Raw genomic sequence first — 116,465 nt, 5'->3', positions numbered from 1 at the left:
CCTTTATTTGATTGCAGTGAAACTTTTTTATTGTTAATCAACATGACTAGTGATTTTTATCTTTTCACGCTAAGAGAATTTTTTATGTTAAAATAATTATATCTACTTTTAATTTTGTTATTACTTATCGTAAATTCTTATAAATTAAAGAATTTAATTCTACTATGTTTCTCATCGTATAAGAATTTCATATCACGTGTCACCAATTTAATTTTTTCCTTCAATTTAATATAAGCTACTTCTTTTATATTTTTAAAATATTTAAGTTTTAAAAATTAAATTAATTTAATAGTAATTGAAATTGCTTTTTATTCAAAATAATAATAAAATTTCAACCGGTCACTTCATTAAATTAATCAATGAAACTATTTATCACATTTATAATGTTAATTTATATTAGGCTAATTAATTGCATCTTTAGTTTTTATACTTTAATTATGTATAATTTTTGTCACTCTAATTTTAATTACTTATATTTATGTTTTTTTATTTTTTTAAATTATTCAAATTAAATTTTATATTACAAAATTTTGTATAATATTTGATAAAAATAAAATAAATATGTGATATATTGTCGATTTGTATAATTAGTAATATATATATATATATATATATATATATATATATATATATATATATAACACTTAAATAAGAATATAAAAAAAAAAAACTATTTTTATTGAATTATTTTTTTATATACTATTTTCTTCTCAAGTTTGTATAAATCAATAATATTATATTTTGTATATAATATGTTTGTTATATTTTCAGTAATTATTAAATTAAATGTTAAGGTGGAGACTAAATTTAAATAATTAATAGCTTAAAAAGACTAAATGTAAGTAATTATTCTTAAAAAGATCAAAATACGTATAAAGCGACCAAAATTTCACGTAGACTGAAAACCAAATGTACAATTAAAATTTAACATTATTTTATAATTTTTTTTCTTGTTGGGAAAGATTGAAGTTAGCAATAAATATAAGAATATACATTTTTCCCAATTAAAAAATGGCAGTTATAATAAATAATAATTAGTTTCAGTAGTATCTAGTTTCCATAAAGTCACTGTAACCACAAGAAAATTTAAACCATTTTATATTGAAAATTTTGAACATATTAAACCTTACAAATAATTTGAAAGAAAAGAGGGTTCTTTTATTTTAGAAACAAGTGTTGGACACTCAATTTATTTGATAAGTTCTTTTATTGAATACAAATTTGAGAAATATGATTTTTGAATCATGTGAAATTATTTTAATAATCATGTATATTAAATTGTAAAAAATATATATTATAAAATAAAATGAAGTTGATTAATAAAATAATCAATCGAGTTTTAAATTATATATAAAACTTTATATATTTGAATTACTTAATAAAATTATCAGACTAATTACTGAATTAATAAAATTATATATATATATATATATATATATATATATATAAAAGTTGTTGAAGTAATTTCAATCCACTTCTCTTATCACCCACATTAAAATTATCATTTTGAATTTTCTTACAACATCTTTCTATTAGTTTATTTTCTTACAAAATAAAGATTATTAAATTTACTATGCTTACAAACATATTAAATACGTCTATTGTTTATAAAATATAAAAAGATTAATAAGATGATATATAAGACGAATAACATTATTCTTTCTATTTTATTTATATTTATTTCAGTCAATCATATTTATATTTAATACGTTAGTTCCATCTTATAAAGTGGAGTTTTTTTATTTAAATAAAATAAAAAAATTGGATATTAAGTATATACACTGAAATAAAAAGTTTTACAAAAATATCATAATTTGAATTATATAGAAGTCAATTAAAATCAACTTCAATTTTAATATAGAAGTTGATTTAAACCATTTTTGGCAGCACAATTTTTAGAATTAAAAAAAATATATTGTGTATTAGATGCAATTTTTTTGAGTTTCAATTATAATCTATGTATATTTAAGTTATATAATTTCTTTCAATTTCTTACCCAAATTAAAGAAAAAACAATTTTAATTTGATTTGTTAATATTTTTGTATAATGATTTTATAAACTATTAGATGATATCAATGTAAAAATAATATTTCAAAAGACATAAAATTTAAATTCTAAACTACATGTAATTAAAATTTCAAAGTACATGAAATTAAATTTTCAAAATATGTAGTCCATAAAATATTTATACTACCATGCAGCATATGTGATTATGGGCCACACCTGTTGTGTCTAGGCCTAGTAAGGTGACTCCTTGTTGCACAACAATGATATATAATCTGTGGTACAGGTCTGCAGTGTGCATGTTTCTCCTCCTATTGACTATGGTCATGCATATACTAGTCATCCGCTTCCTGCTGTTGGGAATTTGTTTCACGCTCCTTCTCCTCCTCTGGTAAACCAGTGAAGGAGGGAATTCAGATATGTGTTGGTGATGGTCGATATAGATGATCTGGTGGTGGCATAGATCTGGCTGTATTGGATGAATTTAGCCAAACCATAACATCAACATCTAACATTAAAGGTGGACTAAAAGATATATGTCGTGCAATATTACCCTGGGCTAAACCTATGACAAAATTTTGCATAGGACTGAGAATAAGAAAAAAATCTAGCATGAACTGATGACTAGGGCCTACCATAAACTGCTAGCTGGCGATTGTAACGCCCCGAATTTTGGCAATATTAATTATTGTTATTTATATAAATCTAAATATGTATATATGTGTGTTGATCTACTTGATAATGATGTTTATTTGTATTAAGTATATAGATGTGTGTATGCATGAGTGGATAGGGCTGAGATGGGCTAAGTGCAGGGTGTAATTCTGGGCTGTCCTCACTGCAACGAGAGGATTCTCGCTGTAGCGAGAGGGCCTTGGGAGAAAAGACTGAAATTGTCACATTCTCGCTGTAGCGAGAGAGCTGCGAGATTTTGCAGAAATCAGGATGCAATTTCGTCTAATATTTTCGCTGCAGCGTGAGGGCGTGTCGCTGTAGCAAGAGTGTCGTGACCAGAAAGGGATTTAAAGGGGGTTAGGGTTCGGGGAGGATTATTTCTCCCTCTCCCTTCAAAATTTATTGGATTCTCTCATTCCCAAACCCTTTTCCACCGATTAAATTGCCTCCAAAGTCGTTCGAGAGATTGATTGAAGGTTAAATCCGTGTGGGAAATGCTTAAAGGTGAGTTTTAATGGTTATGGTTTTGATTTTTCATCCACTTCCTTTGTTTTCATGGTTTCCTTGGGTTCTCATGGAGTTTCTCCATGTGTTTAGGATGAAATCTGTGAGGGGAAGCACTTCTTGGTGGATTTAGCGTGTAAGTCTTCAATCCAAGGTAAGGGGAGACTCTATCCTACTCTTTTGTGCATGAATTGTTGATATTTTGTTAAATATTGTGTTATGGCTGAGTTAGTGGGTAGGAAATTCCTGAGAAATGTAATGTGGGCCATGTGCCGTGATATGTGAACATTATGTGTGTGATCTGAAATTGATGGATTTGGATTATATGTAAATGGTGTGTGATAGAATGAGTATGGGCACTTGTACCGTATATTTGAATGAATATTGTGAAAATGTGGGCCAAGGGCCGTGTAATATGAACGATAATTGTAGGCTGTATGTCCTGTGTTGTGAATTGAATATAAGCTGTGTGCCGTGTGTAAGCATAATTATTGCATGCGTGAATGAAATATGTGTGAATAGACGTGTTAGCGCCATTGTAATGTGTTGTGAATGGTTTAGCGATACACTGGGACGTGAGAGATGAGGACGGTAGAAATACCTTGGGGAAGAGGGAGTGGTGGTGACACCGACTGGGGAACGGGTGCACCACGAGCCACACACTCTCTTCCTGACTAAACCTCTAACCACTATCTTTGCTGAGTGACCTGTGACTGCCCACGTGATATCCGTGAGGCAGGGGTAATCGGCGACCATTCATGGTGTAAATCTGTGATCACAGTGCCATAATGAGTGTGGCTAGCGTGCATATGCATGAGTTTATGAATTGTACTTATAGATGTGAAATGGTACTTGTGATTGTGTTTGTTTAATGTGTTGAAAATGTTCTGAAGGTGAGACTCTGCGTTGATTGTGTGTTTTTGGGTAGTGTAAAGTACTCACCCTTACATTCATTTTTCAGGTAATCAAGACGATCAGCAACAGACTCAGTGAAGGGACGGATGAACTGCTATAGGACTTAGATTTTATTTTGAAATTATTGTAATTGAACTAGTCCTGTAGCAGTTATTTGATATTAATTTGTAACCCTTCACTTATTTCAAAATCTTTTATGAAAAATTTGGTTATCAAATTTACAAAATTATTATTTAATTGAAATTAAATTTAGGTGTTACAGGGATCATACATGGTTGGCTAGGGCTCGGCATAAACTGGTGCTGAGAAAGGCCAGCCATGTACTGCTTTTGACTAGGTTCTGACATGAAGTGTTGGCTTGAATATGTGAGTGTCGGTTGGTATATATGGTGTGAGGTAGGCTGTACAGTTAGACTTACATCAGGTTATACATTATGTGCTGGGAGGTCAGTTGGTATATGTAACATTCTTATTTTTTCTAAACAGTTAATTTGTTACTGTAGTTATAAGCTAGAGTATAGTTCTCAATTTTTTGAAGAAAATAGGGATAGAATTAAGATGAGATATTTTAAACAAAATTGTTAGGTATATTTTTAATTTTAAAAATTTCAAGTCTCAAAAAGTGTATATTGTTACCGGTTAAAATTGTTTTAAGAGACTAAAAATAGTATTTTATTTAAAATAAATAAATTTATATTCTGGTTAGAACATTATTTGGAGTATAAAAATAAATTTTTTGGTAATTATTGAGTTTGTTTTTGAATTTCTCATTAGTTTTAAGTAAATTAGTTATACGCATAAGTAGAAAATTGCGTAAAAAAAAACTTGGCACAAATTGAAAGGGCAAGAGTGTCAAAAAAATTATTTTATAATTATATTTAGGCTTAATCATGTTTTTGGTCCCTATAAATATAGTTATTTTTGTGATTAGTCCATACAAATATTTTTATTAGGAAATGATCCTTCTAAAATAGAAAATTAGGAAATGGTCTCTACCGTTAATCTCCTTTCTGTTAAGTGCTGAGCTGACTAATAGAGAACCAGCTCAGCACTCCACGTGGAGTCTACGTGGCATGCCACATCATCTATTATTTTTTATTTTTTATTTAAAATTAAAATTTGTAAATAAATTATTGAACCCATTTTATATAATTGTATAAAAACCCTTATAACTTGCTTTCTTTCTTCTCCACAGTCCCTCTTCCTTCCTTTCTTCCCTTCTCCCATCCTCGCAACCTCTTTCAAGCACTCATTCTTCCCTTTCCCTTCCTCCTCCCTCACAACCTACTTCAAGCACTCCTTCCTCCCTTTTCCTTCCCCTTCCCTTACAACCCCCTTCAAGCATCCCTTTCTTTCTTTTTTCTTAAGCTACTTAAGTAGGTAAAACCTGAGCCTCAAGAAGACAAGCTTCTAGAACGGGTCCATTTAAGTGGCTTCTAATCAATTGAATCCAAAGAGTTTTCTCTTTCACATCTCAAGCTTGTTACCAACCCATTTACACCACCCATCTTATCATGTTGGTCTTTCAAGTGGTGCTGGTCCCAAGCATGAAAAGTTGGAAAGCATATGGGTTTTGCTCCAAATCATGAAAAGTTAGAACCTTTGTGTACTTTTCAGATTTCCTAGATTATATCACTCGAAAACTGTCTCCACCTTTATCAATCCTTCAAAATCCCACTCTACAATCACCATTTTCAAGAAAACCAATTGTACCACAAAATTCTCACCTACCTTGACTCTCTTCCCTCCGTCCAAGACTCCGATTTCACCAACCTCTTCTCTGGGCCCAATCCCTCCGATATCTTCTTGGGTTTACTGGTTATTGTGCCTACTAGTATCTCTTTTTCCCACACAGGTTTTAGATACGGCTCGGTTTTTTCACTTGCAAGTTCAGCCATGGCTCGTAAGAACTGAGACATCCTACTCCCATCAACAATGGCATGCAAAGAACCAATAACAATTGCAAAACCCGCACATAGAAATTTTGTCATCATTAAAACCAAAGGGTATTGATTACCAAATTCATTTGAGAAGAAAAATAAAGCACCAAGTTTTTTCCAATTTCAACATCATTGTCATCTAGATAATTAAGAGATAGAGGTCGTAGTGACAAATAGCTTCTATGAATGGAACTCCATCGGAGGTGCAATGGACTCTTGAGTTTTCCATCAGCAACTCAACACTTTTCTTGCTAATGTGTTGGCTAAATGGAGAAACGGTGATATATGTCCCATAGCAAGGGTTGGATAATAAGAGGGGTGTGGAGATTGGAGTTAGAATAGATAGTGGAGAAGGAGATAATAAGGGTGTTGGGTGGAGGTAGAAGAAGGGTGAGAATGAGGAATGCCGGAAGGGGAAGGGGTAGGAGTATGGGAAGAAGAAGGGGTGCCGAAGTGGGGTGGGGGTGGGGGAGGGGTAGGGGTTGCAGATGGAGAGAAGTTGGAGGAAGAAGAAACCTTTTTTGCAAATATATAAAACATGTTTATGGACTTCTTTGCAAATATTTATTTTAATTAATAAAAAATAAAAATTTTAAATGACATGGCAAATTACTTGTTATCAGGTGGCAGTGTTGAGCTGGCTCTCCGTTAGTCAATTCAGCACTTAACAGGAAGGGAGTTAACAGTAGGGACTATTTCCTAATTTTCTACTTTAGAATGATCACTTCCAAACAAAAATATTTATAGGGACTAATCACAAAATTGCCTATATTTATAGGGACCAAAAACATAATTATGCCTTATATTTAATATATTTCATGATTATTTTTAAATTTTGGGATTTTTATCTAATTGTTTCAATTAATTAAAAAAATAGTGAAAATTCTATTATTATATTATTATTTTATTACTTTTTTCCTATTTAAGATAAGATCAACTCACCAAACTCAATTTTTCTCTCTTAGCTGCTGTGGAGTGCTCTTCTTCTCCTTCCAAAGGCTTTGAATTTATTTGGCTCTAATCTTTTGATTTTCCAAGTAAGTTCATAAAAAAATTTTACTATTCCGCCTATTTTTATTATTTTGAACATTTTGAACCGATTTGATTTTTTATTTTCTCCCTCTTTTAGGTGCTACAACAGTGGCATGAGGGGTGAGATTTTGCCCAAAATTTTTGCTTCTAAACTATGTTTTAGTTAGCTTAATCCTTCTATGGTTTATAATAGATGATTTTAATTTTTATTTTTTTTGTTTTGCTAAAAATGCATTTGGGATTCAAAACCCTTGTTTTAGAGGTGTTGTCTTAAGAGTGTAAGAGGGGAAAATAATTGTTTTTGAGTACCTCTATGCTCATATTATTTCATTTAAAGTATAAAAAAATAATTGTAGGACCCTTAAGCCACTTTTGTGAAAATTAGAAAATAGTAGTTTCAACCCACTAGTAGATGGGTGGATGATTAATGTGTCTTAACATTGATCATGATTTTATGTATGATTATTTGGTTAGGATCGCGATTTGAGAAGTGGTGGAAAGAAGACGTTATTGAGAAAAAATTTGGTATACACTTCAAGGTAAGGGGGGACATATCTATTTTTAAGAGTATAGTATAAAAACATTGGGAGAAAGAGTGTTTTATTCCTTGATATGTATGTATAAATCATTTGAAGGCATTTATAATTATTACCATACTTAGTGTACAAATGTTTGATATTTTTTCTTTTGAGATTGATTTTATGTGTGATGGTGTTTCTATGATAATTGTTTTGATGAATTTAGTATAAATAATTGAGCTTGTGATATGACATCTTGGATGTATAATGATACATATTTGAGAATAATTGGTGTACAATGATTGATTGTTTGAGATATTTGAGGAATGAACTATCATTCATGTGAAGTGAGCATATAGAAGGTATGTTGAAAATTGAAAAGAATTGGATACTTGTGAAATAAAGATGTTAAAAAAAAGAGGAAAGGTTTAAGGTAAAATTTAATGGTTTTTGAAAGTTTTGAAAAGTGTTTTAGAAATTGAGGAATGGAATTGTGGCTACTTTTCTGCTTAAGAAAATTATTTTTTTATCTTCTTTAAATTCAGGTGGTTTGATTTAAAATTGTACCTTTAAATTAATAGTTTTCTGTATATTTAAAATAAATATATACATATATATGTATAATTTAAAAGATTTTAATTTATTTTAAAATATTATTTTAAATGAGTATTTTGAAATGTGGTGATAATTGGAAAAAGTATTTGAGAGCCATTAGAGTGGTTGGAAAGTTGAGGAATGTAGAGGTGATGAGTCTCTGCTTAAAATTTAAAGTGTATTGAAATTTTTTCTCTGTTTTGCAGAGAGAAGAAAATTTAAAAATATCTGAATTACAGAGAAAATTCTACCAGATTGTCGGTAGAATTTTAAAACATATGTTGTTGTTGATTGAAAAGAGATGTTTAATATCTAATTAAAAGACTGAAATTAGGTTCATGCATCATAAGCATGTGATGATGGTGGCGTTGGATGGGAAGTATACGAAATCTAGGGGAGACTCCAGGTTAGTCTTGGGGATAGTCGGATGTGATTGAGTCAGGCAAAAGCCAGGGCTTGCAATCCTGTGTTATCGCTTCTCACTACAAAATCAAACTATCCTGACAGAACCCGATAGATTCTCAAAATCAGTTGAGTTATACCTTTGAAATTATCTGGGGAGATAGTTATGACCAAGAATGGTTGGTGGCAGTGAACTCCCGATCCTTCCCAGAAAGAAAAAAAAAATGGTTTGGGCCCACATGCATGTGTTAGTATAGTGATTAATTAGGTGATGCACAAAATCATACATGGCACGTACATTATGTGTTGAGTTGTTTGCTATTTACTATAATGATTATAAATATCTTGACGTGTTTTCTACTGTACTTTGATTGGAATGGGTTTGTCTCACCCTTTTAGTTTCTATTGTGAATATATTTATTAGGTGAGGACACAGATGGCTCGACCACCATACCAATTCAGCGTGACAGTCAGATATGATTCTGAAGGAAAATAGGTGCACGATTGGGAGCAGCAACAGTTCAACCACACTAACACTATTATCAGGGTAGCCATGAGACTTACTTTTCCATTTCTTCCTGGAATACAGTTTATGAGACCCCATGTCCTACCTCCTGCCCCTGTATTATTGCCCCCGATGTTACCCCCGAATTTTCTTATATCTTTAGGGCCTTATGTATCGCCTGTTGTACGACGTAATGTGGCAAATATACCTTTACCCAGACACATCTTTATCTCATCCACTTCCATTTTGACTTCCTTCAGTTCTTCTGACTCTCTGGATTCCTCTCACTGCTCAAATACCCCTACTACTACTGGAAGGAAGAGGACTACTTCTCATGCTGGATTTTCTCCTAGTCTTGCCTCCTCTGAGTAGGAACCTAGTGGAAAAGAAGAGTAGGGTAGGGATAAGTAAAAGATAGCCTGTACATATATATATATATATATATATATATATATATATATATATGTATGTATAATTACTAGTGACTAAGAGAAAGGTAGGTGAAAATCCTTAATCGTGGTTAACTTTTGGAGGAAATGGTATTTTTTATGATCATGGGTCTAGGAAGAAAGCCTGTGAGGTCATTTTTTGTTATTGTCTTTGATATCATGACCTCACTTTATTTTGTATGTAATTCAATTACGTGTATATGTTTAGACAACTGGATGACTGTATATTTTGACAAATGATATATATATATATATATATATATATATATGTGTGTGTGTGTGTGTGTTTGGACATTAGTGCAAATGGTGTATTTGGTTTCTATTTATGAGAATAGACATAAACATATATATGTGACATTCTTATTGTTTGTTTTATTTTAAAATTATATTTATATTGATTGTGTAATAAATAGTAAGGGTGTCACAGTATATGTGCCTTCTCGGGGTACTAACGTCTACTAGCACGTATTGAAGATGCAATATGTGTTACTTAGGCCTCCAACAGTCTAGAAATGCACTTATCAATGTCTTGTCATAGTCAAATATTGGGACCATTTGTGCAATATGTCAAAAACTAATATTTCGAAGAAATGGTTAAATTCTTGAATCTGGAGAGACCATCATATTACGACGTCTACTTTTTAAAATTTGATATTCTTGTATAATAACAAAATAATATATACAAAATTTAAATTAAAACATTATAATAAAAATATTATAATTTATAAATTACTAAAACACAAAACTAATTTATCATAACAATTAAAAATATATAATAGAATTTTAATTACATTCCTCAATATAATAATTATAATTATAACAAACAATTAAATTTAATTTATAATATAATATTAACATTGACACATCCTTCCAAACATATAATTACATAATTAATAATACATTCAATTAAATACAAAAATAATTAATTATAATTTAACTAAATATATTAAAAAATTAATTTACCTATGTGTTAAGCTTGCTTGCAATATGATCAACAAAATTAAGTCAATATAGATTGTTATCCATCTTCCTCTGTCATGTTTGCTTTTCTATGATCTCACTCTCTCTGGTCTCGGTTCTTTATAGTGTTAACAGACTGGACGATATATAAAGTAGTTAATTATACCCATCTCCAGAATGACATTGATGTCAATTTTAATCGAGTTCTCCTAACTATGCAAGTCGATTATAATCAACTTCTATGAACCCAAAAACAAGCAAATGAAAGTTGGCTTTAATCGACTTCTTTGGAGCAACAAAGTTGACTTCAATTGACTTCTTTGGAATAAAATGGGAAAAATGGGAGTCAACTTCAATCGACTTCTGTACTGGAGAATCTGCTAGAAAAGTCATTTTTAATCGACTTTAGTGTACAAATTTTAGGACATTTACATATAAAAAAAAAATTCTAAGGCACATGCATAATTTTGTATTCAAAATGTTTTATTTATGTAAAAAACCTTATAAAGTGTTATTGATAGGGGATAGCAAACGCTCGTTTCCTCTAAGCTATAAGATCAGTGAGTAAATGTTACAAACTTGCTATTTGATCTGAAAAATGCAATCATGTTAAACTATACAAATTATTAGCAAAACAATCTAACATCTTTTCACTTACCTTATTTATGATAGGTTTCAAAGTTCACACAACTATATAATTTCTGCTAACTTCCTACAAGACCAAATTGATAAGTGATTACTGAAGTAACTTATCAATATGTACCTATCACTGATTTTATGTTAAATTTTACACAAATTTAATATTTGTACATATGTTATCAAATATTTTATTTTTGTGTATTTTATAAAATAAAATAATGTAATAAAGTACCTATTTTGTTTTATTTTATTTTTATAAATTTTATCTATTTGATAAAAAAAACTTTTAAATCAATAATTGAATTATTTAATCTTATATTTTATAAAAAGTTATTAAATAATGTAAGTGTTCAATTGTAAGGAGATGTATTGGTTTATGATTTCATAGGATTTTAAAAGACTTTTTTTAAGTAAAAAAAATCTATTAGTATTTAATCAGGATTTTATGTCACTTAAAAATAATTCAATGGTATTCATTCTGAATTTTCAAGATTTTTTAAAGAGTCCATTAAAATTTATTAGTATTAAAAAATATAAGAATTTTAGAGGATTGTTGTATTAGAGGAATTTTGAAGGACTTTTTAGTGGTATCTATAAATACCAAATTTATAAAATAATTACTCCCAAACCCATCAAATTTTAGAAGATTCTTTTAAATGACTTTTCAAGTACTTCAAGAATTTCCAGGTGAGTTTTCATCTCTTTTTTTTTTTTTTTTTTCTATTCTCTTATCTTCTTCAATTTTTTTCTGCTAATAATACTACACAACTGCTCATATATAATATTGTACTACTGTTTCCATTTCATTCCCCTATTTGGTGAAAATGTAAATGATAGTACCATTGACTTCCTCTATTTTTCTTCTCGAATATATAACACAGAAAATGCTTTAAATTTTAACTTTTAAGTGGTAATTTTTTTATAACACGCGTCAAGAAAAGGAAAAGGTGAAAGCTAAAATTGATATCATAATCTCTTCAATCAACTGTAAATCTTCAAATAGTTAACTAGCACCTTTAACTGTTGAATTTGAGATATTTATCTATACCATATAGAATTTTTTAACTTAATAAATGGATGTTTAAATATCGAAAATATAGAAATAATAATGTATACCCTATATATATAGATATATACACACATATATATACATATATATATATATATATAGCAATTAAGCCTTTTACGAGGCTATAGTATTATTTTTAATTATATAGGTACCTATTAGGTGAGATGTAAATTTAATAAGTATTCTTATCTATAAAATATAACTAGTTTCCAACATACGTTGTTTTAGTAATTCAAATAGGAGATTCATAAGGAAATAATAAAGAAAAGAAAAAGAGAAAGAAAACTATGAAGCTTGAACCAAGAAGGATCCCGATGAGTTGTTACAACTAATAGTGGATGTTATAAAAAGTGAAGTGTGTGATGCTAATGGGTCAATCAGCAAACTAAATATGGAAAGAGTCATTCTTCCTCGTCTCAACGCTAAAATTAAATTTCTTAAAACATATAATCATTACTTGAATCGAATGAAGTCATTTAAGAAACAATATAACAATATATCAACACTTATGTGCAACAACTCTAGCTTTGGGTGCGACTCAATTACAAAGAAATTCACTGCTAGTGATGAAGTATGGAAAGAGTACTTAAAGGTGAGATTACTTCATAATCTTTTAAATATATTAATAGTTTACAAATTTAGTGCATTATATTATTTTCAATATATTAATAATGGATTTTTTTTTTTAGTCTCACCCAAGTCACAAAAATCTTCAAGAAAAAAGTATGGTTGATTATAAGGATTTGAAGATTATTGTTGTTGGGGGTGGAACTGCTAGTGGGCATACTTTCATTTCAGTAGACCCTAATGATACTGATGCTACAACTTTTGGAGAAGAAAATATTGATTTTGGGATGGAAAACTTTTCATATGATCTTAACAATGATATATTCATAACACCAGATCAATATGAACCACCTTACTAGCATTCATCACCTCGCCCAAGCATTTCACCACCTCAACTCCTTTTAGGCTCAAAATTTCCCACTGAAAAACCAATTAATCGTAAGCGGAGTAGGTTCGAGTATGAAGGGAGTTCTAACTTAGTTGAGAATAACAGTTAAGCCAAAGTTCTAGAAAATCTATCTGTTGGCATTGACACTATAGTCGTCAATTCTAAAAACATGTCTAACTTGATGGAGAAAAGAGAAAGATACAAAGAGGTAAAGGGAAATAATTTGAATGCTATAAAAGAGACCCCAAATTTGGATGATCGAACTCGCTACATGGCGGCTAATTTTCTTGATACTAATTGTTCGAATGGCAAGTGTACCCATTAAGAAGTAATAAAGGGTTCTTAATTTTAGTTCTCGAAATATCGTCCCACAAGGATTGTTTTTCAATTATTAAGAATTTTTCAATTCAATTGTTTGATCTTCAAATATACGAGATTAATTAAAACAAGAATTTATAAAATCAATTATAAAACTAAGAACAAGGAATAAAATACACGTCTTGGTTAAACTTATCAGAGAGGAACCTAGGGCGTTTGGACTTTCTCATTTAATCCTTTATGTTATTTTTCTGTTTAACTCTAAATTTGATTTTCTTGTGATTACCAATCATTCATCCAAATACTATTAATGCCCAATGGTCGTGCAATATTAATATCATTTTCTCTAAATTAATATCCCCAATAGTCATGCAAGACATCAATTAAAGAAAGCGTTACGCACCTATGAACTTGTTAATTTAATAATGATTAGAAGGGGGGACATTGGTTTAGTCTACCTAGTTTCTTGTCTCATTTTATCCTGTAGATCTATTAACCGAGGTATGGTTGCCTGACAATGTAATTAATTAAGAATTAAGAAAGAAGTACAATAGGGTAAAATCTAATCACGAACAGAAATCAAACTTAGATTTAAACATTAAAACCCCACAAATTCATAGACAATAGTTCTCATAGCCTTAGCTATAGACTTAGTTACTCATGTTAAGAAAAAGAGCTAAAACAATCATAAACACATCCATAATGAAGAGAAATAGCAAACTAGAAAATGAGATGAATTTTTTATCTTTAAGTATGGTCGCTTGAAGCTCCAATTTCTGTCAAGAGTATGCCAAGGATCCATGTAAGAGAGACGAAAATGATAGATATCTTGAAGAACTAGGATTGTATGTAAAATAGTGTCAAAAGAATGTCCCATGACGATGCTTCTGCTCTCCTTTTTTATAAGGTTGAGACTCCTTTAAACCTATTAAGATTGGGTTTCCCACAAACTAGCACGGCCATGCAAGATAATAAGCACGGTCGTGCATTCCCTCAAAGCACCCCCATGCTTCTTGGGCGTGCTTATTGCTGCGAGACTCTAATCTTTCTCAATTTGGACCCAAAATGCACCAAAAATCTACTTCTGGCTTCCTTCTACCAAACTGCGCAATCAATATATAAATTTGTGTAAAATCTTAATGAAATAAAGATCAAATATGAATATATAGCTGTAAAATTGAGCCAAATTACAGATTTATCACTAATGCAAAGTACAAGCTGGGATGAACAATATTGCTTTGGTGTTATTTTAGTTACACTTGATTGGAGTATTTTCTTTATAATTTAGTTCTGTATGAATACATGTTGGATTTGTCAAACAATATTTTTTTGGTGTTATTTCAGTTGAACTTGATTGAAGTATTTACTTTATATTTTGGTTGTGTATGAACACATTTTGGAACGGTGGAACTATTATTTTGGTCGTACTTGATTGAAATATTTTAGCATGTTTTATTTTTTTATTATATTATTATCTTTGGTTATATTGTTTTATATAGGTATAATGTCACATTCAAGCATGTATGAAGGTAGTGACATAGATGAAGAAGAAATGGGTGACGAAGAGATAGATAACGAAGAATTTTATGAAGCCATGTATGCATATGTAATGACAACATATGCATTAATGCATGTGTTGATTAAGTTTCTAGTTATGATACATAATGAACAAATTAAGCGTCCATTAAATTGACAATGAATTACTAACATGAAAAATGACTATATACACCGAGCATTAAACGATGATCCTATAATATTTTAACAAGTTTATAGGATGTATCTAGATATATTTTGAAAGTTATGTGTAATTCTTAGAGAAAAAACACCTCTAGAAGATACACGATATATTTGTGTTGAAGAAATGCTTGCATCATTCCTACAAATTGTTGGTCAGACTACTCAATATTGTGTAATTCGTAACACATTTAGCCGATCACAATTTGCTACAAGTGAAAATTTTCACAAGATTTTGAAGGCTTTGAATACGATAGCACTTACTTTAATGGCTAAATTAGGATCAATTGTGCCAGCTAAAATTAGATAAAACACAAGGTTCTTCTCTTTCTTCAAGGTATGTACTAATTATCTTACAATAAAAAATTATAATTAAATTTGACACTACTATATTTATATTTCTCATACAATAAAGTGTTATACATGCTAAATTATAGGATTGCATTGGAGCTATTGACAGGAAACACATTCCAGCAATGGTGAAGGGGCAAAATGTAAGTAGTTATCGTAATCGTCATGGAAAGATATCACAAAATGTATTAACCGCTTGTAATTTTGATTTGGAGTTCATGTACGTTCTTAGTGGGTGAGAGGGTTCAGCTTATGATTCTAAGCTACTAGAGGATGCTATAACAAGGAAGAATGGACTTAAAGTGGCTCAAGGTAAGTGCTTATTTTTTAAATGATAACAACAACAACAATAATAATAATAATAATAATTTTATTATTATTATTATTATTATTGCATATGTAATTAGGTAAATATTTATTGGTAAATTGTGGATTTCCTAACTGACGCCACTTTTAAGCTCTATTTCAAGGTGATGTCATCGAAAAGATTTTGCAGGTAAGGGTAATAACCCTAAAAATGAGAAAGAATTGTTCAATCTTTGTCATGCGTTTTTAAAGAATGTAATCGAGAGAATATTTGGTAATTTTAAATCAAGGTTCACAATTTTTAAGTCAGTATCTCTATTTTATTTAAAATACAAATAGAACTTGTGTTAGCATATGCAACACTATATAACTTTCTTCACAAAGAATATCGTTCTGATGAATTTCTAATTGAACCAATGAACGACGCTTCATCTTCAATATTACCCGTTAATAAAAATAATAATTTTGAGCCTATTATTCAAACCTAAAAGCAAGAGTGAGAAAACGTTAATGCTTTGAGGACTTAGTATAGTTATGGATATGTGGGTGAATGCTATTTAAGAAGACATGATATTATGAAGAATTATTATTATTATTTATCCAGACATTATTGTTTTCTATTATTTTTGTCTTTGACTTTTTTAAATTTGAATGTATGAAAAAATCTTAAACTCTTTATGTCAAAAATTCATGAAATTTTGCAAAATTCACAAAATCCTGTAAAATCTATTAAAAGTCTGACTTAAAAATTTTGCAAAATCTATTAAAATTTTAATTTTAAAATCTTGCAGAATCCTACAAAGTCTTAAAAGTTATAAAAATCTTACAAAGTCTTTTACAATACACAAGAATTTTGTAACTAAAAAAATTCTTTAAAATCCTAATCCAATACACCCTCTTAACTTAATGTCAAGAAATTCCAACACTATCTCTCTCCATATAAAAGAAAATATTAAGGGAAAATACATGGTGCAAAATAATTAAGAGTGTATGTAAAACCCTTACTATGTATACTAGTTCTAGTTAAAATAGATCATTAATTCAGTATTTATAATTTATGGTTAAATCCTTGTAATATTCTTAAATGAGAATATATAAAAATATAAAATCTTTATAATACTTAAAAGTTTGTTAAATTAATTATTAAAAATTTAAATATATTTTATTAGTCCACTCGCATGCGACTTCAAGGGAACAAGTTTAAACACAAAAAATTAATGTATAGTTTGACATCCAAAACCCACTGTTTCTGGTCAATATATCCAACTCACATTCAGTTTTGAAAAAAACAAATTTATGGACCCCAAAGAACTCCAAAGCCCACCAATGGATGACCCCACGGGCTGCTTGAACAAGCGAGGGAAATAACGTTTCATGTGTCTTTGGTCTGAACAACCCAAAGGAAAATGTCAACATCATTTTCAGTAATAAATTTTCATTAAAAAAATATTTATTACATAAAAAATACCATAAATATTTCTCTATTTAATAAAAATGTTCTACTTTTAAATGTTTAAAACCAATCCAATCATAAGAAAACCGAAAAAAAAAATAGGTGCAAGAAACCCTTCTCATCTCCAAAAATAGTGTCATAGATAGCAACTGATTTACATTCACGAAAATTTCAATTTGTGAAAAGTGTTGTAATGAAATAGACATAAAAGAAATCAGAATTTTAAATTATAATTTTACAATAACATCGTTTTTGGGTATAACAAGCTCCACTAACAAAGCATGCATGGAAAGAGTCAACGTTGATATTTAAACTGCATCTCCTTGGCCATGGAAGGTAGCCACCTCTCTCCCCTAACCTTTTTCAAATTTTCAACCCTTTCCTCTTCTCTCTTGGCTGCAGCTTTTGCTGCTGCATCTTTTGCTTCAAATCTAGCTATTGACTTCTTGTATGCATCATTTGCTGCAGCCATTATATCTATCCCATCAACAGCAACAGATAGAATCCGTCTTCTGAACTGTTCATGTGGCATATAGTCATTAAGAAATTAACCGAATATGACAAGGAAACATTGACATCTACATATTAATCAAGTATTAGACCTTCTTTGATTTCTCATTAGCATCTGCTCCAGGAAGTATTCTAGGTCGCTTCTTTGGTGGTTGAGGTTCATCTGCAGCCATATGCAAATACAAGCCTAAGCCACACATACAGATGCAGTTTGGGAATGTCTCAAGCATCACAAGGTTGATAACTATTTAGCCCTTTACAGAATATTTTATTAATATTTGAAAGAAGAAAAGAAATTGTTTTCAACTTTGATCGTTAAAGTCATTGACTGTAACCAATTTATGTGAATGTAAAAATCTAAAATCATTCTGGCTGCAATCCGGGCTGGACACCTCATCATAGCAAAATGTGGTAAGTATTGAATTCAACATTCAAGGTTGTGTTTAGTCCTCAAACCAATAATTTGTGAGAAAATATAACAAGCATTAAACAAGTTGTTTATGACTTTACTCAACTTAGATGGTTTTTCTATAAACATGTGCTAGTAGTATATAACTACGAATTTCTTCAAACTTCATGATTATATGGTCCACCTGATAACCTGGACCACTATTCTGGTTTAGTTGGCCAACATCTGTGCAACACCAAAGTGCCATAAGTCATGGCAGAGACCCCCAAGCATGCTTCTCTGTGGCTAGTGAGTGACTAGTGCATAATGACTGACAACTAGTTAGTGGTTAACTAACTAGTAAACGGATAATTGACTTGCAGTATCGCACAGTGACACCTCACAAAGAAGTGTTAAAATAACTATAATCTTCTGAATTCTGATGTGAACAATTAAACAAAAGATTGCAGAGTTGAAAGAGATGCATGGCATGCTGATCTGGGCTCCACTTATCAACAACTGGCACTGGGTGCGTGTGCACCATTCTGAAAAAGTAGTACCTTTTTTGCTAACACCAAGCTACCAGAACCAGAAGTTGCTTTTACCCAATGCAGCTTTTTTCATATTTCAGATAAATTTTTATATGCATGGCAAGAACAATGGTGATTAGTGACCTACTGCCACAAACACCAATTTACCAAAGTAAAGCAAAGTAGGAACCAGAAAATTTATCCCAAATCTAAAATCAACCATTTATAGATATAGCAAACAACAGCAACTGATGTTAAGCTATGAATTGTACCTCACAAGGCTCACTCACCTACGTGATCAAACACTATTCCTGGTTGAGCATGTTTAAACAAGCGAATGCCGCATTCATTGACCTTGGGATCCTCATCCAGGACAGGGACAGGTTCTTTCACTATCTCTATCGATTTTTCCAATATCTCATTCAGAAGCTTTTGTGCCTGTCAAGAACCATCCACAGTATAAATCATCAATTCTAAAGACCATAACACGCACTGATCAGAGTTGCATAGCAAAAGTCCAAATGACACTTGTACTGATAAACAATAATTTGAAACAAAAACCAAAGGGGCTGCCACAGCAACTTGCTACTGGTTCAGAATTTAAGCCACCCCATAATCTTAATTGTAATTCTACTAGAAAAAAGATGCGAACTTTATAAACAAATGTTCATTTTGTGTTGTGGGCATAGACAAACGGAGGAAAGGGTTCTTTGCTTCTTTTTTCAAAAATCAAAATTTGCAACTTCAACAACCACACGTAGACGAACCCCATTGGCAGAAAAATGCGAAATTTAGAGTAAAACCTTGATTTGGTAGTGCTTAATCTGTTGGGTTTTGGGTTTATGGTGTCGATCATCAGTATCATCATCGTGTTTATTGGAGTCGCTGTGTTTGGTGGCGGAACGGCCATTCGTGAAGGAAGCGATGTAAGTGTTAGTGGTTCCAGCGATAGAGTCGATGGCTGCTTTCCAAGCGGCATCACCATCTTCTTCGCCACTACTGCTGCAGTAGCTATTGTTGGTTTCTTCTTCTGCCATCGTTCGCTTTCGGGTTTCGCTCAACACAGGACACCGTCAGTCTGCGAAGATAGCACAACATAATTGGGCTTTCTTTGGGCTACGAATCATTGGGCCCTGTTGGAAGCAACTCTCTAGGTTTTTTATAAAAGTTAAAGCTTTATAATGTGGGAAACTATTCTCTAGAGCTGTGAATATTGGCTAAAATCCACACCTATCCTGTGCAATCTATTACAGAATTTCATATTTTTTAAGTCTTATATAAAGTAGATTTACTATATATATATATATATAGGATGAGCTATAGATTAGCTTACTTAATTAATAAACATTATGTTATTTTTTTTATAAAAAATACATGTGTTTGTTTATATTTTTATTAAATTTATTTATTTAAAATTAATTAAAAATATATTTTAAAAATAAAAATTATATTAAATTAAGTTATTCTACTTTTAAAAAAATTATATCAAATTTAAATGAGGCAAAATTTTAATTTTCAAATATTTATTAATTTTTATTAAGTTTATGAGTTATTTTTTATATTCATAACTTTTATAATATTAGCTATCATATATTTATAATTTATATAACGAGGGTATTATATTTTTTAATATATTAAAATTTATTTAAATAAATAATTTTAAACATTTTAATAATAGATAACTTAATAAATTTAGTTAGCATTATTTTTTATTAATTTTATGTCTCTATTGTTATTTAAAAATTTTATTCAACATGTGATATTCTTAAAACAAATTTATAACATAAATAAATAAACAATGATAATATAAAAATATTACAATATAAAAAATTTTATGATAAATATTCAAATAAAATTATAAAATAATATGTTAAAAATTATTTACAAAATTATATGAATAAAAATGTTATTATAATTTAATAATTATAAAGAATACTAACAAATATTAGATAAATATGTAACTTAATTTGATAATAAATTATTATATTTTATTTAATATTATTTAACAAAAATGATTAATTTTAAATATTTAATATTATATAATTTAATTTTTATTTATCTATTTTTAAATAATTTTATTTATTTATAAATTTATAATAAAAAATTATTATATAAAATAAATATTTTAATAAATTATAATAATTTTTTTAAAAATTGACTTTTTAAGTTAGTCAAATTCTATGGTTTTTTTAATCTTGTTAACTTTTTAAATTTCTCCATTTCACAACTATACTCTTCTCTGACCTGATTACAAAATAATAATGTGAGGTAATTGTTCTATAGTTGAACAATAATAATTTTTTGAGATTGATTGAAAAAGAATAACGAGTGATATATTAAAAAAAGTATAAAAGTATACAAAGATTAAAAATAAGTAAATTGTGAAAAAAGAAAAAGGCAATGTCATGTTCAATCATTTAATATAAAGAATAAAGAATTATTGTGATCTTTAAAAAGTTATATTAATTACTTTAGTCCCCAAAATTAAATAATGTGAAATTAATTGGTTAATAATAAAAATTATATTAAAATTAGATAAATACTGATCAATATACTAAATATACTAATTAAAAAAATAAAAAATCATCTTTTATTTTTTTTAATATATTTTAATGTGTTTTTAATTAAATTTAAATTTATTTTTTTATCATTATTTCTTAACACTAATTAACAAGATTCTTAAAATGATTTTTGTGGGACTAAATTAATGACAATAATTTGTGATTAAATTGACTACCATGTTGCATGGCATGGGTAGTTGAGGAGCACAATTCCATCCGCGACTTTTGATTCCCACTAAGTCATTCATGTTGCTGTAATTGACCCGATCTATCATAACCTTCCCACATGGGGTTTGGACCACTTAGTCCAAATTTAGCCCTCATAATTTTTGTCATCATAATAAAAAAAATTATAATTTATTATTTAGCCAATGAAACTATTTAGCAATGCTCTTTTAATAGAGCTTGTGAAGCTAAAGTGCTATAAGAAAATTTGCCGAGTCGTTTAATAATAGTTTTAAAAAAATAATATAAAAGGAGCAATCTTTAATAATGGTTATTATGGTGAGTTTGATAGTTAGAGTTTGAAGGAGGACAATTTTTTTTATTTTTAATTATCATTATTTTTAATTATCATTTTTTTATTTCATATCTTTTTAAAATTAAAGTTATAAAATATAAATCAATATATATTTAATGTGCTATTTTTTATATATTTTATAAATGTTGTATAATTTTTAAATTAAAAATAAAATGTTTATCTTTTCTTTCCTTTTTTTTTATAGTAAAACTCTTCAAAACATATTTTTAAGAAAATACTAATTTTTACTTTTTAAAAAATTTAATAACTTATTTTTTTTAAGTTTTTCTGAGAATGAGAATTTCAAAGAAAATAAAAGAAAAAAACATATTTTGTATTTTAAATAAATATATTTAAATTATTTTTTAAAATAAAATATATAAAATGATATATTGACATAAATTAAATGTATTAATCATGTATTTATTATTATAAATGATATACATTTTTTAATTTGAAATAAAAAAATGTGTCATCTCTTTCTTTCCTCTTCAAACAATTCCTTCCAAACATACGAAAAGTATTGTCAAAGACATACCATTACAAATATCTTAAGGAAGCTTTATCCTTTGATCTTTAAAAAAAACATAATTAATTATGTCTTTAACATCACTTTTCCAATGCTCCTCTACGAGAAGTTTTTAATTTATTTTTACAATTAAAAGTTTCATTATTTTAATTTTCAGTACCTTTCTTGAATTTCATTTTTTAATTCTTTTAAAATTTTAGTTTCACATTTCTACATTTGTTAAATCATTATATCAAATTAGTTCTACAATAAAAAAGTGAAATTGATAAAGTGTGGGAGCTGAATGGGTAAAGGGTAATTGGTTTTCTGTATTGGATTGGCTTGAAATTCCTTTTTTCAATCACTTTCCACTTCAAATTTCATTCACTTTCTTTGTTAATTTTGGTTTAGCTTTGTGTTGAATCTTTTGGCAAATGTATTAATTGATCATATAATCAGTGATGAGTTGATTTATTATATTCAACAGAAATAGATAGATATTACTATAATTTCTATTATCCTAATTAAACGCTTAACAATAAATATTGAAAATTGCACATATATTAATGAGTTGAGTTTTGTAAAATTGAAGACAATAGATACTAATAAGATCTAGTAATAGAAATATTAAAATTTAAGAAGAGAATTTGTGACATGTCAAGCCTTGACAAAGTTCTTTGCTTTAAATCAAATTAAACCACATGTTTCACTGCTTGTGTGGGCTCCTGTCAATTTCTTTGAGTTTCATTCTTGCAAACATAGTCCTCAAGCAAGGTACTTAACATCTTAGCTACAACATTGCATAGGTCAATATATACAACACATATATCCATCGTTTACGACTAGGACTATTAGGATATCTAATCTCATTCAATCATCTAGCTTTTATCTCTCAGTGTTAGTGTCTTATGAATTGATCTTATCTCTTTAAAAATCAAAATTAGAATTTGTTGAATAATAATTGAATAAGCACGGATTGAATTTCACCATTTATTCTCTTCCTTATTCTAATGACTTAATATAGAGAAATCCCTCTTATAGAAGTAAATGCATATATATTTTCTCTTGTAGCAATTCTTCACATACAAGTTCCTAAGAGTATTTCTTGAATAACGATTCCTCAATTATTCAATGAATCTTCTAGCATTAAAAACAAGTATAAAAAAGTAATCAATATATTAATATTTCTCTCTAGTATCACAATACACTGAATGAGTTTCACTCAATTTGGAACTAAAGATAACTTTCGAGCTAATCATTGGGTCTTAAATCAAGATACTATTAATTAAAATAGAATCAAGCATTAGGAATAAAATGAAATCCACCAACATCTATAGAAATAAAATAAAAATATACATAAATCATCAAAATATATCTAAATTAAAAATTAAAATCCAATTTCAAAAGAAGTTTAGCTACTCATGGTAACCATTACAACAAAAGAAAGAGATAAAAGAGAAGAGAATTAATACCCCAATGCTTCTCCACAAGATGGCCTAACTTTCTATTCTCAACTCCCTCTTCCTCTCTTCACTATTCATTTCTTATGTTTCTTCTTTCTTCAATGAGTGACTTAATGAATTTTCACTCAATTAAGGAATTTTCATTTTAGCTAAAATTGGGCAGTGACCCATTTACGTTTCATACATTTTTCCTCAAGTGAGTTACAGTAACTTAGGGAGGAAGAAAAATAAGAAACTTTTCGCTCAAGCAAACCCTAAGTTCCTGTAAAACAAATAAATCAACAAAAAAGATTAAAAAATGATCTTCATCTCTATCTCTTAGTCAAAACAATTGTTAAAATTCAAATATTTCAAAATTAGAAAGAAATTTGGATTAAATTTTAATTCATTAAAAGTTTTAAGTGTCTTAATTCACGTTAAAATTCACTATAATTTAGCACTTATCACTTTGGATCCAAAATCTTACGTTTAGATCTAGGATTAATATTCCTTCTTCCTAAAACAATAATTATTTTTGCCTTCTTGTAGGCAATGTCCATGAGTGTAGTGATAATTTAATAAAAATTGCGAGTTATGCATATGACATATATTTTAACATTTATGGTCTTTAATTGTAGGAAATGGCGTGCCATAGTTTGAACTTTGATGGTTTTGATCCATTTGTTATGCATAACTTTTAGTGCTTAGGTTTTAGTGTATCTTAAGATAACAATTTTTTAAACCACAGTTTCAAGTATCCTTATAATATAACCTTAGCAAGGTTTATCTTTAGTTTCTTATTGAACAATAAAGAAGAAAAGATTAAATTTTTAACTATTATTAAATATTACATTAAAAAAGTTATTAAAGTCTTTTTTAAGTATTAGGAAATGAAATAACATTAAATTTTTTGGACCAAATATTATTACTAATAAGCAATTTTTACAACTAAATTGATAGCACTTTTCTTTTTGAAAACTAAAACATTGTTAGTTAAAACTATGAAGGATTTTAGATTGTGTTTGGCATAGGAAAAATCAAGGAGAATGTATTGTTAAGGAAAAACAACACTTACCCTTTTAAATAAAAATGAAGAAATAGTGTAAATTGATAGAAAAAAAAAAAAGGCATGCTAATGAAGTAAAACATTTAACTAATAAGATTCAAAAGATGAAGACAAAATACAAAGAGATAGAAGCAAAGTATAGCAAATAAATGACATCCATCGAGCAAAAATTTCAACTTTTTCTAAAAACCATGCTAAATCAAAATAACTTATAGTTGTACAAGTTTTAGTAGCTTTAGCTTTGTTATCAACTCCATGCTAACAATGTACTACATTCATCAACACATGCTCCAACTATTGAAGAAGTAAAATCAAAAATAATTGCATAGTAATTAAGGTATTTTTTTCTTTTTTCTCAATTTATTTTTGTTCAACTTTCTTATTTGTTACAACGTAAATAAGTGTTAGTATAATAATTTTATCTATATAATTTGGCAATTGGTCTGGACACTTGTTACTTATATAACATATGACTGATCTTTATCATAATTTTATAGCCAAATGATAATAAAATGAATGAAGATCAATTAATTGATGATATAAAAGCGAAAAAAGATGAAGACATCTCTTGATGCATAATTTAGTAACATTATGAGATTTTATTTAAAATTATTATTATTATCTTATTTTTATTAATAAAGATATATTGATATTAGATTTTTTTTAATATAATAAAGACTTAGTTGTTGGCAATAGAAGTTTATTATCTTAACTTGGTTGCTTGACATTTAAATAAAATTATTATTAATAGATGGTTATTTTTTATATTTTGAATCACAATGTGCTTTTAATAAATGGATTGATAATTATTGATTTATATATATATATATATATATATATATATATATGTGTGTGTGTGTGTGTGTGTAATGTTTAAAACTATTAGTAATTAATAAATTATTGCCTAATAAAATAAATGATAATAATTTTAGAATTGTACCTATTGATACCCAAACAAAATGGTCTATTTTGTTGTCACAAAAACTTAATAAACTATTGTCTATAATGTATAGGTAACAATTTTTTAAGCACACCACTTGATAACCAAATGCAATGATTTATAATAGTACTCAAATAATTAAGAATTGTTATCTAAATTTAAAGACAACAAATTTTTAATTGTATTTTTTAGTAATCAAAAGTAACAATTTGTAGGAATGTCATAAAAGATAATGAATGAAACGGTTACGTGGTTACCATGTAAGACAACATTAGAAAATTGTTCTTAATATGCTTTTTAAAATTGTTGGATATAATTACACAATTGGCAATAGTTTTAGGATATTGTTTTCTTTGTTAGGTAAAAATCTTGTGTAAACCAAAAGTAATGACTTAGAGTATAACAAGGAAAAAATTATTGTTAAAAGTAAAAAAAAATAATTTTATTATTATAAGGTACAATTTATAGTTGTTGTATTAGAACTAAAATGTTGTTATGTATTTAGAATAAATGTATTTTTATTTTTAGTTTAAAGTCTAAAAAGTCACTACAATTCAATGTGTGATAATCTAATCAAGGAAAGTTTTTTTAAGTCTTGTTTTCCCTATTCAAAAAGACTAAAACGATAGATTTTATTCATGTGCTTCGAATTCTATTTATTTAGATGATTGATGAACTTTTACTTTTAAAAAATAAAAAATAATTTTATACTTTATTTATAAAAAAAACTCTTGATAGTTTCTTACAATTATTTTGACATAATGAGATATCTTTAAATGGGATTGAAATAAACATCTTTGAGAACATGTAATGAAAAATGGTGAATGGAAAAAAAATTATGAAATTTTTTATAACATTATAAAAAAAAGTAGTTCTTGGGCGAATTAGAATTTTTTCTAGGACACATTTTGCATGCCAAATATATTATCCTTAATGAAAATCAATTCATGTGCCCAACAGCAGTACTAGCAAGACATGAAAAAAAAAATTGCTATGTTAGTGCCGGTTGGGCACATGAACCATTGAAAACTCTTATAAGTAGGTTACATGATTTTTTTTTTTATGTATCATACAAAGAAAGAGACAAGAATTTAGAGTAATTACTACTATTATTTTTTGTCATTAGTATTTTGTTTTTCATGTCATGATTATTAGTACTTGTGGTCTATTATAAAACTCTAATAAAAGGGTAAAAAGCCATACATTTTAATACATGACTATCTTTTAGTCTTTCATTTGAACATTATTTAAAATGAAAAGTTGATTTTGAATATGTAAATATTTTGCATTCAACAACACACTTTTGAATATTGAGTTGCATTGTGATTTTTACTATTTTTTAGTCTTTCATTTGAACATTATTTAAAACAAAAAGTTAATTTTGAATATGTAAATATTTTACATTAATAACACACTTTTGAATATTGAGTTGCATTGTGATTTATACGCAAGTAAAACAACAAAACTTTGTCACATTTTGTGATATTGAAACTTCTTTTTTTTATAGAAGTATTAGTATGACGGCGTTCTTGCCAATAGTTGTGGGATCACAATCCTTCTTTCTTTGTTCTCCCTAGCAAAATTCAAGATTCATACGTGTGTGTGATCATCAAACTTTACGCCAGAACTTTACAATACATAGTGATTTGAACTTTGATGGTTTTGATCCATTTGTTATGCATAACTTTTAGTGATTATGTTTTAGTGTATCTTAAGATAACAATTTTTTAAACCACAGTTTTAAGTATCCTTATAATATAACCTTAGCAGGGTTTATCTTTAGTTTCTTATTGAACACTAAAGAAGAAAAGATTAAATTTTTAAGTATTATTAAATATTACATAAAAAAAGTTATTAAAGTCTTTTTTAAGTATCATGAGATGAAATAACATTAAATTTTTTGGACAAAATATTATTACTAATAAGCAATTTTTACAACTAAATTGATAGCACTTTTCTTTTTGAAAACTAAAACATTGTTAGTTAAAACTATGAAGGATTTTAGATTGTGTTTGGCATAGAAAAATCAAGGAGAATGTATTGTTAAGGAAAAACAACACTTACCCTTTTAAATAAAAATGAAGAAATAGTGTAAATTGAGAAGAAAAAAAAGGCATGCTAATGAAGTAAAACATTTAACTAATAAGATTCAATAGATGAAGACAAAACACAGAGATAGAAGCAAAGTATAGCAAATAAATGATATCCATCAAGCAAAAATTTCAACTTCTTCTAAAAACCATGCTAAATCAAAATAACTTATAGGTGTACAAGTTTTAGTAGCTTTAGCTTTGTTATCAACTCCATGCTAACAACGTACTACATTCATCAACACATGCTCCAACTATTGAAGAAGTAAAATTAAAAATAATTGCATAGTAATTAAGGTATTTTTTTTCTTTTTTCTCAATTTATTTTTGTTCAACTTTCTTATTTGTTACAACTTAAATAAGTGTTAGTATAATAATTTTATCTATATAATTTGGCAATTGGTTTGGACACTTGTTACTTATATAACATATGACTGATCTTTATCATAATTTTGTAGCCAAATGATGATAAAATGAATGAAGATCAATTAATTGATGATATAAAAGTGAAAAAAGATGAAGACATCTCTTGATGCATAATTTAGTAACATTATGAGATTTTATTTAAAATTATTATTATTATCTTATTTTTATTAATAAAGATATATTGATATTAGATTTTTTTTAATATAATAAAGACTTAGTTGTTGGCAATAGAAGTTTATTATCTTGACTTGATTGCTTGACATTTAAATAAAATTATGGATTGATGATTATTGATTTATATATATAAAAATATGTAATATTTAAAACTATTAGTAATTAATAAATTATTGCCTAATAAAATAAATGACAATAATTTTAGAATTGTATCTATTGATACCGAAACAAAATGATCTATTTTGTTATCACAAAAACTTAATAAACCGTTGTCTATAATGTAAAGGTAACAATTTTTTAAGTACACCACTTGATAACCAAATGCAATGATTTATAATAGTACTCAAATAATTAAGAATTGTTATCTAAATATATCTGTGGGATACACTGTACTGAAAAATAAAAGTGTGAATATCTGTGGGATACACTAAATATATATCGCAAGAAAGAGTTAACTAGTACTGATATATTACTAATTGATGAAAATGTATTAGATTTGTATTTTTTTTAGCAAAATTTTATTATTTTAATATATTATATATATGTTGTCGTTTATATGTTATTATATGATAATTAACTTAATTTATTTTTAAATTTTCTAATTGATTAATTTTTTTTCTATAAAATAATTACACACATGCTTTCATACGACATGGTATTTCTTACAGGTTCAACGTTATATTAAAAGAAGTAAAAATATACTCCATAACAAATTTTTTAATGAAAAAGAACAAAAATAGATTTGTTGTAGTTGAAAACAATCCTTTCATGTTGTAATTTTATGCCACAGCTATTATGAAGGAATTAAATGATCATAACATAATTTCTTTTCATATCTTTGAATTTGTGAACTTTGAAGATCTGATAAATCGTTGTGGAAATAATGTCTTAACATGTATTTTGCTATAAAACTTTAATAAAATTTGTTATATAATTTGTATTTAATTTATTAATTAGTTTCTTAAAATTATTTGTTTTATGAATAGATGTGATTTAAGCAATCATGCACAGAAGTTCTGTTGAAGAAAAAACAATTGAACAAGGTTAATGTCATGACGCTTCAATTACAAGACATTAGGTATAAATTATTTTAAATTTATTATTAATTAAAAAAGTATTATAATTTTGGTAAAATTACTTGCAGGAAAAATAGAGTAAAAATAACACTGTGGGATAATTATATTGTACTATTTAAAGAAATAATAAAAGATAATGTATCTAAGGATTCAAAAATCAATGTTGCAATATTCACATTTACTATATTGTAAAAGAATTTCAAGGTAAATTATATTATTATATCTTTTAAAATATTTTATTTAAATAAATTATATATATATATACTTTATATTTAATTATAAAAAAATGAATGTATGTATTATACGTAATATTTTTATTTCCACATCAAAATCAACAAAGATCTATTTCAATATTAACATATCATAAGTTACTAATTTTATAAATTTATTTAGATATTGAAATTATTTAAAATTTCTCAATTACATTAATTATTTCTAATTCTTTATTTTTTATTTTAACCACATTTTTAATTGACTATATATGAAAAAGGGTTCCTAACTTTAATGGATGACAATCATCAATTATATTTATTCATTATAAAAAATATATATTATTTAATGATAAAAATATTAAGAGGTAGCCGTTAAATTTTGTTTATTAGTGTTTTTTTATTTAATAAAACTTAAATTATTAATAAATAAATATTTTATGTGTATAGACAAAATGAGATGTCACATAGAGAGAGAACGTTGATATGAATTTATATTAGATAAAGACTATACAATAAACTACTAGTATATGCAAAATGCATCAATTTATTGGTAGCTTGAGTAATATGCACAAAATGTGGATCTGCAATAGTAAAACAAACTTTAGCGACTAATTTTTTTTACATCAATTTTTATTATACTTTCTTCTACTGTGGTGCACCTTATTTTCCCCACGTCGACCATTTTATGTTGTTCCTTACCTGTCAAACTGCCTAGTTAGTTTGAACTCTTGGTCCCATGAACAGGGACAACTCAAGATTATTTAAGGCCTTGAGCAAAACTTATAAGGTCTTTTTAACAATGTACAAAATTTATTTTTCTTATTTTCTCTGAATCAAAATTAATAATTAAATTTTTATAATAAATCTTAAATACTGAAATTTTTTAATTGATAAAATAGTTGAATTTTTTTAATCGTTTATGAGATATGTTTGAATGCAAACACGATTTTTTTTTTTTTAACTTTAAAAAATTCTCTGCCAAAACTGCAACTATAAAAATATTTAATATTTTATAAAACAACAAGAATTTCTTGTTGCCATTACAGACGTTTTATCATGTGCATGTATTATTTGGAGTATTCACTGTACTCCTTTTCAATAAGGTTTTGGCTCCCACGAAATTGTTTTATAAATATTCATGAGAATTTAGGAAAAAAATATCTTTTAATAAAATTTAATATTTCAAGTAGTATTTTAATTCTTATATTTATAAAATGTTTAAAGGTTTTTAATTCTAAAAATAAATGCTAAAAATAATTTTTAATATATTATTAATTTTTTGGATTTTCATAGAAAAAGTGGAGGCATAGTTCTTAGTAATCCATGGCTTGAGGCAATATTACCTGAGTCAAATCTGTATCCTAGGTATTGAATGAAATATTTTGCATTTTCATTTAAAAATGCATTGAGGTTTAGACTCTCGAGTACAATTTCATACTATTTCAGGTCTCTAATAATAGCACTTGTTGAGACAGCTAATGGATTTCGAATTATCCATTATCAATGATATCATATGCTGGCACTTCGAGCAATTATCCATTCAGATAGCTGTATTATCACGGTTTTTGTCAAACCTAACTGGATGAGTAAGAATAGAAGAGCAACGCAAGACCGACCATTAATGGGGATTGCTCTTCCTAACTCTCAAAGATCCGACCTAAGTCAATATGACCTCATTTACAATTTTTCTTCTTCTATAATTAGTAAATCCCTGCCTATTTCCCATCTCAAGATCTACTGAAAAGAGACTCTAATTATGATGAGGTGTTATTCCTGAGACGTTAGTGGACATCATGAGCATATACAAATTCAACTACGTTTCTTTGGTAGGTTCAGATGACCTGTGGAAAAACGACTAGCTAGGTTGAGGGAGTCGACGAAAGAACACAGATGTCACCTTTAAGGTATCTCTACTGTTCCTTTATTTTAAAAATAAAATAGTTTCTTGAACTTAATTATATGGGTTTAATCACCGCTAGGGATAGGGTTGGAACATGGTATTGCAATCCTGGTGTCAGAACATCTGAAAATGTGTATGCATGAGTGATGGTGTTGTTGTTGGTAAGTACTTGAAAACTTGGAATGCTCAAGCGAAATATGCTAATAATGCTGACTCTAGTCTGTTGGTAGGGAAGAAATTAAAAGGGAGATCGAATTATGAATTTAAAGATTTTTCTGAATGGTAAGAACCCACTTGTACCATTTGTAAAGAAAAGGGTTCGAGGTTTCTTTCTTTTTCCCAAGGAGTTCAGGTTTCTTATATATCTTTGCATTGGAAAATATGACGAACAGTGAAATCTTTTAAAAACTTTTTTTCTCTGTCAGGACCTGTTCAATATTCGGAAAAAAAAAGTGTATTTGATTGAGGAAGATATTATAGTGTCTTTAAAAGCTTTTAATTAATAGAAAATTTATTTGATAAAAAATATTAAAAAATAATTTTTAAATACATCTTTAGTTCTACTTTATTTAATATTCTTTCAAATAAGATAGATATTAATGAGTTGCAATGATTAAAAATAAAAATATTTATTATATTCAAACTAAAAAATATTTAATAATAATAGGAATATTAAATATTCAAACAGAATTTTTAAGATACAAATATTTAACAAAAAAAACCTTTAAATAATTAAAAATCATTAAATAAAACATACTAAATATTTTTTTAATCAGACACTTCATGGCTTTGTTTAAAAAAAACAACCACCAAGGACTTTTTACTCTTTTTCTTTGTATGAAAAAATTATTAAAATACAGTGTTTTGAAAAAAAAAATATAAATATATAAAAATTTTAACAATATTATTTTGGTATTTTTAAAATATTATTATTATTTTTTTAAAAATTCAATGGCACTTTTTTTTACTTTAAAATTTTTATTATTTTTTTTTAAAAATTGAATAGTTTTAATTTTTTATTTTTAAATAATCGTTATTAAAAAATTTTAAAATTTTATAATATTTCGTTGTTTTTTTATGAAGTTACACTTGTCTGTCGAATTTTAAATTTCATTTTTTTAATATTTTAAAAACGCCATATTTAAAAATTCTATATATATAAAAATAAACCTCTTGAAGACTTAGGTACATATATAGTAGATAAATTAATTAACGAGGATGTTTTGCTTTTTCATGAATCATTTTGTCCGAAGAGTGTTCTCCATCCCTCTGACCCTCTCGACTGGAAATCACAGGTTGCAATCATGTTGTGTGTCAGAATTTCATAATTTACTTCTGAATATAATCGATGGACACTGCTTCACAATATTAGTATTTGAAAACTTTAAACTTTATTGTTTCAATGGCAGAGATTAAAGTTTACCAGTATGCAAATCTTTTAACCGCAGTCTGCTCCTCGCTTTCTGGGGCGTTACAAATCCAATCGATTTAACCCTGCAAACGATTGTTCTCTTCCATTCCTGCTCACTTGTCTGGCGTGAATACTAGATTCCGGCAACCTTGTCTTCAGATCAGCTACCCTATACCTACCTTTTTTTAGTGCTATAATAATTGCATGTCAAAATTCTACTTCTACAATGTAATGGTTTTCTGTGTCCATATTTGGCATTGGATTTCAGAGCAGCTTGTTCTGAGTTTAGTATGAGCTTGCATGAGCATAATGTGCAGAGAAATGGGAAACAAAACACACCATAATTAATGGAGAAGTCCTACTTATTATATGAATCAATTGTTTGTGAGATTAGGTTTCACGTTAGCGTCATATGAGGAATTTTTTTAATATGGCACGTCACGTTGATGGGTATTGTTATCGTTATGAATGAAATAACGTGTTTGTATAGAACACATATTTTCTATTACCCCTTTGTAGAGCGTTAGATGAATGTGGGAAAAAAAAAAAGAGTGAGAAATAGAAAATAAAAATAAAAGAAGAGTTAAAAGTACGCATAAGACCAGAGATCTAGAGTAAAATAAATTTTGATTAACTTTCTCATAACCTTTTATCAACATCCAAATTTGTTAATTTAACAGTTTTTATTAAGTAGATTAAATTTATAAAATCTAAAAATTATTTAATGTGTTACTAAATATTTTTTAAAAATTTATCTATATCGATTCTTAAGAATGAGTTTAAGATTCTAAAGATGATTAAATTTTTATTAAATAAAAAAATTATTATGTTAAATTTATAATTTTTTAAATAAAATTTTACTATTATTACCTACTTAAATTTAATCTGCTACAATTTTTAATATATAATATGTTTAAAATATAAACAAACGTCAATTATAAGATTATATTATAGTAAATATTTAATTTATTTAAAGTTTAAATAATAATCTAGAAATCAATGATTGAATTAAATAAAATAAGATATTAACATTTAATAAAAATAATATAAACAAAATATAAAGAAAGAGACGAGAAAAAAATAATAATTGATTTTGTATATGGGGTAGTGGTACGGTCCAAATGAAAATAATCCCGTATTATTGTTATGGAGTAAGGAGCAATTGAGGATCTGATACTTCAACCATATACCCTTGCTTATACTAGTTGTGACGTGAATTTCAATAAGTATGTTTAATAATAAAAGTTTATATTTTTTATTAGTAAATTAGTAGAATTATTTAATAAATAAAAAATTATAAATTTGAAAATTTGTATCAATATTTTTAATATTATTTTCATTTATCGCATTTTACCTGTATAACTAATTTTATTAAAAAAAATTTAATTTAGTCAGGCAATTTTATAAACTATAAATTTTAAATTGATTTATCAACTATAGATTACAAATTGTAAACTTTTAAATAATTTTATGAAACAGAACATTTTACACGTCAATATTCTTTTAATTTAATAATTACAATCGAAGAAAAGAGACTGAATGTTAATACTAGTTAAACTCATCAGTTACATCTAAAATATAGCTCAAGATGATGGGTGCTAATTGGAGAACTCTTCTCTACATAGTTGAACATCAAAGCAAAGGGTGGATCCCTTTCACACTCACCCACCATCCCCCACAAAACAAGGGAAGCAAGAAAAGAGAAGATGGAAAGGGCAGAACAAGAAAAGCAAAATGAAGGCCATGAGTTTCAGTATGGGCAATAACCTGTCTTATCTTGTCTAGGATTAATTTTTCTCAGAAGTAAAATAAATATATGGATTCAACTCCAAGGCCCACTTCAAGACATGGGGATAAGGAGTTCAAACATGGATTTTGCCTAATGATTGATGAAGGGAAACAAAGAAACATTTAACCTTTCCAACAAAGATCTCCTAATCTCAATAATCAGTCAGCATGATTAAGAAAAGCTAATTAAACTCTAAAACAAGTGGCACGTCAATTTGTAGTTGTAATGAGGTGTTGTCTGGGCCAGGTACAGATTTTATGCTAATTTTTAGGGGATGTAGAATGAGTCACACAAGTAGAAAGTGAAGCTAACATTTTGGTTACATACTAGAGAGACAATGTAGCTAGGAAACGGACTTTGGTTTTTGAAGAATTAACATAAAACAGCTGCATTCAAATAGGATATAAACAATTAGGGATTATGGCAAGGGATGAGAACAATGGTTGTGGTGCCTTGATATTAAAATTCATAGAAATAGCCAAGAGTTTTGGTGCTAATCGAGGGTTGAGGGGTGTACAGTGCGTGGTTATAAAACCGTGGGCATGAAATAGAGTGGAGAAAAAGTAAGAAGGCATGCCACCCTTGAACTTAGAGACAGGGAACACTTTGGTATTAGAATAGAACAGTATCATATCACGCAATGATGTATGGATTTCTTATCTAAATCTTTTAATTCTCTGTTTCCGCCGCATGATCGTTAAATTACTTCCTTAAAAGTAGTATAAACTAATTATTTTCTATGTTACTGTTAAGATTATTTATAAAATAAACAAAGTGCTTTTTATATTTTTAAAAGAATATAATATAGTATAATATTCAAAAGATGCTTATAAAAATGAATAGTATAATGATACAAGTACCAAGCTCCTTGTTAATGCAAATAAAATAGAAAAAGGAAAAAAGTTGGTTGGAATTTTGGCAGAGTTTGGAGAGTGATTAGGAGGCAGGGAACGTGAGTGGGTTGTGCTACTGCTACGATATGATAGTGGGTTTGATGATGATGACTCACGCCGGCAGCTTTTACTCTCTCTCTCTCTCTAACCCCAATTGGCAGTTGGGCACGCCTGCTCCCACTCATACAATACTTGTAAATTCTCTCCCATTTTTTCTGCTGTTTATTTTGTTTTTCTTTCTCTCTAAAAGAATGAAAAGCTAATCCACTATCTCTTCCTCCCACGCTTTTTCTCACACTTTCTTATTTTTCATCTTTTGTCAGAGAGAATTCTATTCTAAGTATCAGGGAACTAGGCCACGACCCTACTAGATTTTTCAAGTTATAGACCAAGAAACTTGTATTAGTCAATCCCCTCAACATGGCTATTTTTAATATATTATTCATTTTATTTTATGCATTTTCTTTTTCCTTATTTCTTTCTTAATTATAAAAAATGTAAATATTACATAAATAGAATTTCTCTTTTAATAAAGAAGCCCCCTCCCAAGAACGAATAACCTATCTAAACAAAGCCAACCCCACTTCCAATCCCCGCACGTCTATCACACAAAGGGAAAGTAAACGAACTATAATATATAATAGGTATTAATGTTACTAAAAAATAAAAAGCAATATTTAATAACTTATCATAAATAATTATTAGATACCGTAACCCTTAACAAGAAAAAAAGAAAAAAGAAAGTGGAGTGATCTCCTAAATTAATCAAGTTGGTTGAAATTTGCCTCTATCAAAGGCTGGGCTACACCTACGTACCTCTCCACCACACCTATTTTATTTAATTTTAGAAAAAAAAAAATAAGCTATTCGTGTAAGGTAAGTAGAATCTATCCACATTGACCAACTTCTTCATCCAATCATTCCCCAACAGTACCCCAATTTCCCACTGTTAAAAACACGTTTCCTTGTGTGGAGAAGCAGCTACACCACACCTAAGAGACTCACAGTGCTTATTGATGTGGGTTAAATGGATACCTTGTTTAGACTAGTGAATTTTCAACAACAGCAACAACAACAACAACCCGATCCATCCCTCAACTCCACCACGAGCCGAACATCAAGCAGCTCGAGATCCTCAAGACAAAACTATCATTACTATTCCCAACAAGAAGACGAAGAATGCTTCAACTTTTACATGGATGAAGAAGACCTATCCTCGTCTTCTTCTAAACACTATTACCATTACCAACCCCACCCCCATGTATCAACAACCTTTAACACAAACACAAGCACCCCCACCACCACCACCGATTACTCCTTCTCCCCCTCCCCACTCCCTGACTTCAACTTCAACTTCGATTTCTCCACCAACTGGTCACACAACGTCCTCCTCGAAACCGCGCGCGCCATCGCCGACAACAACAGCAACCGCGTCCACCACCTCCTCTGGATGCTCAACGAACTCAGTTCTCCCTTCGGCGACACCGACCAAAAACTCGCCGCGTATTTCTTCCAAGCCTTGTTCAGCCGCGTCACCGATGCAGGTGACCGAACCTACCGAACCTTAGCCTCGGCGTCGGACAAAACATGCTCCTTCGAATCCACAAGGAAGATGGTTCTCAAGTTCCAAGAAGTCAGCCCATGGACAACCTTCGGACACGTGGCGTCCAACGGAGCCATCTTAGAAGCCTTAGAAGGAAACTCAAAGTTGCACATAGTTGACATCAGCAACACCTATTGCACCCAATGGCCAACCCTTCTCGAAGCATTAGCCACTCGAACCGACGAAACCCCACAACTTCGTCTGACCACCGTGGTTACCGGAAGACCCGGTAACTCCCTTCAACGTGTGATGAAGGAAATAGGGACAAGAATGGAAAAATTCGCCAGGCTCATGGGAGTGCCGTTTAAGTTTAACGTCGTTCATCACGCCGGTGACCTTTCGGAATTGAACTTGTCGCAACTTGACATCAAAGAGGACGAGGCGTTAGCCGTTAACTGCGTCAACGCTTTGCATTCCGTTTCTGCGGTTGGGAATAACCGTGACGTGTTGATATCGTCATTTCACGGGTTGCAACCGAGGATTGTGACGGTGGTGGAAGAGGAAGCTGATTTGGACGTGGGGTTCGAGGGTTACGAGTTCGTGAAAGGGTTTGAGGAGTGTTTGAGGTGGTTTAGGGTTTACTTTGAGGCGCTTGATGAGAGCTTTGCGAGGACGAGCAATGAGAGGTTGATGCTGGAACGTGCGGCGGGGAGGGCGATCGTGGACTTGGTGGCATGTTCACCGGCTGAATCAGTGGAGCGGCGGGAGACGGCGACGCGGTGGGGGATGAGGCTGCATGGGGGAGGGTTAAACGCCGTGCCGTTTAGCGAGGAGGTGTGTGATGACGTGAGGGCGCTGTTGAGAAGGTACAAGGATGGGTGGTCGATGGCACAGTGCTCCGACGCCGGAATATTCTTGTCGTGGAAGGAGCAACCGGTGGTGTGGGCCAGTGCATGGAGGCCTTGACGTAAAGAGGGGTCGTATAGTATCATATCATATCATATGGCTTTCACACGAGTGACTTGCCTCGCACGTGTTCTCGGTTTTTTTGCCACGTGCGAAAGGGTTAATTCGGAGTTTTACTTCAGTATTGGGCTTTCCTCTTTTATTTCGTTCTTTCCATTAAATATAAGTTTGGTAAGACACGAGGATTCATGGGCGCTTGCTTCTGTTCAAAAGGAGCTATTTAAGTAATTAAATTATTATTATTTTTTTTAACATTTTATGATTGATTTTTTGTTTACGAAAGAATAGGTTGTGGCTTTGCATATTTGTATGAACTATATATATAAAGTAATATTGATTGACATGCTTTTCGTTTCCATTGTTCAATCTAATGAGTATATACTATGCACCAAACTAATTAAACGACTTTTATTGTCTCCTTTAATTATGAGAAAGTAATTATAGGATATATGTATATGAAGAATATAAAAATTAAATAAATAATAGAATGATTTTCTCCATACAAGAGAGTGCTTTTAGTCCTATAACATTGTTTATTTAAAAACATGAAAAAAAAAGTCTTGATTATCATTGTTTTTTTTATTTTTTATACTTCTATAATGAGAAAATATAAAAGAAATAACGAGAGAATAATATAACAAATATAAGTATATTTTTTAAAGCTAATAGTATTAAATGAATGGTATTTAAATATCTTAAATCACTAAAGTTTTTTAATGGACGTAATAATATTCAATGAAACAATGACTTTATTGATTGAAGCGTATTGACTTAGTTCAAGTAGCACTTTCCTTACAGGTGGGGTTATGGTCCCAATTTGACCAGAGATGATGGTGCATAATTGTTTGTGTCCTTAGCTAACAGCAAAAACAGAATTAAGCTGGACAATGCTCTTATTATCTTGAATTTTGACAATATGCAATATCTTTTTTTTAGCAGTTTGTCTTAGCCTACCATAATGGCGTTAATTTTCTTTTCACATATGCGTCCAAAATAAACTGAGTTCAGTTTGTGTTTGTGGAAATAACCAAATATATATGATACTATGTAATCTTTAAGGATATGATGAGTTTAATAAATAATCAAGGTTTCCAGATTTTGGGGCCACCGAATCTTAGGAGTTAGGATGACCATCAAATTAGGTTTATGGTTTGGGGAATCCATTAAAAGGCGTATAGTAAGTCATTAGTGGCTTAAGGGTTTAAACCAAGTGGCCAGCATGTTATGTCGACTGAGATGGTCTTCTTTTTCTTTTCTTTTCTTTTCTTTTCTTCTATTCTCTCTATCTCTAAAGTCTAAAGTCTATCATCTTTATATTTGACAAGGATTTCAGCTTTTTCCTCATATGCCCCCCACATAAACCTGAACTTTTTCATGAAGGCAAGGGTTCATAGGAGGTACCTTTTGCCCATGAAAGCCAATATATCTATTGTAAGTACAAAAACAATGAAAACATATATATATTTATATATTAATTCTGGGTTCATCTTTTTAGGTTTGTATATCTTAAAAACAATTGCAGTTGCTTTTGTTTAGTGTATTTTTAAAGAGAGTTCGATGCTGGCCCATACCTTCTACATGTTTAAGCTTTAGTCTCTTTTTCTAAGAATTGACAATGACCACCTTATGCTTTTTATGTTTTTATGGGACCAGATTCAAGTAGAAAGCTAACGTAAGTGCTTAATTTCCAACTCATAGTACTTCAGGATTTTGTCCCTCTGTGTTTTCCATTTTGAAACAAAACCCCCAGTTCCTTCTTTCCGAAAATAATAGAATACTTTTGTACTACTAATTCAATAATGGTATGTTTGGAGGTAAGGTGAAATAAAGAGAAAACAAATAGGAGGATGAGAAATGAATCGAGAATAGAATGAAAAAAATCTTATATTTGAATAGGTTAAAATAAGAAGGAAAAAAATGATAAAAATAAATTTTCACTTGTTGGATGAGTAGAAAAAAGAATAAAAGAAAATAATTGAATTGTATTAAAATATTTAAATTAACAAAAAACTATTTTATATTATAGTAATTGTCTTAATAAAAAAATTAATTTTATAATTTTTTATATTATTAATATTTTTAATTCCCTCATGTTCTCTTCATTTCTTTATGATTCGGAATTTTTATTTTTATTTTTTGTGGTGGCTCAATAATAAAACCCCTATTCTCCTTCCTTACCCCATCCAAACAAAAGAAATTATTAAATTTTCTACCACTTTCTTCCCTACACCTTAACTTCCCTACATCCAAATAAATCCTAATGGAAAAAGGAAGAAAGAAATTTGGGATAAAACTCGCACTTGACATATCCTATTCATTTTTGGATTACATTGGAACCTTTGTGTAGTTATGGCTTTGTGCAAAGAATTTACTTTTTGGTCCACATGGCTTTAAGCAATTGAAGAGCCCACAACAGATATTGGGTCGATGTTTCATGGATAACAACCAATTGGGTACCATGAAGGCCCACTATCAGGCCTTGTTACAACCATCTAGTCACATCTCAGTTTAACAACTTTTGGCCCAAATTTCTTTTTAAAAAGAATCAGTGAACCAGACCAGAGAAATGGCACCGAAAGTACAAAAAAACTAATGGTGCTGAACTCGCCACCAATATAGCAAAAGTCTAACACAAATGGCACCAGAATAAAAACAAAAATAAACATCATTAAAAAAAATGGATATAAATAAAAGCACTAATGGTACTCCCCACAAATTTTGTCTTAATAATATTTACATAAAAATATAAAGTACGGTCTAATTAAATATGTTTGTGGAACAATATTAAGCTTATCTACACCGAAATTGTTTAAAAATCAATAACAATTTAACCCAAACCTTCTTTATGGAAAATTTCTTTTTTTGTATAATGTCACTCTGGTTTAAAGCATGTCTATGTCCCAACGATCTTTCATTTACTGATTTTATTGAAATTAATGTCAGGTGAGGGTGATCTATTTACCAACCAAACAGGCTATTAGCTAATCATTATTGCAATTTATGCAGTGAGTCAATAAAAATTAATAGCTTCTTGACTTTTGTAGTTCATATTATGCATTTCATCCTATTTAAAGTTTTTAATTCTTTCACCGTCTCTTTCTTCTTCTTTTTTCTTAATTCCGTCCTTTATATCATTTTTTTATTTGCAATGTTTTTTTCTCTTTTACTCAAGTTATTAGTTTTAGTAGTACTTAAAAAAAATTACTACTATTAATAGAAAAAGAAAATGTCACAACCACAGTGAGATAAAAAAAAATTTGAACAAATAAATTTTTTTTTGTTAACTTCAAAGACTAAAGACGTGATTTAATCATATTTTTAAGGTGAATTTTTTTCAACTTTACTTTTAGTTTGAAATTCATCTTCTAACCCCTTTTTTTATTCGATTTAGTTTTTTAATTTTTATTTTTATCTCAACTTAAAGTACGTTTAGATACATAATTTATTTAAATATTTATTTAATAAGTTTTTTTTAAATAATAATTTATGTCATAAAATTAAAAATAAAACTTATTAATAACTTATTTTGATAAACTATATTAGAAAAGTTGTTAAAATAAGTTACAAGCAGTTTATAAAAGTTATATGTTATTTTTTATAAGAGGTTCATGAGCTAGTCTAAACAAGTCCTTGCTCATCCAACTTTTATTCTTGTCTCAAATTAATATTTTCATTATCACACAGCTAAATCTTGCCAAAAACTACATTTTCAAATTGAGTTATCTTAAAGCCTTTGCCCAAACAAAATTATTGTCAAAAGAGAATGCTAAATCCTCTTATTGTTTCAGTATATTTCAACAATTTTAGTCTACAAATTATCTTACTTATGTAAAAATGACATGTGTCTTTTAAAGGGAGGAAAAAAACTATATATATATATATATATATATATATATATATATATATAATTAATATTTTTCAAAAGACACATATTGCTTTTTAGTGAGAAGGAGGATTTATAAGCTGGAATAGTAGGAAGATTTAGCATTTTATTATTAAATTATAAATTTCATTATTGAAGCAAAATAAGTCTTAAAGAATAACCTGTCGATTTTTCATTTTAGTCAATAAAATTACACAAAACTTTTATGTTAGTGACACCACGATCTCTAAAAGAATCTTCAATTAATTTTAATAATCATAGAAAGGATAAAAATAATGAGCATTTAAAATTGGAATTTAATAAAGATAATCACTAATCTCCACGCTTTAATCTCTCATTTTGACTGATAAATCAATTTTTTAGATGTTGGTCATAATACAATGTTTATAGAAACACATTAATCGATTTTAAAATTTATTAAAAAAAAACTAATTTCAGCTAGATTTCATAGCACTACAGTGGAAGTATTAACTTAGGACAAAAATTAAATTTAAAGAATTAAATTTTAAAAAAAAAGTTAAAAGATAAATGTAAAGTAAAAAGGTAAAATTAAAAGATCACGTCACTACACTTATTTTGCAAATTTTTAAGTTTGAGTTTCACTGGTCAAATTTTGTCAAATCAAAACGTGTTATTATGAATCTCATGCTTTAACTACCATTCAATGGCCCACATCCCTTCTCCATGTGAAGCAATTCTACAAGGAATAGCAGGTAACCCCCAACGGGGACGGGTCTACATGTTATTATGACCCCTCCTACTCTTACAATAATTTTATTATTATTTCTCTCCATATGCATTAATATCGTTTTAAGAATAAGATAACGTTTGATTTATTATTTTTATTTTTTAAAATAAAAATAAATTTTTTTTCAATAAATTAGATCCGTGTCAACTATTAAATTATTTTTATAATCACACATATCAAATTTTATATAATTTAAAGATTCGTAAAAATATTATCTAAAATTTAATATTTAATTATAATTTGTAAATATTACATTAAAATCAAACAATAAAATAAAATACTTTATTTTATTTTTTATAAAATTTTATAAATTTAATCTACTTGTTACGAAACTTCAAACATACAATTAAAATTAATCTTATATTTTATTAAAGTTATTAAGGGATGTAAGATGATGTCAATCCATATTAATTTTTTAATTAATTTTACTTATAAGATCCTTTTCAAAATTGTCTTTGTTTTGACTTCAGCATTTTTTTTAAGACTTAAAAATATATTTAAACTTTTTTTTTCTTTTCACATGACCACTCCATAGAAATCATTCTAGTTCTGCCACTGACCCCAAATAATAAAAAGCCAACATGCCATAACACGAAAATAGTTTACACAACTAATTATACATAAGGTCATTACATCGCTGGAGAGCAATGCTTGATTATTACAGTTAAAAATATCCATATCAGTGGATAATCTTTCTCAATATACATAGGATTCCTCAAACTAACATGAACTTCCCTTAATTGAAAGAGTTCAAGTGCGATGCATGTTCTTGAGACTGAATTTCTCTGTCCGAGGCCTCGTAAAGTAAGTGAGCTTTCTATTATCAAGGGCATGCAACTTGGTAAGATATATAGTGAGTCTTCACATATGACGACCGAAGTAAACATCAATATGACCCGGAACATACATACAATAGAACTTGAATACAAGAACATAACAAATTTAAAATAGTTAACCAAGACATGTTTAAAACTAACATAAAAACAGAAAATACTTTATCAAAAGAGTAAGTTGATATTCTGCAATTTAGCACTAGTCATTTGTATACATAATAAAAGTAATCGTTTACCTAATTATTGTGGTATTTTCATTTTAATTGATATAAAATCAAAAACTAAAAGAAAAAGTCCGAGGTATCAGTGCTTCCTTAATTACCAGAAATGTACAGCAAAAGACCAAATTATTTGAATGTGCTCCACCCATGTGGCAGTCTCCATTTTCTATGCCAATAGATAGAAACTCTTGACCACAATGGGAATCCAAAACTGTACTCTAGTGCTTGATCAGCAGGTCCTGCCACAAACAAAGGCAACCAAACATATCTGGAGTCTCTTAAATCAGCTGGACTCCATCTATCAGCCATGAAAATGAATGAACCTGGGTACCCAGGTAGGGGAAGAACAAAAGTGCTCTGAGCAAGAAAGGTGGCAATCCTGAACATTTTGTTCCCTCCAACACATGGATTTCCCATTGTTTCCCAAGGCCCCAAGATTGACTCAGCTGCATGAGCCAGTGCTTCATTTGGGGCCCATCCTGTGCACCCTGATGTGATCATGTAATATGTACCCTGGTGCTTGAAAACAGCTGGTGCTTCTCTGCGTTGTCCCACAAAAACCCTTCTCATGACAGACGTCACGTTCAGATAATCTTCAGTCAGGGGTCCGATGTGTAGTACGTTATTTTCTTCAGAGGAGTAGATAAGGTATGCCACACCATCCTCATCTTTGAAAACTGTCATATCCCTGCTTTCACATCCATGTGGCCTTTGGCTTCCGAGGTATTCAAATGGACCATCAGGCATATCACTAATTGCTATGCCAACAGCAGCTTTTGTATAATTGGCATTGTCAATGTGCATCCACATCACATACTTTCTGGTTTTCTCGTTGTAAATCACTTTTGGCCTCTCAAGCACATTAGACTTGTACAGGTCGTGAGTTTCACTTTTTCCCTCTGCTGCCAATACAATACCCTCATGTTTCCAGGTCCACAAGTCCTTAGAAGAATAGCAACCAACTCCTATAATATCCACCTGATCAAAGGTAGAGAGATAAAGCCCAAAGTTATGTCACAAGTGCATGCAGCAGTTGAGTAAATATTCATACTTGGTTGAAAAAAACAGTTCCCTTGAAGATATTGGAAGATGAGAATATAACAACAGGACATATGATCAAAACATAGTTTCATCTACAAGGATTATCAACAACAATCAAGTCTTATCCCACTAGATGAGGTCAACTACAAGGATCACACAACATCATTGAGTTCAGTTAAAAAAACTAAATTTTCAAAAATTTGACAAATTAAAATTTAAAAGGTCTCTTTTAATAATTTCATCTAAAGTTCTTTTGAATCTCCTTCAATTCTTTTTTACTGAACTAAAGTCATGCAAACCACTTTTTTCACTGATACCTCCAAAAATCTTCTCTGCACATGACCAAATTACTTTAAACGATTTTAAGTTATATTTTTTACTATAAGTACTACTTCAATATTCTCACGTATATTATCATATTTTATTATATCTTTTTTTGTGCAACCACTTATCTATCTTAACATTCTCATTTTTATCACTTCGCTTCCTTACACTACCATATAGGATAGCTGACCATATTACAATATGATCTAACTTCTCTTTCAACTTGATAGGTATTTTATAGTTATAAATAATTCCTTATGTTTTTCTTTTTTCTAATTTAACCACTCATCTTGTATCTTATAAGTTACATATTCGTTAATTTTCCTATCATTCTGGACAGTTGATAGCAAGTATTAGAAGCTGAAAACTTGTGATATAATATTATCTTCAATTTTAACTTCTAATGTATCATTCTTGTCTTGTTTTTTTGCTAAATTTACAATACATATAATCTGTTTTAAAAGTTCCGTAATTAGAAATTTATTGTTCAATAATAGGAAAAGAACTAACATACAGTAAACTTTTGAGCCTTTGATGGGACATATAAGTTGTGAAGTATAATGAAAGGAATAATGAGCAGTGGATGGGTGAGGAAAAGCTTTGCAAAAAAGCAATGCAATTTAGTCATGGGTCAAATCTAGGAAAAGCACCAACTCATCATGCCTTAGCCCAAGTTTCTATCCATTCAAAGTTCAAGTGAAGTTGTTTTCAACCATGTGTTGTTCCATTTGAAAGCTTAGCTTAGGTATCTTGAATCCTTGACCCTCTAGTTAGGCATGCTTCTTCGGAGATAAAGAAAGCAAAAGGTAAAAATCAATCATAAACTGCTCTCTCTCAGCTTCAATCATATCACTTGGACCACTTTTTTATAATCTCATTAAGAATGCTAACCTCTACACGCTTAATTCCACGCTATATCAAATGTTCACCAAAGCATTTAGTTCTATATATTATCATATAATTCCATGAAGTGATGAGTTTTACAGAGAAACCACAGCTATGTTATTCAAAGGACAAGTGGCAAGATGTATTGTCTCAAGAAATCTTGTATGGCCTCAAGACTTGGTCTGGCCAATCAGTTAAGCTGTTTCAAATTTTGAACTACAAAAATGCAATTTTAATCATGTATCGTAACAACAATATAGACCGGTTTATATTCTCTTGGTGGATTATGCTATTGGTATTGCACTTATGGGCAGTCATTATGAGAGTACTTGTGCACATAGATATTTTCTTCAGATATGGACTCAGAAAAAGGATCTAGGCCCAGTATTTCTTGGGTATTGAGGTAGTCCAAGCAATAAGTCTATCCTCTGTCAAAAAAGGTATATCATTGATTTGATTGACAAAAATGGTTTATTGGAAGCTAAGTCATGTTAGATCCTAACAAATCGTATAGTGAAACTTTCAGAAGATGATGGTAATATCCCTACAGATCCAGAACTGTATAGAAGACTGGTTGGCAAACATAATTAACTTCAGTGACACAAGCCTTGACAGAGTTTTCTCTAAGTGTTGAGGGCTCATGAGTCAACTAGCATCCTCAAAGAACAGCCCGTTGAGATGTTGTTTTGCACACTTTGAAATCCAAATGGGCTGCTTGGCAAGCCATTTTCTATGATGACTGTTCACTGAGGTGGAGAATTTGTCATACCTATTAGGCTGGTGGTTCTATTACCATGAAGAGTAAGAAACAGACAGTGGTGGATTCCCTTACAGTAATTATGTGCCCATTACTGTCATCTCTGTATTTTTACAAAGATATTAGGGCCTAAATCTCAGTGTGATTTTTTTTTCCTTTTAGTAAAAGCTATCAGCACGATATTATGCTAGTATTTGCATCTTATCCAAATTGAAAAGACTATATTTGCTAATAATATCCTTTTTTGGTAGAAAAACAAGACTAAGGAAATATTATGCCAACATCTCCAGAACCAAATGAGACATATGAAACAAATACAATTTCTCTGCCAAAGACATCAATTAATAATGATGATACTAAGAATGTTCATTACTTGAGGTGTAGGAGTTATTTAGAATAAATAGGCCAGGATCATAAATGCCCTTCTTAAACAACAGCAACAAAAATAATAATAAGAAGAAGAAGAATTAATTATATATCTAAACAGGTAACTAGGGGCAAAGAAGGATCAATTCATACATGAAAGTCAAATCCTCATCTCTTCTCTAATAAGTTTTATTAGGAAATCATCTTATTGTTTTTTATTTTAATAAGCAAATGATGCAATTTACAAGAAATTTTTCACTAGCATAAAAGAAGCTAGCCATTGGCAACCATTAAATTTATTTAATGAAATAGAAAAAATAAAGTCCCAAGTCATCAAGACAATCATTAATTAAAAGTTAAAACAATAACTTGATCAATTGAAATAGCTTACCCGGGCAGCTCCTTTCTTATGAGCATGGTACGTGGGCCCATCTTTATATTCACCATACCAGTAGTATGTGCGTGATTTTTCATCATATAGAATGCCCCCTCCATGAGCTTGAATGGGATTTCCATCAGTATCCAACCAAATTCTCCCTGGGTAGTAGTAATAACTATCATTTCCCATGGCCTTCATTGGATCTATAGCACTCTTGTTACCAGGAAAGAAAACATGTCTCAGTCGTGAATCTTCATCCAAGAATTCATCAACCAGTGGGCTTATCCGCTTAGGCCTGCGTTTTGCTGCCCGAGGAGACCTCTTCCCTTTTGGTGACGGAAGTTGGATCTTCTCCTCTTCCACTTGTTGAAGTTCACGGAATTGAGGATAATGGTGATAACGGCTTACACGGAATTGGACCTCTCCACCATCCCCATGTTTGTGGTCAATAGTGGAATATAGATGAAGCAAAAGTAAGCTTCCTAAAGAGCTCCATATCACAGCCGACGTAGAACAGCATCTGCTGATTCTGCTCCCTGCATTGCAACGTAAAATAGTTGGTTTCCTGCATAGGTTCCCCATTTTCGCTTCCTTTTTATCTTCAAAATCATGCTTGAAATTGCAATTAACAAAATGCAACCTATGGAGACCTGATAACCCGATTAAAAACAAATCTCAAACGTCTGTTTTACATGCCACAGAAGTTGTTATGAAAAAAACCTGAAAATAATGACAATAACATGTATCTTCATTGCAAAATTAAATTGGAAGTGGCACTAAACCCCGGTTTTATAAAACCCACCCCTCTCTTTGGTGTTGATTAGAACCTAGGAAGTATCTCAAAGCACTATCTTAGGATCGAATTAGCTTATTTCAGAATTCAGACCTGGATACTAATCACCGTAATTTCATGAGTTTAAACTTTAGAAGGTGAAAAGGGATTTTATACACAAGATCGCATGAGGATAATGCAGCGATTTGTCAAGGTAGAATGCGTGATACAAGCTGGCTAATTTAAGAAGTGAGGAAAAAAAAGAAAAAGAAAGGTAAGTGTGCGTGAAGTAGAACACACTCACTCACCTGGTACAAGGCGAACGATGGAGTTAGGGAAAGCACCGGACATGGGATTCTCTTTGGCGTTACAGACACACTAGGTAGCTGAATCCAGCATTTCGCTGTCTAGAAACAAGGAAATGAATAAGTCGATTGTTGTTGTGCAGTTAACTTCATGCGGAGTTTGGATCTGAGTTGATGAAGTTGACTTTCCAACCAGATAAAGATGCGGTTATGACGGTGCCCTTTGTCTTTTAGTACCCAACCCCGAGTCAAAGTCAGGAATGTTCTTCTTCACATTCGGGACAATCTATGAATATGGGAGAGTATGATTCTTGCATGACCATCCTTGCTTTCTTAATTCACGACAGGAGGGACTAGATCCATAGTGTGTCCACCCAGTTTAATGAGCTCCAACAGTTTTCCCCATCTCTGCATTTATTTCAATTCACCATTATTTCTAAGTTAAATTAATGTGCAGGATTATACACTTTCAACAAAATCTTAATTAAAAGTTTTGTAATTTTATTTTTTAATTAAATCTTTAAAAATTAAACTTCTGATAAATAGTGTGAACACACATTTTTCTGGTGGAAATAATTAACATAGTGTGTGTACTTGACATATCAAATAAGAAAAATTTAAAATTGTTTTAACAAACGGGACGTTTTATAATGTTCGTGAGATCAAAATTAAACAGTATGATTAATTTTTAATTAAAAACTCTCATTTGAGTCCGTTTCATCTCCCTCCAGTCACGGTGATGTCCAATCGTCAGAACTTCTCTCATATTTCTTTTGTACGACTCCATTAATGTGCATGAAACTCGTCAATTTTATCCATCATAGCACGATTTTCTCTTAAAATTTTCTAAATAAAAGACTTTCTGTCTTCCTTATATATTTCTAGTTAAAATATTTGTCATATCTTAAATAACCTAAAATAGAATTCTTTAAAAAAAAAAAATTTACTGTATATATACACACGTTCTAAAAATAGACAAAAAAAAATAAAATAAAAGTATTCCCTTCAAGTATTCAAAAAATATTTCTCTATACTAGTACTACCTTAGTTCCTATTTATATATATATATATATATATATATATATATATATATATATATATATAAAATAATACAGTCCAAGAAGTTCAAATATTTTGCTACAATTATTTAACGAACTTCATAATATACCCTTTATACAGTCCAAGATTACACAACTAGAATAAATGTTTTACTTATAGTTACGTGAAATGTATATTCTTCTTAAAAAAATATATATTCTTTCCGAAACTTATATTTTTTTTGGACTTAAAAAAACTAAAATTTGTTTGTTAATACAAGTTTTATTTTTATTTTCTTTTTAGAAACAGTTTTTTGAAATTATTTAAAAATATAATTTTTAATTTAGTCACCATTGATTATTTTACTTAAACTCCTAAATTTTAATTTTTTACTCAATTTTTTACAAATTAAAATAATTAAATTGTCATCTATTAAATAATAATAACAACAATCAACCATCGGGTCATTTTTTTTTATATGGATTTTTTTTTACTTAATTACCATAATATGGACTTTAGAAAAAAATTACATAAATATGCGAAAATAAAAAAATTGCCAGTGGTGATTTTTGAATGTTAGAAAAAGTAATGTTATATAATGGTAAAAATTGTCACTGGCAAGTTTTGAAAAAAAAATTAAAAAATAGTCAAAAACTGCCACTGGCGAGTTTTCAAAAAAAATTTACAGTAAAAATCGTTTATGGCGATTTTTAAAAAGTAAAATCACCACTGGCATTTTTTAAAATCTCGTTCTATATATAGTCATTGCTATTTGTAATAAATTACACCGTAACCCTATTCTCTCCACTCTCTAAAGCTTGCTATTGCATTTCTGCTGTTTGCATTTTTTTGTTTGTCAAATTTGGCCATTTTTTTATAGTTGAAGAAAGAAATGAGTACAAATATAGTGGTGTACTTTAATTGTGAAATTATTACAAACACATGTGAATGTGTGAGATTTATATGTGAGAAGCCAATTTGTATGCATATTCCTTATAATATATCATATGAAGCACTAAAATATTAGCTTTGTCAATATATTGAAGTGGAGACTCCAAAAATAGTAGAGAGTATAACGTATAGGTGTCCGATTTGTATTTTTGGAGGTTTCATGCAATACCAAGGAGTTGCAATAACAACCGACGAAGATATTCAACAAATATTTCAAATACATAATGAGCGTCGGGCCCCAACTCCTACCATTAAGCTGTATATTGTTTTTAAACAAATTACAACTGATACACATGCAGAAGGTAGCGATGAGGAAGATGAAGCCTATGCGAGCATCGTTCCCAATGATTGGCAAACATCCGTTTGAGGAGCCGTTATTCATGCGTGCGTTAGATCTTACAAGTATGCAAGTACCTGAATTTCCAAAATATGCTAACTTAGGTATGTGATGTTTGAAATATTTTAATTATACCCTTATCATTTTATGTTTAATTGAATGAATTAGTTTTTTTTTATTAAAATTTATGTGTTTGATAGGTAATTCTGAGGTAGTAGGAGAATTATGTGTTGGAATGCAATTTAATGACAGAGAAAATGTTATACGAACAATTAAACATTACAGTATATCAAAAGGAGTGGACTATAAAGTATTTGAGTCTGAACCAAATACATTTTACTGTAAATGTGTAAGCTATAGCATAGATTGTGATTGACTTGTTTGGGCTAGCTTGAGGAAAAACAAATATTTTTGGGAAATCAAGAAGTATAATGGGCCACACACTTGTATAAGGGTTAGGATTTCGCAGGATCATAGCAAGTTGGATGCAGACACAATTGCAGAATGTATTAAGTCAATGGTAGAATCTAACCTTTCTTTTAAGATCAAACTTGTGATTAATGAAGTTCAAGCTCGATTTGGATATACGACAACATATAGAAAAGCATGGATGACAAAGCAAAAAGCAATTGAAAAAGTGTATGGTGAGTGGGAAGCCTCGTATGAAGCCCTGCCGCAATGGTCTGTAGCAATGTGTGACGTTGTTTGTGGGTCAATTGTTCAATTGGATGCTATTAAAGCTTATCGCAATGATGAGTTGGTTCCTGATGTTCAAATATTACGTTGTATTTTTTGGAGTTTTGCTCCTTGCATTCGAGCATTCAGACACTGCAAACCACTTGTGCAGGTTGATGGGATACATTTATATGGAAAATACAATGGGGCTTTATTGGTAGCTGTTGCATAAGACGGCAATCAGAATATTTTGCCGATTGACTTTGCTATTGTTGAAGGAGAAACTGCAGATAGTTGGCATTTTTTCCTTGAGAATTTACGCAAACATGTCGTGACGCAGGATGGTGTTGGTATTATTTTTGATCGGCACAAGTCAATTAATGTAGCAATAAAACGAAGTAACGGACAATGGGAACCTCCAAAGGCATTTCACATGTATTGTATCAGGCATATTGCTGCTAATTTCTTGCGAAGATTTAAGACACCTTACTTGCATAAACTTGTCGTCCGCATGGGTAATTGACATTATTCTTCTGTCAATGATATTTACATTGAATTATAAATTTTATATGTTGTTGGCATGCTTATATTAATGAGTTTGTGGTATGCAGGTTATTCAAGAACTGAATCAGAATTTAACATTCATTATGAGCAGTTGAGACAACGTGGAGAGGTATATATAGACTGGCTTAATAAAATTCCACGAGAGAAGTGGGTTCTTGCATATGACGGCGGGCATCGATGGGGTCACATGACCACCAATCTTGTTGAGTGCATTAATTCAGTATTAAAGGGCGCTCGTAATCTTCCAATAACAGCACTGGTTAGAGCAACTTATTTTTGATTGGCTGGGTTATTTGCACGTAAAGGTTGTGAGGCATATACGCGAAAAAAGGCTGGACATATTTTCTCTGAAGCTATGACGACTCGACTTCAATCAAATGAACAAGAATCTAGAAACCTTTGTGTTACTGTATTGGATAGACGAAATGAGACTTTTCTTGTTCAAGATGTAAACAATAATCAAGAATATAAAGTCCAACTCAGGCAAAGGTATTGTGATTGTGGTGACATCCAAACTGATAGATATCTATGTCGTCATGTCATTGCTGCTTGTTCTAGTCAGAACATTGATTGGCGTTGTTATGTCGAAGATGTTTACAAGATAAATGAGTTGTGCAAAGTATATAAGAAGAAGTTTGGAGTCATTGGAAATGAAAGTACGTGGCGGATATATAGAGGCCCAAAACTGATTCCTGACCCAAATTTAAAGCCCATAATAAGAGGTCGTCCAAAATCAACACGTTTTCTCAATGAAATGGATAGGCTTGAGATGAGAAGAACATGATGTTGCACTCTTTGCCGAGGTGAAAGCCATAGTAGAAGAACATGTCCAAATGCTCCTAGGTCAAGCTCGTAAGGTTGATGTTGTTGTTTTATGTAGTTTTAATTTTTGTTGTTGTTGTTCTTGATGATTAAGTTGTTATCGTCATGTAAGATGAAGTAGTATTGTTTAATCAGTATTAAGGGTTATATGCAATATTTGTTATATTTTGAAAGAGTGTCTACTGTAAGAGATGATAAATCATATAATATTTAACTAACAAACAAAGATTCCTTTATTAAATATTTTATTGACAAACAAAGTTGCATAATACAAATAACATTCCATGCTTAAACATAAAGACAATAATGAAAACATAAATTAAACATAAACATAAATATAAACATTAAACAAACATCATTTTCCCTTTTTCTTCTTGATTAATGAGGGGCTATATCTATCAGGAGCATGGGTGAAGGGACGTAACATGCGTGAGAAAATTCCCCTTCGTCTTCCTTCGGTAGGACCGTCATCCCCAACACCCTGATCATCTGTGGCATTGTGTGTAACTCTCTCATCAACTGTAGGTTCTGCTTGTACCACATTTTCATATGTATTTGTACATATGTTGTGCTGTTGTGTCATCTCCCAAGACATGATTGGCACAGAATATTGTTCACCTAATGAAAATGTTTGCTGAGAAGTACCACCACACTTTGTTGTCATAAGTTCTGGTCGATAAACATCTTCATCATCATAATTCCTTTCATCCATAATTGCGCTCTCATTAAGGTCAAAGTTGCATGCAAGAATATCAAGAGAAGGTCTGGCATCCTCAATGAGAAAGTCATATGTAGAAAGTAACCCACGAGATGTCCCACTTTCACTACTGCAATCAATTGATCTCCTTCGACGTGATTCATTGCTTGTTGACCCACGACGATTATCTCTTCTATCGATAGACATTCGTGAAGGTTGTTGTTGTAGGGGTTCTTCATCCCATTCAAATGGCTGCCATTGGTTTGTGTCTGGTGACCAATAAAACTCCTCATTTGGTTGAACTGACGGTGGTGGAATCCTCTGTTGATGCTTGGACAGTGGCGAGGACATAAGCTCTTCATCCACCAAAAAGCTGTTGTTGCTAGGGTGGTGGCTGTTCTATTTGTGAAGACAACCATAACCAATTCATTGCATACAATATGTACCAATTCCAATACTCATTGCACGGGTAACACTGGTCAATTGTCATTCCTTGTAATGTACGCTGATGTCGTTGTTCCCACATCATCACCCAATCATCATATATCAACCTCCAGTCCTTTGGTTCTCTTAATCCACGTAAATCTTTGTTGTGGACTCCGTCAATACTTTGGGGCAGGAGAGGAATAGGTTGAGCAAATCTATATTGCCGCATCACACGGTCAGTTGCATGCCACTTTACAACCTCAAAGCATATCAACGGGCTTACAGTTGACCACAATAAATGTTTTCCTCTCAGATTATGTGGAACAACGACATTAATCGCTTCATCCTCATATGGTCGCCACATGAACTGCATTTTCAAAAATAATTATTCATAAATAAATTCAAACATGTATAAAAATAGTTAAGAAATGTATAAATATATTAACAAGTACCTCATGTAGTGCCATTTTATCTAATGCTAGTCTAACATTTCCAAGATCCCTATATGGAATCTTGGTTGGATATCGACGACGTCTCCATCTGAGTATAAGTGAAAATACTACTGGTTCACCAGGTATTGGAGCCAACCACGGGAGCCTGTGCCATGGCCATACCTACAATAGTATTATGCATCCACAAATTTCTTTGACATCATGTCGTGAACCACGATCCAAACCTTTATACAGAAGAGCAAGGCATGCTGAACCCCAACTGTACACTCCAATTTCATGGACATTTACCAACAATTGTAAGAATTTTTCATGTACCAGGGAGTTGCTCTTGTTTGGCATTAAAATATGTCCCAACAAAGAAAGTACATATCCACGAGCATGTTGAGCTATCCTAATGTCTGAATTAGCAGGAAGCCAACCAAGGTGTTGTGTGATCTACTTTAATCTTATTTCAGAACCTTCAGCATCATTTGATTCGGGCCGACTTCCGAGTAACTGTTCACACATATTCTGCAATGCCAAAGTATTTGGATTAGTAGAACCAGTAATTGCTATACCATTGCATCGCAGTCCATGCAACATAGCAACATCTTCTAATGTTATTGTGCATTCTCCACAAGGAAGATAGAATGTATGTGTTTCTGGTCTCCAACGTTTAACAAGTGCATTTATAAGGCCATCGTTTATATGCATTTGACATAATTGTGCAATACAATCAAAACTAGTATTTCGTAAAATCTCATTTATTTTAGGCCTAGTTGGCATTATAGATAAATGACGTGGTCGTAATACTCTCATTATCTGAAATTTAAAAACAGTAATTTATCAGTAATCTATGAATTAAATATATATCAAAATATAAAAAAACTAACTATAAAAAAAATGATATGTTTATACTTAATTATACCCGCACATAATATTATTATTATTTTAATATAAATTGTGTTTTACTTATTTTTACATCTATTATTATTATTATTATTATTTTAATATTATACAATGGCTAATATTAACACTTAGTACGAATAATTTATTATATATTTTTTTAATGATAATAATTTTTATTAAAAGTAAATAATATAATAAAAATTATCCAATACTAAAAATTTATAAATTTTATTATGTTTACTTAGAATAAAATAATTATCTTTATTTTATACAAACTTAAAATAAATTGCATTAATTAAAAAATAAATAACTCAAATAAAATTAAATTTTTTTTTATCATACTACATTGCATGTATTAAAAAATAAATATTTACTTACATTTTGAGTACGAATACGTTGTGAAATATGTTTGTGCGATTCCATAGTCACGTCTTGAACCATTTTATTCCCCTCTTTGGTATTGTTCTTCTGTAAGTTCCTTCTCATCCGTGCATACACAACATGGTGCAATTCCTATTTATAAGCATAGTTCCAACTCCATTCGCGACATTTCAATACACTACTATGCTAGTAAAAATCGTCACCCACGATTTTTCAGTTGCAGGACAATGTATTATTATGTTGGTAAAAATTGCTACCCACAATTTTTCAGTTGCAGAAAAGAGTTAGTAAAACTCGCCACTTGCGATTTTACTGGCTTTGTATAGCACTTGTACCCAATTCCATAAGCGTGCTTGTACCTATTTTAGCCTGGGAAAAAAAGTCAAAATTAAAGATTGGAGAGTCAAAATTGAAGGCTCGAAAGACATTGCAAAAATCGTCTCTGTCGATTTTTCAAATATCATACTTTCATAATTATACAGAAAAGTCCATATTCCGGTAAATATGTCAGGCAAACACCATATTAAAATTAAATTTCCTTAGAGTGCATTATTTAAAAAAGAATAGAATCATTTTATATTCCAACTCCATTGTAAATATTATAAAAAAGTAAATGATTACCTTTAAAAACTTGAGGATTTTAAGTAGAAAAAAATTGATAAATTTTAATATTTTTAAAAAGGAGGAACTTAATTAGTTTACATTCTATTATTTTTTTAACAATTATATTAACAGTAATATTTTATTATTTTTATGAATAATATTTTATATAAGATAGTTGGAAATTTTATTTAGTTTTCTAATTAATAAAGTAGTTAGATATTTTATTTGATCTTCTAATAATCCATACGGTAACATTAATTGGGATGACTATTACAAAATTATTTCTCTTTTAAGAAGTTGGGGGCTTGAGTGTGGGTGATATGCGAATTAGTTATTCAATTAGACCTAAAAGACTCTGTTACTTAAAAAAATATTTTAAAACTTCGTAGTATGCAAAATATAATTATTCCAATTTTCAAGTATTAAGAACAAATAACTCACTAACTTCAAGATATACAAGCTTCTTAAGTCAACACACAGAAATATTGAAGACGAGTAGTATTAGAGAAGTACAAAAGAGATTTATTCCGCAAAGATAGCTTATGTTTCGCTCAACAATTTGAGATTTAACCATTTATCAATTTCAGATATTGATTAAATTTAAAAGTTATCTGTAATAAAGAAATTAGATTTTTTATTTGACTTATTAGTCATTGATCTTTATTACTAATGCTTTGCGTCGTTATCACAAGTTTATTTTCTCAAGTTTTTATCCTAAATGTTCTCTTAAGCTTTAAGACATTAACCTTCTCTCATAAATTGTTCTCACTATAAAGAAGTTTGGTTTCATTTAGGAATGTCATTTGGACATTGTAATTTCCATGACCCTCTTGCTACTTGGATTGCTACCTTAACTTGGTATATATATTGTATTTCCTATTTATTCATTCTCTGGCAACTTTGACATTGAAGGAATAATATGCTTTTAGATGAGGAGAAATGAAGTATCTACATGAAATCATATTGCTAAGAAGTAATGAACCTTATTTTGAAGGAATCAAGATTAATTTCTCTTAAAATTTGCTCTATTTTATAAGATATTAATCATCTTAAGCAAAACTTCTTCCATGAACTCATAAGTCATGTAGTTTACGAGGTTAATTTAGTAATTAAAGTACTGAATTCTCTTTCTTTTCAAATAAGTCTTGAAAGAAGATCTCAAAGAAAAAGAAAAAATATTTCAATGCTAACAAACGTCTATTATTGAATTCAATCGACTCAATAGTACGATACCCTCTTGTACTGTATCTCCTATATTATGGGTATCCTATATTATGGGTAGACATTTTCCTAGAAGTTTTTATTGTATTAATCTATCTATGTGATTCTTCTTGAAGTATATACTCAAAAGGGAGGGAAAGAGTGTAGGACAGGCGCAAATGATTTTATAATAGATTACCCGTAATTTATTCATTAGTTAAAAAATATCATTAAAATTTAATAATTTGCTGCCAAACTTATTTTAATTTTATAAGAGATTTCAATAAGAGAACTCAAACCTCAATACTTTTTAACACAAAATTTTAAGTTTCTTATATTTATTATTAGCTCATTTGATACTTTTTGTCTGAAATTGTTTTTACCATATAAATGATTCTCTAAATGTATTTTTTTAAAATTTTAGTTCTAAATAGTTTATATGTTATATAATTTTTTCTTTCTCTTAAAAAAAACTCTTATTAAATATATAGATATAAATTTATATAAATTTGAGCTAACAAAAGTTAAATAGAACATATATGTGCATATATTATATTAAAATGAGATGTATCAATTTTTATATAAACCATATCTTTGTTAATTTTAATTATTAAATTATAATTATATATTATATTAATTATTTATTTTAAAATTAAATAATATAAAAAATAAAATATTATATGTCTATTTTTATATTTTAAAAATATGTATTATATTACTTTCTTAATATATTATAACAATTTTGATGAATATAAATAAATATTAAATAATTTTAAATTAATTTGAATATTTTTTCACGTAATATATATGTTAAAATTATTTAATAAAAAATATTAAATGAGGTAGAAATAATAAATTCACGTTTGAATCTTTACGTTATATTTTTTTAACGATAATCTTTACATTTCGCAAATCATACGCTGGCAGTTGTGAGCTCGCCATGCTCCATAATGTGGGCATGGAGTGAAAATCTAAACCGTTTTTTAATATACACGTGGCAACTTGCATTTAGAAATTTGAATATAATAACGATCTCATTGTTGCAGCCTTTCCCCGCACGCGAGTGTTTACACGCTATGCCCCAGTGACCTCACGCTCCAAGTTTCTAGTGGTTGGTCGTTCACGCGCTCAATAACGAGGGTGGGTGAGGTCATCGACAGGAATAGTTTCTAAATAAAGCTAAAATTTAAAAACTTTATCACGAGCTGTAATCTTCTGCATCGTCACCATACTTGTCTTCTATGTGGGACCCGCGAGATTTCAACGACTATGATCAGGGCAAAGCCCTAAACGATTGAATAAAAATTCCGTAGGAAAAAGTAAAGTTTAAAAATTAATAAGAAAAAATCGTTTGTCTGATATGAATGCGATCAGGGAAAAGGTTGTTAGGGAAAGATAAGAGGAGAAGAAATTGGAGTAAAATGCGTGATAAGTTATTTGATTTGATAAAGAGAAAAATAAGATAAAAGAAAAGTGAAGGTATTGTGTAACCGTATAAAAATCAAGACTGATGCAATAGACAGTGTTGAAGGGATCTGTGTGTGTTGGGGTTGTGGTGAAACAAAGGAATCGTAGATCCGTGTATTTGTTTGTGTACTTTGATCAGAGAAGAGAAGCAATGGGGTTCTGGGAATCGTTTCTTAATTGGCTTCGCAGGTTAGATTTCAACCCCAGCAAATAAAATTGTAGTTGCTACTTATTTATTTTTTTAGTGTAAATCATGTATGGTACTTTTTAACATGTTCAGTGCCACCAGAATAGTTCTTTATATTATTGAATAGGGGAAATTTGTAGGAATATTTGTTTTCTATGTTGAGATAAATGGGAGAAAATCCAATTTCGTTAAATTTTGTGGTGGTCTTTGGGTCACAGCTTATGAAAATAACTTATGACTCTCATATGTGCTTATTTTGATAACTTTGTTGGTATAACTTATCACAGTGAACTGTTTTCAGCTTCTTCCAATAAATTTTATAGTTAAATTTATAGCATAAGTCATTATTTAAAAAGAACTTGTTGAATTATTTATTTAATTAAGCTGTATATTCAAATGCACTCTAAAATTTGTTGGGAATGATGTTAATTTATGAATTCAATTCATTCACAAAATTGTTCTCATGATTTGAAAATCATTTCCGTTTAAATGAATTATTTTCAACTGCAAAGTTAAGGTATTTCCAATCATTAGATTACTGACAAGAGCTGTTGTTCAGCATAGGTAATTTGTGAACTTTTGAAATGGTGTTTTCTGGATTCTTTGAATGGCTATATTGTTTGGCTTAAACCCATCTTCCCTTTTTATAACACAACTTGCATGTGTTAGGTTGTAACTGGAAGTTGCGTTTTGTATTGATTGTACTTTCATGTGGATACAGGATCTGAACTTAGTGGTCTAGAGAATTTCTTTCTTCAAAGTAGCTTACAACATTGTAAATTTGGTTGCAGCCTTTTCTTCAAGCAAGAAATGGAGTTATCTCTGATTGGACTTCAGAATGCTGGAAAGACTTCACTTGTAAATGTTATTGCTGTAAGTATGATAATCATGTTGGCTTTATTTTAGCAACTTGTTCTTGATTTGACTGATTCACTGAAAGATATTTTTCTTATCCTGTTTGTAGACCGGTGGGTACAGCGAGGACATGATTCCTACAGTAAGTGCTATTTACCAAATGCTTTCAGTTGTAGCTTTATCCTTGAGGAGTTATTAGCTTATTAAAGTTTTCTGCTTATCAAGGACAATAATATTTTGATCAATCTGTTTGTCCTGATTTCAGGTCGGATTCAATATGAGGAAAGTAACAAAAGGCAATGTTACAATAAAGTTATGGGATCTTGGAGGGCAACCTAGGTTCCGCAGCATGTGGGAACGTTATTGTCGTGCAGTTTCTGCTATTGTGTATGGAACAAACTTCTCATGTCCTTATGATTTTAAAATTTCTTCTCTCTCTCTCTCAGTAGAGCACTGATACATGCAATGATTTGCAGACATAACTGAAAAATTAACAGTCTACTAGTGTATATTAGTACATTTGTAGTGGTAATTTGCCAATGTATGCCTGCACGATGTTTTCCATTTGTTTGATATCTAGTAATAGAATTTCTGATCAAACAAAGTACACAATTGTTTGGTCTTCATATTAGTTCCATTACCGGTAGATTTTATCGTTTTTAATATTTGTGGTGGAGTTGTTACTTTTATTCCATGAACCCCAACTTATATTTTATAAGTGAATGACTCAATTCACTTGTCAATTTGATGTTTGTGTCAAGAGCTCTTTCGTAGTTTATTATTAATTGAAATATACTGTCCGGTACCTGAAAAACAACCAAGTCCAGAGGAATTTACCTGTACAAGTGATTTTACTGATGACTCTACAAGTCATGTGTCCCAAGTCCCAATATTTTATTTACTAGTTAATATTGCTTGTCATCGTTAGAGCAGTTTGTGGGGCAAGGAAGTGAGTGTAACTCTTTGAAACTTTGTCCAGACTCCGAAGTCCAAACTTGACTGTCCTTGATTGAAATATTGAATGAGTCCAAACATATTAAATCTTTTGCTATGCATGTTTTATTCCTTCTAGTTCTAAAAGACTTGGTTTGCTATATTACAAGGCAGCTTTCGTAGTTCAAAACTTACGATGCTGCTGAATATGTCTTCCTCTCAAGTCTTTTGCGGTTGTGTAATTGGATCGCGTAGTTGTTGCTCAATTCTCTGAATTGATGCCTTTATACATTTACATTATTGTAGGAGTCTAATGCTATATTATTTTTGGATTTTGGTTAAAGTTCTAATATGATGTTTCCTGTAGTTATGTTGTGGATGCTGCTGATCCAGACAACCTTAGCACATCAAGGAGTGAACTGCATGATTTATTGAGTAAGCCATCATTGAATGGCATTCCTTTGTTGGCGTTGGGGAACAAAATTGACAAACCAGGGGCTCTGTCTGAACAAGCTTTGACTGATCAAATGTAAGATATATGTCACTTTTATTTTGGTCAACTTGGAGCTATAACGAAGTAAACTAACCCTAAAAACTTAACAGTATTTGACTGATTTGAGTATTGTATCTTCTATTTTTTATTTTTCTCTTACCTTTATATTGCTTTAGTACTAAAAGAGCTACCTGGTATGCAGGGATCTGAAGTCAATTACTGACAGAGAAGTTTGTGTTTTCATGATATCATGCAAAAACTCGACCAACATTGACTCTGTTATTAACTGGCTAGTAAAGCATTCTAAATCTAAGAACTAAGAGGCTCGTTTCTTTTAACATATATCTGGATTTCGCTGGAGGCATCTTCGTGTCTAACTTCGTTGCAGATTAATTTAGTCTTGCCGTTCTAATGGTTTTTTAATGTAAATTCTTCGACAAAATCAAAAGGGATGATATTCATGTCAAGGGTTATTTTATGAGTGAATCATGTTCTCATTGTCAGTTTAGTTGCATCTTTAGAATACTGACAGAAATGAACTGCAGTTGTGAAAGGAATTGATTCTGTCTCATCTGTAAATCAGATTTTATTTTATTTTTCATAATGATTAGAAAGGTGTGATCTTGTTATTTCCTGAAGTCAGTCAAATACTAAATAATGTTTTTTCTGTTTTTTTTTTCACAAACTATGCTCAACAAATTTTAAAAACTGTGTTGCAAACAAGTTTTGAAAATAAAAAAACTAAGAGCATGTTTGTTTTTATTTTAATTTTTTAAATAAAAAATACACATTTTTTTTAAAAAATTTTTTTAAAAAAATAAATTAAACTTTAAATCATTTAAAAAAAATTCTTAGTTAGATTCCTTTTGTTTTTAATTTTTGTTTAGGGTTTAGGATAATGCCATTGGCACATATAAGTGACTTTTTCTCGTAATTAGAATTTTAATGATATTAAAACTAAACAATAATATAACAATTTGTCATATTAAGTGACATGTAAAAAGACATAACAAAATATTATTTTAAGATTTTTTAAAAATAATTTATTTTTAATTTTTTTATATTTTTAAATAGTAATATTTATTCCTTTTTTTTTTTTCTCTTACTTTATCTTATTCTATAGCATCTTCTTCAGCTACTACTGTAAGAATGATGTTCATTCTCTTAACAACTCTATTGAACCAAATGAGGGAGAAGGAAAGTTAACCGTATTTTGACCAAATGATAACATGATAAAAGGGAGTAGTTCCTAGTGTCGAGATGGTCAAAGAAAAAGAAACTATGAAAGAATATAAAGAAACATTGATCTAAATATACTTAAAAGTAAAAGATAAAAATAAACTAATTTTGAAAAATCTTAAAACAACATTATTTTATATCTTTTTGGTATTACTTGACATGACAACTTAGTTTTACTCAATTTTAGCATCATTTAATAACAAAAACTAAAGTAATTTATAATTATTAATTTTAAAATTAAAATTTAAAATTTAGAAGATTAACTTTAATTATATTATATATTTTAGATACTAAAGTAAAAGTTTAATTACCTATATTTTTATATATCATTACTATAATTTTTTTGAAGTAAATAATTTTATCTACAAAATCTAGCTTGCATCATTCAAAATATGTGCTACCTAGTGCTTGTGTAAAATCTTTATGAAATTTTAAGGGAATGTAAAGCTTAATATGTTCATAGGTAATATTTTTTCGTACAAATTTAACCTATTTAATTATTTTATATTATAATAATGGAAACCTCAAACTTGTTTACAATCTATTCAGAAGTCCAAAAGAAAATTATTACATAATTTAATTTTGATATAGAATAAAAACATCATTAATAAAAAGAAACTCAGTTAAAATAAAAATAAAAATTCAAATCAATGTCATTAAAAATCTTACCTTGAAGCCCATTAAAAGTATGCTTATCGCTGATGAAATAATGTAAAGGGAAAAACTTTAATACTTTGTATTGAAATTTTAAAACAACGAGGAGGATACATTTTACAAGATAAAATAAAATTATAATCATTGATTAAAAATTAATAATTGATTCATCCATAGAATTGAAAACATTATATGCACCATGTAATTATTTATTTAAATAGGAATTTAAATTTAGTATTTGGATTTTTTTCTAGAAATTTCTGGATATTGATAAATTGAAGTTATATTAGGTGATAAATAATTTTTTTCTCTAAAATTTAGTATTTATTTTAAAAATTGTGAACAAGGCATATATGAATTTTAAAGTTTGCTTTAAAAGTTGTTTTAAATCTAAAGTCTTCCACTTATTTTCATTACATTTAAAATTTAAAAGGCTCAATATATTGTCTTTGTCACATGCTCTTAAAAATATTTTTAAAATTAAAAAATTGATTTTGGGCTTAAATAACTATTCAGTTCAAACATGTATCAATCCACCAGTACCCAAAACTTGATTAATTCAACAGTCCATTTAAACAAAATTAGTGTAAAATTTTATATGATTGAATTGCAACAATTTTTAATTTTTTAGCTTCAACCTGTCTGAGCCCACCCAATGTTCAATCCTACTTAGAACCTTTACAAGGATAGATTTATATTTAGTTTAAAACATATATCATATTTACTGAATAAAATTCTTGAACGGGTACTACTTAAAATATTAATACAATGTATTAAATTAAAAAATACATTATTTTTAAATAAGTTAAAATTTAATATTAGTGTAATTTTAATTTATAATATAAAAAATTTAATTAACAAATTTTTATTAGAAAATATTTATATTTTTATAATTTTAATATAATAAATATATTTTTTAATAAATATTTATTGTTTTTAAATGTATAAATTCAACTTTATATATTAAAATTAATAAATCATCGAACATGTGAATCAATTGAATCATTTAATTTAATTTTCATTTATAATATTAAATTTAAATTCGAATGAATATATTTATATTAAATATTTATCAAAATAAGTTTATTATTTACAATAATATTTATTCTATTCAAATATCATTAAATGTTATCGAGATAAGTTTACTATCTACAGTAATATTTACTCTATTTAAATATAATTATTTTTTTAGAAGATATTTGTTATATGAAAAAAAGTTAATAAAATATTTTAATATTTCATATAAAAAATGATGTATCTTAATTTTTATATTTTTAAATTTTAAATTTTTTAAAGAATTATTACAATAAAAGTATTTACTATTCACTTTAATTTATTTTTATTTATACATTTATGAAAATATAAAAATATTTTATTAATTAGAAAATATCTTGCCTACCCGCTAGTCTTGATATTGTTACTTATCTTGGAAGTTGTAACGACGACCTACCTGAAGCTCCCAACACCGAAATTCCCTCTTCCCATTTCCGCCATGGGAACTCTGCAACTGCAACTGCAACTGCAGAGATACCCTGTGGCACAATTCCAACCCGACACCGACAAAATTCGACGCAACCTCATCCAAAAGGGCGTCAATCCAACACCCAAAATCATCCACACTCTCCGCAAAAAGCAAATTCAAAAGCACAATCGAAAACTGAAGCGCGAAGCCAAACAATCCCCTCCTCCACTCACCGACGCCCAATTGCAAACCTTGTCGGAAGAGCAACACTTCCAGACACTGAAACACGAATTCAAGGAATTCACGAAAGCAATTGAAGCCGAAACCCACGCCAACGAGACTAAGCCTTTATTGATGGCGGGGAAGCCCTGGGAAGGGGTTGAAAAGGTTGAGTTTCTGGAGCAGGCGAGGGCGTGCAAGGAGTACAGAGGAGAGAAGCTCAAGAGGGAGAGCCTAATGGAGCTGAAGGAACTCTTTCAGGCTCGGAAGATGGATGAACTCATGTGGCTTTTCGATGATGACCTAGAAATCGACGAGCTTTGTTTCAATCAGAGCTATGGGGTAAGGAACAAGACTCGTAATCGCAGCGAGAGTGAGGCTATAAGGTTTCTCGTTGATAGGTTCGTATCGCGTTCAATTTTCCATTGCGGTCTCGTTAGTTATTTTGTTTTAACAGAAGTGCTAACAAGTAATAACATTATCCTTTTTAAACATACTTTTTAATACACTTCTTCTGCAATGTTTAACTTCTTGGTTCGTAAATTGGTCACTTTTTTTAACTACTTAGACACAGTCGAGGAGTGAATTAAAAAAAGTGTATTAACAGTGTTTTGTTTTAATATCTTTGTGAAGTTATGGCTCTTTTTTTTCTTCTTAATTTTAATGTAGGCTGAGTGATAGGGAGATTACTATGAGGGATTGGAAGTTTTCGAGGATGATGAAGTTGTCGGGATTGCCATTTACTGAGGGTCAGTTGTTGAAGATTCTTGAGTTGCTTGGTGCTAAATGCTGTTGGAAGCAAGCTCTTTCTGTGGTCCAATGGGTGTACAATTATAAGGATAACAGGAAATTTCAAAGCAGGTGACTTTAGATATTTGTCTTGGTTTCTAAAATTTTGGTTTTTGACCGAAGTCAATGGGTCCTGTGATCCATGTAGCCAACCTCACCTAGCGAAATAAGGCTTGGTTGTTGTTGCCATTGTATTCAGATAAATGCTAGTAATACATTATTTTGGCCACACTCTTCATCACACTATGATTTCTTAACGATCGGTATTTTGTTGTTTTCTTTACATGCTTATTGTTTTGCATTCTCACTCCTCTCTTATGAAAAAAAAATGGTGATTTTGTAGGTTTGTCTATACAAAACTTCTTGCAGTTCTTGGGAAGGCAGGGAGGCCAAAGGAAGCCCTTCAAATTTTCAATTTGATGCGTGTAAGAACCTAGTGCTCAGTTAGCTTTCCACACAAGGGCTTGTCTTTAACTGTTGTGATGTTTCTTGATTGCTTATTTTCAACTTATTCAGGGAAACATTCTTGTGTATCCTGATATAGCTGCATATCACAGCATTGCTGTCACACTTGGTCAAGCTGGTCTTCTGAAAGAGTTACTGAATGTTATGGAATGCATGAGGCAGAAACCCAAAACATTCAAATTTATGTATGGCAAGAACTGGGATCCAATTCTTGAACCTGATGTGGTTATATACAATGCTGTAAGAAAACAACTAGATATTTATCATAGAACTTTATAAGGAATATCATTTTGCCGATGATTGAACCATCAAGTTTCTTCAATTGCTATTAGGTGCTTAATGCTTGTGTTCCATCAAAGCAGTGGAAAGGAGTGTCATGGGTTTTTAAGCAACTGAGGAAAAATGGTCTACAACCTAATGGAGCAACTTATGGACTTGCAATGGAGGTAATTACAGAATTACAGATCTGAGACCAAGTAATCTATCAAGTGTGTATGGACTGTAATATTGAAACAGGGAGATACAATATAATCGACTCCTTTAACTATTTTTTACAAGCAGAATAAAATTTTATATTGCTATTCTAAATAAGTAGTTATTGAGCTGCCTTCTTTTGCCTGTTGTGTCACTTTGCTCAATATGCTTACAGTACAACTTAACTCAGTTTATTTATTTATTTTTTTTAATAAAAAAATATCAGAAGTTCTTGGGAGAACTGATCTCACTAGATCTATTTCACTGCTTTATTATGGGAATAGTTTGTTACAATGACCCAGTTTGGATAGGCTTTTACATAAGTACTTATTGGAGAAGAAAATTAATATGAAAAATGAATAAAACTTCTACATATAATATAAGTTAAAAGCAACTTATACCCCTCAAGTTTTAGAGAAGTTAAATGAGAAAATTTCTTCTAAAAGATAGAGAAACAAAAGATGATATTAATTTATGAGACAAATTTGATTTATTTCACTACTTAAGTTTTGACATCTATAAGGACTTATTGAGAAGTTTATCCAAACTGTGCCAATGTCATTAATGTTATCCTCCCTCCATATATGAATTATGTATTCACTCTTGAATGGTGGCTCTGATTTCCATTTTATTCACGAATTAACAAGCTTCTTTTTAGTTATATTTTACTTGAGTCTTTATGGTTGAATGGAAAAATTGTTTGATGAAGAAAATGTGATTACCTTCAGATGTTATTACCCTTAAAGCATGTTTGTATTCAAGTCTTACAGGTGGTGCTTGTTGTAAGGTAATGCTGGAATCAGGCAATTATGACCTTGTCCATGAGTTATTTGGAAAGATGACAAGAAGTGGGGAAGTTCCAAAAGCCCTTACTTATAAAGGTAACATTTTACTTATTATTATTTCTGACTGATTTTTGGCAGCCGATGGCCTTACATATTTTATCTTACTTCTTTAGTGCTGGTCAGAACTTTGTGGAAGGAAGGTAAAATAGATGAAGCTGTAGAAGCTGTCAGGGACATGGAAGGAAGGGGAGTTATTGGAACAGCTAGTGTATATTATGAGCTAGCTTGTTGCCTTTGCAACTATGGGAGGTGGCAAGATGCTATTCCGGAGGTATTATTTTTATTTGCTTTGAGTAAACCCCCCAAATCTGGCCTTGATGAATATGGTGGTAGACATTTTTGTTTCTGATAATTTAAAACCTGCCCTGTGGTCCCTAACAAACCATGAATGTTGGCTGCAGTATTCCATAGGTTCCAGACACATTAATCCCCAACATTTGTTGTTAGTGGGGGTATGCTTGGATAAAGGGTTTAGGAGGGAAAGAAAGAGAGGTAGGGAAAGGCCTATGGTTAGCCTTCCCTTGTTTTGGAGTCTTACATACTTTGAGTTCCCTGAAGTGGGGGTCGAGTAAAAGAAGTTTATTAGGTTAATTGTGTTAGTTTTTTTTTTTTTTTTTTTTTTAAGTAAGGTTTGAAATTGAAAATTTGTGTTGTTATTAATCTTTTTAATTTTACTAGTCCTTCATTTTTTTCTTCTGAAAAATTAGTAACAGCCAACCAAGGGTAAGGGTTTACCCATCATTTCCCTACCCTTCCCTTCCCTTCTAATCCCTTCCCTTCTAACTCTCAAACGCACCGTTAGGGACCATAGGTGGGGTTTTAATTTTCTAGGGATGAATTTGATGGTTTACACTTTTCTTTTTGCATATATGTGGTTAGATGGACATGTAGCTACTTATAAACCCTTATTTTCCTTGAAATATGGCTGCAGGTTGAGAAGATTAGAAGTCTTTCTCATGCCAGGCCTTTGGAGGTTACCTTCACTGGCATGATTAAATCTTCCATGGATGGTGGACATATTGATGATTCCATATGCATATTTGAATACATGAAAGAGAACTGTGGTCCTAACATAGGGACCATAAATACAATGCTGAAAGTTTATGGCCAGAATGATATGTTTTCTAAAGCCAAAAATTTATTTGAGGAAGTTAAGGTAGCCAATTCAGAGTTTAATGCCATCTCAGAGGGTGGTAATAGCTCTGTTGTCCCAGACCTGTACACATATAACTCAATGTTGGAAGCTTCAGCTAGTGCACAGCAATGGGAATACTTTGAGCATGTATACAGAGAGATGATTCTCTCCGGTTATCAGTTGGATCAAAATAAACACTTGTCATTACTTCTTAAAGCTTCAAGAGCTGGCAAGGTAGAAGATGTACTTATTTATATTAGGTCTCTGTTTTTTATCTTTATATTTCTGCTCATAGTGCCATATCCTATAAAGTTAGTGTTATATCTAAATTTTTCTACCTAGGGCTAGGAGTGCATCAATTCATCCATCAACTCACTATCATGGTGAAAAGTACTCCTTTTTTATTAGTATCAGCACAAATTTTATCAATTATTTTGTGCTGTGTTCAAGTATATGTATAAAGCTCATATGAATAGTTCTGCTCAAACTCAAATATATTTAGGCTTATGTCTGTGCTCTTGATGGAAACCTTTGCTCTGGTTCTTGCTTTCATCCTTTAAAATCAAAATAACATTTGTTGGATGATTTCCAGAAACAATTAGATTCAACTGCTTTTTAACTTGTTACTACTGACCAGTCAGCAATGGAACCACAAAAATAACTTGTAGCAGTTAAATTACTATTATGTGCTTTGCTAAACATTGAGTTTGATGGCATATTTTGCTTTGAATGCAGTTACATTTACTGGAGCATGCATTTGACATGATTCTGGAAGCTGGAGAAATTCCCCACCATCTATTCTTTATGGAATTGGTGATTCAAGCTATAGCTCAACATAGTTATGAGCGAGCTATTATCTTAATCAACACCATGGCTTATGCGCCATTCCGAGTGACTGAAAAGCAGTGGACACACCTGTTTAAGGAAAGTGAAGACAGAATTAGTCATGAAAAGTTAGAGCGCTTGTTGGATGCTCTTGGTAATTGTGATGTTGAATCAGAACCAACGGTCTCTAATTTATCAAGATCATTGCATGTTCTTTGTGGATTAGGTACATCTAGAAACCTCTCTAGTATAATCCCTTTTGGAAGTGAAAGTACTGAGGGAATTAATGATCGTAGAAAGGGAAATGTGCCAAATATTTCTGGGAGAATGATGGTTGAAGATGCTGAATCTGAGCATGAAAACACTCTTGTTGGCAGTTACCATACTGAGCATACCTATAATCATGATCAAGTTGATGAACAAGATAATAATGATCTCATGGTTTGCAGGCCTCAAAACTCTAATGTTGAGGATGGAACAGGTTTATGTGCTGATAAGCTGGAATGTTCTGATAATCTGGCACCTGTCAACTCTGAAGATGATGTTGATGACAAGCCCTCCGCATATGAAATATTAGAAGAATGGAAGGAAATGAGAAAGGAGGGTGGGAGCTTGTTACACGCTGAACTTGGTTATGGCTAGTGATAGCAAGTTGTTTTAAATATGCTAGCCGAACAGGGATGAGGAAGTTATCCTGTTACAACAATGTTCATCGTAAATTAGCTTGTTTTGATCAACCTAGAGATATCTGCAAATGTTAGCAAACTGTCCAACTAATTGACTAGAATAGTGTTATTTTAGAAGCTATTTATCATACTAAAAGTGTTTTAAAACTAAGTAACAGTGTATATTATTTGAACAGAAAACTTTATGTGAAGTAAAAGTAAAAGGCGTCGTACATCAAAATATAATATACTAATGTTTTGAAACTAATTACCAATATAAATAATTTGAATAGTAAAATTTTTTATGTGATGTGAGAATAAAAGGCGTCATATATTAAAATGCGACGCTGTCATTCTAGCATGTAAAGTCAAATGAGAAGATACCATGAGTCAGAATGTAACATATGTTACATTTTTACTTCTTAAGCTACATGATTAAGTGTCAATTGTGAAGTTCTTTTTCTTAAAAGTCACACTTTATTAGTGTTTTTATAATTTGTTTAACTAGGTTCTTTTGTGCCTTTTCTCTTTGCATAACAATACTATATAAATTGTTGGTTGTTTCCCTGGATTTAAAAAGTGCATCCTTCAACTGTTAGTGTGTTAGTGCAAGCTAAATTTTGTTTTTAGTTTTTTTTTATTATTATTAATATTTTTGTATATTACTAACAGTGTTTTAATTTATTAAACTTTATTTTGAAGTTCATATATTGTTTTACTAAAGACAGTACAATTATTTTTGTTTATTTTAATAGAATATTTGAAGGAGTATAAGATATTATGTTTGAAGGTAATCAGAAAATAATTTAAGTTACAAAGACATTCGCCCTACGATAAATTGAAATGAAAAATCTACATGAAATTGAAGCTTACAATAAATTGCATTAACTTTAACTTAAAAGATCTTTTGTTTGTCCAGAGGAAAGAAAATATAGTAAATTTTAAATATGTGATAATAAAGATATTGAATTATATTAGACTAACTTTATTAATAAATATTATTATAATAAATAATACATTCTATTATAATAAATAATACTAGTACGCAGAACCAGGTAGCATTTTACATTGACATAGTAGTCACAAATTTTCTTCCCTACATTGACTGCGATTATCTATTGTGCTGAAAGATAATTATTTAACAAACATACTGTTCGCTTCCAACATTTTCCAAATTTGCATTTGTCTGCAACCTAATCCAGAAGTACTGACCATTTTCTAAATTTGTTTGGAACAAATGCCTCTATATAAACTTTACACGTACACTGTCTGTCCTAGGGGCGAAAAATCAAACGACAAGATCTGCGATTTTCATAAAAATAATTTTGCAAACCTCAAAAGGAGGTCTATATTACATAGCCAGAATAATGCAGCAATGTCTTAGAACATGCATCCTCACATATATGATCGGTATGTCAATGTCAATCCATATTGCTATTGGAACACTACTAAATTGTTTTCCTTCATTTACTCAAAGTGGATGTAAATCATTCCATTACAGCACTCCATGGCCATTTCCACTCTTCAGTTAGTGCTTCGTAGCTTTCCCCTCATTGTGTTCCCTCAAAAGGGAAAAAAAGGGGCCTATTATTGACTCTTGACAAAATGTTTCATGAATCATCCGCATGTTCCAGATTTGCAAGCCGATAATTATCTACAGTCACAAAAATAGGCAGACAGCGCAGCAGTAGAACTATCACCTCAAGCCAACTCTGCTGCTGATGATGAACAAGCATAAGCCCACACCTTCTACAAAAAATTCACAAAAATTAAACAGGCTTAACTAAAGAACAAGAGAAACTATGTAGCAATAGAATAAAGCAGCGGTGATTAAAGCTTAGAAAGTACTAAGGGTCCGCAATGCACATGGAATAAAAATTGGAGTTCAGAAATATAATTCCAATTTTGCCACAATGGAAATTGTTCAGAATTATAATTCCTATGTTTGGGTTATGCAAAGAATTACAACATAGAATTGTAATTTTAAGTTGAATTTTAATTTTATTTTGACACCCCTAGGTAATTAGGGATAATCATGGATAAGATTACATTGAGTTTAGTTATAAAGTTAAAACTCATATAGCATTCACAATGTTGGTGCCAGCAGGGAGGTGAAAGGACTGGTGAAGGGGTAACAACAACAACAATTGATGATGATGGTAGCAGTGGTAGAAAAATTAGCAGCAATGACACTGGCAACAGTAATTGGTGGCAGCAATAATGACTATGGGGAAAGGGATAGTAGTAGGAGGAGGGGGGGGGGGGGGGTTGGATGACATGAGTGGCAGTGGCTGCAATGGTTGTAGGGATGGCAGTGAAGGTGGCAGTGGCAACAACAAATGCAACAAAATAAGGAGAGTAGTTGCATAGTGTGGGATGTTAAGAACAGTAACATAGAGGGTATAGGTTAGTAATTGGCAAATGTTATATTTTGTTATGCTAGAATTCTGTGGAATCGGAACTTAGGATCGTGATTCCAATTCTAAAAGGATTTCCAAATATCATAATTACAATTCCAAGTTTCATTTCCAAGCCAATTCAATAACCAAATTTGTGCGTTAAGTGGGCACACACAGAAATTCCTTCTATATATGCATTAGAATAATGAGGCAATAATCAAAACTTTAAAAGAACTAACATAAACTACTTTACAGACAAAAGAATAATGCACAGCAATATTTAAAGCATGAAAATATCCTTTTACCTACAGTAACTAACAGACCTAGGGTCCTTTCACAAGAAATGGACTCTAGATTGGAAAATGTAATAGAGAAAGTTACTCCACAAACCTTCTGGGATGTTTTTGTGAGACTCTTACTCTCAATTCCTAATCCATTCAATGAGTAGAGTTCCATTCCACCTGGTCCTGGACAAACCCATTTGAAAGGTCCAAACTCCCTCTAAGGTTAGATCCTTTATTTGAAAAGCAGTGATATGTGCATAGGGCAATTTCTCCTAATGTGTGGTGCAAGCTCATAATCAGTACCAGATTTTGTTCTTACTTAGTGCTATAGCTGTTTCTTTATGAAAATCTTTTATTTGGGATCTTCAGAGTGATAGGAGGAGCCAAACTCTTGTAGAAATGTGCAATCTATGTTGCACTTCGGTGTATTTGGCCTAAGCATGATTCTCACTTCTTAAGAAGATTTTTTTGGATAAGCAGCGCCTTTGGGATAAGATTAGGCATTTGGCTTCTGCTTGGAGCAAAGCCTCTGATATTTTAAAAGGGGTTTCTCTTTTTTACATTTATTTATATGAATGATCCCTTATCTTTCCTAACTCTTCATAATCATCTTCCCTTTGTCTAATGAATTGCTTTTTAAATAAAAAGAGGTGTCTCAAGTCTCAAGTCTCAAGTGCAAAAAGTGAGAATTAATCTTGAGTGGTAAAACAAACTAACTCAAAAGTGTGAAAAGAATATTAACAGATATCTTGACTCCAGTATTCTGGAGTCTACAGCAACTGAATGCGGTGCATTAGAAAAGTATGGGATAGACCTGCAGAGTAGACACAGAAAATCAGTGATCAATTTGGTGAAAAGTTGGGCTATGTGATGTTTTGCAGAAATCACCCACTTGAAAAATATTTGACCCCATACAAGGTCAGAGTCTCATTAACCAAGAAGAAAAAGCAAAATACATAAGGATGCAACAATTCTCAAGGAGAGATTGAATGAAGAGTGCAAAGAACCAGCATACTATTAAATACTTAGGATGTGATAAGCATTCTAAACAGGAAAATAGAATTAGATAAAGTTATGATCATCTCATCTACAGGAATCAATATAGATTTCTTGATGAGGAAACTACCACATTCAAAGCATTTTGCATTTTAGCGCCTTCATTGCAGCTTTTGCAAACACTTGAGCCGCGTCAGCTTCAGCTTCTGCAGCCTCTGCTTCCCGTGCTGCTGCCTCAGCCTGTGCAATGGCAACTTCTGCCTCAGCAACTGCTTTTGCAGCTGCAGCAGCTGCCTCTTGAGCTGTCATGCCCTTCACTTTTGATATCTCCGCATCAATTTGGGATTTTGAAAGGATTTTGACATCATCATGCTTACCTGCTTCTGGAGAATCTTTGGGCCTCCCTTCCACAAGTATCAAGGAAGAGCATTTCCTTTTCTCAGATACTGCTGAACTCAATGCAATCCTGTACTTATGCTTTTCCTACCAATACATATACAAAGAATCAACTTATCATTTATTGAATTTAATCATATGCCAAATGAATATGTCACGGAGGGGATATCTGGTTAATATGGGGCAATTTATCAATTTCAAATTGAATTCTCACTCTCACTGAAGCAAATGTGAATATATGCACATTACAACTCCAGAAGAAAATATATATCAATTACATCTAGAATGGTATAACCAATTAATTTCTCTCTATAAATCATTTTCTCTAAATAACTTTCATTAACATCAAATATTTATAGCTGTCATACATGAAAAAACATCAATATGACCTTGAAACCAGATTGATTATGTCTATTACACAGGTTTGCAGGCAGAGTTTAATGTGCCTTGCTACCACAATAACTGATAGTAAAACTACCTTGATTATTTTGCCACTTGCCACCATATGCTTCAGTTTGGTTGACAGTAGCTTTGTGAGACTTGGCAGAGACCGATATTTTTCCTAAATAGATGAAAAGTGTTAGAATTACTTTTGATGCAGTTAAGCAGACACGTATCTAAACAAGTATTATATTGCTAGTATTAGTTGTATTGTATTGATCATTCGCCATTATTTTAAGGCTAAACCAAAAACAAGATATACAGCATGTATCATAGTATGATTGGATGAAATAAATTATTCTATCTTGTTTTTCGGGAACCATCTAAGAGAGAGAAAGGTTGAAGCACACACACTGGCTTCAATAAAAATCAAATAAATAAAAAGAAAAAATGCCACTTCCTTGTGACAAGACCAAGTAGAGAAATGTTTCCAATCAGTTTCAAAGATTACTAATGCTCTGAGATCAATCACAAAGAAGGCTGGCACATAGTTTCTTCTAGTTTAAAACAGATAGGTAATCCATCAAGCAATATGAAGCAGAAATTATTCATTACATAGGGGTAAATAAATTTCATTTACTAAGTCTACATGCAAACCAATTCGATGGGGAGGGTGGGGGGGAAGCAAAAAGAAAGAATAGAGCTAATCTTCAATTTTGATGATCATTTGCTTCTTGTAAATTTCAGATTTTACAAGCATAAGGGAAGTGAAATAGAAATACCTCAATGTAAGAAGCAATGGCGGCCTTGTCAGAACCTTTTGGCACCTTCAAATTGACAATGGCCTCTAATATATCATTATCCCCCAACCTGCCATCGTTATTGCTGCCATAAGTCAAAAGTATATTGCAGAATAATTTCAACATTTAGCACAAGATGGGATTCTGATATCAGAAGAGACATTGAACAAGAGAATTGTTTACTAAATATTTGCAATAGCAAGTAAAACCTATGTATAAATCAATGACTTCTGAATTTAGAATTAATGCACACTGGAGGATGACAACTTTAAGATAAGTGTACCTAAGCACGAAGTACTTTAGCAATGGAGACAAAGTACAAAAACAACACTACTTTCCTATCATAAGCATAAATGATTGCAAGTATACATACAAGTATCTAATAATGTGTGTGTGTTCCCAAAAATGCGGAAGTATGAGTCATATTACTTCATCCAAAGGAAGTGACCCATTGCATAGTTAACATTGTCTATATTTTTCATTCCTTTTTTCTTTCTTTACTCCAGATAGGTAATAAAACCATCTGATACCTAATGTGGGAAATAACAAAATTTGAGTGCAAATTAGCCTAGTAATTTACTCATTTTGAAAAAAAGTGGGTTGATAGCAGAGAGCTTTATGTGATCTTTCAACTAATTACTTGTAAGTTGTAAAGGGTGTAACATTGACAAGTTTTCAAACTCCATATGCCATTCAAGGACAAATTAAACAAACCAAGCACCACAGTCATGAAGATAATTTCTTTTCTCAAGATAATAATCGGAAGATATATTTAACTGAAATTCTGTAACCTTGATATTTGTTCTTTCGAGTTAGAAGATTGCAATGTTCCAAAAGAAACTGCTAAGGGCTTAGTATCGAGAATTTCATCATGTTGAACTGCAGCACTCAAGGCTGTATGGTTGTTGTCATTTTTGGGGGCTGGTAGGCTCCTTTTAAGAGCAAGCTTTGCCTTCTGCCGGGATCCCCATATTGCCGTCACATTTATATTCCTCCATTTATCCTGTTCACAGTACAAAGCAACATACTAGTGCACCAAAAGTATGCCATAACTTTGGAAATTTGATTGAAAGAAAGGACTCTATCCTTATATATTTCTTGTATGGTGCAATATGCAGATGATCATTTGGCTAGTGCAATTGTAACATTCCTAACCAGAAAGAATAACAAAACTTCCTTTCAGCAACACTTCCCACAACCTGCTACTGCTAGGATGGTGAAAAGGCATACCTTAAGATCTACATTTGAACGCATGCGCAAAATGGCACTAAACTCGGGATCTGTAAGTATAGTGCGCCATTTTCCAGCCCCATGTTTGACTACTCCAGCTTTCAGCGCCGCTTCTTCTTCTGCAGTCCATTTCTGCTTAGGAGCACCCATTGAAGGAAAGCTGGAAGTTTTTTATGACAGTCTACTCTTTGCTTCTACTTAAGAGGAAAGCTTGGAATTTCAGTACTTCCGTCTTCTACTCGTGCATCTTTAAACGAGAAAAATTCTAACTACTGTTGACCAAAAAACAATAACAACAACAACAAAATAAATATATTTCATTGGTCAACAAATGATTCCTCAACGTTTATAAAAAACCAATAAATTAATCAAATAAACAAAACTTGTCCAAATAAATCCCAACTTTAAACAAGAGCACTACTCCACAAACTCTAGTCATAAGTTATAGAATTGAAAGAATCATTGTACAACACTTTCGCAATGTACAGTTGAAATGTCTGTGCAGTTACGCCTCATGAAAGCAAATTAAAAATTTGAACACAGCCCAGAATGAACTAGGATTAAGCAGCACGTCAAATTGCAAAACCCGAGGGTTTTAATTATTTTCTCATGCTCAAATTTCATTGTATCGATCAATGAAATTCATGTTGAAAATGACAACGAAAAGGAACATTTTTTTTCAGCTCACAATAGCAACATTTGAGTACAAAAAATCACAACAAACAAGGAGCGCAACAAAAACTAGAACCACATGCATTGAAGTGAGGAGAGAAATGGCAGATTATACTTCTAATGAATGTCGAAAATTACAACTTTCACTGAGAGAAAAAAAAGGGACAAAAAACAAACAAGAATCAGTGAAGAGAAGCATACCTAATCACTGAGCGACGGTGAGAATTGGGAAAAGTTAAAGTATTTACAGACAGAGAAATTGAATTAATCTGAATGATTTTGTCAAAAAACCAGTGAAGAACGAGACATATGATATGAGCTCTATTCGATCGAGGTAAAAAAAGAAAAGCGACTTTATTTTTGTTTAAATAATTATAATTTTATCTTTATCCATAAATTTTTTAATTATTAAATAAATGAATTATTAAATATTTTTATTTTTTAAAAAAATATATACTTTTATTCAGTATTTATCTTATAAAATAATAAAAAATTATTTAAGAAGATATATAAAAATATAACAAATATAGTATTCAATATTTTTATATTTTTAAGATAATAAATATATTTTATTTATATTTATTTTATAAGTTAATTAAAAATTATTAATTGAAAACTCATATTTTTTTATTAATGTGATTGAGTGGTGAAAGTATTCTACATTTTCTAATTTATCCCTCAGTACATGGAAAGGGTAATCGACATTGAAAATATGCATATAAAATTTTAAATAAATTAGTTTTATAGTTAATATTTATTTAAAAAATATATATTATAAACCAAGTGAGTATTTAATTTGGTTCAATTAAAAAATAAGTATTTATTAAAATTATGAAAAATAAGAGATTACTTCCCAAAATACAATTATAACCAAACATGTCCTAAGTTAAAATTAGTTAATAAACTATTAAATGATTTTTAAATTGTATAAAATTCAATAAATATAATTAATTTAATAATTGAGTTATTATATAACATTAGGAAAAAAATATTAAACAAAATTAAATATCATCAATTATATCTAAAAATATATTTATTTCTTCTTCAAAATATTTATTGACATTCTTATTTGAATATTTATTCTTTTCTTTGTTAATTAAATTAACAATGAATTATTCAAATAAAACCTTATTTGAAAAGTGAAAAAATATAAAAATAACAATAATAACTTTACTCAAAAAGTTAGAAAAGTACGTTTCAAATTAAATATTGCTCCGAAGATTCAAATTAAATTATATTAACCTTGACAAATTATTTTTATTAATTTTAAAAATTATCTCAGTTTAAAGTTGTAATCCCTACATCAAACTAGTTCAATTAATAATGTCAAATCCATATCAAATTTCGTCAACTTAATTATTAAATTAAAAATTGTTATTAAATAAATGAAGTCTTTAAAAAATATTAATTAACCTCATTTTAATATATACTATCTTTTTAAAATATAAATAAAATTAACCATAAAATTGCATGTTTATAAATATTAAATTTTTAAAAATTTTAGTATATATAATTGTTAATATCATATTATATAATTTAATAATTAATTTTATACTAAAATATTTATTAAAGTAAATAAATCTTTCTACTACATGTATTCAATTTTTTTTAAACTTTTTTCCTTATTTTAAAGTTATTTTTAATATATAATATATTTAAGACAATTTTTTAATAAAAAAGTAAAGACAGCAGTACACTTAAACTAATATGGTAAGAACAATATTTTTAAGCTTGACACATGTCACTTAAAAATTTAAAAAATTAATTATTAATAAATAAAAATTGCAAAATTTTAAAATTAATTAATGATTTATTTAAATAACAAATATTAAATATAATTATCAATGAATTATCATTAAAATTTATTTAATAGATTATCTTAAAAATTATTTTGAAAATAATGATTAGTAAATTAAAATTATAAATTTTGAAAAATAAATTAATTATCAAATTATTTAATTGAAATGATATATATTAAATATAATTATAAATTAGTTGTCAAATTATTATTACTTAAATGTTATTTAATAAATTAATTTTGAAAATAAATATTTATTATTAAATAAATAAATAATATATATAATTATAAAAATTAAAATATTTATATATCTTTAAATAACACGTGTCATGTTTAGAGAATATTATTTTATCTCTTTAACACCCATATTTGTTGGTTGTGTATAATGTATTAGTTATGATATTATTTTAAAAAATTAAATATTATATGTAACAATATGTGTTTCATTTATAAAAATTATTTTATATAAAGAATATTTTTTATAATAATTTAAAATTGGTAATTAATTTTAAAATACTTTAATTAGAAAAAAAAATTACGTTAAAACTACCTACCCATTCCACTCCACTCTTTGACGTACCATAGCATTTAAAATTCATTTTTACACTAAACAACTTTTAGACGTCACATTCACAAACATAGATTAATGAAATTCATAAATAATTTGTATTAATTTTTTAAAAAATATTTGGTGAACCTTCGCGAAACCCACCATATTTGTTTTTGCTTATTTAAAACCTTCGTGAACATTCAGAAATATTGAATATGTTTCACTTATTTAAAACTTGTTTGTTTCTCTTTCAAAATTCTAAGAGTGACAAAATAATTAGCTTTCGTTGTCGGACACTGTTATTTTATTCTTTTCAAAATTATTTCTGCAACGAATGCAATTGATTTGAGACAAACAAAAAGGGTCTTTTATTATTATGATTAGTAGCATCTGACATAAAAAGGCCAATATTGCTTGGAACCTAATTTGACTTATTTTTACAAAATAATTAAGTCATTAATAACGGCCAAATTGAGCAGTATTTTTTTTTAAAGAAAGATAATATTAAACTAATTCCAAAAAAAAAAGAGTACAATTTTTTGAGTTTATTTTTTTAAAATTAATTTTTTGTTTTTAAAATAAAAAATAGAAAAATATATTTGTTAAGGTAAGGTTTTTTTTTATAAAAAAAATCTTTTAAAAATACAAACAAATATACTTTTAATTATTTTTATTTATCTATTTCTCTCTTTAAAACTAACAAAAGTTTAATTAAAAACAGTTTTAACATGCTTATACACTACAGTATAGTACAGGCCCATCATCATGTGACACCCTCACCTTAGTCGACGTCTTCACAACACCGTCAACATTCTCATAGTCCTAAATTTATAAACAAATTTTATTTTATTTTAAATAGTTTTATAAAATGATTTTAAAATATAATTTTTAAAAATTAAAAAATAAAACCAAATCAAACAAGCTTTCATTCTTTAATCTTTACAACTGAATTCAAATCTCTCAAGATGATAAATTTTTATTTAAAAAATTATTATATTTTCTATTTTCAAAGTGATAATTTTTTTAATATAAATGAATTATTTTAAGTTGTTTATCATGAACTCTAAATACTGAAATACAGTATATTAAAAATAATTAATACGCTACATTTTTTAATTAATTAATAGAGGCTAAAACTCAAACTAGAGAAGACATGAATAAGATATCGAATAACCTAAACTTGCACGTAAAAGAAGAAAAAGAAAAAGAGTGATAGGCAACACTGATACTGCAAAAGAAACCTCTGTTAACAGTTAAAAACAATATAATTAAGGTATATTTTTAAAAATAATTAAAATTACACTTATCGTTTTCTAAATTTAAGTTAATTTTTTAAATATATATTTTAAATTAATTTTTATTTAATTTATTCATCCAAGTTTAGTTTTAAATTTTATTTTAATTCTTTATATTTTTTACGTACAAATTAATTCTGTGTGTTATTTTTTAAGATAAAATAATTCTTTCAATCTGTTTCATGTTTTAACGTAATGAAAAATTTTAAAAATAATAATGTTTTTGGACAATAATTATTGTTTATTTTAATGTTTATAAATTTTTTAAATTATTGTTCAAAACTTTTAAAATACCACTAAAACTTATTTACCTGCAAATTAATTTTGATAAAATTACTAATTTTTACTCTTTTTATTGTAAATACTTAACGATCACTATCAACTCATCATTATTAATTAAATAGTATGCATTTATAATATTTCTTATAAACACATATTTATACAATACACTAAAACAACACTTGAATCAATGAAATTGAAAAATAAGTAAAGTTAAGAAAATAGAAAAAAAAAACTAAATTAAATTAAGAAAGTTAAGAAAACAAAATAAAACTTAAATTAAATAAAATAAAAATAAGATGAAAACATCAAATTGAAACTTCACTTAAACTTATAAAATAAAAAGTATAATTTAGCCTTAAAAAAAAGTACTACAATATTCATTGTTCATAATTACCTACATGCTATAGCAACTCAATTTGATTCTTAACAAAAAAAAAACATTAAACTTAGTCAATAAATCATTTTTATTACATATAATTATGACATAAATACGTGCTTTGTTATTTATTTTAGTTTCTATGCTAAAATTCGTTGATTAACTGTAACAGAAATCACAGTACAATACATTAAATACAACATAATATGTTAATATGTCATTGATTGTGCTCATTAACAATTAAGAATATTAAGCATAAATAATAATTATTTAAAAATAAATAAAGTTCAAAATATTTAAATTATGGTTAAGTAATAAAATATTATTTTATATTATTTTATACTAATTAATTAATTTTATCATATACTTTTAATTCAATTAGTCATTTCATTAATTTTCAATCAACCTTTTATCATTCAGCTAACTTACTCATTAATTTTGCCAAATATATTCATAATATTCTTAATATAATTTAATAAGATTAGTTTTTTAATTTTAATTTTGTTATCTAACAATATCTTTTTTTATTTCTTAATTCTTTTACTAAATTATTATTAGAGTATGTATCAAATTTAGCATTTAGAGTAAACACTTAAATTGATCTCTAAAAAATTAATCAAGCAGCTTAGTTTTTTTAATTATAAAATAGTTTCTTTCGATTACAAGTGTGGGATATTTTGGTCCTTTGCCGTTTTAATTAATATTTTTAAGAACCAATTTCATGAATAATATTGACTTTATAAACTAAACTGTTGCGCAGTGATAACTTTTTAGAAATTAAGTATTTATTATAAAATAAAATAAAAATAAGTAAATTATTAATGTGTTTAATTTTATAAAATTTTATAATTATTTAATACTTTTTTAAAAAAATAATTAGGTTGAATTTTTGTAACGATGAAATTAAGTGTTCACTACTACTAACATTCTCTATTATTTAGATGAAAATGAAGAGTGAAATTTACTTAACAGATAATTTGACTTACATCACGTGAGGGTATTTTAACATATATGAAGCCATAAATATAAAAGGGAAATTTTCTAATATAAAAAAGTAGAAGGGTCGAGGTGACAAATTTAAACAATAAACGAAAGACGAGAGGTTTCGCGATTCCATTTTCACTTGGTTCTCTTAGTGCCGCACAATCAAAATTCCAATCGACGATGGCGAACACACTGCAACGCGCTCTACGCGCCACCTTGCTCCGCCGCTTCTCCACCGATGCATTGGTTGAAATCAAACCGGGCGAGATCGGAATGGTTGCTGGAATTCCTCAAGAACACCTTCGTAGGAGGGTATTTAATTCTCTTTTCATTTATTTAAATTCATTGCTTCGCTTTCTTTCACATGCTCCGAATCATCGTCAATGCATACTCATCAGTTTAGAAAACCCCTAGCATTCGTTCATTTGTATGACATATTCACCAATTTTGTCATCTTAGTTTAACTATGGTGCAAGTGTTTCTTCTTTGTAGTGTAGTGGTGCGTATCATATCGTATTTATGATTCTAATTGATCAATCATAGCATAATGGTTATGCCTTTGGTAGATTCAATTGCGACAATGTTCATGTATAGTGGAGGATATCAATATTCAATTGGGCGTATCAACTGAGAGCGCGAGAGGTGATGGAAGCTAATCTCGACCATTCAATGTTATGAGGATTCAGTGGTCAAGATTAGCTTCTTTCACCTTTCGCGCATTCACCTGATAGGCTCTCCCATATTCAATTTACTGACTTGAAAACTTACAAATAATTGATGTATCACTAGATCCCCTGCCATTTTATCGCTAACCATTGAAACTCAATTAGCCATTTTGTCTCTGTACTTACAATGCAATGCAGGTTGTAATTTACTCTCCTGCTAGAACTGCGACTCAACAAGGGTCTGGGAAGGTTGGAAGATGGAAGATCAACTTCTTATCGACCCAAAAGTAGATTCTCTCTTTGCTCACAGCGCTTTCACTGCTTTTTAAAATATCATTGCCTGGGTTATACAATTTGGGTTCCTTATTTTTCTTTGGTAACTAGTTTGATAACTGGTAGGTGGGATGCTTGGGATTCTGCTTCTGCAGTGGATATTTGTTGTCTGAATATACTGACAAATTTATGACTTGTTCATGAAAGTGAAACTTCTGCTATGGTTGACATTTCCTGTATTATTGCAGTTTTCATTGGTTTTAATTTCAAACCTACTACCCTTATGATACTGGGTATCCCTGAATAGTTTAGGGTTTATAGCAATTTCAGTATAATATCCTAAACTTAAACTTGTTATTAATATATATAGTCATTAATAGTGGCTCAACTAATGTGTTTATAGGTGGGAAAATCCTCTGATGGGCTGGACATCCACTGGGGACCCATATTCTCATGTTGGTGATTCTGCCTTGAGTTTTGATAGTGAAGAAGCCGCAAAAGCGTTTGCAGAGAAGCATGGTTGGGAATATGTAGTATGTCTTGCTCTTCACGGATTATCTTGTGTCTTCAACTGTCCCTTGTTTATACCTGTTCTTATTGAAATAAATTTATAATAATAGAGCTGTATCTGAATATAGAAAGAAAACAGAATGTTTGTTGACAGAAACCTTTATCCATCGGTAGTATCATTGGAATACAAGATCAGAGATGAGAAAATGAAGATAAAAGGTTAGTGCAGAAGAATAGGTCCCTAACCTTTATATTCTAAGAGTCTTGGACTCTCCCCTAACTTCTTCTCAATCAATCAATTACTCCCCTTGTAAACTCCACATCTCCTCCCCTTTATTCCTAGTTATCCATATGACCCTCAACTGTTTCTAAACAGACTTGTGAGCATGGCCCTATCCCTATGCCCCCTTTCTAAATCATACATGGCCTATAACGATGTTTCACTTTGTTCTAAGGTGATGTCCTCAAGGTGAAATCCAACAGCCTTTCCTATCCCAGCAGGCATGCCATCTCCCTCCTAAATCTTCCTCTGGTAAAATTGCTGCAAATTGCTTGTTTGGCACAGATGATCCAGGCTATATTTCTTATCATGCCTAAAAGATCTTCATTTGCAATTTTGTATGAGTTCAGAAAGTCTCTTTAATGCTCCCTACCTCCTGGCTTTTCAAATTCGTAGTACAATTGAGTCTGCTGGTCATGGAATCTATCACTGAGCCTCCTCCTTGTGAGTTGTGGGTTAGTCTGCACGGATAATATAGAACCAACTTCATATGCTGGTGTTTTGGACGATGGGTAACTTCTGAATTTGGCCCCTCCTTCATTTACTGAAATTTCCTCTTTGTTTAGTATTCAGTTCTACTCAGTGTTTCACTGGGTATAATCCATTGGGTGCTACTTCATTTTGTCCCTAATTTCTTCCTTTAACCTGTATAGAGCTCAAACTATTCTCTGTAATCTTCAACTGTTAACATTTGTTTTGAACCCAACAACTCACATGGCTTGTGCATCATCAATGGTTGGAATGTCTCAATCACTAGCATTTGTAACTCTGTCCAGGAGAGTTCCTGCGAACATGATTCCCACCATTGGAACCTAGAAAGTGAACATGACCCTCCATCACTTACTGTCACTGCTTGCAATTTTTTCCCATCAATGCTCAACTCAATTGGCCCACCCCACCATAAGTATCTCCTTAAAATGGGGTTTTCAAGCATCCTCTCAATCATCTCTCACTTCATTGTGAACCAGTCCTCAGGTCATCACCTAACCCTTGAGCTATCTCTTAGTGCTCCTGAAAACTCCCTCAGATCAGCAGTGGTCCTGCTCGTTGGACCCAGCATTTCTTCAAGCTTCTTTAATTAAGTTTCTTGAACCTTTCAGTCCCTTCCTCCTTGGGCCAGATCCTCTTTCATGCATTTTATCCAGACCTCCATCATAGTACACTTTATGTCCACTCCCTAGATCAGGAGAGCTGATACCAGTTAATTGAACTGGATCAAAATATACATCAAAGATGAGGAAATGAAGATACAACAGTAGTGCAGGATAACAAATGCCTAACCCATAACTCCCATAATTAGCCCCCCTCCCTTTTCTTCATAAGTACCTGTGTGACTCAACTGTATACTGAACAGACTTGGTTCCTGTCCCCATCTCCACTTTCTAATCACATTTGGTCTCTAACATATTAGGTGGATTGATTCATCTGTTGTTCTCATGGTTCAATCACGATATTAATTAAAATTGCATTCTATAGAACACAGTTTTCGATGTTGCAGTGAACTATCTAACTTGGGAGAATCAGCATATTGTTTCTCAAATGACTGACATGTTTAGCATTGGAATATGTTTGTTTGTCATTTAATCCTGTTTCAAGAATCAGACCACTAAACAGAAATATCCACTTGATTGTGCATTGACTTTTCCCATGTTTAGACCTTTAGGGCTTTATTTTGTTGTTATTAAGAGAAGATCTGAACTTTTTGCAGGTCAAAAAGCGCCACACACCGTTGCTTAAGGTTTGAACATCTTACACTATTTGTACTATAATTTTAGTAATTTGAAATTTGAGTAACAGTGGCATTAGTTTTTTTCACAACCTTGCAATAATTCTAAATTTTACTTCTTACGGGTGGTTGTAGGTTAAATCTTATGCGGACAACTTTAAATGGAAGGGCCCGCCCAAATCTGATCAAGAGTGATTTGTTGATTTGTATTGTTGCTAATGTATTGTCTTCAGGAGTTTCAAAGTGCAGCAGTTTTTTCTGCATCTTTTCTTGGAAAAAAGAAAGTTTTAATGTGAATTCCATATTGAAAATAAAAAGGACTGACTGCCATTGGCTTAGTTTTCCTCTACGATGTAGATACTATTTTCACCTGCATCTATTTTAGATTGATTCGGCCCTATCATCGTAAGTGGAGACGCTGTAATGAACAATTTGTTGGAGCACAAACTGATCCACGACACTGCTGACCCCGGGAAACCAGAAATTCTTATATGCTCAAGAGTAATAAACTCTGGTCCGAATTTTATTGTGAAGTATTATCAAATCGATCTAATGGTGATATTAAATTTGAGTTATTACGTTTTGATTGAATATGCTTGTTACTTTAATGTAAACAATATCTCCCCTAAAACTGATCCTGTCCTGAGATAAGATTAATTTTAGTTCTGACCCAAGATCCGAGTGTCATGTCTTATAGTAGTTTTGGGATGGATGATTGGATTTAAGGGAAACCGGGTTGAAATTTTCATCTCGTGTAAATAATTTCTAAGTAAACAGAATTAAAATGGTATATTATCATGAACCCTTCGAATAATCTTTTATCTTGATAATAGTACATAATTTATAAATGAAAAATAACTTCTCCAACTTCTTAATCCCCGGGCCTCCCCCAAATCCAAATTAGTGGAATAATGGAAGTCATCTGCCGAATGTTGTCCTCGTATCTTTTAGGAGATCGGCTATGTAATGGGTGGATAGTGATTTTTTTTTCCATTGTTGCTGAAATACTAAATTACTGAAACATATTCTATTTGGTTTTTTTTTTTTTTTAAAGCCTGATCTCCACAAATTGAGGATTTAAGCTTTCTGTTTTACTGAAAATGGAAAATGTTTTTTGGTGGATGAAGAGGACCCCCCCGGGGGGGGGGGGGGGGGGTCTGAGTCCCACTACAACGAGTTACCAAGCTTCTGACAGATTTGAAAATTCCATTAGGGTTTATTTTAATCCAGCCTTGATGAGGACTTCAGGAAATAAAGGAGGTATTATCACTAAGATTAGGAAAAAATTTAGAGAAAGGCACGGAATATACTTGAAGAATTTCCACTACTTTTTAATGCTTGTAAAATATCCTTTACCACAAGGGAAGTTTGTTAAAAAATATCTGAATGTCTAAGGCTTTATTTGAAAGTTTAGGAGACAGAAGAAAATAGTTTGAAGGACAAGAATAGAGTGGAGAAGAAAAGAAAAAGGAGGGTTAGTAAACCCCCTTTTCTAAATTAGAACTTAAAAATGAGGTTAGGAGAGTTTTAAAAGTTTTATAAAACTATTCTCTCTCCTCTAAACTTACAAAATAAAGGTTGTGATTAAATAAGTTTTCTTTTTCTTCTATTCTTCTCAAAATTAACTCTCAAATAAAGTTTAAATTTTCAAATGTTTGCAGTCACTGCACAGAATGCAATACTCCACTCGTGCCTATTCGCAGAGGGTGGAATTAACGGGATTTTTCAACATCCAATCTGGTAAATTTAAGGAGAATTTTTTTGCCTTTGTTGATATGGAATGAAGCAACACCAAACTTGATGGGCGTAGTGACAATCACGGATTGCATGTAAATTTGTCTCTTCATGCATACAACAAATGCTGCACAATCGAGTATTGGTCAATAAGGCAGTGTGAGCAAGAAGTCATAGAAAGTTTAAAGTCTGGGGTCCATTACAACTATAGCACATATTTTTTAAGAGAGGTGTTGAAGGCATCTGGCTAGCTTCAGTAATAATCTGATTAATCTCCACTACAGAGTTGATGGAAAATAGGCACTCACTTGATCGGATCCAAATTATATTATCATGACACCCTTCGGATAGGTTATGGGGATTTTTTTTATAGCATCATATATTTTGAGTTAAAAGCTTGGAGCAGATAATGGTTCCAATCACCAGACGAAGAAATAAAATCCGCCCCTGAAGTCTATGGGACCCAAGCCAGTAAAGTGGTTATACAGAGGACCAAATTGAGGAAGGCAATTTTGATTCCAAAAATTAATATCAGTACCCTTGAAAACTCTTTTCATCGTTCTTCTCTGGTGATACATGAAAACTTAAAACACATGAAGTAGTACATGAATCCCATTTGAAATCTAGTACGATTTATTTTGTTTTAAAATGATTATTACTGTGCTCTGCTGTGCTGACTGCCAATAAGCACCACTGGACTGCTATAATACTAATACCACAAAATTATGCTCACTGAAACCTTTTCAGTGAAGAAAAATGTCAGCACGAAAGCCGTGTCACAAACTTCCAATATTTAAGTCCGTAATTTATAAAGCTCCAAGAGCCCTTTACTAGTGAAAAATTGGTTGAGTATTGAACAGTGTAAATCCTGCCTTGTGTAATTCGTTTTCTTCACGATTTACTTGTGTTAATATCTTTATCTTAATTTTAAGAAGATACAAAAGAATAACCATCAATCCATATATATATGACATGACAACTAGTAGATCAATATTCTTTAGTTAATTTGGGGGTGAGGAGAAAAAAAATAACCTGAAATCTGGAAATTAAATACTAATAAATGCGGAGGAAACTTGCTAAAGCTTCTGATTCTCCAGCAACCATATGATTATGGGATTATTACCTACGGTCTAAGGAAGTGCAAACATCTTGATCCAACCACCCTTTCCCCGTTGGAAAACAAAAATGCGCTAACAGGGAGTGTTTTTCCTGCCAACAGTAATTCCACTCTTATTAGGTAGAAGCTTCTTTATGTAATACTTAGACTTGCGGGACAGATTAATCGTTATCCTCTTCTTCTCAGGTATAGAATCAATTGAGCATTCTGAAAATCCACGCCTCACAAACCTGTCAAAATATCGGAAATTCTTGTCTTTAGATAAGCATTCATGAATGTTAGGTATATATGTTTTGATGATGAGTACAATTTAAACATATACGATTTGAATGTGTGATTAAAATAAGTAATTATGTGTTTGATATTGAAAAGAGAGAATGTGAATTGTTTTCTTATTAATTTGATTTGGATATCTTTATTTAAAGCAATTTGGTGTCCTTAGAGAATGAAAACAATGTACACTATGCTTTGGATTAAGGTGGAGAAAGCTTTGTAAGAGTCCTTCTAAGCAAAATCTCAGCATGAAATGAAGAAAATCTCAAGTAGTCGCTTGAGGGCTGGATATAGGTTACACATTGTGACTGAACTAGGATAAATTCACTACATTCTCTCATTGTTCTCTTTTATTTTGTTGCGTTTATAGTATGATCATTGTTTTAATTTGATACTTTTTTGGTTATTGAAATCAAAGAACCAATTCAAACCCCCCCCCCCCCCCCCCCCCTCTTCCATGGGTTCTTTCAATTGGCCTTGAAGCTTAATTCTTTAAAAGGCCTAATGGCTTGAGAAGTCGATTCTTGTAAGTTCAATGGTAGGGGATTTGATGAACTAAATCATTATTGAAGGACAATCCATTGTAAGACCACTGTACTTCAACCAAACTAATTACATCTATTAGAAGTAGTGGATGAGGATATTCATTCAATTTGTAGATCACAAACTTTGACTTGTTATAAAAATGAACCAAACATTTCAAAGAAAGTTGATGACAAAGAGGTGAGGAAATATAAAGAATAATTCAATGATCAAGATATGAAAAAGATGGAACAAAATGCAAAGGCAAAATATATATTTTATCATGCTATAAATTTATATGATTTTAGAAAATTTTCATAGTGTCAGTCAAACAATTGTAAAAAAATTAGAAATAATATATGGAGGTACTAGTGAAGTAAAAGAAGAAAAAATTGATGGAAATTTACTTTATATAGCCACAACTCAGAAGAAGAAACACACGATGAGCTAAGACAAAAATTAAGAGAAAAGATCTACTACATAGTGCTCATTCTCATCACTGTTCTTTGACTTACTATCCTGGGAGAAAGAGTTCTGATTTTGAGAGAAAATCTTTTGTGATGTCCTTCGTGAAATTACCATAATACTCTATATTCAGTAGAGATAGAAGGAGACTTTTGTAGTGTCTTTAGAGAAAGAAATCATTTTACACTCTGCTTTGAGTAAGAGAGAGGTGGGTTTGTCAAAGTCCTTCTAAGCAAAAACTCAGCGTGAAGTGGAGAAAATCTCAAGCAGTTTCTTGGGAACTAGACATACATCACACATTGCTGCTAAACCAAGATATTATGATTATTGTTTTATTGATTTTAATTTTATAACTTTTTGTTATTGAATTCAAAGAACCAATTTACCCCACTCTTGGTTCTTTCAACAAAGTTAACAAACCAAATTCAGTATCCAAAATAACAGGGTAAGTAACAATCGATTGAAAGAAAAAAAAAATGATGTTGATTCCAGGTAAAATATATTGACATATGCTTGACATGTATTTAAGAAGGTACGTACCAATCTGCTGTACGAGTTGTAAGCAAGAAAAGCATATCAAATCCAAGAGATGATGCCTTCTTCTCGATATAATCTGTTACATTTGATAATACAATTAAATAGATACGGTCAAAACATGTCACAAGCGCCATGTAACCATGCCCTGCATGGACCACAAAATCATAAAACTAGTTTCTCAGTGAAATCAGAAACAAATCTCCCTTGTATGTTATGGTTCAATATTCAATTTGTGAACAATCTAGATACAAGGAGAACAGCATGAACAAGTCAAGTATTGTAGAAACATTGATTTAATTCCTCTAAAGTGAGAGGGCAATTTAGAGAATAAAGTGCAGTTATAACTATTAATTAGAAAACCAACAGTAGATTTTAACAACTTCATAATTTTTTATACTTGTGCATGTATGTTATCACAATTTCAACCAGTGAGGTTATAATTAATGATTATAACTGTACTTTATCCTCTAAAATGCAAACCTCACTTTAGAGTAGAGTCAAATCTATAGGAATACTTTCTAGGAACTTACCTTCCTAGTTGGGTTCACTACTCTTCAATACCAACATAGAAAAAAAATGAAAAATCTGTGGTTTTATGCCTTCAGATTAATTTCCCTGGTAAGGCATTATCAAGAAGTTGAATGCTTATGAATGTGTGGACATTTTCTACTCTGACAAATGAACTTCCCAAAACTAATAATTTAATGCTGAACAATGTTTTTAAAATTGGACCAGTAAATGAATTGGCAGTAAGGAATTTAAGGTTAAAACAAGGTTTCATCTGTTATATATAATACACATATAGAAGCAACATATATATATATACACACACACACAACAAAACATAACTATGTAATTCCAATATATTCCATGAATTATTAATCACTGATTCACTATAGAACAAGAATTGTCAAAAAATAGAAGCAATAAATAGCATTAGCATACCAAGTAATTTGTCTCCTTGTCCTTGGCCTCGACAATCAGGAGATACTGCAATTGCAGCAACCTCTCCACACTTCTCCTCAAAGAAAGGAAAAAGTGCAGCACAAGCAATTATTTGACCTTCTCTTTCCACAACAATGAAGGAGCCTAACGATTGAAGCAGCTATGAACAGAAAATGGTATTTGTGTGAGACTACTAAAAATCACCAGTAATGGGGCTATTAGATGGCCTCTACAATATCTATGAAGAAGATATCAAGTGTAGGTTCAGCAAACCTCTTCATCAGTCCGCTTAACCAATATGCCAGAGTCCTGCAAAGGCTGGATAAGTTGTTTTATTCCAGAAATATCTTTTTCTTGAGCCATCCGGGTGCCTTCATAAAGGTCACTGCAAAATTATTGAAAGAAAGCAAGCAAAAATAAAGGATTTGAGAAATGAAAATACACACATATATATTTAAAAGAGCTCAATCGGGTATAACACCAACACCAATCTGCAATGTATGGTTTATTGCTCGCAGGTAGCAGCATTGAAAATCCCACGAACTTCATCTTGGTACTAATTTATGTTTGTGCTTTGAAATTAAAAGCAAGCAAAAAAATTCTCCAAGGGCATGATATCTTGTTGTGGCAGGGTAGAATTTAACAAGTTTGAGCTATTTAAAACTTAGATAACCAGTTTTCTGTTTCAACTACCTCTATCTTTTGCAATCAGTGGTTAATAAAAGTGTAAAAAAAAGGGGGAATGCTCATAAACAGTTCCGAAAAGCAAGTCATAATTTTACAGCCCTCAATCTTGACAAAAAGCCATGTAACCATTAGCTCATCATGGAAAACTACAAAAAATGTTTGAATCTCACCAAAATAATCAATATGATGATGACCCCAGCAAGAAATCCACAGGCATGCCAACTAAAAATATGGTTTATTAACACTAATAACTGAAATAAAATTAAGAAACAGAACAGTTGGGTGAACAAATAAAGGATACAACTAGCTACATATTCCTGATTCTTACCAATTAGTTGCCAACCCATAGACAAAATATTTCATAATAATAAGAAAAAAAAATAAAATCCAGAGATAGAGTGCAAAGTTTGCTTGCCTACCTAGCCACCATTGTTCCCATCCCATCTCTCTTAAACAATTCCAACAATAGAACTCCACTAATAGTGCCATCCAACAAATGAACTCTTTGAACACCACCCTGACAGACGGTAGAAGATATTATTAGCAACATATATCAGGAATTTCAAGCAATTTCATCCTATTTCAACCAGCAACTTCTCAATGAAATTTCAGTTTAAGTATGCAATGATTGAACAACTGATTAGCAAAAACAAGTTATTTCCCAAAAAATTCTCACATTGAGTCCATTATATTTATGGAAATTAGTCACTTGACAAATCTTCAAGGACTATCAGGAGTTTCAAAAAATGAGATGGACCACTCTGCCATGATTAAACTTAAATAACCAAGGAATAGTTGAACCTTGGACTCACTCTGCAAACAAAGGCAGCAGCAGCCAGTTCTGACAGGTAACCATTCATTCGACTTAACCACTCCTGACCTCCAATAGCAAAACCTTGCTCCCCAGACCATAGACCATTCCCATTGTCAAAACCAACACCATTATGAAAGGTTGCATTATGATATTCTGAAAATGGTTTTCTATTCTGTGGAGAACAAACTACCCCATTAAAATTGTTGTACCCAAGAGAGTTGAAATTTTCTTCATTAACAGCTTTCACATAGTTAGCAGCTGTTTCACTTTGCTCAACCCGTTTTCGAATCAGCATGTCTGCTTCTTGAAGAGGCAAGAATCGAATAAGGTGTCCATTTTCATCAAGTATTGGACCATCTATAATGCATATAAGTTTGTCTGCTCCTATAGCCAAGGCACAAGCTGTTGCAACTTCATAGGTGCTGTGGAAAATAAAATTCACCAATATCAATACCTTTTTTCCTTTTCGTATCTGTTTGATCACATCCTAGTACTATACTGCAAAATTCAAGAGAAAATTAAATTGAACACATTGACACAGGTGCAAATTCAATTCAGACAAGAGTTATTACAAACTCATATCACTAATTTCTCAGTATCTTGTCTTTCACATTCAACTAGATGCTAAGTTCTAGAAATCAACTATTTTAATTTTATGTTCTGAGAACTGGATAAAATCTCTTATCTTTATTGTTTCACTAAGATACCAACTTCTTTCTATGCTTTTTATCATAACAGATTCTCCATGCAGCTGTTTCTTCCTATCTATGCCCAACTCAAATCCTTAAAAACTAACCTTGAAAAAACATATACTATTCTCCAAGATATTGATACAAGAAACCTAACTGAAGATATATAGTAGGTTCTACCAGTGTGGGGTTTGGGGACAGTCAACTGTACACTGAATTAGAACCTATGACCTAGTCACAAGGCAGCAACCTTACACTGGGCCATGGCTGACCCCCTAATAAAATATTGAGGCTTTCTATTACACACAAAATATAGAGTATGAAATAGAAACGTAACAGATAAAAAGTCGGAAAATACAAAAATGTTATAACAGCAGAATATATGTTAGGAAGCACCCAAGACACACCAAATTGTAAAAAGAAATCATCAGAAGCTCTAATGCATACTTGCAATTTAATACTTCTCCAGAGCTGGAGTAGCCCAAGTTGCTTAAAATAACTATACAATCACCATCAAGCCTCTCACGCATGCGAGAAACATCTACTTTTTTAACTTCCCCAGTTGACCCATAATCAATTCCTTTGACAACCCCTCTTCTCTGCCAAACAAAAAATTCAAAAAGCCTTGCTCTAACACAGTGATAGAAACAGAAAACGGAAGACAGAAGCATAATATCAGAATGCCATCATTACTGTGATAACAGAATAATGAAATTCAAAGAAACCAAGCTGTCCACATTTTATGAAAAAATTGAATACAAAATTTCAAACCTTGGCTGCAAGAAAGTTCCCACTAGCAACACTGACACCAACTTCGTGCAACCGGTTATTGTCACCATGTCGACGAATATTGCACATAGAAGGTCCAGGAGAAAGCTTTGCCTCAATCATCAATCTTATTCTCCCAGCTGCTTCCATTGCAGCTGCTAGAGATTCATCATCAGTTATTCTATATGGACCAACATACTTAGGCTGGCTCCCTACAAACCAACAACAAGGTCCATGATCATGCACTACACTATCAAAAATTTCATTATTCTCTAATGTGGTGAGCAAGTAACAGCACAAGGTCATAAAACTCGGTCATTTTCACTATAGGAAGAATCAAGAAAACTATGAAACTAGCACCCATGATTTAATTTCATTGTGATGCAAATGTGACTCACCTCTCTCACGCAAAAGATTGTCAATTTGCACATGGGTCCCCGGAACAACAACAAACCGGATTCCCAGGTGATGAAGGAATGCTATATCCTGCATGCACATAACATAGCTAATTATAGGATTAATTGAAGAGTGCAGTGAATGGATTTATTTTTGTTTTTGAAAAATTATAATTTCAATATTTATCTATTTTTTTAATTTTCTGAATGACCCAATAAAGATGAAGTTTGAAGTTTTGGAAGTGCCTTGAGAATGGGATCCAAGAAAGGGCTAGCGACAATTTCACCGGAAACGATGACAACAAAGGTGGCACCACGATGCGCCCACAGGTAAGGCCACGTCTCACGAAACCAACGTACGAATTGCCTATCCTCTGTTGAGCTGAAACCCTTCTCTTCCACTTCGCTCCCATTCAATTCTTCGCTGAACACGTTACATTGTGTACACGTTGAGTTTGAGATTCCCCTCAAAGCTAATGGATTATATGAATTTAATTTTGAGGGCCATGATGTTAAATTCAGTTGTTTTGGATGGAAATTAGATCGTTCGGAAGAAGATAACTTGGGAAGGTTTAGAAGGGAAGGGCGAGAGCTCGTTGACAAAGCGGCCATAGGATTATTCACCCAACTCAAGAAACCGCCAAAAAAATTGCTATTTTATACTTTTACTAAAGTATTCAAATGATTACTCCTGTCATTTTGCTTTTTCTTTTAATTTTTTGTTTAGTATGTATGATTTGGATTATTTTATTATAAAAATTTGAATTAGAGAAATGCTTATATGCACTTTCCTTTATTTCATATTTTTACAATTTTTATTAAAACCAGCCTATCAAAATTTATAAACACCGCTGTTGTAATTTACTACTGAATGAATGACTATGGTTAAACTTCTTTTCATTTTTAAATACTTAAAATCCATCTAAAAAAAATTCATACCAAATATCACTGCTAAAAACTCTCTCTGTATTCATAACTCTCGATCTAAGCTTATTTATTATAGAAAAAACTCTATTATATGGATACCTGCACCATATTTTTATTATAATTATTTCTAAATTTTTACTCCTATAGTAAGTCACACAGATTCTACTATGATATCACAGTAGATCAATTAAGACATTTCTCTCCACGAATCTTAGCATTAAGAAGTTGTTGCAGTAGAATTGGACCGTTCTTCTGGACCACACCATGGCGAGGTAACAATTGTGCAAACTGGTAAGCAAAATGGCTCTTCCAATACAGAAGTGTTCAGGAAGTGAGTTTCTTGTCCCATGAATGTTGTCGAAATGATCCAAAATAGTTGATCAATAATATAGTCGGAGATGTGTATAACATTGTCTTTAAAAATTATTTCTAGTTAAAAATATTCTAAAATATAACAGATTCTTTATGTCAAAATGTACAAGACTCTCAAGAACTAGCAAGTTTCTCTTAACTCATAACTCAGAGAATAAATATAATAAAAAATTTGTGTTTTTTTTTTCAAAAAATTTAAAATACTTTAATCATTATAATTACTCACGTAAACGATACATATAACTGAAGATATAAATAATAATAATAATAAAATTAGAATAATAAAATAAAATTAATAATTAATAATTTTTAAAAAAATATAATTATATTATTTTCAACACTAAGCTCTCCGGTGCATGTTTAGCAAAAGCATAAATAAAGTGAATAATATCTATAGTACCATGAACACTACCACAAACACTATCCAATCTACATTTACTGAAATCTTTCCTATCTTTTTAAACTCACCCGTGTCTCTGCCAAAAGACTGCATTGGAACTGCAGCTGAAAAAATTGAGAATTTGATTAAATATACTTATGTTCCAGAAGATGCCAATGCACATGAATCCATAGTTTCTTTATTGAGCCCATACAATATTTTTAGAAGGAAAAGATCTTTTGCCAACAAGATGAATATGTTGATTCTCAAAAAGCAAACTCCCAACAAGGAATACGTCCGGTCAACAAAAATGGATCAGTGTGAATTAAAGGCTACATTCCAAGAACAAAAAGTTGATCTTGAGATCCCAAAGATGTTTATTGATCATTGGAGATCATAAGGATATACTTCCTTACATTTTGGGATAGTAAGGTTAGTCTTATTATTGCATGGTAGAAAAAATCTCCCTATTACTGCCATAATTGCTCTTCTTGACACCACTTATGTCAATTATGAGCATGCGGTCATTGCTACTTTGCTAACCACTCTCCATGCTGAAAGTGTGATTTTGACCATTTTTCCAAATTATAATGTTGTCTTGAAAGATAGAACTCTTCCGACCAGACTGAAGGTTCAGATCTAAATCACTGGAGTAGAACAAATTGAAAAAGTTCTATCAATAATACTACACCACCAAATGATCTACAGACTTCATAATCATGCACACAATCTTCCTATGCTAGGAATAACAAATGATAATCTCTTTGTCATAGTCAACAGAGATGAAAATGATATTCCTTCCATAATTCAAGTTCCTAGACAAATTCCTAAAGAAGAACTTCTCAAGATGATTCTGTTAGAATGAACTACAAACTATGAAAAGATTCAGAAAAACAACAAATCAATTCAATCTTCTGAAGTCACTTTTAGAAGATCCGTTGATGGTGTAGTTCGGACAATCTTCAAAAACCCAAGAGATAATCCCAGTCAGCCTACAAATTGTTTTCAGTTCATGATGATCACCCCTGCAGAAGGAGAGGATCATATCCTTATTTACAGTTTTAGACCAAATGGTTCTACTATTTATTCTGACAAATTTGATGGTCACTTTATGTGGGACACAAATCCTTCTATGTGTGTCCTTGATTGTGAATGATGGATACACTCTGGAGACACATCTGACGAAGAATCAGATGATCAAGATGAAGATAGTTCCAAAAAGAAGAAAAAGAAGCCTTGTAAGCTACCTCCTCAATCAAGGAGGAAGGATTATCTTATAATATTCTAATGAATCCTTATTTTTATTTTTCTTTTTTCTTTCATTATCATATCGTATCATATCGGATTGGCAAAAATAAAAAAATTCAATAAAATCCAAATTTTCGCAGGCGAAAATTCACTCTTTTATTACCAAATTCATATGGAATGTAAGGCATAATTCCTCAATAAAAAAGAATGGATTAGGAATCAGACGAGAAAGAGAACCTCTACTTATTTACCAAGAAGATCTGAAGATTTTAAGAAAAAAGGAACTCTTACCAAAACTTCCAAGTATTTTCATATCTGATGACATGGCCTTCTCCACCAAGACTTTGCAATTCCTTTTCTTCTCCATTAAAGAATATTCCAAAACCAATTCCCTGCATGATGTTTTCAAAATATGATGAAGACTTTCCTTCCTTCGAAAGAAAAATAAATTCTATCACAAGTTGAAAAAGTCTAACCAGATGGAAAGTTAAAGTCTCCATCACAAGCTGAAGAAGTTCTCAACTGGTAAACTGAAATTTCTTTAGCCCAAAACAAATTGTTAAAAAAATGGATGGAAAGATTGATCAGATTGTCGACTCTGTCAACAAATCTGATGAAAGACTACAATATTTATATAATAAGCTCTGAAAACACTATAAAGAATCCCAAAGACAGATTGCTAGGCTGGAACTGGATATCTCAAAGCTGACAAAAGAAAAAGTTGTCTTCACACGAGAATACCATAAAAAAGACAAAGAAATCAGGAGATTTTAAGAACAGATCCAAGAAATGGATGAAATTACTTCTGCCAAATATCAAAATAGGGAACCAGAGATAAATCCCTTCTTTATACTACCTCTTATATATTCAAGCTATTATTCTCATTTTAGTTCATTTCCTTTCTATTCAAGAGAGACATTCACAACTCCTTCATACTCTCTCCCTTCTGCATATAGGCAAGTATGCTATATGAGAATACTGTGTATCAGAAAACTTCTAGGCAATAATTAAGTTGTTACGATCCTTCTTATTATAACTTTGATAGAGAAAATGAACACAAGTGTAAGAAAAATGCTTGGATGAGCAAAATTTCCATCTCCATCAGCACATAATTCCTGAAGCTTCTCTTTTATTTATGTATATTCTTTTGAACATTCTTCAAGGGAATAGAGTCTCAAAACATCAGTGTAAGACTTAAAATTTCTTTTGAATTATATCCCCTTGGAAAGATATTTTCCAAACTATACAGTTTGGAAATAACTTGATTCTGATAAGCATCTTTGAGATCAAATTAGTTTTAAAAAATTTTCCATTTGCTACTAAAAAAAGGATGAGTCTTTTTTCCAAACTTCTCTAGGAAGAATATCTGAATTCATCATTGTTCTTTGAGCTCCTGTATCCATATAAGCAATGGCTTTTACTGGAGTTGCAAATTTTGAAGAGAGAATTTGGACTTCAATATAAGGTTGTGAAGGAGTCCAGAAAATACTATGAATCTCTTGGGCAGAGAATAAAAAGGAATATAATCATTCTCTTTATCTGTGGTATCTGAAAGATCATCAGAAGAATCTTGTATAGCAAAAACTGTATTTTTGTCAGCTTCTTCTTGTTTTGAATATTCTGATTCAATATCTCCTTTAATATGGTTTAGAGAATTTGCCATATTTCAGGCTTTGGAATCTTTATTAGGACATTTCTTTGCTAAATGCCCTTTCTTGCCACAAATGAAGCATCTCATGTTTTTATTTTTTTTCTTTTTTTGATTTTTTCTTGAAAAATTTCATCTTCTTTTGCTTTTTCTTGGAAAATTTCTTTATCTTCCTTTTTTTCTTGGATGAATAAACACATTTTTTTTTTTATCTTTGCATCCAATTTCAAGATAATTTTTCTTGCAGGCCTTTGAAAACTTTGATCTCAAATTCATCAAATCACTGAAAAACAAATGTTATTTGCAAAGTTTGTCAAAGGCTTCTATAGTCATATGATGGATCTGTTCGAGACTTAAATTGGTTAGATCCCTTCCTTGAGCAGTGATCATTTTGTGAATCTCAGGTAGTAATTCCTGGGGGAGTAAGGCAACCTAAGTGTTTTTAATGCTTGTATCATTGTATCCATTAAGAAGATAGAAACTTTCTACCATCCTCTTATGGTGTTTGTTCAAATGAATTTTTTAGGGAGCAACATTTCATTTCAAAATAATCCTGTTTGACTTTTTTTTTATCATAAAGATCTATACCTTCCACAAATTCTTGGTGAATTGCTCTAAGAACTGAGCGTGTATTGGCCAATTAATGAAATTGGTCTTGCTTTACGCTCCTAACATTGTAGTACCATTCTTTAAGAGTGCCTGTTATTCTACAACAAAACTCATCAATAACTTTATATGGATATGCATTTGCTTTCATGAATTTCGTGTCAAGCCATGCTCCAAAATTTAGCAACCTTTTTCTCCAATGTTGAGGGGAGACATCATAAGCAAATTCTTGTTTTGATGTCTCTGTTGAGATTGTCCCAAGTGATTCTTTAGAAAGACTCAATTCACTTTGGGTGTTATCAAGGATAGAACTGTTAGAAGATTCTTCAGTTTGTTCTTCTTCGAATAAATTTAAGTCTAATTCACTAGTGGTGTCATTTCTTTTAGTAATCAGGCCTTGGAAAGATATTTTCTCTTGGCTAGTTTTTGATGACTTTTTTAGAGGCGAAGATTGGTCATCCGCGGATGAATCTAAATCTTTTATTCTAACAGTATCTGAAGAGGAGATACTCATCTTCCTTTTTCCTTTAGACTTTTTAGGTATAGACACAGGCTTCCTCTGACTCTTAACAAATCAAAATTCAAATCTGTCTCGACAAATTCCAATTCAAATTCCTCGGAGTCATCCACTCTGACCAAGTCATCCATCCAGATAGTAGAGTCATCCACTCAACAATATGAGATTCCCAAGAAAGACTCATCCAACAAGGTTGATTCATCTTTCTAAACTAAAACAGCTAAACAGACCAAAGTCGATCATGCTTTACCTGTTAGCACACTCTTAGCCCTCTAACAAGGAAGCCTGAATAGTTTACCCAAAAAATCATGGGCAGATATTGCCTCTGAAGATGAAATGAAAATTGATTTAGCAAGCCTAAACACCATAATCCAATCCTTCAGCCATTCCTAAAAAATAGTTAGTTTCTAGGAGAAACTAGCAAAGCTATTAATCTCCCAAAAGACAAACAAATATCTCAAAAAAAAAAAAAACCATTACGTGGCTAAAGAAAAAATTTTCTCAATCATTCAGATAGAGCCTGAATTCTAGGACAAAAATTCCTATAAGGTCATATAAAAAACTTTTCCTCCTGATTTCCATTTCAAACCTTATGCCCTGAATAAAACCAGACAATTTTATGAATTTATTCTAATGAATTCAGATTCTGTCTCCATTAAGCATTATAAAGATAAAAAAGATCCATCCATTATCACCCATTCTACAATACAAATTCTCAAAATCTTTACTCCAAAAAATTTTGGAAAAAATTTAAATTCATATAAAAAATTTTCTTAACCTTTTGACTCAACAGGTTACAATTATTGGGACTACATTGACGCCTAGACAAAAGTCTTCTGGTTCCAAAACAAACTCAACCGACATTCTTGGTTGATCTACTTTAAGAAAACTCAAGATTTTGGCAAACATTATGAGTTTCCAAATTGGTTCCTACAATTGTGGGACTTCTTTGAACCAATTGAAGAAATCTTCCCATCTCTAGTAAAAGAGGGATACATCCACTTCAAGAAAAGGTATTCGCAAGATTCAAGAATTTCAACGGATCTCAAATATTTCTCTACTTTTGTTTTGGTCTAGATTTTTCTTGGCAATACTGATATAGCATAATAGAGAATCAAGATACTCTGCCGATTTTATAAAGATATTCTTTTGTTAAATGGTGGAATCAATTCAATGCGAATCATGCAAAACCTTTAGTAGTTAATAATTTCTTTAGTCTCAATCCTCAAAATTTGAAGATTGTTAATCCAGAAACTTCCAAATTTCTTAATCAGAAGTCTAGAATTACTGCTTTCCTAACAAACTGCAGTTCCAAAGAAAAATTGAAGAATAATCTAAAAGATGTTCTTCTATCAAAAACAAGATGAGGCAGAAACTTCATCCAAAAAAGAAATCGAAGACTTTTATCAGAATAAGGATGACTGCTTTGGTATAGACATTCAAGAACTTTGACCTAAACTGTAACAAATAGTTCCATTAATCAATCGAAACTGTAGAAATAGTAAATTTATTTTTTATATAAAGAGTCATCGACTAATTTGTGAGACACCCTTTCATTTAGCAATCTTAGTAAGAGAAACTAGAGAGAAGTGCTTTGAGATACTATCTTTATAAGCATGTTCTTAATGTTTTAATAAAATTTAATATTTTCTGTATTTTCTCTCTCTCATCTCTTTAGCTGGTTCTGTTCAGATTACCGTCATCCAACTTTCTTCTCTTCTTCCTTCCTACTGGTTTTATGTTGGTTCTACCACCATTCCAAATTCTTATGTTTTAAACTTCTACATTTATATTTCTGTCTTTATATTACTGCTTTATTAATCTAGTAGTCTTACTACTGCCTACTTTCTTTTCAATTTTTATTTTTCCTTGATCCATTTCGGATTCTGTGGTGTGTATATATATATTACTCCCTCCACTTCAAAAGATAAATATGAAAAAAAAAACTAAAAAGTGCATTTAACTATATTTTTTTATTATTCACTTTATAATATATAAATAGAGAGAGATAGCAAATAAATTTTGAGATAATATTGTATCATGGATAAAATTGAATAAAAATTTAAAATTATAAAACAACTATTATTTTAGGAAAAAAAAATTAACTAAAAGATTATTCTTTATAGATAAAAAAATTAAATATTTTTAATATTTTAAAGAAAATAAACATCTATTTTTTATTTAATAAATTTTTTATAAATAATAAAATTTATTAAAAACTATATAAAAATTAATAATTAATTTTTATATTTTGTTCTCGTTCTTTGTACCATATAAAAAACAAAACTTTGTTAACTGATACTTTTAAAATATTGGTTAAAAATAAAAAATATTTAAAATATATTAAAGGTCAAAGTTAAACTATATTTATATATTTTTGAAAAAAAAGACTTTTTTTAATTTTTTAACCTTATAATTTTAAAAAATTAAAATAATCTTTAATATGTGTTTAAAGATAAATAATAAAAATTTATTAAAAAAATATAGTATTTAGTATTATTAATAAATTAAATCTTGTAATATTATAATTTTTATAAAAAAAATTATATATAAATTCTTATTAATAAACTTTTAGAAAAATGAATTTAAAATGTAAAAGATTCCATTACAGTGTCTCACGAGAAAGTTAAACAATTATGTTCTCCAGTGAAAAGACATTGATTTGAATGCACTAAGTAACAAACAGAGTGACTCAAAGTCGTCCCTGATCCCAACACCCTCAAAATTGGCTCCGAATATGACGGTATCAAAAAGCACCTTCCGCGTGCAAGTTGAAACGATACCATTATTCTTCTTTCGACCTTTAACTTTAGCAATAATTTGATTCTGAATTAGACAAGTTGAGTCAAATTTACAAAACAAACCATCTCAGCCATTGAACGTACCTCCATGCCTACTACAATTTCAATTGAAAGGTTGTGTATGTGCGCGTTGAGAGAGAGAGCAAAAACAGGTACCTTAAGAATGGGATCCAAATAAGGACTGGCAACAATTTCTGCAGATAAGACAACAACGAAAACTCTTTGGCTATGCACACACATGTAAGACTGCACTTCCCGGAAAACCTTCACGAACTCTTCATCTGATTGGTTTGCCACGTCATTCTCCTCACCGCCACCGTTACGTTGGGGACACCCGCAGCCTTTTGCATCGAACGCTGTCTTTTTTCTCATCTCCAACCTGAGGACACGACTGCAACCGAGCCTTACAATTCCCATTCTTGCACCATAGTTGAAGACATGGGAAGGTGTAAGACAATTTTCTCCATGCCTTTTCACTGACATGTGTGGCTTCCAATTACTACACGCAGCCATGTCTCTTTTCTACGACCTAATTCAGCAATTAGCAGAGCCAGAAATTTTGTTTCAAAGAGTGCACATTCATTTGGGAGAGGAGGGAGTGAATTATTTCTTTGTCAAAGGGTTATATATTTAGAATCATAGATATATAATAGATTCCATGTTTCTTTTCTTTCTATGTATCTCTGCCTCAGTTGCTTTGTTTGTTTGCACCCAGCATCCCTAATTCCCGATGTCTGTCTGTCCCTATTCGTTTTAGACCCCAGTTGTGTCTATCCAACGCTACGTGTAAAAAAAACACTAAATATTTCTAGTAAATAATTTAGATTACAGTTTCTTTTTAAGAATATGGGAATAAATAAAGAAATATTATTCTGATTTTATTTATAAAAAATAAATATTTGATTAATTATATAAATAAAAATTATATATATATATATATATATTATAAATCTATTTTTTATTTAAAAAATACGTATAGTATATACCGATTATGTGAATTACTAATAGAATTTGTTATAACTTAGCTTATAGTTTTAAATTTAAGTCCTATATTTAATAGCATTACTAAATACTTAGAGAAAATGCTTTCTGTGGAAAGTACTTATGCTCTAAAAAAAGTATAATAATAATAATAATAATAATAATAGTTTTATATATATTAAATACGTAATTAGTTTATTTTATAATTTTTTATGCTTATTTTATCTTAAAGATGAATAGAATTAATTTTAAAACATTTAATTTAATTTTCTATCTAAAATAGTCTCAAACAAAAATTTATACAAAATTCGTAATTTTATTAAAAGGTATCAAAATTAAATTTTTAATTCAAACCAAAGATTTAAATCAATCAATTAAATAATCACTTTTTAACTTTTTTCACTCTCAATAATTTTTTAGGTTTAAATTAATTTCTTAACTATTTAACCGTTTAACTACTTATGGCAAATACAACTTTTAATTGAGGACCACCAGGAACAATAATGGGAAAATCAAAGGCAAATTTAGGAAGTTTCCCCCCTAATTAGGATTAATTTAGAAACTAATTACCTAATTAGGATATGTCTGGAACATATTGCCCGTGTAAGGGGAAAAAATGTTATATCACATTTAGATTGTCCCAGTAAGATGCAATACTTTTTTAAAAACATGAATAATACCATTATATCTTGACAAGTGTTACCAGTATCGTTTTCAGAAATAATATTAAAATACTTTTACATGTCACACACTAAAATTATTTTGTAACCATTAAGATAATATACACTATACTATATGCATATATTTAAAATTTGAAATAAATTAACATTTTGCCATGTAGCTGACCCTGAAATATTTTCTCATTAAAATTATTTTATTTTGAATATTTTCAGAGTTTGAATGTTAACCAAAAATAAATAAATTCAGGTGTTGAGAAACATCTGCCATTACTCTATTGCATTAGTTGATTAAGTGTATACAAAAAGGTTAACAAAAAATTATGTATTTGTTATAATTATAAATTATATTTTATGTAATTTTTTGGTAAATTTTAATGTGTTGTTATAATTAACCAATGTTAAATTTGGACTAATTAAAATAATAATTATTGACGTAATTAGTAATTGTTAGTGAATAAAATAAAAGAAATTTAAAAGTCAAAATATGTTTTTTTGATATAAATGTCAAAATAATATTCATAAGTTATTATTACTTAAATGTTATTTAATGATACAATTGATTTAAAATTAAATTGTTAGAAATATAAATTGTAAATATTCAAAGGTAAAATGTTTATTATAATTTGTTATTAGTTAAATGTTAAATATTAGGTAGAATTTCATGTAAATATTAATTATTAGGAAATATAAATAATACATTTTAAAAGGTAAAATAATTTTGACGATTTACTAATAGTTAGATATTAATTTTTAGTTTGTTTAAATGTTGTAATTATTTAAAATTTCATTTAAATATTAATTGTTAAGAAATATAATATATACATATATATATATTCTGAGATGAAAAATATTTTCATAATTTATTATTAGTTAAATTTTAATAATTAGGAACTTTATTTTGCCAAATTTATTATATTTTTATTTAAATGTTAATGATTAGGAAATTTGAATTTAAAAATGCACAAGTGAAAAATTGTGTAGGCATTTGTTGTAGCTTATATGCTAATTTTTAGGTTGTTGAAATTAAAAAGTTTGTTAATGTCACGTTGAATATAAAATTATAAAAAATGTATAAAAGAATTTGGAAATCTTAAATAAATATCATAAAGTTTGATTATTTAAATGTTAATTATTAGTTAATATAAATTAAATAAATTATTAACAATAAGGAAGTTAAAATAATTCATTTCAAAAAATTATTATTGAAATTATAGGTAAATAAATTAAATACTGTAATAATTAATTCTTTGATATGATTAATAATTGTGAATAAATATAAAATTTAAAGAAAATATTTCCATGATTTATTTGAATCTTGTCTTGTTTAATTTAATTTAATTATTATTAGTAAATAAAGTTTATAATTTGTGGAATATGTAATAATAATTGTGTTAATATTTTATTAGTTTAATGTTAATTTTTAGTCAATTTATATTCTAAATTCTTTAAATAAATAATTTTTATAATTGACAAACTTTTTAATTGACTAAATCTTATTACAACTTTAGTGAAAAATGAAGGCTAGAGACTACCTTCCATATGCCACCTAAAGAGTGTCATTATTCTTTAGGATATTACTTTTCGAATGAGTCTTTATATTAATAGATAGTCAATCATTGACTTCTAGGAGGTAACTTAAGTGTAGATTGTGAAAGATTTGTTTAATATTAAATCACGTACTAGGACATTTAGTGGGAGTAGCTTGAAGTTGAGTTAGTTGGACCAACACTTCACACATATTGTGATTCTAATATATAATAATTACAATTTCATTCTTGTTCGTGGGCAAGTGTACTTGTCAAAAAATAATAAAGATTCTAAATAAATTTTTGAATTATCGTCTCACAAAGATTGTTTTCAATTATTAAGAATTTTTTAATTTAATTATTTAAACTTAAAGGATATAAAATTAAATAAAACAAGAATTCAAATATGAAAGTGATTAAAATAGAATTAAAAATAGTGCAACATCTGACAATAAACTAATCAAGAAGAACTTAGGGCAAATGATTTCATCTCTACAATTCTTTATGATCTCTTTTAGATTATGTCTAATATCAGTTTCTTTATGATTGTCAATCACTCATACTAAAGCTATTAACACCCAATGGTCATATAATGTTAACAGTCTTTTCTCAAAACTATTATCACCATAGTCATATAAGGTAAAAGGAAAAGAAAAGATAAAGAGCTTATGTGCTGTTAATTTAATATCGATTAAAAGAGAAATATTTATTTGGTCCACAAAATTATGTCTCATTTTATTCTATATGTAATACGGTCACTTACAATATATTTTATTATGATATATTTAAGAGTTATCAATTTCAAACATACAAATATAATGCAATAGGGTAAACACCAATCCAGAAAGGAAATATGAAATTATTATCAATAAAAATTATCTTATAAAGTTATGCAAAGAATTCACTATAACCCTAACTATGGATTTGACCAAATATAATATAAAAGAAATCAAAACAACACTAAACAAATCTATAGAACTCAAAAAATAAATGCAAATTAGAGGAGTCCTTAATAAAAAAGAGACAAGGAGAACTCTTGATTTGACGCTGTCCTAAAACTCTAATAGTCGTCAGCAACTAGCTAATACCAATGTTGGGATATGAAAGAAATGTGATAAAGGTGTGAAAGGGATGAGATGAACAATAGATGTGAAAGGTATGAAAAAGGATGTCTAAGTCACTTCCATGAAGTCACTTTTATAGGGTTTAGAATCTCTAAAATTGCTTGATAGTTGGGCTTTCCATAGATGAGCACAATCGTGCATGTGGTTGAAATACTCTCATGTTAGCTACGGAGGTTTAAGTATGCTGACTAAAGCAAAATTCTATTTTTAATCAATTTTGAGTCCAAAATACACCAAAAACCCAACTTGGCCTTCTCATATTAATCTGCATAATAATAATAGAAATTAGTGTATAACTCAAATAAAATAATGATATTTATCATTATATTGGCTATAAAAATATATTAAAATATAAACTTATCAATTCTTTCTATATTTAAAAAAATTAATACATAATAATAATAAATAATAATTATCCATTAATTTAATGAGTCTTTGGATGGTCAATCATTACACTTATAGGAGGTGACTCAAGTGCATACTATGAAATATTTATTTTCTATTAGACCACCTATTGAGATATTTCTTAAAAGTAGTTTAAAGTTGAGTTGGTTGAATCTACACTTCACACATGCTATTATTCTAATATATAATAATTACAATTTCATTCTTCTTATATTTAAAAATATTAATACATAATAATAACAATAACTATTAGTTATCTATTAATTTAATTATTAACTCATTATTAATATTATACAAATAATTTAAATATATCAATTATATAATTTAACGTATTATGAGTAAACTAAAGTGTATCATATCACATTTATTTTATGTATATTTGTATTATATAAAATTTATTAAAATAGTTCCTATATTCAAACATTACTTAAATTATACTTATTATTAAAATTTTAAATATTATACTAACACATAAAAATATTCTAAATGCAACTAAATAGTATGATTCAAAATACAACTAGACAATATTAATTATTTAAATAATTATTCAACAAATAAAATAATATTTACAAATTTGACTATTATATTGCTAAAAGAATGCTATTATTTATATTCAATTGTAATGTTAATATAAACACTTTATTTTGGATAAAAGAGTAGACCCAATTATTATATAATGGATAAAAGGCTGGTTATTACTGTGTCAAAATTAAAATAAGTATAATCTATATAGTGGCTGACAATAATATTGTCCTTTCAGTGGACTACACGATTATCATCTTTCCATTAGATGAAATTTGTTTATCGATTGACACGTGACAACTTCTAAGCAATATCGTCTCTTGTGGGATAAAACTTATACCCTAATTAATACGTGGTAATTTATGGACAATATTATCTACTGTAGGAACGCTATTGCTTCTTTATATGATACTCGTTAGCTTACAACTAGTACCGTCCATTGTTAGGTCGATATTGCCTCACTATATAACATGTATTAGCTTATAACAATATTATCTTTGCGTAGAAAGATATTTCCTTAAAAAAATTAGAATATCATACTTAATTAGGTCGATACTAAATGTGATGTGACATTTTTTTTACCTTACTCAGAAAATATGTTTTAGAAATATTCTAATTAAATAATTAGTTTCTAAATTAACCCTAATTACGTAAAAAAACCTGATCAGTAGCAGTTTATAAAGAAAGTTACTATTTTTTTATTTTACTTTTAATTGTGGAGTAAATCAACTTTTAATTGAAGACCATGGCGTAAAATAGCAACTCAAAAGGCAAATTAGGACTCTAGCAGATTAGCGGGTGTATATTGAAAGTTACTGATTTTTAAACGAATTTTTTAAGAATTTAGAAATTATAGTTTTTTAATTCATTTTGTAGGTAAGTTATTAAAATAATTTATGAAACCATATAAGAAAGAAGAAATACGATAAAAAAAAATGTCTTTCTTGTCAATAATGAAAATTTCTGTCTATTAGATAAAAAAAAATTAAAATTAATTATTAGCCAAAATTAATTATTCAATATTTAAATATAAGCAGTGTAATTTTTTTCACTATTATTCAATAATTAATTATCAGCCCAAATTACTTATTTATGTAATAATTAATATATAATCACATTTACAAAATATTTTATATAGTTAATAATATAAAATTTTTTATGTTAATAATGCACCACAATTAAACTCTACTGACGAGTTATATAAATAATTACACTAACAATAATTTTTTTATAAAAAAATTAAAATCAACCATTAAATTAAAATTTTAAGTGATTACTATCGTACTTACAAAATTTGAAAGGTTTAAAATTTATTAAAAATTAAACGTGTGTTAAATTCTTTTCACCTCATTGATGATATAATTTTTAAAGAATTATTGAAATAATTTTTTAATTATTATAATTAGAAAAATAATCTTACGAGAATTACTTTTTAGATTTTTCTAAAAGTTTAAATATAAATTTAATAATTATATTTTAAATTTTTTTTACTCTTTTTATCTTTTCACGGCTTTATATAAAAAATAAAATAAAAAGTGACAGGAATTAAGATTTCATAAAATTGTTTTATTCTATCATTAAAATTAATAGTGTAACTTTTAAATAAGTAACAAAAAATTTCGAGTAACAACTATTTCTTTATTTCTTCGAGTGTCTGATAAAAGCAATTGTACATAAAAATTAATCATTTTTTAAGAATTCAGCTCCATCAAATGATTTGGAGGTGAAATTTTTTTTTATCATTATCAATTTTAAAATACATATGTCATTTATTAATTATTAAATTGGAATCAATTATATTTAAGAATTAATATTTAAAATAAATAAAAAAGTGATAAAAAAATGTAGTGTATAACTTACTGGAAAAGAGATTAGATTAAAAGAAAATTACTGTAAAAAAAATAACAACACAAATTTAACATAGAAGGGTTGATAATAAATTTAACTAATTTTTAAAATTTATTTGTTATAATTTATTTAATTAAATAACGATTGGAAAAAGAATCTTCTGACGTTGGCTTTTCACCGTCAATTTTATTTATTTTTATTTAATTCTTAACTAAAATATCAGTAAGTCTTTCCATTCTAGATTGCGACTGGGCAGTCTGGAGGCCAGCGGTTAGCCTTGCAGGCATTGAAAGCGATGGTAATTACGACTTGCTTTGCATGTCTTGCTGTCGTCAAACATTGAAACTTAATCAAAGGTCGATGTCGTTGATTTTGCATGCTCCGATCATGGTGGTTCCGGTGTACAAGGAGGATGCTATGGTGTTCTAGTGCATGTTAATGTAATCGCTCGTGTAATTAATTAACAAATAGAAATTTTTTAATGTAACTGCATAACAAAAGAATCCCAGAGATGACGAATCGCAATAACATGACACCCAACGGGTTCTTATGCTTTAACGTCATTAACAATTCAAATATTTTTCTTAATATCTAAATGCAGAATTCATAAGGCACTTCAGGAATTTCACCGTGTCGTGTTACAAATCCTCAAACAAAACATGTCTGAATAAAATCTTACAAATGTTAATATCCTAATATTGAATTGAAAGAACAAATAGACCAAGGCCCTGACGTTGCCTCCCGGAATAATTCGCCACGTCTCAAGAACTTAGAAGCAAGCGTCGAGTAGACAACAGCAGCAGAGTGCAGCCAAACTACAAAAGAAAGACATAAGCATAAGCTTGTGTGATTTTTGATCCGTGATCTCACGGATACCAATATCAAACCAAACAAGATATTAACAAAGATCGAAGATATCAAAAGACCGAAACAAACATACACCATAACATATTGGAAGATGTTAACTTCTAGACTGAAGATTGAGTTTAACCAATTAATACTAATATTTTTCAAAATAAAATATTTGTTATATCCTTAATGGAATAATTGTGATTTTTGAATTAAAACGTACTATTTTTAAATGTTTAAATTAGAATGAGATTAACAAAATCTAAATTTAACAAATGCATTGACTCCTATCTTCTAATTTAACATACTGATAAAAACTAACTACAAACGATCACATATCACGGTTATTTAGTTAGCAGAGACTGTAAGAAAGACGATGACTTCAGAAATTTGTAACTAGATGGATCAAGGAATTGGTATATTTTCTCTGAATTTCTCTTTTCTTTATCAATCAACGAGATCATTAACATTTTAAAAACCCTAGAAAATCAAAAGAAAAAACACTGGTTAAATAAATATCAGTCCAATTTCTAAAAATAAAAAACTCGGATAAAAAAAAGAAAAAGGAAAAACCCTGAAACTCTTTTATAGAGATCAATAGCATCAACGCATACTAGGTGGAAAGAGAAAGAGAGACATACCATCCTTCGAGAAAACCGGTTTCTTGCCTAGGAGGAGGTTGTTGAACGTACTGTGGAGCATAGCCTTGCTGCGGGTACCCCGGTGGAGGGTAACCTTGAGCAGGGTACCCTGGAGGAGGATAAGGGTCCTTTGAAGGATACCCTGTTGACAGTTTCACAACAAAACAAATAAATTCAATCATGCCCAATAGCCAAAATGATTGAACAAAACTCCCAAAGGAAAAAGAAAAAAACCTTAAAAACAGATGAACATACCTTGTGGGGGAGGAACACCAATTGGAGGCTGTTGCTGATGATCGTAGTAGCTCATGTTTAGGAAATTTAGACAAAGAAAGAAACTAAATGGTTCGTAATCGGGGGAAGATAAGGGATTTATGTATATAAAGAGAATTGAGTGGCGGTGTAAAGCCTCGGAGGAGGTTGCTTGTTTCCTTTCTATTACCAAACCGACTAAGGAAAGGAAACAAATACGCTTTCACGGCAACGATAATGATAAATGTGGCGGATGTAATTTTTGCAGCTCCTGTACACAATTATTATTATTATTTTCAAACATTATTACTGTTATTTTAATAAACAACAAATTTTTTCTCACGGTTTTTATATATGACATACTATTCTCTTGGAAAATAATAATAACAATGACAACAACCTGGTGGCTGATTAATAATAATAATAATAATAATTATTATTATTTTGATGTCCAAAAATTAATTTACATGATTTTTTATTAATCTTTAATAATAAATAAAATTAAAATATTTTTTAGTTAATTCTTAAAGAATACATTCTGTTATCAATTTTATAATTTATTATAATCATCAAGCAATGTTAATTTTTTTTCAAATGCTTCTTGTGCCATCATATTTTTTAGTAATTTGAAATACTCATTTTTGTAAAATATATTAACTCTCTTAAATCTATTTTACTATAATTTTTATAAAATAACAATATATAAAGTAGCTTACAAATACTAAAGATTTTATTTTAAAAATTTTAATTATTTAAGAGATCAATAGAAGTCTTCTATTTAATTTGATTTTTTTTGTTTATAAACTTAAATTTATATCAATTTTGCTTAGATTTTTATATACAATTATTATATATAGCTTATTTTCGTTGCATTATATTTCCTTTATACATTCTCATTGTAATTTAGCATCAATAAAATCTAATTTAGAATTTTTTTGTACATAATTCAAATTAAAAATATTTATATGGAGAATAATATATATATATATTATATGAAAATTAAAATTAAAATATAAAATGTAAAATAATAACAAATATTATTTTAAAAATATTTTTTGATGGATATTTATTTAAAATTTTTATTATATAAAAATTAAATAAAAATAGGTTTCAAATAGGTATTTTAAAAATCATCGAAATTTAATTTTTTTAAAACAATCATAACTTACTTTCTTAATTTTTTTTTTATTTATATTACAAGTAAAAAAAAGTATCTCTCTAAGATAATTCTATTCAAGGTAATTAAGATCATAATGGACAGCATAGCTTTTTAAAAATATTTAATTATTTTGTTTTATTTAAAAAATAAAAATAATTGAAAAATAATAATTAATGTAATAAATAATTTAATCTCTTAAAATAATATATTTTAAAAAGTATTTGTCCTGTGATAACGGCACATTTCACAGTGGAAGTGTGGATGTCGCCATGCTTTTCCACTTGGCTGTCATCTGCTTTTTCAAGGGCTTTCTAAATTTTCTGTTAACTTTTTTGACTTTTTCTTTCTCTCTTGTCGTCACCTTAAGCTTAACGCTGGTACAAGAAGGAAATTTCAAATCACGCACAAGGGCACAACTTATAGCTATTATTATAATTGCCTTTCAAATTATCTTCTTTGCTTTTTAAAAAGTTCATAAATATTTAATAAAAAATTATAATTGCCTTTCAATATCTTTTCTTTTTATTAAAAGATTTATAAAAATTTAATGAAAATTATAATTACCTTTCAAAATATATTCATTTATTCTAAAAAAATTTATAAATAGTATTTTTCAATTATGTATTTGAAAATCTTAGAGTAAGATCATTAAAAAAATTATATTACTATATTTTGTAACTAATTTCTATCGTCCTTCTAAATTTGGAAAATTTAAGTACATTCATTATATGAGTTAATAGAAGTTAAATATGTATATTTAATTTTTTTTTTTACATTACTAATTATATATATTTTAAGACATTGTTGAAATAATTTATTTTAATTGTAATTAAGGAAATAATTTCATGAGAATTGATTCTATTTTTTTAATAATTTTAAATTAATTTTAATAAATATATTTTAACTCCATTTTTTTATTATATGTTCTTTTTATCTTTTCACAATTTTTTATTAGAAAAGATGAAATATGACAAAGAAGTTGAACTTTATAAAAATATTTTTTGTGTTACTGAAATTAATGGCATAACTTTCAAATTCATAATTAAAAATTTTGAAACAAGATTAATCGTTTTTTTATCTAATTATCAAATAAGAAGAATTATAGAAAAAAATTATCATTTTTCTTTTTTAAAAAGTGTCACCACCACAAACAATATAAGTGAAGCTTACAAAAAAAAGTCGTAATTGTTGTCATCAATTTTCAAACACTACACCTTGTATTGATTTTTCTTTCAATAATAAATAAATAACATCGCTCGTTCACTAAAACATTTAATTGATTATTATGATATGTTTGGTTATTCCTATATTAAATATCATTAAGTTGTTTTGTATTGTATGAGAAAAATAAACAAGAGTTCTCATTTGTAACTCACTTTGTATATTAACAAAAAGTATTTTAGATGAATTTCAAAAATTTGTTGCTTTGATTCATTTCAAAACAAGACATCAATTACTATGCTAAAAATGTCATGTTATAATATTTTGGTAGCACCCTACATTTCTTTACTTTGAATATATTAAATTTATAAAAAAATTTAAAGAATAATTAAACTTTTGTTATATTAGTTAATTAAAATTTGCTGAGATAAAACCTTTCGTATTAGTCAACTCGTGTATGAAACAAATTTAAGAAAACAACTACATAAGATATACTGTAGATCAATATTTACATACTGAAATATCTCAATTACAACATAATGTATCATATTTGTACATCTCTATTCAAACTATATCCAAATTTTACAATAGTTCACATCCATATTTATATACTGAATATTTGAAAACTAGTCTTTTATATCATACTAACCCTCAATTTTTGTCCAATCTTCTGCGGTTAATTCATCATCATCCCTAAGATAGGCGTCACCAAAGTCTGCCACCATCTCTATACTAGGAAATCTTTCAAATGTGTAACTATTTGGTCTTTCTAGTAAATCATGATCATGATAGGTAAATACATTATTCATGATTCGAGAATGCTTATCTATTCCCTGATACAAATAAAAACTAAGAGACTGATGAATTTGATCACTAGGGGGAAATAAAAAAGAACTACATAATTATAAATACTTCTAATGTATACTCTTGATCCTCCTTAAAATACACTTAAAAATTCAACACGTCTATATTCTCTAAAAACATAACTTAATCTACTACTAGCATAAACATCTTCTATGCTAATCCGCATGAGACATGTCGTCATCTTTACTACCTGCAAGATTGTGTAAGGGTGAGCATCTATTCTATTTTTCAAATATAACATAAAAATATCATAGCAATATTATAATTATACAGTTTAAACATCAATTTATATCACATTACCACATATCATATGTTTCAATCATCACACATGTTCACACGACTTCATTGACATTTTCATTCTCAATTTCATACTTTAAGTGCATTGTGATCATAGTCATTCGATGACTGCAGCAATTCTCGAGGTCTTACTCAATCATGTAAATAGTTGTCGATTAGCCTATGCGTATAAATACAACATATACAATAATGGGCCACTTAGCAAAGACATAATCAAGAGTCTATTTGGAAACCGAGTGTGAGGCCATGTGGCGCATTCGCTCTCAGACAAAATGTGTACCCAAACACGAA

The 116,465-nt window shown here is 29.8% G+C and overlaps 10 protein-coding genes across 15 annotated transcripts; 5 read left to right on the top strand and 5 right to left on the bottom strand.

Moving 5' to 3' along the window:
* Positions 1 to 17,584: 17,584 nt before the first annotated feature.
* On the bottom strand, positions 17,585 to 19,800 carry LOC113859043. The gene is made up of 4 exons (XM_027491861.1): positions 19,556 to 19,800; positions 19,043 to 19,190; positions 17,927 to 17,997; positions 17,585 to 17,841 (listed from the first exon to the last, which is right to left on the bottom strand). Exons 1-4 carry the CDS (start codon positions 19,787 to 19,789, stop codon positions 17,620 to 17,622), a joined length of 675 nt encoding a protein of 224 aa, XP_027347662.1. The 5' UTR covers positions 19,790 to 19,800; the 3' UTR covers positions 17,585 to 17,619.
* Positions 19,801 to 36,787: 16,987 nt separating this feature from the next.
* LOC113859058 (protein SHORT-ROOT-like) lies at positions 36,788 to 38,461 on the top strand. The gene has a single exon (XM_027491874.1). The coding sequence runs from the start codon at positions 36,788 to 36,790 to the stop codon at positions 38,267 to 38,269; it is 1,482 nt and encodes a 493-aa protein (XP_027347675.1). The 3' UTR covers positions 38,270 to 38,461.
* A 5,030-nt stretch (positions 38,462 to 43,491) lies between these two features.
* Positions 43,492 to 49,113, bottom strand: LOC113858532. 3 transcript variants are annotated; one of them, XM_027491219.1, is made up of 4 exons: positions 48,787 to 49,113; positions 48,656 to 48,715; positions 47,719 to 48,242; positions 44,030 to 44,932 (listed from the first exon to the last, which is right to left on the bottom strand). In XM_027491219.1, exons 1-4 carry the CDS (start codon positions 48,827 to 48,829, stop codon positions 44,081 to 44,083), a joined length of 1,479 nt encoding a protein of 492 aa, XP_027347020.1. In that variant the 5' UTR covers positions 48,830 to 49,113; the 3' UTR covers positions 44,030 to 44,080. The 3 variants fall into 3 exon arrangements, with proteins under 3 accessions (XP_027347021.1, XP_027347020.1, XP_027347022.1); XM_027491220.1 differs by lacking the exon at positions 48,656 to 48,715 and having other exon boundaries at positions 43,492 to 44,932; XM_027491221.1 differs by lacking the exon at positions 48,656 to 48,715 and having other exon boundaries at positions 47,719 to 48,229; positions 48,783 to 49,113.
* Positions 49,114 to 51,080: 1,967 nt separating this feature from the next.
* Positions 51,081 to 53,132, top strand: LOC113858129. Its single transcript, XM_027490613.1, has 6 exons — positions 51,081 to 51,213; positions 51,310 to 51,458; positions 51,579 to 52,001; positions 52,125 to 52,299; positions 52,396 to 52,584; positions 52,654 to 53,132. Exons 1-6 carry the CDS (start codon positions 51,081 to 51,083, stop codon positions 53,130 to 53,132), a joined length of 1,548 nt encoding a protein of 515 aa, XP_027346414.1.
* Positions 53,133 to 59,164: 6,032 nt separating this feature from the next.
* On the top strand, positions 59,165 to 62,376 carry LOC113859069 (ADP-ribosylation factor-like protein 8a). Its single transcript, XM_027491885.1, has 6 exons — positions 59,165 to 59,473; positions 60,263 to 60,344; positions 60,436 to 60,468; positions 60,592 to 60,713; positions 61,627 to 61,788; positions 61,955 to 62,376. Exons 1-6 carry the CDS (start codon positions 59,436 to 59,438, stop codon positions 62,070 to 62,072), a joined length of 555 nt encoding a protein of 184 aa, XP_027347686.1. The 5' UTR covers positions 59,165 to 59,435; the 3' UTR covers positions 62,073 to 62,376.
* Positions 62,377 to 65,064: 2,688 nt separating this feature from the next.
* LOC113859068 (pentatricopeptide repeat-containing protein At5g67570, chloroplastic) lies at positions 65,065 to 70,789 on the top strand. The gene is made up of 9 exons (XM_027491884.1): positions 65,065 to 65,727; positions 65,996 to 66,187; positions 66,459 to 66,540; positions 66,632 to 66,820; positions 66,913 to 67,026; positions 67,842 to 67,935; positions 68,013 to 68,170; positions 68,831 to 69,268; positions 69,770 to 70,789. Exons 1-9 carry the CDS (start codon positions 65,138 to 65,140, stop codon positions 70,499 to 70,501), a joined length of 2,589 nt encoding a protein of 862 aa, XP_027347685.1. The 5' UTR covers positions 65,065 to 65,137; the 3' UTR covers positions 70,502 to 70,789.
* A 1,017-nt stretch (positions 70,790 to 71,806) lies between these two features.
* Positions 71,807 to 78,008, bottom strand: LOC113858558 (telomere repeat-binding factor 2-like). 2 transcript variants are annotated; one of them, XM_027491249.1, is made up of 7 exons: positions 77,884 to 78,008; positions 77,011 to 77,282; positions 76,572 to 76,783; positions 75,763 to 75,850; positions 75,078 to 75,161; positions 74,334 to 74,686; positions 71,807 to 72,273 (listed from the first exon to the last, which is right to left on the bottom strand). In XM_027491249.1, exons 2-6 carry the CDS (start codon positions 77,158 to 77,160, stop codon positions 74,339 to 74,341), a joined length of 882 nt encoding a protein of 293 aa, XP_027347050.1. In that variant the 5' UTR covers positions 77,161 to 77,282; positions 77,884 to 78,008; the 3' UTR covers positions 71,807 to 72,273; positions 74,334 to 74,338. The 2 variants fall into 2 exon arrangements, with proteins under 2 accessions (XP_027347050.1, XP_027347051.1); XM_027491250.1 differs by lacking the exon at positions 75,078 to 75,161.
* A 5,066-nt stretch (positions 78,009 to 83,074) lies between these two features.
* Positions 83,075 to 87,008, top strand: LOC113858771 (NADH dehydrogenase [ubiquinone] iron-sulfur protein 4, mitochondrial). The gene is made up of 5 exons (XM_027491524.1): positions 83,075 to 83,279; positions 83,831 to 83,919; positions 84,309 to 84,438; positions 86,404 to 86,433; positions 86,557 to 87,008. The coding sequence occupies exons 1-5, from the start codon at positions 83,148 to 83,150 to the stop codon at positions 86,614 to 86,616; spliced, it is 441 nt and encodes a 146-aa protein (XP_027347325.1). The 5' UTR covers positions 83,075 to 83,147; the 3' UTR covers positions 86,617 to 87,008.
* A 2,089-nt stretch (positions 87,009 to 89,097) lies between these two features.
* LOC113858578 (probable amino-acid acetyltransferase NAGS2, chloroplastic) lies at positions 89,098 to 95,992 on the bottom strand. 3 transcript variants are annotated; one of them, XM_027491273.1, is made up of 10 exons: positions 95,614 to 95,992; positions 95,371 to 95,458; positions 94,976 to 95,184; positions 94,652 to 94,803; positions 93,514 to 93,937; positions 93,121 to 93,218; positions 92,288 to 92,399; positions 92,015 to 92,174; positions 91,073 to 91,145; positions 89,098 to 89,502 (listed from the first exon to the last, which is right to left on the bottom strand). In XM_027491273.1, the coding sequence occupies exons 1-10, from the start codon at positions 95,977 to 95,979 to the stop codon at positions 89,346 to 89,348; spliced, it is 1,839 nt and encodes a 612-aa protein (XP_027347074.1). In that variant the 5' UTR covers positions 95,980 to 95,992; the 3' UTR covers positions 89,098 to 89,345. The 3 variants fall into 3 exon arrangements, with proteins under 3 accessions (XP_027347074.1, XP_027347075.1, XP_027347076.1); XM_027491274.1 differs by having other exon boundaries at positions 89,226 to 89,502; positions 94,976 to 95,130; positions 95,614 to 95,982; XM_027491275.1 differs by having other exon boundaries at positions 89,226 to 89,502; positions 94,976 to 95,127; positions 95,614 to 95,982.
* Positions 95,993 to 111,686: 15,694 nt separating this feature from the next.
* LOC113860203 (cysteine-rich and transmembrane domain-containing protein WIH1) lies at positions 111,687 to 112,786 on the bottom strand. The gene is made up of 3 exons (XM_027492887.1): positions 112,697 to 112,786; positions 112,442 to 112,583; positions 111,687 to 111,766 (listed from the first exon to the last, which is right to left on the bottom strand). The coding sequence occupies exons 1-3, from the start codon at positions 112,749 to 112,751 to the stop codon at positions 111,721 to 111,723; spliced, it is 243 nt and encodes an 80-aa protein (XP_027348688.1). The 5' UTR covers positions 112,752 to 112,786; the 3' UTR covers positions 111,687 to 111,720.
* Between the last annotated feature and the right edge of the window lie 3,679 nt (positions 112,787 to 116,465).

Source organism: Abrus precatorius, unplaced genomic scaffold, assembly GCF_003935025.1.
Source record: "Abrus precatorius isolate BTA unplaced genomic scaffold, Abrus_2018 Scaffold2, whole genome shotgun sequence".
Classification (NCBI taxonomy): domain Eukaryota; kingdom Viridiplantae; phylum Streptophyta; class Magnoliopsida; order Fabales; family Fabaceae; genus Abrus; species Abrus precatorius.
The sequence above is the reverse complement of the archived record's forward strand: the minus strand, read 5'-3'. Positions and strand labels throughout refer to the sequence as shown.

Excerpts from the sequence above, each read along its gene's own strand:
- LOC113859043 (XM_027491861.1), bottom strand. The coding sequence starts at position 19,789 with ATGGCAGAAGAAGAAACCAACAATAGCTACTGCAGCAGTAGTGGCGAA. Across the intron at positions 17,998-19,042 it reads AATAGTGTTTGATCACGTAG|ATGAACCTCAACCACCAAAG; the intron begins GTGAGTGAGCCT and ends ATATGGCTGCAG. Across the intron at positions 17,842-17,926 it reads CTAATGAGAAATCAAAGAAG|TTCAGAAGACGGATTCTATC; the intron begins GTCTAATACTTG and ends CCACATGAACAG.
- LOC113859058 (XM_027491874.1), top strand. The coding sequence starts at position 36,788 with ATGGATACCTTGTTTAGACTAGTGAATTTTCAACAACAGCAACAACAA.
- LOC113858532 (XM_027491219.1), bottom strand. The coding sequence starts at position 48,829 with ATGTCCGGTGCTTTCCCTAACTCCATCGTTCGCCTTGTACCAG. Across the intron at positions 48,716-48,786 it reads CATCGTTCGCCTTGTACCAG|CCAGCTTGTATCACGCATTC; the intron begins GTGAGTGAGTGT and ends TTCTTAAATTAG. Across the intron at positions 48,243-48,655 it reads TTATCCTCATGCGATCTTGT|GGAGCAGAATCAGCAGATGC; the intron begins GTATAAAATCCC and ends GTTGCAATGCAG.
- LOC113858129 (XM_027490613.1), top strand. The coding sequence starts at position 51,081 with ATGAGGAAGATGAAGCCTATGCGAGCATCGTTCCCAATGATTGGCAAA. Across the intron at positions 51,214-51,309 it reads TCCAAAATATGCTAACTTAG|GTAATTCTGAGGTAGTAGGA; the intron begins GTATGTGATGTT and ends TGTGTTTGATAG. Across the intron at positions 52,585-52,653 it reads TTCAGTATTAAAGGGCGCTC|GTTGTGAGGCATATACGCGA; the intron begins GTAATCTTCCAA and ends TTGCACGTAAAG.
- LOC113859069 (XM_027491885.1), top strand. The coding sequence starts at position 59,436 with ATGGGGTTCTGGGAATCGTTTCTTAATTGGCTTCGCAG. Across the intron at positions 59,474-60,262 it reads TTTCTTAATTGGCTTCGCAG|CCTTTTCTTCAAGCAAGAAA; the intron begins GTTAGATTTCAA and ends ATTTGGTTGCAG. Across the intron at positions 60,714-61,626 it reads CGTGCAGTTTCTGCTATTGT|TTATGTTGTGGATGCTGCTG; the intron begins GTATGGAACAAA and ends TGTTTCCTGTAG.
- LOC113859068 (XM_027491884.1), top strand. The coding sequence starts at position 65,138 with ATGGGAACTCTGCAACTGCAACTGCAACTGCAGAGATACCCTGTGGCA. Across the intron at positions 67,027-67,841 it reads CTTATGGACTTGCAATGGAG|GTAATGCTGGAATCAGGCAA; the intron begins GTAATTACAGAA and ends GCTTGTTGTAAG. Across the intron at positions 67,936-68,012 it reads AAAAGCCCTTACTTATAAAG|TGCTGGTCAGAACTTTGTGG; the intron begins GTAACATTTTAC and ends TTACTTCTTTAG.
- LOC113858558 (XM_027491249.1), bottom strand. The coding sequence starts at position 77,160 with ATGGGTGCTCCTAAGCAGAAATGGACTGCAGAAGAAGAAGCGGCGCTG. Across the intron at positions 76,784-77,010 it reads GTTCAAATGTAGATCTTAAG|GATAAATGGAGGAATATAAA; the intron begins GTATGCCTTTTC and ends TACTGTGAACAG. Across the intron at positions 75,851-76,571 it reads TCGAAAGAACAAATATCAAG|GTTGGGGGATAATGATATAT; the intron begins GTTACAGAATTT and ends TAACGATGGCAG.
- LOC113858771 (XM_027491524.1), top strand. The coding sequence starts at position 83,148 with ATGGCGAACACACTGCAACGCGCTCTACGCGCCACCTTGCTCCGCCGC. Across the intron at positions 83,280-83,830 it reads AAGAACACCTTCGTAGGAGG|GTTGTAATTTACTCTCCTGC; the intron begins GTATTTAATTCT and ends AATGCAATGCAG. Across the intron at positions 86,434-86,556 it reads GCCACACACCGTTGCTTAAG|GTTAAATCTTATGCGGACAA; the intron begins GTTTGAACATCT and ends GGGTGGTTGTAG.
- LOC113858578 (XM_027491273.1), bottom strand. The coding sequence starts at position 95,979 with ATGGCCGCTTTGTCAACGAGCTCTCGCCCTTCCCTTCTAAACCTTCCC. Across the intron at positions 95,185-95,370 it reads CAATCTTTTGCGTGAGAGAG|GGAGCCAGCCTAAGTATGTT; the intron begins GTGAGTCACATT and ends GTTGGTTTGTAG. Across the intron at positions 94,804-94,975 it reads GGAACTTTCTTGCAGCCAAG|AGAAGAGGGGTTGTCAAAGG; the intron begins GTTTGAAATTTT and ends TTTGTTTGGCAG.
- LOC113860203 (XM_027492887.1), bottom strand. The coding sequence starts at position 112,751 with ATGAGCTACTACGATCATCAGCAACAGCCTCCAATTGGTGTTCCTCCC. Across the intron at positions 112,584-112,696 it reads TGGTGTTCCTCCCCCACAAG|GGTATCCTTCAAAGGACCCT; the intron begins GTATGTTCATCT and ends AACTGTCAACAG. Across the intron at positions 111,767-112,441 it reads ACCGGTTTTCTCGAAGGATG|TTTGGCTGCACTCTGCTGCT; the intron begins GTATGTCTCTCT and ends TTTCTTTTGTAG.